This window comes from Schistocerca piceifrons, chromosome 2 (assembly GCF_021461385.2).
Source record: "Schistocerca piceifrons isolate TAMUIC-IGC-003096 chromosome 2, iqSchPice1.1, whole genome shotgun sequence".
NCBI lineage: Eukaryota > Metazoa > Arthropoda > Insecta > Orthoptera > Acrididae > Schistocerca > Schistocerca piceifrons.
This window is the reverse complement of record NC_060139.1, coordinates 834,231-945,710: the sequence shown is the minus strand read 5'-3', so window position 1 is coordinate 945,710 and position 111,480 is coordinate 834,231. Positions and strand designations below refer to the sequence as shown.

The window sequence follows — 111,480 nt, the reverse complement described above, 5'->3', positions numbered from 1 at the left end:
TACCGTTGTACGACGTTGAACTACACCTTTGGCTAATAAGATGCCTACATCTATCCCGGATAGTGTACGTACGGAGCCAGGCCGGACGTCAACTACCATTCCAGTACTAGTATCCGGGTTATCATGGAACAGTTACAACAGCCGTGGAGCAGCTTACTACAGGGCAGGATGCGACGGCTTTACGACACCCTCCCCCACCGAATCGGTGTTGCATCAAGGCCAAAGATGGAGCGACATTATAATGACAAATGTGCTTATACTACCAAGTTCTTTGTACACGTGGCCAGATAATGTAATCACTGAAATAACGCAGCACAGCCCCTCCAACCGTGAAGTTTCGACTTCAAAATGGTTCAAATGGCTCTGAGCGCTATGGGACTTAACTGCTGTGGTCATCACTCCCCTACACTTAGAACTACTTAAACCTAACTAACCTAAGGACATCACGCACATCCATGCCCGAAGCAGGATTCGAACCTGCGACCGCAGCGGTCACGCGGTTCCAGACTGAAGCGCCTAGAACCGCACGGCCACACTGGCTGGCTCTGTTAGTCTTCCAGCACATTTATTGTCTTCTCATGAGACAGTTTTGTATTACCCAGCTTGGTTTTTAGGGTACACAGACGTGTTCCCAGCCTTTTCGTGAAATGTCCTGCACGCTCAAGTTTTTCTACGGGAACATCATGTGGCTTACTGTTTTGTACTGCAATGAAAGCCTTGCTTTCTCCATCATCTACGTAATTCACATATCTGACACCTCTCGCCTTCTGCAAACGCTGAAAAATGTTAACTGCTCCTTTTACCTCCATTTCTCCACTTGTGCCATCACAATTTTTTATTCACTGCTGTTTATGCAGTAATCTGTTCTTATGGTTCACTGTACAATCTTGGCAGTACTTACTGAGAACTTCAAAAACCAATAGAAGTCAGCTAACTACAAAAATAGCCGATAATCACACTACTTTCAACGGAAACTAGTATCAGTAACAAATGTCTGATTTATTTCTTCGTAATGCCAACTTATGAGACGTAGTAGTATGCACAAAACAGAGCAATCCACAGCCTTCTAGACTGTGTAGTTCCCAAGATACGACTGCTCAACTGTCGCAGAATATGCATAGATGCGAAATTTGACAGTCACACATCAACATTCAAAATATTATTTGAAGGTATCACAATTGTCTGATGTTAATGTATTATATATCAAAATGTTCAGGAACGTCCAGAGTATATTATGGAGTAGAAAACAAAAAATTTCAAATTTCAACGAATTTCACGTGCAATCTCCCCTTAATGTGCCTCTGTATTAAATTTTTATAGTGCTTGGCTGTTAGTGTACTTCCCATCTGCAGTTGAGGCAGTTTATCCGACTCTTCGATAGACTTAGACAAAGACGTTTGGTCTTGTCGTTCGAAGGACTATTGTCCTTAAGTTGGCATGGTACGAACAGGGTTTTCTCTAACCACTTCCGCTACCTGTGTAGACCCCAATTTGGCTAGCGTACTTATCTGGTTCCTGCGATCTTGGTGAGCGAGGTGGCTTGTGGGAACTCATCCATGGTAGTCTTAGTACGGTGATAGAGTTCGCGTAAGATAAGAGCCTGACTAAAGCATTAATCCATTGCTTTTACAACTTTAGGTCTTGGTAATCATGCGGTACAGTTGACGCAACATAGGGACTGTAAGGATTTTTGCAATTTTGCGATTTTTATAGGTAGTTGCTTTGTTCAGCCAGAACTTAGGAATGTGAAAGCTTGGCGTACGAGCTATGCTGGGTTTCAGCTAGTGTTGTTGTTCCTAAGAATGAATGTGCGTTTGCTTGCGTTTCTTGCGTTTTCAATTCTTCCTTTACATTAGTCTAATTTCATTCTGCAACTTCTATCCGTTTCGAACGTGTGCTTCTAACCGTTCAAACCCACGTGTTCGTATATCCCTTAGATACCCTTCACTTCTCTGAATGTGTTTTATTTTGTGTTTAAGTTTCGGTAATATGCTGAATGAATAAATCGTTCTCCAGAATAATAAATTCCTACGATTTTCATGTTTTTTCTTGGTCTTACTTTGTGAAACTTGGACCTTGTGTTTGAAAAACGAATGAACCTTCAGCTCCTCATTCCTTCACCTTTTTCCATTATCGGTAGCCTTTAAGTTCAATTCCATTCTCGAGTGTCTGGCCTATGACCTGTATTTCTGACGGCTCGTAATCATTCGTTATTCTTTCTTGTTATGGGTGCTTTGTGTCATTTTATCACCGATTTCGTTAGCCTATGCTTGAAGTTCTGATTGTTTCTGTAATGTAGTTTTAGCCTATGTTTACTACTTTCTTGCATATTTTTTTATTACTTTCGGAATTACGAAACTTTCGTGGTTTATCCTGCGTGATAACTTGTTCGTCCAGGTGGTTCTTTTGTGATCCATTTGGATAAACCAGTACCACTGGTATTGTTGAGTCACTATTTGTGATCTAAAATGAATTTCTTACCTTAATATTTCATTCAGTTCTATGGTATGAATTTTCTGTGTTCAGGATATGTGCCTTATACTGGCGGGAACGTACCTTTTTGCCGATTATAAGTTTTTGTGGTGCGTGTTGTAATTCTTCAGGTGTGCTTTCTTTCTCTATGTGGTGGTAGAGTGGGTGTCAAGTGCGAGTGTGAGACCTGCCCATCAAACTATCCGTATTTCACGAATTATCGATGGTTCATAAGCCCAAGAGGCAAGGTAGGTGGTTAATTTTTGTGTTCAGTTGCTCGCAAACCAGGCTCCAGCAAATTCTGTGTCCCAATGTATATGTTTAGTGTTTTTCTAACTAAATTTCTGCACGCAACATATGTTCAGTCCAATTTTAATTGAATTCCACCTAGCAGTTTATCCCAAGCATTCCAATACCTATTTCTTAGCGTACATCCTACAGCGCTTTCCCTTGCTTAAATATGTGCAGGACTATTGATTTTTCTTATTAAGTACAGGTTCCTTTTCGAAAATTGGAAGCCTAGAAGCAGGCTTTTGACTGTGCAGCGCAGTGTGCGCTGATATGGAACTTCCTGCCAGATTAAAACCGCGTGCCGGCCCGACATCCGAGCTCACGGCCTGCGGCCTGCGGCCTGTGCCTTTGGCCGGCGAGTGCTCCGCCGACTGACTGTGAACCACTCAGGCACGACGCACGATCCCTCCGCATAGCTTTACTTCCGCCAGTAAACTGGTTTATGATATGTTTAAACTGTTACTCGTTTAGCTTCAGCCTTCCATACCCCTAAAGAGAAGTGTTTGAATATGGAGTATTCTTACTGATAGAGGCTTATCCTCTACGCATTACACATAGACCATTTACTGGCGTACTAAGAGTGCCACGTGCTGCTGGAGATATTTTCAACTGATTCTTAGGATTTGATCAGTAATTACACCACTCGTTCAGTCTGATTTGTTACTTTTAGCTGAATCAAGTGATTAGACAGTCATCTTGCAAATCAAAACTGTATACCAACAACTATCTTTCGCTGTGAGATAATAACGGATTGCTGTCCTCAGCGAAAGTGAAGAAGCATTACAGTATCTGCTAAATGTGAATGTCGTGTGACTAGGGCCTCCCGTCGGGTAGAACGTTCGCCGGAGGCAAGTCTTTCGATTTGACGCCACTTCAGCGACTTGCGCGTCGATGGGGATGAAATGATGGTGATTAGGACAACGAAACACCCACTCCCTGAGCAGAGAAAATCTAAGATCCAGCCGGGAATCGAACTCGGGCCCTGAGAATTAACATTCTGTCGCACTGACCACTCAGCTATCGGGGGCGGACTACATTAACTGCTGAACGGAAAGAACAGTCTAATGAGTAGAGAAATTGACTAAGAGTAAATCGAAGAAAGACGAAAGTAATAAGAAGTAGCAGGAATGAGAACAGCGGGAAACTTAACATGAGGACTGGTGATCACGAAGTAGATGGTGTTAAGGGTCTCTTATACCTAGGCAGCAAACTAACCCGTGACGGACGGAGCAAAGAGGACAAAAAGGGCATTCCTGGCCAAGAGAACTCCAGCAATACCAAATCGTAGGCCGTGGTTTGAGGAAGAAATGTCTCAGAATGTACGTTTTTGGTGCGCAGCATTGTATGGTTGTGAAATTGTGAAACATGGATTGCTGGGAAACCGGACCAGAAGATAATCGAAGTATTTGACATGTGGTGCTACAGAAGAATGTTGAAAATTATGTGGACTGACAAGGTAACGAACGAGGTGGTCCTCAGCAGAATCGGCGAGGAAAGAAACTTGTGGATAATATTGATAATAAGAAGAGACAGGATGGTAGGACGTCTATTTAGACATCAATGAATAACTTCCACGATACAGAGGCAAGTGTAGAGTGTAAAAGTATAGCGGAAGACAAAGATTGGAATACATCCAGCAAATAGTTGAGGACGTCGGTAAAGTGCCACTCTCAGGTGAAGAGGCTGGCAGAGGAGAGGAATTCGTGGTGGGGCTCACGAAACAAATAAGAAGACTGATGCCCACCAAAAAAACAAATCGGATATAGAAAGAATAATCATAACGACGAAATAAATCTTCAGGAATAAAATTAAATTTTTGAAAATCTTAAACGTGGCTGCGAATCAGCAACTGTGTAAATCTGAAGAGATTTTGCAACTGGTTGGCTGATTTTTTCTACCTCTTCAAAAAATGTTTGATTAGCAGCTACCTCTTTACGTGAACTAAGAAACAATTTACCAAGTCATTTATCTGGAATGATTTAAGCTATGGCGGTGAATAGTAAACTCTTGCGACACAGAAAAGAAACAAATTAAAAGCAGTAGTCATGTGCTACGGAGAAGAATAGGAGGCTTACAACAATCTTTTTTCCCACGCACCATTCGCGTTTAGAACAGAAAACGTTGGAATTTAAAGTTGCAAGAAATACCCTTGGCCACACTCCGTAAGATGGCTTGCGATGTGTATACGTAGATGTGAAAGCCAATGAGGCAGTTAACAAAATGAAAGAAGACGTCGATTAGCATCATATAAAAGAAAACACCTAACTGATTGGGAATCCAATACGGTGCATTCTGTTGAGTGGATTCACGTAAACACATTGACATTAGCCTTGAACGTGACTGATAACGAAGAATTAAAACTTGAGATGTATCACACCGGATTAGTTCACTTCACGATATCAGGATCCGGGTGCTGGCCTCTAGCTTATCAGGTTATCACTAATCTGAAATAGAGGACGTCTCACGTCTGAAAAATACTTCAGAGAAGTAATACATTACCCTGTAAGATGTTTTTATGATTCCCGAGAACATTACAGTTGTCTCCTGAAGCAATAACTGGACCCGGATTTCTACCTCTTTGCGCAACGCACTAGGAATTTCAGCTTTGAGTTCGTAATTCACCGCGTGTAGATTTTTTGCCATCTGTCGTCCCAGAGTGCTATGTTACGAATGCGTTATACTGTAGATTAGTGAAACGAGGTTAATATCATCACCTCCAAACTTTTGTTTATACAATGTCAAATTGCTCTTTATTCTACAGATTTTTGGCGTAACCAGACTCTGATATCACATCATTAGTAAAATGCTGTGGAGACGGGTAACATGGAATACACTTAGAGCTACTTAGCTAGCAAATCTCACTCTTCACATGGTATTTGGCGCAGACATCAACCTTTATCGTACCGTCGTTTTGCATTTTCTAGCTCTTTTGTGGCGGTTCGATATGAGCACTAAAGATGTTTGATATTTCCCTTACGTCTGACGTTGTGGCAGAGAGCGAGCGAACCGAGCACAAAAAAAAAGATGCTTCCCTATTCCCATGCAGTTTGATGTCGGCCTGAAACCAGATAAACGAGAAGCATACAATCTTTAACTCTAAAAACAGCTCTCCTAAAAGCTTTTTTTGTAACGCCACCTGTTATGGTTGTAAAATGGAGCATTGCGTCCAGTACAAAGAAATTAATGGAGATGTGAAATTAAACTGTGCGAGAATGGAAAGAAGAGACGAATCATGAACTAGTGGAATAATGATTGGGAAGAAAATCAACCGCATTGTTTTCAAAGAACCATCCCGGAATTTGCCTTAATCGAGTTAGGGAAACCACGGAAAACCTACATCAGGACGGCCGTCGGGGATTTAATCCTCTGTCGTGCAGAAGGGGATTCCAGCGTCTTAACACATCCTCAAAAAAAAAAAAAAAAAATTAAAGGTCTTTGTAGTGAATAATAAAAGTCTATAAACAATCGAGTCCCCTAGCTGATGGAAGAAAATATTTTGCCCAAGTTAGCTCCCAAGTACCAACTGGAAGGGTGAAGAATTATGGCCGAGCGGGATTAGCCGAGCGGTCTAAGGCGGTGCAGTCATGGACTGTGCGGCTGGTCCCGGCGGAGGTTCGAGTCCTCCCTCGGGCATGGCCATGTGTGTTTGTCCTTAGGATAATTTAGGTTAAGTAGTGTGGAAGCTTAGGGAGTGACGACCTTAGCAGTTAAGTCCCATAAGATTTCACACACAGTTTTGAAGAATTATGGTACTGTGTATACGGGAACAGAGTTTAACTCTGCCTTCTCTCATCATCATCATCATCATACAACACAAACATAATAATATATTGGGCACACATCCATTACAATCATCTACTCTCTAAAAATACAAATGCGCTTCACTCTCACATATCCGCAAGGAATGGGACCAGTGTGTGAGGAGGGATAACACCCTTTCCGACAGGCGGCTGTTCTCACCCAATGGGATGCTCCGACCAACTATGCCGTACGGCATTTGCTTTTTGTTATGGATATAAGGCAACATCCATTGTTCCGCTGTGTTGTTTTGCACTGGTACTCACAGGTAACTTCATCGTGTGACTAGTGAAAATTATAGCTGTCGGGGGTGTCATGAGATGTCAACTACAGATTGAAAAGTCGACACCGGTGTAGCCAATAAATAAATATTGTTGACGCATTGACTAATGCAGACTTTAGAGACAGTTTATGATGCTGCTGTAGGTAGGGTTGGCGTAATTTCTGTCTTACTAACCGGGGCAAACTGGGACACTTCTCTTGAACTTAAAACAAGTGAATTTTGCAATACGAGGCTCGGAACTTTAATAGTGACAACTATTTATTTACAGCTCGTACAAAATAGATACGTAATTCAAAGTTTTACTAACCTTTAAAGTAGTCACCGGCATTGTGTATAACCTGTTTCCAGCGATGTGGAAGTCGTAGGATACTCTTATAAGTGACAGTTGTGTCGACAGTTCGAAAGGCGCGGTCTATTGCCCGACGAATTTGTAGCGGTTCTGAAGCGAATGCCGTGAAGTTCATTTTTGGAACACAACCTACGACCAGCTTAAAGACAGAAGTAATGACATTTTCTGCAGTACCTGACCATCATTTTGCAGGACAATGCACAGGTATGTACAGTGCAAGCAGTTACTGATTTGTTTGACTGATAGGGCTGCTAAGTGCTATACCACCCCTGACTTAAGCCCTCTCAAGTTCAACTCGATTTCTAAACTGGAGGAAACAGGTCACGGCATTCGCTTCAGAACTGTTACAAATTTGTCGGGCAATAGACCGCACAACTCGAACTGTCAACACAACTGGCAGTGCTAAGAGCATCCTACAACTTCAACGTGGCTGGCAACGGGTTATACACAATGCTGGTGACTAATTTGAAGGTCAGTTCAATGGCTCTGAGCACTATGCGACTTAACTTCTGAGGTCATCAGTCGCCTAGAACTTAGAACTAATTAAACCTAACTAACCTAAGGACATCACACACATCCATGCCCGAGGCAGGATTCGAACCTGCGACCGTAGCGGTCACGCGGTTCCAGACTGAAGCGCTTGAAGGTCAGTGAAACTTTGAAACACGTATCTATTTTGTACGAGCTGTAAATAAATAGTTGCCACTATTAAAGTTCCAACCCTCGTATTTTCTCGGTTTTGTGATTACTGCTGTCTGTAGCTACACCAAAATAACAGACCTTAGAAAATCATCACGTATTTGATAGATACCGTCGCGCGCTGACACTGATATGGCAATTGCTATTGATTTTGTTCTGCCCAATGTCTCATTTTTTGCTGCTTCGGAATAATTAGAAAGTTTGGAGCTTAGACTAGATATTCAGTCCACCGATTTCCAAGACATATGAGATTTAACGGTATGATAGCACATTACTAATTCCCCTGCCGTTACTGGTTTGCCATGTTGAAATGAATCTGAAACAAAACGGATGTCTTTTTTAACTGCTTGCAGGGTACGTGTTTGATTTACGCTTCACACTACCTTAGTGATCCTTACTACCTGATCTTTCTTCATGTGCAATGGAAACATAACACAGGGTACATATTCTGCTTATAGACACTTCTCCATCGTTTTATGATTATGCAAATTATTCGCGATGCGACTCAGAAAAACAGAGAACCACTTGCTGCAAAGCCTAAAGTGAACTAAAGGAAAATAATGGAAACTCAGCAACGTTACCAGCCGATACTTCTCCTTAAGACTCAGTCAGGTGCGAGAACAGTAACTTCCGTTATGTACCTGAACAGCTGGAGTTGAAATGTAGGTACACTTAAGAATTAGGAGAAAAAATAGTCAGTACGAGAAAATTTTTCTCAAATCCGAACTACGGGGCAAATTGAATTGCAGTCGCTGAGGTATTTTTCGGGATTCCGAATTCTTTAATCTGAAACCGATACTGTCCCTGGAAATCGGAACATGTGGCAACCCCAGTTAACAGGTGTAGCAGACAGCACTGTGCGCCACGGCTGTTAATGTTGGTTTTTCAAACCCGAGCGGCCACTGGTTTACATAGCTGCCGAGACGTCCTCAGGAGGCTAAGTGCACGACTTTCCACCAGCCCTTTGAGGAAAAATCATGAGTGGAAGCAGGGGCCGTACCCAAGTCATATATCGATAGTAGGTAACGAAAACCAGTAATCCCATTTTGTTAAATTTTGCAAATGAAGCAAAAACGGTTTCTTAAAAATTAATATAAAGTGATACAGAAAGTAGCTGCATGTCTAACTGTGTAGTAGAAGCCTACTTATTGACATATAAGAGAAATCTATGATGCAGCGACTCTAGTAATCTTGATATTTTTTCAGTAGTTGGTATTGGTTAGTCGTTATCAACATTAGTTTCTTTCTGATCTCAGGGCGTGGTACTTGTTCATTTTCATTGCGAACAGACACCACAATTTACTGTCTTTAAAATTTGTCGTCAAAAAGGGTTCGTATTGGAACGGAATATTTCGTAGTATCTTTATAGCATCGCATTCTGTCCTCGCAAACGCAAGTATACAGTAGTATATAAACATTCCATACGACTATTTTGTTATTATATTTAGTGTTTGATGTGAGTGGATATAGACGATTCACCGACCGGTGTGGCCGTGCGGTTCTAGGCGCTTCAGTCTGGAACCCTGTGACCGCTACTGTCGCAGGTTCGAATCCTGCCTCGGGCATGTATGTGTGTGATGTCCTTAGGGTAGTTAGGTTTAAGTAGTTCTAAGTTCTAGGGGACTGATGACCACAGCTGTTAAGTCCCATAGTGCTCAGAGTCATTTGAACCATTTTTATAGACGATTCCATCCCTCTCTTAACTGTTAATTGTTCAGCCTTCCACGCTTGCAAGATATCCTGTGTGGACGTGTTTTTTATGAAAATGAATGTTCAATTCTACCAGGCACCACATATTTGCTGACCCCGACGATAACACAACAACATGACCGCGTCGTCTTCAGCGTTCTGCACCGCATAGTACAGTGGACGTCCCCCACTTCCGTGTCAGCCGCGACGCCCTCGCTCTCCCACGAAAACGGACAAACCGCCAGTCAGCGCAGAGCCAACTGTGGGCAGCACAGTTGACAGGTTTGCATTGAAACCCCCGCCGTTCTAGCAACATAATCCGGTGTTGTGGGTTGCGCAGCTTGAAATCCATTTCGTCCTTGCACAGACATCGCGGACGAAACGAACTACAGGTATGTAGGCGCTGCACTAACAGAACACTTAGCTGCCGAGGTACAAGATATCCTCGCTGCACCACCCAACGCCGAACGGTATGCGTCAACTAAGAACACACTTGTGACACGCCTCTCACGATCTGAAGCGAAGCGACTAGAGAAGCTTTTACGGACTGTGGAGCTCAGCGATCGAACCCCGTCACAACTTTCACGCCGTTTGCGCACACTGGCAAGCAACGCAGGAATATTTGGTTGTGCCGATTACCCTCTGACACTCAAAAATTTCTGACAATGTGCGCGGGTGATTTAAATCCTCTAGCGCGAAAAGCGGACAGAGAATACGTCTGCAGTGACACCAGCGTCCCTCCAGTCGGAATTAGAGGAGCCTACCACGCAAGTAGCCGCATCACAAACGACGCACACACGTCATAGACCGCACCACAGGTCGTCAAGAAGTCGTAACCGCTCGCAATCGGCACAAAATTTGTGTTTGTACCACAAGTAATTCGGCAACGACGGGCGAAAGTGTACACCACCATGCAAGTAGAAACACGAAGCGGAAAACGTAGAAGCAACAACCATTCATACCGGTAATGCATGTCGACGTTTTGTCACAGACGGCAACACGAAAGTACAATACCTAGTGGACACAGGGACAGAAGAGCCCGTGTACCCGGTAACTCGTGTACCACGCCTGAGCTGCGACGATTCTTGTCTGTTTGCGACTGACAACTCTAAGGTTAAAACATATCGTCTCAGGTCACATTGTCGCTTAACCCAGGACTACGCCGCACATTTGAGTGGCGCTTCACAGTAGCGGATATATCGCAGTCTGTCGTAGGAGCTGGTTTTTGTGTATCCTTTTATGATCTGATACCTGACCTCCGACGCAAGCAGCTGTTCGATTCCACTACAGACATGCATACTCCAGGGGACGTGTGTTGCATCACTCCGATGACGATATGTACGGTAGCAGGAGATACACCATACACACCAAGAAGTTTCACAAGTAGATTGGTCAAACAAAGTTTCGTCTGGCCTGGAATGCACGCTGACTGCAAACATTTGTCAAGCAATGCATTGCGTGTGAGAGGAACAAGATCACGCAGTATGTCAGAGCGCCGCTAGGCTCATTTCTGCCGCCGAATCAACGTTTCGAACATGTGCACGTCGATATCCTAGCCCGGCTCACTGTCTCAGAAGGCCATAATTATTGTCTTACAGTTGTGGACCGATTTACCAAACGGTCTGAAGCATTCCCCATGAAGGATATCACAGCCGAAACCCTGGCGCAGACATTTTTTCGCGGTTGGATCACCCGACTGGGCGTACAACTACGGATTACCACAGACCTGGGAAGACAGTTCGAAGCATACCTTCCCAGTGCGTTAGCTACATTATTAGGCATGAAGCTTATACGCACCACGGCCTATCATCCTGCATCAAATGGTATAATTGAACGCCTGCATCGCCAACTGAAAGCAGCTCTGCGATGTCACACGATGCAAAATTGGTTGGAGACGTTACCTATTGTACACCTCGGACTACGGGCGTCATTCAATAGACATCTGAAAGCTACGGCAGCAGAGCTAATGTAGGGGCAAACGCTACGTCTGCCAGGAGAAGTCTTGCACAGCATGGCAGACGATACAGTGGATGCACCAGAATTTGCTGCTGGATCACGAGAGGACAAACGCCAGCTTAGACCGACGGCGCCCATAAGTCAGGCTGGGAGACACTCGTGCGTGTTAGCAGATCTTGAGAACTGCACACACGTTTTCTTACGCAATGATGCAGTACGAAACGTCATTGCAGCCACCGTACAACGGACCACATCCGATAATTAGCAGAGGTGGCCACACATTCCACATCAGAGTAAATGCTATACCCACCACTGTCGTACTAGACCGACTCGAGCCCGCATTTTTCGACGCCTGGATACAGTAAGGACTGCAGGAGGTGAACGAGAAGATAGAAATGTAGCACCAGAAAACGTCCCCGCACACCACAGCCACTACGAGACGCTACAGATGCCAGGCGCCTCGGAGAAGAAAACGACGCCGAAGACTGGTACCTCACAGCCTGCTGGAACAACTGCCTCCAGTGGTACAGTGCCAGGTTTCAAGAAAGCAGTGGTAACGCATGCAGGGCGATGTGTGAAATTTAATCTCCGATAGGCTGGAGTCATGTAGCATCGCATTCTGTTCCCGCAAACGCGAGTGTACAGTAGTATATAAACATTCCATGTGGCTAGTGTTTGTTATATAGTTACTCTTTGACGTGAATGATATAGACGATTCCATGCCTCTGTTAACAGTTAATTGTTCAGTCTTCCGTGCTTGCAAGCTATCCTGTATAGACGTGTTTTGTGTGGAAATAAATGTTCAATTTTGCCAGATACCACATCTTTGTATCTTTAACTTTGATGGATGAATCAATGAATAAAGACGATAATCTTTACGCAAGTGCTGTCCAAATTACTTTTAGACCCTTGCAAGTACGTTAAATTCACGTCAGAAGTTTTTTTTCTGAGTTATTATAAAGTCAATGTTCATTAACGTTGGCAGTCAAAGATCCTATGGCTATGTCAACTTTCGTTCGATTTGATGATAAAATGACAGTCGCTGTGCTGCGTTGTGTAATGTAGCCATCGAAAATAATTAAAGTTCTCACAGTTTAAGCTTTGAATTAATTTCTGTGCACTGATATTCCCTATCTCACTTTCGTGAATTCACTTATAAAAAATAGTCATCTCTTTTTGACAGTAGACTTTTTTCTCTCTCACAAAGATAATTACTTTCAGATGAAGTGGAAGGTACTTCTGAAATTAAAAAGCACTCACGCGAGCTAACACAATACTGACAAGGTGAGAGAAGATGTACCGAGATCAAATGATAAAATGAAAGCGAGACACTATTGTCTCGACTATATATAGACCTGTTCAAAACAAAAGCTAACGTGACTATAACTTCTTACGCCTAGATTTTCTGTAAACACGAATTATTCTTTTGAAATGTCTTACGGCCATTTAAGAGTGGTTTCAATTCACTTACAAATCGATCTCTGATTATGGAGTTATTGGCTACTGGAATTAAAGAGTTTTCACACACAGATGAAAATACTAGGTTTCTTTGTCATCGATATAATCTTACATTAAGTCTGTCTGATGCAGGGGCGGATAATGAAAGGAGGGCAGTGGAAAGCTGACACTTCATTCTGCCCAGATCTCTCGAAAATCAGAAGGGAGCCACCAGATAAGCTGGTCGGTACTGCGATGCACTTGTCTGCGGTTATCCGGGACGATGACGTGACGTTCGCTCTTCCCCTGCCTCAGGCCCCCACCACGGAACCGCCTGCGTCGTGGCCGTCTGCATATCAACGCGAGTCCGCTAGAGGCGCTGGTATCCCGCAGCGTAACGCGCAGTATGCTGTTCCGAGTGCTGCCAGAGGTGAGTGATGGCCCGTCTGTCAAACGGGGCGTTAGCGAAGTAAGGTGTGCGTAGTGCTACTACAAAGCTACTGGTTATTTACTCATTCAGTGAACGACTGCTTCAGAAGAATCTCAAAGCTAAGAAAAGTGCTCGTACAAACATGTTAAATACGCGGAATCTCGTAATCTGAAGAATTCACAGTGGCATTTGAAAGTTGCCAGCTGAACGTCTGTCGGTCATTTGATGTCGTGAAACTTTTGCCGTACATAAAAGTTTCCTGTCGTTAAAAATAAAATATGCAAAGAGAGGCCTAAAGCAGTGAGCACCAAACTTTCTGCTCAGAGTCATTACTGACATCCTGAGGCGTCATCTCGGGCCGCATATATACCGGTCTTATAATTGATTGGTAACTACGTAAATCGGCATGTTATGACGTCCTAACAGACAAGCTATAGGAAGGGTGCGGTAAGTTGGCCGCCAGTCCGCAAGTACTGATCGTTAGAAGTCCGTAACATTCGGAAGAGTACCTATCAGTTGCTTGTTCTCTGCGTGCAGTCATTCTCGGCGAACCCAAAATTGTGACGCTATAATTATAGCCTGACGAGGTGTTGTGTTGTCGTTTGTATGGGCAGATGATTGATTAATAACAGTAATCGTACTTAGTTTAAATACCTTATGCTATAAGACACAAGATCACGAACGCTTACTTAAAGTTTTGACTTTCAGTTTTGTTCTACTCATTGTGTTGTATTAAGACAGCCTTAATCTAATTTCATGTTTCTTACAACTTATATGTATGTTGTTGTTGCTGTTGTGGTCTTCAGTCCAGAGACTGGTTTGATGCAGCTCTCCATGCTACTCTATCTTGTGCAAGCTCCTTCATCTCCCAGTACCTCGCATTCGGGAGGACGACGGTTCAATCTCGTCTCCGGCCATCCTGATTTAGGTTTTCCGTGATTTCCCTAAATCGCTTCAGGCAAATGCCGGGATGGTTCCTTTGAAAGGGCACGGCCGATTTCCTTCCCCATCCTTCCCTCACCCGAGCTTGCGCTCCGTCTCTAATGACCTCGTTGTCGACGGGACGTTAAACACTAATGTCCTCCTCCTCCTCCCAGTACCTACTGCAACCTACATCCTTGCCGCGCCGGATTAGCCGAGGGGTCTCAGGCGCTGCAGTCCTGGATTGCGCGGCAGGACCCGGCGGAGGTACGAGTCCTCCCTCGGGCATGGGTGTGTGTGTTTGTCCTTAGGATAATTTAGGTTAAGTAGTGTGTAAGCTTAGGGACTGATGACCTTAGCAGTTAAGTCCCATAAGATTTCACACACATTCCGAACCTACATCCTTCTGAATCTGTTTAGTGTATTGATCTCTTGGTCTCCCTCTATGATTTTTACTCTCCACGCTGCCCTCCAATACTGATTTGGTGATCTCTTGATGCCTCAGAATATGTCCCTTCTTCTAGTCACGTTGCGCCACAACTTTCTCTTCTCCCTAATTCTACTCAATACCTGCCCATTACTTATGTGATCTACTCATCTAATCTTAAGCATTCTTCTGTAGCACCATATTTCGAAAGCTTCTATTCTCTTCTTGTCTAACCTATTTATCGTCCACGTTTCACTTAAATACATGGCTACACTCCCTACAAATACTTTCAGAAACGACTTCCTGACACATAAATCTATAATCGATGTTAACCAATTTCTCTTCTTCAGAAACGCTTTCCTTGGCATTGCCAGTCTACGTTGTATATCCTCGCTTCATGAGTTACTTTGCTCCCTAAATAGCAAAACTCATTTACTACTTTAAGCGTCTCATTTCCTAATCTCATTCCCTCAGCATCACCCGATTTAATTCGACTACTTTCCATTACCCTCGTTTTGTTTTTATTGATGTTCATCTTATATCCTCCTTTCAAGACACTGTCCATTCCGTTGAGCTGATCTTCCAGGTCCTTTGCTCTCTTTGAGAGAATTACAATGTCATCAGCGAACTTCAAAGTTTTTATTTCTTCTCCATGGATTTTAATTCCTACTCCGAAATTTTCTTTTGTTTCCTTCACTGCTTGCTCAATATACAGATTGAATAACGTCGGGGATAGGCTGCAACCCTGTCTCACTTCCTTCCCAACCACTGCTTCTCTTTCATGCCCCTCGACTCTTATAACTGCCATCTGGTTTCTGTACAAATTGTAAATAGCCTTTTGCTCCCTGTATTTTACCCCTGCGACATTCAGAATTTGAAAGAGAGTATTCCAGTCAACATTGTCAAAACTTTAGTCTACAAATGCTAGAAACGTAGGTTTGCCTTTCCTTAATCTATTTTCTAAGATAAATCGAAGGGTCAGTATTGCCTCTCGTGTTCCAACATCTCTACAGAATCCAAACTGATCTTCTCTGAGGTCGGCTTCTACCATTTTTTCCATTCGTCTGTAAAGAATTCGTGTTAGTATTTTGCAGCCGTGGGTTATTAAACTGATAGTTCGGTAATTTTCACAATTTACTAATGTGTAATGCATTTTAATATGATCGTGTGTGTAATGTATACTCATGAATCTATGTTATCTCTGTGTAAAAATTTATACCATAGCAGCTGATCAGTAAGTCGCGAGTGACTGTGCGTTATCATTACTGGAAAACAAACAGCAGGACATTGCCCTTCTCACATTATAACGCTACCGCGGAAAGTAAAATGTCAAGTATGATCTTAACATGCAGCAAGGATTACCCTCTGGGAGGAATTTTGAAACGTTTGACCATAAATTAACCTAATGGACAAAGGGAATCGAAAGTGAATTTCGTAAGGGTGGTAATTAATAGAAAGCAGGAAGACTACAATTTAGAAAATAATGAAAGTAGAGAAAATTTACATAAATGAAACAAAAAGCACTCGCCAGCCTAATTAGGCATAATCATGTGCAAACATTATTCTCAATGGATTTACCGTCTCTAATGACCTATTTGTCGACGGGACGTGTAACACCAATATCCTCCTCCTCAATGGATTTATATATACTCTTGCAAAAATTCAAGTTCAAGTTAGGTTTCAAATAGGATGAAATTTAAGTGCCTCATAACACCACTTGTGAAGTAAGTGATTTCAACTAACCACTTTTACGTTCATTAGTACTAAAACTTTGGCACTTTTAAATTAAAGCAGTTCATAGCGTATTAAAATGTTTCATCACTTAAGTATTATGTGCCTCTCCTTTTATCTGTGAAACAAATGATTTAACTAGAAACGTTCATTTGCTTTAAAACTGAACTTAGGCACATTTAAATGGAAACAAATTAGCATTTCTTCATAATTAGGATACTCGGTTTTTAGCACTATTAGGATAGGACCCTACTTGGTATCATAAAGAGGGCAGTTCAAAGTTTAAAAACGTATTTTGCAACACTGATTGTTATTGCAAAAGCACACACAAACACAGTGACATACATACCTGTTTTCTAAAGCTGTCGAAACAGTTGCACAATGGAGGTGGCAAGCACGTGGTGGCTATCGGGTCTCCCTCTGGCGGTTTGAAGCTCTTTTTAATTCTTCTTGGCGGCGTATTCTTCACCTTTAGAGCTTTTCCAAATACGAGAGCACCCTTTTTACAGCCGGAACCACATCCGAGGCCATACCATCATAGACTTGGTTAGACAACGCCTCCCTCTCCACCTGCGGTGTTGACTGTACGACTGCTGGCCGCTGACTGCCTAATCTGCCCTTTCTCTTGCCGCCCAGATCGACCGCCACCTCCAGCTTTTCTTGCGCGCCAAGCCCCTTCCGTAGTGGAGGGGGTTCCCTACACCTTTGAAGTTACATCATACAATTTCTCTAAGTATGAACCAGTTATTTACATGCAATTTTGTTTTTTCAAACACGCGTATTTTATAAAATTCCATCATTTTTAGCACACTATTAAGTTAAACAAATTATGCATCATAAAGTTCCATTTTCCTACAACAATTCAAAGATCTCACTCATACAGAATAGGCACTTCATTACAACATCCTCTACCCACGCAGCGGCCGCGACACTCTGCCCTCTCACTCGGCTTATGGCTGAATTCATCAACGTCAATTAATGTCAAGCTCATCTTAAAATATTACCGTGCATGTAGTTTTGTTTCTTAGTGAGCAGGAAAACTACCCTCTTAGGAATTTCTTAACGTTAGTTGCCGTTTTTGAACTCGGCTTTTAGCTGCTAGAAGCATTTTATTACACGAGGTCCGTCGGAAAAAGTTTGGTGAGTTATCTAAGAAAATAAAGGAAACAGGAGTTACGTACAAAATACCTTAACTGGCCTTCAAAGTAATCACCATTAGGTAGATCAAACATCCAACGTCCATTGTAATGCTGTTGGAACTGTCCGAAAACGCTTCTTGTGGGAGTAACCCATTGAATTACACATCCATATCACTGACCTCAATTTGTAGTCGGATTTTGGAGCAGGTAGTGGACTCGAACATTATGAATCACCTTGAAGAAAATGACTTATTGATACATAACCAACACGGGTTAAGAAAATATCGTTCTTGTGCAACACAGATAGCCCATTATTCCCATGAAGTAATGAGTGCTGTCGACAAGGGATCGCATATCGATTCAGTATTCCTAGATTTACAGAAGGCTTTTGATACTGTTCCTCACAAGCGACTATTACTCATCGAGTAGAACAGAAGTGATATCAGGCGTTCTGCAAGGTAATGTCATAGGCCCTCTGCTGTTTCTGATTTATATAAATGATGTAGGTAATAATGTGAGCAGGTGATGTAGGTAATAATGTGAGCAGCCCCCTTACAATGTTTGCAGATGACACTGTAATTTACCATCTAGTAAAATCATCAGACGATCAATTGCAATTACAAAATGATCTAGAGAGAATTTCTGTATGGCGCTAAAAGTGGCAATTGGCACTAAACAAAGAAAAGTGCGAGGTCATGCACATGGGTACTAAAAGAAATCCGATAAATTTTGGGTATACGATAAATCGCACAAATCTAAGGGCTATCAATTCGACTAAATACCTAGGAACTACAATTTCGAGCATCTTAAATTGGAAATACCACATAGATAATATTGTGGGGAAAGCGAAACAAAGACTGCGCTTTGTTGGCAGAACACTTAGAAGATGCGACAAACCCACTAAAGAGACAGCTTATATTACACCTGTCCGTCCTCTGCTAGAATATTGCTGCGCGGTATGGGATCCTTACCAGGTAGGATTGACAGAGGACATCGAAAAAGTGCGAAGAAGGGCAGCTCGTTTCGTGTTATCGAGCAATAGGGGCATTGCGGCGAGATCTATTTACGAAATTTCAATTACCAACTTTCTCTTCCGAATGCGTAAATATTTTGTTGACACCCACCTACGTAGGGAGAAATGATCATCTTAATAAGAGAAACCAGAGCTCGAACGGAAAGATTTAGGTGTTCCTTTTTCCTACTCGCCATTCGAGAGTAGGATTGTAGAGAAGTAGTATGAAAATGGTTTGATGAACCTTCTGCCAGGCACTTAACTGTGAATTGCAGAGTAGCCATGTAGATGTAGATGTAGATCGCTCGAAGCAGCGTGGTCGAGCGCTGTTGGATACCCGCAACGTGTGCATGTGTAACGCAAGGTGTCTGATCATATGTACATGTTTCTTATTCTATATATTTGGCGCCGGCTGATCTCCTTTACTTTCCCCGCCTTAAATTATCTCTGAAATACTGACGGTTCACAGACTTTGCGTTTGACCAGGGTGATGCGAGCTATTCGGTAAGAAGAGAAGGATGACAGCTTGGAAGGTTAGAAGCCGTCTAGCTTGCCTTCTTCCATTTGTACTAAACTTGCTGCCCGTTTTCACGACTGGCACGAGGCAGGACACTGTAGTTGCGTCTACTTAAAGTGTCATTACGTTGATTTATTTTATAAAATTTCGGTGGTCGCCGCTTTAGGGGCTGTTAGTTCCAGTCTGTGAGTACGTGAGAAATGCACAAGCTGCACACTGTCCTAAACGTGACAGGTGTGTGTCGTGGGCAGTCCAAGTTTTGAGCTTCCCTGCGCGTGTCGCTGACGCTGTACTGACGGGCCTTATCCTTGGCCCGAGGTTGGTGCAGTTCTGGCTTGTTACAGCCTCGCCCCCCTGTTCCTTGCGGGGTGTGTGAAGGCGTTTCCTGTCTTGTAGGTCTGTCCTGGCGCGGTCAGTCTATTACTCCTGGCTGTTGGCATGCGGGCACGCTAGCGGTGGACTTCGTTGTCTTTGGGTTTTCCTCCCCTCGCGCGTGACTCGTTGAATTGCTGCCTCGAGTTCTGCTGTCGGCTGCCTCTCGCCGTCGCGAACCTCCTTCGTCAGCCGCACGGCTGCGTCTTCCAGGATGTAGTCCCAGTCGCGCGGCGTGAAGGCGGGGTTGGCACTCATGACGTTCAGATCCTTCCTTGTGGCGAATTCGAGCATTATTGCCCGGTGTCCAGCGGCGAAGAGGTGTGGGTTTTTGTGCTCGTTGAAGCGCCCACCTCGCAGCACGGTGGCGGTCTTCTTCAGCACTGCCGGGACGTTGCTGCTGTCGGGGAATGGGATGACATCGGTGCGCAGTTTCCCATCCTCTTCTTCGTGTTTCCCCTGGTGTTGTACCTCCCTGTCGGGAGTTGGGGAAGGTGAAGACGGTGCCACGTCCGTGGCCGTCTCCCCGGTCTCCCGTACTGCTGCAGGTTCCGCGGCGACGTCCGTTCGAGTCGCCGCGTCCGTTCGCGGCGGAACATCTGCCCGGGTCGCCGCGTCCACCCCCGCTGGTCGACCCACCGCGAAGGTGGCGTCGGGGGCGGCTGTCGGTTGTCTTCTTCGTCGCCATCCTCAGCTCCTCTCGCAGCTGTGGAAGCTGCCGGTGAGCGCCGACGAGCTCCTGCTGCCTCCACTGCGGCTTTGAGAGCGGCCACTGCGTCGTCGGTGGCGGCGCTCGGCGTGACACCAGCCTCGCCGACTTCTGGTTGGCGCCGTCCTTCTCCCGCTGTAGGGTGGGGGGGGGGGGGGGGGGTGGGGCCGCGCCCTCTTCCTCATGTGTCGCTTTTCCCGTGGCGGCCTGTCTCCTCTTCTCTAAGTGTGCGCAGCTGCGCGACTTTGCAGCGTGCGCGCCACCGCAGTTCAAGCACGTTGGCGTGACGCGTTGCGGTGTGCTGCAGTCACGCCTCGGCGCACTCCAGACACGCGACTGCGTCCTCGCGCGTCCCGGCGACGTGCCCCACCTGCTGGCAGCGGCGGCCCACCGCCTCTCGTGCTGCCGTCTGCTTCGCCTCTCCTTCTCCTTGCCCCGGCCATCTCCCGCCAGCGTGGGCAGGAGCTCGGCCACGGCAGCCAGCTTGCGTCCCTCTCCGCGTCCCGACACGGCGTCGGACTAGTGGCGTCGGCGTGCGCGAGCGACGCTAGCGAAGTGGGCCGCGGCGAGTCGAGCAGCGGAGTCGAGTCGCGGCCCGCGCGTGTCCTGCGGCCACCGACTCCCAGCTCGTGGGATCTGCCGGTTCTGTCCACTTAGTCGGGGCTAGCGAACTGCGGCACGACCCGCCTCTTGAGATGTCCGAGGACAACAGCTTCAAGCTGGGACACCGCAGTTTATGTCAGAACTGTGCAAGTTTGGGATTGTTGAGGCAAATTCACGGTGAGGACAGAGACCTCTGAAAATTCAGAAGTGTTAAACAACGCTCAGATTCGGACATCGCCGGCTGAGACGGGAATTTCTGGGACAAATTAGCGAGAAAGATGTCCTCTGATCGGCCCCTTACTGACGACATTCCGGGGTCGGGATCCGTAAAACGTGGCAGTGACACGCTATCGCCGGAAAACAGTAACGTATTTCTTGATTGGCGCAAATTGCCGAATCGGGAGCTGGTGGAAGAAAAAGGGACACTCGTGCTTTGATTGTGGATGGAGACGTGTCGTTGATGAGCGACATTCTGACTCTCCACTACGACCACCGTCTTCCCACTTAGCGCCACAGCAGACTGGTAGGGACTATACAGCAGCGCGGCCCGTTACACGGGAATTAATATTTAGACAGGGAGCATACTGATGCCACAGCTCCACTAAACTCGACTCGTGCCTCAGCATCGTTTGATGTTGTATTCAGTCGACCAGAGGTGTTACTAAACTAATCGTTGGGTTGTATTGGGTTAATGACTTGATGTGCAGCTAGCATAGTGTACCCACCCCTCCGCTTGCCTGTTTCGTAAATTGTCATCATCAACTAACTTTGTTTTTCGTAGAATGTTGATGCCAATGCTTTATGATTGTTTAACACAATAAGTAATCGGTTCATGTTTCCTTCGCATTTTTATTTGAAGGAGCAAGTAGTTCCCTTCGATTCACTGATATACTGTATTGATTAAACAAGTAGTTATATGGTAGGATTATTTCAATTTCCCACCTTGAAACTCTATGCTATGGCTTGTCAAGATGGCGATTCCGTTGCGCAATTTACACTTAACATTGATTCTTAAGGGGAGTGTGGTGGAGTCTGAGTAGATCCATGATAGGTTTCACAGCGTCACACACCGCTGGATATTGCAAGTTTCCAATTGCTTCACTATCGGCGTAAGAAGTGTATGGTAGGTAATCGTGATTACGTTCAAGGCCAATAAAGGTACTTTTTTTGCAAGTTTTGTCCCCCTATTTTGGGCGATAATTCACCCAACTGTTCCAATGTGCCTTCTAAAATATGGCTGAGCACCGTGGGCCGCACTTATAACTGATTCCGGACGCGTGCGGCCTGACGACCACTGTTTGACGACCACCGGCCTGAAACGTTGACTGTGCAGAGTTGTCTTGTGAAGTCCATTTAACGTTACTATTGTCTTCGAGTTTTCTTTCGCGCCAAGTAAATGCATTTGTTGAAAACTGACCGAACTGGAATACAAACTCTTAAAACTTCAGATACCAAAGAAATTTAGAATTATTTATCGCAGTACACAACTAACTATGACTTTTAAATAATAATGTTGTTATCACAGTATTATTTTATATAAATACACACATCTGGTTCCCAGAACTCCTGATGGTAGACGTTGACTGTGGCTATTGTATCACAGACACAGTCCCTTTGACTGTTCACAGATGTCACTAAATCCGGCCAGAGATATAAACAACCATGCATGAGCAGCGCCTGTTAGTCGGAGGGGATCCAACAGCCGATCAGTTCCAGTCATTCCACCAGCAAGGAGGTACACGGCTCGTGTTGTCTGTATTTCAACCATGTCTAGACGGTCAGTATCGCGGTTCGATCGCGTTCGCATAGTTACTTTGTGCCAGGAAGGGCTCTCGACAGGGGAAGTGTACAGGCGTCTCGAGGTGAACCAAAGTGATGTCGTTCGCACATGGAGGAGACACAGAGGGACAGGAACTGTCGATGACGTGCCTCGATCAGGCCGCCCAAGACCTACTACCGCAGTGCATGACCGCTACAGATTATGGCTCGGAGGAACCCTGACAGCAACGCCACCATGTGAATAATGATTTTTGTGCAGCCACAGGACGTCGTGTTACAACCCAAACTGTGCACAATAGGCTGCATGATCCGCAACGTCACTCCCGACGTCCCTAGCGAGGTCCATCTTTGCAACCACACCATATAGCTCGGTACATATTGGCCCAACAACATGCCGAATGGACCGCTCAGATTGGCACCACGTTCTCTTCACCGATCAGTGTCACATATTCCTTCAACCAGACAATCGTCAGAGACGTGTCTAGAGGCAGCCGGGTCAGGCTGTACACCTCAGACACACTGTCCAATGAGTGCAGCAAGGTGGACGTTTCCTGATGTTTTGGGGTGGCACTATGTGGGGCGAACGTACGCCGCTGGTGGTCATGGAAGGCGCCGTAACGCCTGTGCAAACGTGAATGCCATCCTCCGACTGATGGTACAACCATATCAGCAGCATACTGGCGAGGCATTCGTCTTCATGGACGACAATTCGCGCCCCCATCGTGCACATCTTGTGAATGACTTCCTTCAGGATAACGACATCGCTCGACTAGAGTGGCCAGCATCTTCTCCAGACATGAACCCTATCGAACACGCCTGGGATAGACTGAAAAGGGCCCTTTATGGATGACGTGACCCACCAACCACTCTGAGGGACCTACGCCGAATCGCCGTTTAGGAGTAGGACAATCTGGACCAACAGTGCCTTGATGAACTTTTAGATAGTATCCCACGCGAATACAGGCATGCATCAATGCAAGAGGACGTGCTAGTGGGTATTAGAGGTACCGAGGTCTACAGCAGTCTGGACCATCACCTTTGAAGGTCTCGCTGTATCGCGGTAGAACAAGGAATGTGTGGTTTTCATGAGTAATAAAAAGGGCAGAAATGCTGTTTATGTTGATCTCTATCCCAATTTTCTGTACAGGTTCCGGAACTCTCGGAACCGAGGTGATGGAAAAACTTTTTTTGATGTGTGTAATTCATTTTGTAACTAAGGAAAGCACTAAATATACAGGGTGAGGCAAATGAAAGTGGCCCAGGCCGCCTGTGGCAGCTTTGACAGAGGAGGAAAGGACCTGCTGTTATTTCCAGCAGGACTGAGTAACAGCCCATACAGTCGTCCGGACCTTGGAGCGCATTTACACAATCTTCACGCCTGACGGAGTTATTAGCAGATGTCAGTCCGGAAGGAGCCCTAGCTGGCCATCCAGGTCACCTGCTCTGTCAATGTGCGTTTACTTTGCGTGGGGAGTCCTCAAGTCTAAGGTGTACGCAACAACCCTCATAGTCTTCAAGAACTGCAGCAGAACATTTCGGATTTCTTCAACAGGGATTATAAAATAAACGTCAACAAAAGTAGAACAAGGGTCATGGAATGCAATCGAACAAGATCAAATGATTTTGAAGGAACTGGAATCGGAAATGAGTCACTGAAAATAGTAGGTTAGCTTAGCTACCTGGCAGCAAATAACTGATGATATCCAGAGTAAACAAGATATAAAATGTATACTGGTCCTCTTTTCAGAAAAGAGGAATTTTTTTAAATCAAATATAATTTAATTTTTAAAATGTCTTTTCTGGATGTTTTTGTCTAGAGTGTAGCCTTGTAAGGAAGTAAAACGTCGATGGAAAGCATTCAGAGAAAAAATCAGTAGAAGCTTACGAAGTGTTGTGCTACAGAAGGATGTCGAAGATTAGATGGGTAGATCAAGTATGTAATTAGGAGGCACTGACAGAATTGGCAATGCCTGTGGGAAGCCACCACTATTGACGTCCACACTGCCGTGCAGTCCTGATGCACCCGACGCAATCAGAGATGTTGGCGTGCACATGTCCTAAGGCTTGAGCAGCGTCAGTCCAGACCTCTACAGCCTGGATGGCAGTGACGGCGAGGGCGGGAAGTAAGCAGACCCAGGCTCGAACAGGCAGAGTGGTGGCCAGCAGTGGAAGGTAGTCTCCCAACCAGTGGAGCAGGAGAGTGGGTGCGGCCGATGGCAGCAGAGTCCATGGACAGCAGATGTCTGCGTTATCCTGTGCCACGGGTAGTCTACATCTCATAGTGGTTGGCATACCACATGCACCTGGATACTGCTCCGTATAAAGAACCCATGCCAGAGGCGGAGTCTTTATACATGTGCTGGATGGTTAGTATTTCTCGAATGGCAACACTCCCGCCCCAGAGATTCTAGCAGACTGGAGCAGCAGGATGTCGAAAATGGGCGGTGATGCCTTCATTTGCTCCGGTTTTCTCATTTGGCCATTTCCTCCAGAGCGTTGCTCGACTTGCAAGATTTCCCAGCTCTGCCTTTCAGAAGCGCTGATCTGCGCCTTCTGTGTTGTCACTATCCTGAATGAGTACTCCTGAACTCTAAATTCGCCTTCCTCCATAACAGCGTTTGGACTGTCTTTATACTGACGACTTCTTCCTCTTCAATGACGCCATTCTGCTGATTGATACAGGACAGGCCATTCCTTCTTTCTTTAAAGAATGTGGTCCCTGCATTGTGTACCGTTTACATTTTACGACAAAAGGATCTCAACACACGTTTCACAGGTTGACATAAGAGATACCACATTCTCCACGTTTCCTTACTCTAATTTAACATAAGCCACGTGGTCCGATGGCTGCATATTAATATAAAGGCTATTTGGAATCAACACACAACAGACTAGTGAAATAAAATTATGAGTTTCTCTGTTCTTAATAAATTTCTTATCAGTCATCCAACAGCAGATGATTCCACACAACTAATTTATCATGCTTGGTATTCTTCATTTTTTATCAGGTAGTTTCTTAACTCGCTGTTTTCGTACAACATCCGGAAATTTGTCTTTGCCACAAAAGCTACCCTTGCGTTTTCCCGTAAGACACATTTTCTGTACACACACACACACACACAGTAACTACCTACTGTACTTCTACATACAAGCTGTTGATGATTAGTGCAACGTATTCGCTTTAGTTTAAAGCTGAATAAAGATTGACCGCTTCTTAAAGTTAACATAGTCCGTGAGGCGATGGTGAATGGAAGCTGAACTGGTCAAGCAGTTTTCCTTCTAAAGTAGATATATATTGCACAAAGTAAGATCGGAACCGCAATGGGATCATAAATCGAGACGCTCGTGGTCATGATGTTATCATGCTGCCGTACATGATGGAGCATTTAAACAGCGGTGATACGACCTTTCTGTGTGGCAATATGTTCATCCAGCGTTTGAAGGAGGCCTGTTTTTAGATAGGTCAGGTTCTGGGTTAGCAACACGTGTAGTGGTTTTGCCGGCCAATACAGCGAGGGCTGTGTCACATTCGTTATAGTGGTCGCAGTGATAGTGGCTCAGAGGCAGACGACAGTTCCTCGTATATCACAGGCAGTACCATTAACCAGTAATCCACTACCTTGCAGTTCTAGCCTCGTCATTCCTTTGGGATGATCCTGCTCCTAAGAATTTAAATTACTACTTCTCTTGTGAACACAGAGAGGATCCAATGCCTACCGACACTTTGGAAGTAAGCGTTCAGCGCCAGAACCTTGCTTTGGCGTCCTTCTGCATTGATTTCACCTAAAAACGAGGGTAACTCGCACGATTTCGTGTCAGTCTCCACCATCCCGGTTGGGCGTATAGTAACTGTTGCCCTTTGGTATTGACGGGTTCCCTGTTCTGGGAAGCCAACAAGAACTCTCACGTTCTCACTTGCACACATTTGCCCAGAGCTTTCCGTCTCACCAGACAGGGGTGGACTGTGAAACACTCGTGATGTGGCACCAGTGTTCGGTACCGGGAACTGGACGGGTATCCGGAGTTAGGCTGTGTCGGGGCCGATTTATACCACTGTCTTTCGATATCTGCTCTTCAGTTTGACTGTATGCCGTAGTTAGACTGTTAGCTCTTGCTGGACCTTCTGTTATCCAGCTAGGGACTATCCTGGTGATATCAGTGTATTACGTAAGTGTCCGTATATGTACGGCCAGTTGATTCTTGTGAAGCTGTCAACTTCAATCTTGCATCTCCTATGCTATCCGTTATGGATTGCGGATGTCTCGCTACTGCTACTCTAACATCCAACAAATTCAGTAGGATTTATGTAACGTTTTAACCACGATTCACTGCACCCATGATTGTTTTCAGGCATTCTGTTAGTTCTGTGGTTAATTCCCGTATTGCCCGAGTAGTATTTAACACTCCTTGTTGTTCGTCAGTTGCGTGGTTTGACAATCTGTAGCTGGTCTGTTGCTATTCGCTATTTCCTGCACCTGCCCCAACTTGTTTTTTAGATCCTGGATATCTTCGGTATCTGCCTTTCCAAATTCTCTTTTCAATCATTTTCCATTTGCGAATAGCCATTCCCTTTCTTGACACCGCAATTTGTAAGATGCTGGATCCGTTACTTGGCGAAATTGTTGTCATAACCATTCATACGACAGGCTAACACCTGGTACTCTTCTCGTATCTCTTCCTGGTATTCTCTTCCTTTTAGCCGTGAGATTAAGTCCAGTGAATGTCTCTTCCAGCATATGTACCTCAATTTTCGCTTCCCACATATTGTTGGTCAATCTCAATGTCGCTACGAAGGCTTTCCCGGAGAAATAATTGATAATGTTCTTCTGAGGTGTGCAGCCGGATCATAACGTCACCTTGACACAATATTTCGACGGTCCACCTGGCCGCCATCTTGAGGTGAGAGTGCTGGTGCACGATCTCGCCCGAACCCGGCCACATCCTGGGGGATGTTTCCAGAATCAGATTTTAACTCTGCAGCGGAGTATGCACTGATATGAATCTTACTGGCAGATTAAAGCTGTGTGCCGGACCGAGACTCGAAGTCGGGACCTTTGCCTTTCGCGGGCAAGTGCTCTACCATCTGAGCTACCCAAGCACGACAGTTGGTTCCCTGATACGACTAAATCGTGCGCGGCTTGTTATTTCGCCAGTTACGGCTGCAGTTAGCTTCTTCTAGAAAGACGTTGCATATTTTTGTCCTTTTCATCCATCTGTTGAAAATCGATGCAAGAACATAAATGTAAAAGATGAAGTAAGTTACAAATTTCGACTTCAGAGGCTGACAACTGCCAGATGATGATATAAATTGTCGAAACTAGTTACATCATAGTAGGAGCCATAACTACGGTTTTTAACAGGGTGAACGTTTGTGACTTCGCTGACATTCCCAGCGTATTAACCGACGATAGGCTTGTCGGGATGCAGCCGAACCATACATTCATCTAGACGCAATCTTTCAACATTCCCTCTGCCCGCCATCTTCACGTGGGACCGCTGTTTGCTATTCTCGCCGCCGGCCGAAGTGGACGAGTGGTTCTAGGCGCTACAGTCTGGTCGCAGGTTCGAATCCTGCCTCGGGCATGGATGTGTGTGATGTCCTTAGGTTAGTTAGGTTTAAGTAGTTCTAAGTTCTAGGGGACTGATGACCTCTGAAATGAAGTCCCATAGTGCTCAGAGCCATTTGAACCAATTTTGCTATTCTTGCCGGAACTGCTTCATACATTAAACGGCGGCTGTTATATAAACAGTGAAAAACAAACAGCGCGCGTGACTCTGCCAGCGTTTACCACTTCTGTCTCGATAGCGACTCCTGGTACACTGATACTACGCACCAGGCCTCCATCCTTATACCACAACACTCCTACCCTCTTCAACGATCAATCTTTTCCTCTTCAACAAGCGAGTCTCTATATCAGGGCAGGTACTCCCACTTTTAGTGTGAAGAAAGTGCTTGTTTTAAATATGAGTCTTTGGGTATCAAGTTTTAAATGTTTTTTAATGTGCTCTTATTTGTTTCGTTTTACCTTTTACTATTACTGTTTTAGCTTATAATTCAAGAAGTCATATATGTTGTATCTATAAAAACTTCCATTTTATTTTCATCTTTACAAAGTTTTGAATTCATTATAAATACCCAACCTTTCTGTTTCATGTTTCTTTCGTCTCCTTTAGTTTTTGTTGCCAACTGGCTGAAGAGCGGGTTTGTCCGTATCACTGATAGCCGGCCTACCCGCCCATATGATACGCGGCGGGATGAAATAACAGTAAGGAAAAAGATAAGCTATGAAGCAGTTTCGATAAGATAACAAAACAGCTGACTCACCTGAAGATGACGGGCACATGAGACCTGAAGATGACAGTCATATGGACCACTGAAATACTGTGTCTAGATGAGTGTATGATTGAGCTGCATACCCGACAAGAAAATCTTTGTGAACATTTTATGATGATTACAGAAGTCGAAACCACCTGTACGTATGCAAGAAACAACAATTTCGACTCCATTCTAAGAAAAAGTACTTTTAGTCCTCTTGTTCCTATAGACACTGATCGTAAATAAATCGTAGTACAAAATTTAGAAAAGAGTGAAAAAATTTACGTTTACCATAAGATGATAAAAATTCGTAAGTCGGACTAAACGTGTAGTCGGAACAGGACAGTAAATAAACAGAAGTTTTAATGTCTTTCGTATAAAACCGGCTAACAAGCCCGTTAAATATACGTGCACGAACACACTAATAGCCTTTAAATACTCTTTCAAACGTAAATATATACACGCATAAACACTGGTTCTCAACATATATAGAGTATAATGCACTGTGTCTGGTCCTCAACATCCCCTCCGGCCACCTCAATTACATTTTACATGGGTCTCGTCAATCGTTTATTGCTGATTACGGGTCAGTTCCTTTGAATATGACCGATGTCCTTTTAGACTATGTAAGTGCCCCATTTTTGGTGACCACGAAGTGTTTTAGTTGAACGAGAGTCAGCAGCCAAACCAAAATTTCTGAATTACAGCAATCTGCAGCACTGGCTGCCGTTAGTTGTAATAAAATATCCTTTCATATCGGATTGACCACTGCTGCATGGTTTCGGCTGTGTACAGCCATTTTCTACGGGCTCTGAAATAAATACAAGTGTGAGATAGTTGAAATACAAAATAAAACAACCATTGGGTGTTTGATCGGAAGTATAATCAATTAAAAAGAAAAGAGGATTTACAAGACATGACACGTCAAATAGACGTATTTGAGTTACAATCAAGACACTAGTCTAGTCTTAGCTTCCTACCACTTTTTCGACTGGTCTAGCAGTGAAATTGAACGCAAATGCTTCTGCAGACAATGGCTCCAGACTGGTGGAAGCTGTCGGCGTCGGCGGCGCTGGTGGCGGTGACTCTGGTGGTCCTGTGGTGGCGCCGCTACGCCACCAAGTTCTCCAGGGCCGGCGTGCCGTCCCTGCCGCCGCTGCCCGTCGTGGGGAACATGCTGGACGTGGTGCTCAGCAGGAAGGCCATGCCCGAGGTCGTGCTGGACATGTACAGGCACTTCCAGAAACACCCCTACGCTGGATTCTACACGTTCGCAAAGTCTCTGGTCTTGGTGAGGGATCCTGATCTCATCAGGTCCATCACTGTCAAGGACTTTGACCACTTCACTGACCACGTCGACTTTCTGAACACCGACAAGGGCCATCCAGTCCAACAGCGGATGCTGATTTTCATGAAAGGTGGGACTCTTGTCTCCATTGCTTCATACCATTGTACGACGTTTTATTTTCAAGCAGCTCCGTGACAGACGTTATTAGAAACCTATATTCTAAGCTGCGCCTCTGTTTCAGTGATTTGGTACGTGGCTGTAAATTGAAAACTCGTGTCGGATTGTTTCCCGCGCACTAGATATTTAATATAAAAATTACGCTCTGAACTACATTCTAATCAGTGTGGTTTTGGCAAGCACCGCTCGTGCGAGACCTAACTTGCCTTCTTCTCAAATAATATACTGCGAACTATGGAGGAAGGCAACAGGTAGATTCCACATTTCTAGATTTCCGGAAAGCATTTGACACGGTGCCCCATGTCAGGTTGTTAACGAAGATACGAGCACACGGAATAGTTTCACAGATATGTGACTGGCTCGAACGCTTCTTGGGTTTTAGAACCCAGCGTGCTATCCTCGACGGCGGGTGTTCATCAGAAACAAGGGTATCGTCAGGAGTGCCCCATCGAAGTGTGGTAGGACCGCTGTTGCTCTCTATATACGTAAATGATTTAGCGGATAGAGTGGGCAGAAATCTGCGGTTGTTTGTTGATAATGCTGTCGTGTACGGTAACGTATCGAAGTTGAGTGACTCTACGAGGGTACAAGACGACTTAGAAAAAGTTTGTAGTTGGTGTGGTCAAATGGCATCCGTCTCTAAATCTAGACAAATGTAAGTTACTGCCGATGAGCAGAAAAACAAATCCATGATGTTCGGATACAGCATTAGCCGTGGCCTGCTTGATACACGTACGTCGTTTGAGTATCTGGGCACAAGGCTGCAAAGCGATATGAAATGGAACTGCGGTAGCGACGGCGAATGGTCGACTTCGGTTTATTGGGAGAATTTTATGAAAGTGTGGATCATCTGTGGAAGAGACCTCGTATAGGACGCTAGTCTGACCAGTCCTTGAGTACTGCTCGAGTGTTTGGGATCCGTACCAGGTCTGATTAAAGAAAGACAGCTAAGCAATTCGAAGGCGGACTGCTAAGTTTGTTACCGTAGGTTCGAACAACACGCAAGTGTTTCGAAGATGGTTTGAGAACTCAAGTGGGAATCTCTGGAGGGAAGGCGACATTCTCTCCGAGAAATACAATCGCAAAAATTTAGAGAACCAGCGTTTGAAGCTTTCTGCTGAAGGATTCTGCTGCCGCCAGCATACATTGCGGGTAAGGATCACGAAACTAAGATGCGAGAAATTACAGTTCATACGAAGGCGTATAGCCCTTTCTTTACCGAATTTCGAAGTTTTGAGAAAAAAAAATATCTGCATTCGTTTTTACACTTATTTAGGTGCATAAATGAAAAATATGATATAATCTTTTTTTTATATGTTTTATTCCAAAAATTTTTGAATGTTACTTTTAAGCAACAGTGGTTCTTACAGGTAGTGACATTATAGAAACAAAATTCAATAAACATGGGTTCATTTAAGCAAAATATTGGTTTATACATCACATTTTACAGCTTAGAAGTCTATGCACAGCATTTTTATTATTGACAATGTGGTGATGACTAATTTTCCTTTTTGAGTAATTAACAAATTCAACTCTGTGTATTAGTAAAAATTTGAAATTTTTGTACTGCAAACATTTCACTGTTTTACTTTCGCGTATCTTGTCAGGCATCAGTGTGTATTGTATCTTCTCCTTATGAAGTTATTATATTCCATGAAAGATGTGGAAACACTTCTTATTTACTGTGAGACACAGATGCACTTTACACATGGTGCAAAAAATTTGTGTAGTAGATTTAATCCAAACTTTACATCGACCTTCCTTCTCTACCATATCTGCAAAGTGTTCGAACCCATCAAAAGGCACATCCATAACTGCAGCTGCACGTACAGTCCTTTTTGCTGCAGGAGTCCTTGTCAACATTTCAGAACTTGGTCTTCCTCTCTTCTTTTGGGAAGCTGATTTGCCCGCAAGCAGTAGACCTGCAGCAATATTAGCTTGGAACTGCAGGACTGACATCTTTGAGGTTTTGCCACGGTGGAGTAGCCATCCATTGACAACTGCTGCAGACAAACACCAGTACACAATGCGCATATACCACTTCCGTGACCTCAAGTTGATACGGTATAGTTCTATCAACATATCACCAACGTCCACGCCCCCCATATGTTTGTTGTACTTTTCCACTATGTAAGGTCTAGGTACATCAATGAATTTCTTTTCAGTTGCAGAATAGCGTCTACATGTTGCCATGGGCTCATCACAAGCATATGTTGACACGAAATTCATGCATTTTCTGTCAAACCAGCGTACTAAAGCTTCATTGTTTATTGTCTCCGCTCTCCAGTCACAGGAGCCACGTCCAGTTTTCTTGAGCTCCACTTTAGTTTTCGAGGGACATTTTCCCATCCTGTCTGTCCTGATAGTGCTACAGAATTCAATGCCCCTTTCTTTCAGGGCAATTGCTAATGGTATAGACGAAAACCAACTATCAGCAAACACTTTGAAATGCTGTTTCTCTGGCAATGTTTCCGTCAATGCCAAAACAATATCCCCAGACAAACCTAATCCTTTACCACTGCAGGTGTTTCTGACAGCATAAATTTCAAAATCATACATCATGCCTGAAGCACCAGCTGTCGTAAAAGATTTGTAGCCCCACTTGTGAGGCTAATTTCTTACGTAGTGTTTCAAACCGCTTCTACCCTTGAATGGTATTATCTGTTCATCAACAGCTTGGTATTCTTCTGCAGGGGGTGTCTTCAATCATGACTGCAATGCAGATAAAAGTGGGCGAATCTTGAAGAGTTTGTCACGATTACTATTAGCTTCAGGCAAGTCTTGATTATTGACAACATGAAAATACCACAGTAGCTGGAAGAAGCGAGTTCTGCTCATCACAACAGCTATTGGTGAATATCTACACTCATTCGACCAGTATAAATGAATGGAAGACATTTTGATTATGCCCATGTGCAGTAAAATACCAACAAACTGCTCCATTTCGTTTTTGCTCGTCTGCAAAGAAACTGAATCTTTCTGCAAAGCATACATATTGGACTGCTCAACAATGAGTTCAAATACGTCATCATTCATAAATATTTTATAATATTGCAAAGGTGTCATTTCCTCTACTGGTGGTGGTGGAAGTGATCCATTCCATTCTGTGTCTTGTACCACAATATTAGTTTTTCTAAATTTATAACCACTACGCTTACATCTATGTTTTACTTGCTGCTGCTGCTGCTGCTGCTGCCCCTTCAGATGTACTGTTGTCGCTTGCATCTGATTTTGGCTGAGAATCAATAACTTTACCACTCCTGACAGCATCAGCCCGAAATTTAAAGATATTGACGTCTAAAATACGTAATTATACGTATGTACTTTCTCAATGTTGTTACTTCTGTTAGTGATCCTTACCATTGGAAATTCATATTCTGTCTCTTGCTCCTCTCTAATTGCGAAATTTCAGCTCCATTATCCCTTTCCACCATCTGAATGAAATTCATGACAGCTGCTTCGGAAATAGCTTGAGAATTTTCATCAATTTCGACAGTTTCATCTTTATCTTCGTCCCCAACATCTGATATATCCCCATCTGGGACATCAATGTATGCATTGAACTCATTGTCGGGTAAATTCGTAATATATTCTAGGTCAGCATCAGTCAAAAAGCCAGACATAGTGACGCAATATTTAAAAAGTGTCTACAATGTGATTTTATACCTGCAAAGCAAAATTTCGAACACCTACATCAATAGATTTGTAAAGCGAGGCATTATATTACGGAATTTCCACTCAATTCCACTGTTGCTTGAAGCAACATAAAGTTTTTCGCAGTTTATCTTATCTGGAAATCATTATGCAAGTCAAATGTATGATGTACTTACACAGGAAGGATTGTCACAACAAATTATAATTATTTCACTGTAAACGAAAGTGCAAAACTTACATATTTTACGCGTTTTTTATCATCAGTTCTTCATAATGAAGACTGCAGCAACTAGTCACGCTCAACAATTGTTATTTCTTCCCGAGCGTTAGTTCCTGCTATTTGTTGTCAGGAACAGTCACTACTGGCATGGAACTTCAAAAATGTTCAAAAAATGTTCAAATGTGTGTGAAATCTTACGGGACTGAACTGCTAAGGTCATCAGTCCCTAAGCTTACACACTACTTAACCTAAATTATCCTAAGGACAAACACACATACCCATGCCCGAGGGAGGACTCGAACCTCTGCCGGGATCAGCCGCATAGTCCATGACTGCAGCGCCTCAGACCGCTTGGCTAATCGCGCGCGGCCATGGCGCTTCAAGTAAACAGTGGCAAAAGGTAGTTAAAATCGGTTTGATGCAAAATACATCAATAGAAAGACGATGTTTCTTATAAGCTACGCTCGTAAAGAAAGGGATAGACAGTCTCTTTTCCCTTGTTCTATTTGCAAATGGGACAAGAAAGATAATGACCTGGGTACCCTCCGCCATGCACCATACGGTGGCTGTAAATGAAAATGTAATGTTGCTTGAGGCAGTTTAGTTCTTACGTATAAGTAACTTTTCCACAAATATGAGTGTATACTTTAATCACAAATATTATAACTGGCTAAAAGGAAACTAATCAATTAAAGTTGACCGAAGAATACGAGAAAATAATGAAGTCGAAATTATAGCCCAACATAGCATAGACTCGCTTTCTAAAAGCATTCTCGTAGCCATGTTCCATGGAGAATAGCACAACAAGTTTTTTTATATTTCTAGAGACGCAAGATAGAGCGTTGTTGGTGATAACTGGTTGGTCGAGAAACTCCGAGCTGATCTTTTTTGTTTAGTGTTCCTAAATTTGTGTGACCTACTTAGTCTACGTTCGCATCAATATAAGGATGTCAGAAATACGAATTTTATAGCCATATGCCATTCAGAGCCAGCCGATCACCTTTATTTTGTGGCTCAACACTAAATTCCCGAACATACCAGTTATCTCATGAACAAATTTCCGTGATCCTGAATTTCTAATTAAAAATCACACTTTTCCTTTCCTTAAGAACATAGTTGTCCGTTACGAGGGAAGTATACTTTTTCACATTCATACTTGTAACACGAACTAACAAATCATACTAAACAAACAAATAGATTGGGCACACAGATTCGTAAAGTAGTGAGGGGTGCTTGACAGGAAGGGCACATTCTTCACACTGTTTTATTCTTGCAGGAAAAGAATGGCACGACATGCGGGCGACCCTAAGTCCTGCATTCACGTCGAAGAAAATGAGAAACATGTTCCTGCTGATAGCAGAGATAGGGCAGCAGGTGGTCGAATACATAACAAAGGAATGTGCCAAGGTCGAAGGTGAGTACCTGTCGCAGCATCCACATTTTGTCAAATTTGTCTCTATAGTTTCTGTCATCTTCAACCACCATAAGCCCTGTTCGTGTTTTGGCAACATTTGTGTTTTCTGTTGCTACAGATACTCATTGTGAGAGAAAGGAAGCTAATGACAATAAATGAATGTTATTCTCCCAAAATGGGTAATGGAAATGTAATCAAACTTGCTTTTGTGTGGAGGTTATTTGAATTAGTTCTAAACCACTATTAGGCAACTGAGTTAATGTTTAGCGCGTAAGCTGGTACCACGTCAACAGAATCGTCAGTCAGTATTTCGATACGGTCACAGATATGGTGCTGTAAGAAAAACTCAAATAGAACTGAACTGGTTATGTGATACGACCGTTATTATTCAATAAATACATAAAGAAGAATTAACGATACTAGTTAAATGTTAAAACTATGATTCTGACGGGACTGTAAGCTATCCTCAAAAATTAAAATTTATTTGTGCATCTGGTCAGTCCAACTAGCTTATAGCCTGAGCAGAATCAAAAATTCACTGCGGCTGTGAAACTGAAAGTAACTGGTAGTGTTACTGCATCGTGGCCACTCTTAGCGAACACCACAGTTGTCTACAAGAAGTTAATGAATAATGTAAACCGCTTCTGGTCAACTATTATACATTTACAATAAGGAAGCATCATTAAAGGTTCGTTAAAAGTGCAAAAGTATCTACAGGTGTTCAGTTATTGGTACACTATTAAACAGTGCTCAAGTGACGCCAGTTTACAACAATATCCATAATCAGAGGGAAAGATTCGATTGTTTTCACCACAGCACTACCGATCAATCACCGGCAGTTCTGCGGCATCAGAGATCACACAGAGAGTCAGTGAAACAATTCCAGTGAACTCTGATTCATCAGTGAAGTTAAATCTCCTACCAAAATCTCGTCTGATCTATAGTTGAGGTCTGTTCGTCGGAATGGGAAACTTAACCAGTATTGACGAATGAGAGGCGTGGGAAGATACAAAGAACGGCTGCACGCGCTACCGCGGTTTCGTCTAGACAACCATTCTTTTGAAAATATGTGTCATATTTTTGTTTTCTGACATGTTCTAGGTTTCCGAGAATCACTATTGATCTACGGAATGAACATTTTTACGTATTTATCTATATAACTAAGAATATCAGGGGCATACTCAACTAATTATAGATGGGACTGGGGGACGCTACAAAAAAGATGTTGTGCGTCGCTGATAGCCCATGATCTATTCCAAAAATTTAAATGTTTTCTCGTAGACAAACAGATATACATATGGATCTCAGGCAAAAGTAACCGAAGGAAAACGGTGTTGCTATTTTGAAAAAGGGTTCACGTTGTTGTCTCTCTCTCTCACTCGTTCTACGTAATCAGTGTTTCACTAATTTCATGTCAAGTGAAACGAGAACAGTCGAGAAGTCGTTGTGTTGGTAGTACGCGCTAACTCCATTGAGGAAGTCTATGACCGTGGAGAGCCGATGTTCATCGGTGCAGTATCGTTTAGTGGCCAGTACCTCCTGGACTCGACATCTCTCCATTTACACAATTCGCTATTGGCGTTTGCTCATTTACCTGAAAATTGCTTTGGTGTGGCTACCGTTTCCTATTGCTTACCAGCTATCCAGTTCAGCGTAACTGCTGCATCTTCTGTCATCGACAATTCGCCATGTATACTCTTGTCTAGAGCTGCCGCAGTGATTCTTCCCCTTTTTTCAATTATTGTTTTTCAGCAATAATATGTAATTTGTACCCAGTCACTGTATCTCTTCGTTTCATAACATTCTTCATTAGACGTTTTTTCTCGTCGATTCTTCGTAGGACGTCTTCATTCCTTACTCGGTCAACCCATTTAATCTACAGACACCTCTAACATCACGTTTCAAAGACCTCAAATCATTTCATTTCTGTCATCTCCACTGTCCATGTTTTGTAGCCACACAGAACTGTACTGCAAAACATTACAGTTGGCGGACCGGCAGTGTTGCAGGATCTCCACTTCTAGCCCAAAGCTGTGATATAGGATGACAGTGCCGTGGCGAACACAAGAGTCAACAATGCTTACTCAACAACGAAATTGGGTGCTTCCATACAGAAGGCCGAGAGCTGCGGCCTAAATGTTAAGCTAGCAGCTTAGTCAACATTCAAGTGATGACTGGCGTAAAGAACGCGCCAGTCGAATGCACAGCTTTGTTGGAATCGTGCAACCGCTGACCTGAGAGCATACATACTCCCTACATCTACACGTGTTATGACAGGTACTAGGATGCCACCATGTAGTCGGCTGTGGAAACGCCATGTTCTGCTGCAGCGAATAGCAACCCAACCACTCAGTGATGACAAAGCGCCATATTGAAGGTTACTGTACAAGCACTGTTGTTGTGGACAGCTGGGGGTTTACGTCGGTGGATGTCCCTCATACTCCTTGGCTGACTGCGATGTTCTGCCTGAGGTTGCTGCCGTAACAAAACACAGCTTTTCTTTAAATGTTTCTGGTCTCAGGTCTTACATTTTGGGTATGATTGTAGCTTTTTCTTATTAGAGAAAGCTGTTATCTCTTATGCAATCTTTGCTTTTTCCTTCTTTACTTGTTCTACATCCGAGACAGCAAAAGCCGCACGCCTCTTCCAAAGCATCGTGTCCAAGTTTAACACTTATCCATTCTGGTTGTGGACCTGCTGCCCATACGTCTACAAAATTTTACTTTGTGTTTGTGTGCATTTTACAGCCTTCAGCTAGTAGATTTCCCATATCGTTAAGCCCGAGCGGTTCTAGGCACTACAGTCTGGAACCGCGCGACCGTTACGGTCGCAGGTTTGAATTCTGCCTCGGGCATGGATGTGTGTGATGTCCTTAGGTTAGTTATGTTTAAGTAGTTCTAAGTTTTAGGGGACTCATGACGTCAGAAGTTAAGTCCCATAGTGTTCAGAGCATATCGTTAAGTGGCCAGAATGAGATTTTCACTCTGCAGCGGAGTATGCGCTGATATGAAACTTCCTGACAGATTAAAACTGTGTACCAGGCCGAGACTCGAACTCGGAACCTTTGCCTTTCGCGGGCAAGTGCTCCCCCAGGCTGTGGCTAAGTCATGTCTCCGCAATATCCTTTCTTTCAGGAGTGCTAGTTCTGCAAGGTCCACAGGAGAGCTTCTGTAAAGTTTGGAAGGTAGGAGACGAGGTACTGGCAGAAGTAGAGTAGTGAGGACGGGGCGTGAGTCGTGCTTGGGTAGCTCAGTTGGTAGAGCAATTGCCCGCGAAAGCAAAGGTCCCGAGTTCGAGTCTCGGCCTGGCACACAGTTTTAATCTGTCAGGAAGTTTCATATCGTTAAGTGTTTGACTCAGTTCTTATTAATTTATGTAACTACTTCTACTTCTCCTGATTTTCTGTACGTGACACACAGCTCTCAAATCGAGACAGTCTTTTACTTCCCTCATTCCAATAAAGATAAAAAACCAGTCGTCAGCTGCACAAGGAAACATTTTTTTCGTTCACGTTTAAACTGTCATCTTCAGAAGTAAAATAGGCTCAAACCATTAGCGAACCAACGTCAAAATAAGAATTGGACGCCGCGCGGCGTAGCTGCGTGGTCTATGGCGCCTCGGAGGTTCGAGTCCTCACTCGGGCCTAGGTGTGTGTTTTGTCTTTAGCGTACGTTGTTTTAAGTAGTGTGTAAGCCTAGGGGCCGATGACCTCAGCAGTATCGTTCCACTTAAAAAAAGAGAGAGAGGAGAGAAGAAGAAGAAGAAGAAGAAGAATTGGACGATAGTGTTCTACAAAGGATTAGCCAAAAATACATATATAAAGCTAGTATATTAAAAGCGAATGTACAAAGATTGAACAGCAGAAGTAAAACAGGTTTGTTAAAACAGCTGTAAAACAGTTAAGCTTAAGAGCCACGTCATGCCTGTGCTACAGGACCAAAAAAACAGAGTGACATCGCTAAAGATATATGTTACGTGCGATTAATGGCAAACAATTAACTACCAAATTCCACATCGTTCATAGTACGTGTGACAGAAACCAACCACCAGACTCATGACATCAACGGCGTCGAAGACACCTACAGGGTGGGAGCGCTATCGTACATGCAAACTGTAATAAATTCTGCAAGTGAACTGCAGTCCTGACATCGACAGCAGGCTGTGGGCGCCGCCGAGTCGAGGCGTGCTGGACGTGTCTGGAAGTCCATAAACCTCGGTAGGCGCCTGACGGTTCCACACTAAAAATAAGTATTAGTTCCTGGTTATACCAAGAAGACATCGTCAGAACAGAAAAATCTGTGTCACATAAACGCCATTAGTATATATTAGACAGTGAAGAACACATAAAATTACTTTAAACTCTGTAAGCAAACCGGCTTCCACTGTGTAATCAGGTATAACAAAAGTTGGACATGAAGGAGGTCAGTGTAAGTCATTTAACAGAAAAGCTACACAGTCAAAAACATTCTATTTTTCAATGCGAGATGATCATGCAGCAAATCTCTAGCGTTAAGGTGGGAATGTTTATAAATTTCAATTTCTTCTGAAAGATTTATTTTTCACCGTTTGTCGCCTATAAGCAAAATTTCCATATTAGGGAAAGAGTGTTTTTCAGTTTTAAGATGTTTTCCGAAAGTTAACTTGTAAGAATTCCCACCATTTTTGTTGAGTAAGTGCTCGCGAATACGGGTTTTAAAAGCCCTCCGTGCTTGCCCTATGTAAAAGCTCGAGCACACACTGCACTGAATTTTGTATATCCCAGATTTGTCGGTCGTAGTTCTCTCGTTATACTTATAAACAAGAACTTAGTGACATTATTAGTGGAAAACGCCCCATTGAGATCACACTTTCTTAACAACTTGGAAGTCCGATACGACATGTCACCTAGGGAAGGAACTGTAAAATATTTCTTTCCAGTAACACCTTCTGTGTTAATTAAAGAAGAATTGGTGTGCTTACTAGTTTTAACCTTATAAACTATTTGCACAAGACCAGCCGGATACCCGTTGTTGATATCACTGTACTTGAGGTTGTTAAGCTCTGTGGCAACAGCAGAGGGAGTAAGAGGGAATTGAAATACGCGGTCAATGAAAGGAAGAAGCATGGACGATGCTATCTGTCGTATTAGATTTCCTATGAATGTACAAATTTTTCCGTCTACCAGCCGCAATTTCAAGTCGAGGAAACTGACTTTCTGTTTCGTACGTAAATTTGGTTTCCGGGTGGTAGCTGTTGAGAGAGTCACTAAGAGATATGAAATAATTCACATTACCTTTAAATATGGAGATGGTATCATCCACATATCGTCTGTAAAATGAAATATTAATAGCCAAACTAGGATAAGATTTGAAAAGGCTTAGCCCGAAATGATTAATAAAAGCGTCAGCTTTAAAACCTGCGAGGCAGTTCCCCATAGCCAGACCTTCATCTTTTTGAAATATCTGATCATTCAAGCTGAAATTATTATACTTGAGAATAATACCCAAAAATGTTATCATACTGTTAATTTCTTCAGAAGTCAATGTCTTGTACTTTGTTAGGTTTTCTCTAATAATGAGAATCGTTTCATTTGTCGGAATGCTGGTGTACAGGTTTGTGATATCAAGTGATGTAAAAAGATAGCGTCACTGGGAAAACATATTTTACAATTCCTTTGCTAGAGGACGTGTTGTAACTGATTGCCAAGTTGTTAAGGAAGTGTGACGTGAATGTGCTGTTTTCCACTAATAATATGAATAAGTTCCTCTTTATGCGTAACGAGAGACGTACAACTGACAAATATTTCAAATCTGAGATTTACACAATTTAATGCAGTGCGTGCTCAAGCTTTTGCATAGGACAAGTAGGAAGGGCTTTTAAAATTCGTTTTCGCGAGCGCTTACTCAACAAAATGTTGAGATTTCTTACAAGTCAGCTTTCGCAGAACATCTTAAAACTGAAAACACACTTACTCCCCGCTGTCTTTGCTTGATATAGAAATTTTGCATATGGTCGACAAAGGTGCAAAGTGAATCTTTTTGAAGAAATTGAAATTTATGAACATTCCCGCCTTAACGCTAAAGATTTGCTGAAAGATCATCTCGCATTGAAAAATAGATTAATGTAGGTTAATTCTTACAGAGAAGAAAACAGCAACCAGCCACTATTAATACTGCTATTTATTTAGGTAAATAGCGCCGTTACCGGTTTCGAACTGGAAAGTTCATCATCAGACGGCTGTTCACATAATTTTCAAGATACACTTTACATTATCGTCCGTTTTCGATTTTTTTATTATTCCATTATGGGGAAGTATTTTTGGTGTGTTGTTGCCGTCGAAAATACCGCGCAATTTAGTTGCGAAGTTGCAGGATTGTATTTTTTCGCATATTCCTTAATATATCCAGCATTTATGTAACTTGTACAGCACCATATTGTGCAAAGCACCACACAACACACACACACACACCAAAAAGAATTTGCCACATGTGAAGTTATCACAGAGATTAGAGATTTAGAAAGTCAACAGTGTCAGAGACATTCTCTCCCATAGACATGACAATATACACTATTTTTTGATTGTATAGCTTCTCTGTTAAATGACTTACACTGACCTTCATGTGCAACTTGTGTTGTATCCCATTACACAGTTGAAGCTGGATTGCTCACAGATTTTAAAGTAATTTTATTTTATCTTTACTAACGGTGTTTATGTAATATTGAATTTTCCATTCTGACGATGTCTTCTTGGTACAACCACGAACTACTACATATGTTTAATGTGTAACCGTCACGCGCTTACCTTTTTAAAAGCCTACCAAGATTTATTAGCTTCCACACACACCCAGTTTTAGCATCTACGTACTGTAATCCGCTCCCAAGGTCTGTGGGGGCAATCAATATAGCAGAAGACGCGAAATTCCGCGGGACAAACCTGATACCTGTGCTCTCTGTGGGCAGGCTCACCCAGCGAGCTAAGAGGCTGTGTGTATCACAAAAATGTAAGCCGCCACCAGCGACACCTCTCGCTGCTTTCCGACAAACCCACGGCTACTGGAGGCCTTGCGACAACCTGTGGTGGACCGGAACGCGCTTCAGCAGTCCCTGGTGCTGCTCGTACGCGCCAGCCCGCGCAGCAACGCGCCCGCACTCCTCGCCACGGGTCACCTGCCGTACAGTCCTCTGGTGTTGCTGGCGGCGCGGCGGTCGGACGGAGTCACAGCTGCGGGCCTGCTGCCGCAGAGGCACCGTCGCCCAGCGCCAGTGCCTTCGAAGCACGCCCTACTCTCCCACTTGCCCCTCAGATGGTCGACACCGTGGCCCCACCCTGCGCAGTGGTGGAAACGGTTACCATCGTGGACGAGGCACGGAGGCAGCTTCTGCCCGCTACCTCTGTCACAGTCGCTGCAGCCTTCATACGTGGTATCACGATCCACCCAGAGCCACTACCGCCTGTTAATGGACTGGCCTGGAAAAATCCGTGAACTCAGTGCTGCTACGTTGAATGCAAATGGTATTTTTCCATTTCTGTCGAAATTAATGCAATTTCTTCACGAGAAAAGCGTAGACATTCCAGGATGCTACTCCAGGCGGGTGTAAAATAAATGTGCGCAACACAAAATGCACTCCGTCTTCAGGCCATGAGTGGCGTACCTCGACCATCCGACCGCCGTGTCATCCTCAGAGGAGGATGCGGATAGGAGGGGCATGTGGTCAGCACACCGCTCTCCCGGTCGTTATGATGGTATTCTCGACCGAAGCCGCTACTATTCGGTCGAGTAGCTCCTCAATTGGCATCACGAGGCTGAGTGCACCCCGCAAAATGTCAACAGTGCATGGCGGCTGGATGGTCACCCTTACAACTGCCGGCCACGCCCAACAGCGCTTAACTTCGGTGATCTCACGGGAACCGGTGTATCCACTGCGGCAAGGCCGTTGCCGCAACGCAAAATACTGAACGCTAAATGAATATGTGGCCCTGTCTAATTACCCCCCCCCCCCCCCAAAGAAGATCTTAGGATCCTTAATGGTGATATCTCCTCCTTCTCTCCCCTTACATATAAATTACAACATAAACATTAATGAATGATTAAGGGAACTAGTAACTATAAAATGATAAATACTGTTTCTGCTTGTACATTTATTATAGATTAAAACTCTTTTACATATTACAAATGTTTATATATCAATGTCCAATGGACGTAAAGAGAGACAAATGAGTTTCCTAACTAATGTCAGTGATCACTTGCCCAAATCTGCCCCTTCTTATGGCTACACGATTGAATGTAAATAACGCGAAATGACTGACATCATGTACGTACCAAACACTAGAAGATGACCTACAGTGGTGTGCGACCTCAGTGGAAATAAAACTTACGTGATAACTGCTGTTTAGCCCTGTAGCCCTAACAAGCCGAAGCAGTTAGCAATATCACCGTATGTACTGCGTCCGGTGCGTCGGAGTGACGGTTCTCGTATACCTCTGCTACGATGGAAGAACTCCAGCCACAAAATAAACTCTTTCGAACACTAGGAAGGCAGAAGGCGGTTCTCTGACTAATATACTCTAATGTTGTCTTGTCCTCTCTGTGTTCAACAGACGAGAAACACGAGCTCCCAGCCACAACGACGGAGTTCAGATAACGTCTCTACGTGAGTGTAGACAGAGGAAGTGCTCCAATCACCTGCCTACTCAACCAAGACGCCCTGCCCGGAGGCGAAGTCCAGCATCGTATAATTTCGCAACACTACAGTGCCTAACCGTTCTAACTACAAAATCTGCTGACAGCTGATACTGAGCCACCGTCAAACACGGGCGCTCAAAACAGAAGACCTCTCCTCTCCACCACTGGCTTCCCAGCAAAACTCGGCTCTCTTCACTCGTAACTGTAGAAACAAAATCATATTCTCGAAACCACGGAATATTCTCCCTCTCTAGAGATTCTTCCGAACTCCAACCAACCATATTTAGTCTTTTGCCGTCCAGTGCGGAAAGTTTGCGAGGAAACACCCATACTCATACACTGGTACGCTTCTCAGAGAAAAAATCCTCAGAAATAACCCAGCCTGCGTGATTTCCGAGGTGACGCTTCCTCGTTCCTCTCTGCTGCATCCAAGACTTTCAGAGTTTCCGAAGTATTACCCGTTCATCCGTCCGGCCTGTGTGCAAGTCCGGCCGGCAGCCGCTGTGTTGTGTGTGCTTCAGCACTCAGGTGCCCCGACCGTCCGTCTTGGCACTTCCTGTGTCAAGCAGGACCAACACACCGGTGCGGGCTTTTCCACACAGGGCTTGAGTTACGCCTGCCGTTTCATTTCCACTGGCGTTCTAGCCTCGACTACAATAGGCAATCATTCAGTACGCCGTTTTGCATTCCATCGCCTTTCATTCAATAAGCGTTAACAACTATTTACAGGGTGTACATGACAATGTCAGTCTTCTTTAAATATTCGTATATACGATGTACAACCTATCAAATGATACCTAATTCCGCTTGTAAATGACGGCAAAGTATGTATATGAGTGTTTGTAAGGTGCGAAATTATAGGCACCTTACAATATTTGCATGGTCAATAAAACTGTCCTCAAGCCGTGCATTCACGCAAACGCCCATAACTTCGCTTGTTACTGCACTGACAGTTGGGAACGTATGGTGATATACAGGGTGGGGTGGTTAAAACTATTTGTGGAAATGTCTGGAACACAACAATCTGGCCGAAAAAAAAGGTTGTAATATAAGTTTTTCGTCTCGAAATGGGCGTCGAATGAAGCTAAACTCGTCCCCCTCGGCTCACTCTCACGTTATTGGAGCGGGTCAACTTTGACAGCTTCTATAGGAAACCTGCAATTTTTACTACGGATTCTGATTCTCCGGGAAAAATTATGTAACCTTTCTGTGGAACAATTTTGTCGTTGGATGATGTATGGCACTGGAATCGACAGACATTAAAATGGATTACAAACCGTTGAAAAGTGATAGGGGAATGTTCGATATGTCAAGCATTGTCTGCGATACAGTGTGTACGATTTAGACAACCGTACGTGCTGGACGGACGGCGACTATGCATCGCTGTCGGTGGTCAGACTCTGGCTGTAGGTGCGACACCTGCAGGTGCACGGATGCAGCTCCATTATGTCGACCGCGGGTGTGACCGTACCGCGAACAGCTGCGGGAAGCGGGGTGCGATTCACTTTACTCCAGACATTCGTAGTGCAAACATCTCTCACTACATGTGCAGCGATGTTGACGTCTGGAGAGAGCGAGTAGATATCATTTGCGTCAGATAGGCATGCTGGAGAAGCTCGTCGATGGTATGCGTACGTGTTCTCTCAGAAGAAAGTTTCTTCTGCAACGACATTTCGCAGAAGAATCCAATCTCAGCCTGCAAAACTAAAATGCCGCAGTGGATGTTTTAGGTGTAACTACTGAATATCCTCACATTAGTTCGTGGCAAATCGCACGGGTCGTACGAATTTCGCGAAGTGTTCTGCGAGTACTGCACGAACACAAATGCCTCCCCTTATCACGTGTCGTTGCATCAAGCCGAACATGGCGCGCCTTTTGCAATTGGATACAACAGCAACCAGCAGCCAATTATGACTTTCATTCACGGATAATTTTCTCTTACCAAATGACGTTCACGAATAGTGGTCACCTGAATTGACATAATATGCATTATTGGACCGTGCAGAATCCCCACCGGTGAAGACAAGTCAAGCTTCAAGGGCCCTGGAGTGTCAGTGTTTGGTGCGGTGTGTTAGGTAGCTGAATAATTGGCCCATACTTCGTAGACGCTAACGTGAATGGTACATGGAAGACGTCCCACTTTAAACAAGAACGGATATGTGGTTTCAGACAATGGCTGACCTGCACAGTATTCATGGATACCTCGTAAAGTACTGAATCTACAGTATCCCGGTGGAAGGACTGGACAAGGATGTCGTCTGAGCGGTATGACACCTCCCGATTTATACCTGTGCAGAACGCTAAAACAGAAATGCTACGTGGACGTACCAACAACCCCCACAAATATGAGGCAGCGAATTATCACTGAATGTGCAAACATTAGCGAAGAGACAGTTAAAGACGAAGGAATTGTTTTTCAGAAATAGGGTTGCAGTGTGTATAGCAGCAAAAGGGCACCATTTCGAACATTTGCTTCAGTAAAACATGAAAATTTGTGAGATGCAGTGCCAACATCTCGCAACGATGAAATTGTTGAATACAAAAGTTATGTATTTGTTCGGATAGTCAGAATCCGCAATAAAAATTGGGGCTTCCTATCGTAGAGTTCAAAGTTGATTACCCCTCCATCACCCTAGCGGTACGGTGGGAAGGAAGGGGGAGGGGTAGAGTGTAGTGTCATTGGACATCCCCCCTCTAGATGAACTACAGGTGTTACAACCCTTTTTGTAGTCCGATGAGTGGTTTCCCATATATGTTCCAAAACAGTTTTAACCGCCCCACCCTGTATATCAACACCTCTGTTCACAGTTACGAAATCCCCACTCCAGAACTCACCAACATAGAGACTACTGCTATGGCGGTGGCAATTTTCCAAGGAGTTCTCACCTTTACAGCAGTCCATCGGCCACCAAGGGACACAACTGCGTTGAAGGTGCCACGGTGATGCTGCAGTCACAAATAAAGCTGATTGTAACTGGCGGTGTTAGTGCGAAGAGTCGAACATGGAACTCGCGCATCGCGAATATCAGAGGCCGACGCCTCCTCAGAGCCGTGGAAGGAATTCGGAGAGGAGTCTGTGGACCAGCAGAGCTGATAGTATATCCGAACTCGAGAGGTCTTCCTGACGTCATCAAGATTGGGATAGCTGAAAGATGAAAGTGGTTCGTTGCTCTGCACGTCATATATACTCTCTGATCACCGGCTAGTTTCCTTCCGCCTAGTAATTGCGTCAATTTCAGCATGACCGGACTTTGGTATGAGAAATCCAGATTGGCGCCTATATGAACAGGGTGCTGCACGCCGCCTCTGGGATACCCAGCTATACGCCCAAGTCAGTGTCGAGGATGCTGCACTGCTCTTCTAACAAGTGGTCTCTGGGGCGCCGCATACAGCAACACCGACTCGACATTGTACTGGGCGCGCTCCACGACTGCTGCTTCCGGAGATGTCACGAGTCACACGTGAACGTAACAGGCTCAGTCGGAAGAGGCACCTAGCCAGATACCTGGCCGCCAAGAGTCGGTTCAGCCTCCTGCATCGACAAGTAAAAGCCGCCCCAATCAAGCTTCGCATCGAGCGGTGGGAGGGCAAATTCGGCATCATGAAACCGCATGCCCAGCCTAGGGAGATGGATCGTCGCTTCACCAAGTAACGCCCTCGATTTCCTCCTTTAGGTACACCGCAGGGCAAATATGCCGTGTGCCAAAGCCATAGCACTGGCTGATGTTCTCTAAAGTCATCTTCAGTCTCTTGAGCGATCAATCGACCTTCCGCACATGCAGCTTGTTGAAGACAGGTTTCAAATCTTCTTTGTCGATGACTTTTCCGAAGACGCTATTCGGCCAGCCACTGAGAGGGAGGTCATCTGCGACGTCTTCCAACTATCAAACCTCTCGGGCATGACAACATCGCGGACCGAGCTCTGAATTTACATTCAGCGGCGGCGATTACCTACGTCATGAAGTTGTTCTATGTCATCTTCACCCAGAAGAATTTCCCTCAAGCCTGGAAACACGCGGTTACGGTGGCAGCATATCTCCCTTGCAAGACACCCTGCTTATGGAGCAAGGCGGCGTGTTACCTGATGAGCAATTTGGCTGCCGCCAGCAGCACCCAACTACTCAGTAGATGTTATCCGTAACAGAGGAGGCTACTCTAGCTTTTAAAAATAAAGTGTTTGTTTTTGGATGTGCCAAAGGCGTCTGACAGCGTCTGGCACCGTGAGCTGCTGTATAAGCTTTCCGTACAGGGCCTCTCACCAGTGTTTGTCGAACACGTCCACAGTTATCTTGAGCACTGCACCCTCATCGTTCTTAATGGAGAAATGATGTCTAGCGAATGGGACATTAACACTGGGGTACTACAGAGCTCCGTTTTTAGGTGCGGTGACGTGAGTAGCTCACACAACAGGCTTCCCAGATTCACTGACAGTCACGAACGCCACGTAAACTGACGACGTACTCTCACGCACAGCAGGAGGCCGATTGTTGTGCGGCGCCAACTGCAAGATACCTTCCACCATGTTGAACAATGAGCTGGGGACCGGAGGGTCAGTTTCAGTGTCGCCAAAAACCGAGCCATGCTCCTCACCAAGTGTCGTCTGCCAGCGGTCACCAATGTCTTTGGACATCCGAATGAACGGACCAAATTCTTTAAGAACCTAGTGATCTTTTTAGAACAGTATTTCACAAGGCAGGAGTAAATCAGTCACGTGGACACGGAAAGGACGCAGCGGGTCGGCGCGCCTTATCCACTGCTCAATGAGAGGTTTTCACCGTCAGTCAGTTGTGGGCTCTACATCTACAGGAAAAGCATTCGGCCAGTGATGAACTACACCAGTGAAGTGTGAGGGAATTCAGCTCCAGGCCACATCAAGCCACTACAAATTATCCGTGCAGGCTTCCTAAAATAAAAACGAAATGAGGTGATGGTGCTCCAACTACGTACCCTGTGACTCAGAGCTGAAATATTAAAAGTTTTGCCTGGTTTCGTTGTCTAGTGGCTGGGATACGCAGTTGCCGCATTATGAGGCAAATACTGCATTTCAAACTAGTTTAGGTGCAAACTTCTTCAGGTGAACACCAAATTAAGACGCGTGGATAGTTCAATTACAGAAGGTAATTACTTAACTCAAGAACAAATCTGCAGCATTAGAATTCATCCGGTGCTACCTTAGTGGGTTTAGAGAGCCGTAATCTTGCCATCTTGTTTCATTTAACACGTCAGTCTTTCCCGCACTTCCTGGCTATAAATTACTCACATAACTCAATTGGCGTGGTACGACCTGAAGCAGAAATCAGTTACCACTGACCCACATGTGGATACAAATAATGGGCCCCACCAGGGCAGACTCAATGACATCTCTGTAACATGAGTAGTAAAACCAAACAAATGACCAGTTACGAAATAGTGGAAGTAATAGCGCTCCACAAGCGCAGACTCAGTTACCACTTTCCAAGATGAACAACTAAAACACACAGATGGGCAAGTACTCGATAATAAGGTTGCTCAGCTTCATGTGGAGTTATCTACCAGTACTCGTGTGTCGATGCAGTCAGGGCGCAGTGATAGCATAGTGACGGCTGCACAGACCTCCAACCGTTGCTTTACCCGCCGATCCCTTTCGGGCAACAACGGAATTGTGCAATCGAAACGCTCTTGCATGCAGAAGGGGAGCCCCTTTGCAAATTATAGCTTCGTAAACAACGGTTCCCAACAACAACTGGGCCTCGCCATCACTCCAGGCGCGGCCAGGCCGTCTTCTGGCACACGCATTGGCTGCTCTGAGTACAGGACACCGCTCGCCACCTTCCTGCTGCCGCTGCTGACTCACGACTTTCCGCTGCCCGCCACTCGCCGCCTCGCCGACCACATATGCACCACAAGCCTCTCTGGCAAAGAGGTCCTACACAACCAGCGATTCCACCAGAGAGGTAAAAACCAAACCTTGCAGAAGGTTTCGACGGACGGCACATATTCCATATTCCCTACGACTTTCCGGCACACTACCTGCTAGAGTTGGCCGGCGAACCCTGAGCCCTTGTTAGATGCCAACACACGGCGAGAAGAGTCTACACCAAGACCCGATTTCCCCAGAATCCACTTATTCCCCAACACGAGTGGCTTATCGACAACCATGAGCACTGCATGCTGCCATTGGCGCTACTCCATCGGTAAGCAGCGCCCATCGAATTCGGTTAACCTCAGATGAGACATGCATGCATGACGATACCGTGTATCACATATCAAGACTACTGTTGGCTAAGCCCCAGAGTTTATATTACGATAAGCTCGTTTTGAATTTGCTGTCCCAACTCAAAGAAGCATACCTACTTGCCTGTCTGCGACAACAAACGGCTGTCGTATTCAGTCTACACGCTTACAACATACGCGCCGGTTACCCATTTGTTGCGACCTACGCTGCGGACTTGGACAATGTCTGGTTTTCGCCTTTTGCTGGGTTTCTTTCAACGCTACACCGGACTTGGCTCTTTATTCACGGCATTGCAGTATATCACAGTAGTGCATAACCGTTTCCAGACAAAAGCTAAAGTATTGCCACAAACAGAACTTGTAACTTGTGTTTTTGTTTAAAAAAAAAAAGATCGAGCGAGGTGGTGCAGTGGCTACGACACTGGACCTGGAATCGGGAGGACGAAGGTTCACATACGCGTCCGGCAATCCAGATTTTGGTTTCCCATGATCGCCGTAAATCGTTCGAAGTAATTGGTGGAATGGTTCCTTTGAAAAAGCGGCACAAACGATTTCCTCGAGATCCTTTCGTAATCTGAGCTTGTGTTCCATCTCTAATAACCTTGCTTTCGATGGATCATTGAACTCTTATCTTCGTTTCCTTCTTAAAATACGAGGAACGAAAGCACCTTTCTAACATTAATCCTCCGTACTTCTATTTCGCTAAGAACGCTCGTTTCCCGCTGACTGAACTACGCGAGAATTATATGCTCCAGAAAGACTGCCAAGAAGGAATCCAGACTGAGGCAAAGTCTGTAACATTGCACAACAAATTAATTGTAGTGATAGAGACGTTTATAAGCTCCTGTCTTTTCCATGGATCACATATTTGTTTTCGTGTATCTCCTGGTAAATCTTAACAATAATATCTCCATTCCACAATGGTCAGTCTTCGATTTTCGTATGCTTTTCACATTAAACGTACAAATCTCAACGCTACAATTCCATGGTAATACACATAGGAATCTTAAAACTCTATTTGGATTTTACTCTTCTGTTTCTTTCTGTTTCTTACCTATCTGTCGTTGTCATCAACTAGTATTCTGACTTCGTTTCCTGTACGATTTTCTTTTCGATGCGTTGCTTACATATTAATTTACTTAAACTGACTTTCAAACCTCCTTCAAAGCTTACTTTCCTTTTCGCTCTTCCATTCGTTGTCGAAATTTGTCTGCGTTAGATGCAATCAGTACAACACCATTAGCAAAACGATATTGGTTCAAACATATTCCGCAGAGATTATACAGATAAATAAACATTGCTTTTGCTGGAATGATGTTTATGTTGTTTTATTTATTTATTTATTTATTTAGTCACTGTCTGTTTAGCCTGACTATATTAAGGCCTTAAGGTCGTCTCTTACATCTGACCAGGGACAACACATCAAGAAATGTTACACAACAGTTACAACAATAATAATTTGCATTATGACTGTCGTGAGTGATAAAATACCAGAAGTCATAGGGTTCAGAAAAGACCCTTTTTTAGGGTAGTGAGGACAGAAAGAAACCAAATTTTAAGAGAGGTTAGGACTGAGACAAACCTTCAGTTTGAGAAAGAAACCAAAAAACATAATTATAGCTTATTACATCAGCATAAACAGATATTGGTTAAGAATTTTCAACAGTCATCAGATATTTTAACTCCACCCAAATTTAACTCAGTCAATGTGAAATGTCAGCTATCTTTATTGCATCAAAATATTTGAGGACTGAGAAATAAAATGAATGAATTAATTGTCTGCGTAGATGAATTAGAGTCTTCAAACCCAGTTGACATAATCTGCCTCTCTGAACATCATGTGACCACTGGTATATAACTTTTAAGTGTTACAGAGTTTAGGTTAGCATCTCACTTTTGTAGATGAGAAATGGAGAAAGGAGGAGTTGCCACATTCATCAGGAACTGTCATAAGTTTAAGAGCATTGACATTTATAAATTTTGCCTAGAACAGCATATGGAACTGTCATAAGTTTAAGAACATTGACATTTATAAATTTTGCCTAGAACAGCATATGGAAGCATGTGCAACAGAAGTAGAATTTCACAAAAAATCCTTCATAATATTAAGTGTATATCGAACACCTGCAGGTAACTTTAATCTGTTTGTAAACCACCTTGAAGCTGTACTGGCCCATTTAATAACCAAAAACAAAGAAATAGTGGTTGCTGGTGATTTCAATGTAGATTTCCTTAAAGACTCTCCCAATAAGAACTTATTTGAGTTAGTAACACTATCATTCAACTTAATTCCCACTGTAAAGTTCCCCACTAGGATAGCCACTTGCTCACAAGCAGCCATTGTTAATATCTTTATAGAAAAGTCCAATGAATAAAATTATATTGTAAAACCGATAGCCAATGGCCTCTCAGACCATGACATGCAGTTCCTTCTGTTAAATGTTAATACTGAACAGGATATAAAATCTGTTGAATCTGAGCTCAAGAGGGTAATCAATATGCCAAAAATTGATTATTTTAGGATACTCCTCAGATACATTCACTGGAGTCGTTTTTACAGAGCTCATGCCATGATTGAAAAATATAACACTTTTGCTAATAAAGTGCTTACCTTATTTGAACACCGTTTTCCCCCAAAACTAACCAAGGTTAGAGCAAAGTCTACAAAGAAGCCATGGATTACTCAAGAAATAGAGGTATCTTGTAAAACAAAAAGAAAACTGTATCTGTCAATCCGAAACAGTTCTGATGGTGATGCTACAGCACATTACAAGAAATACTGCAAAATATTAAAAACTGTAATACAGACACCAAAACAAATATATTACAAGGAAAAGAGAGTCATATCAGATAACAAAATAAAGACAATATGGGATGTAGTGAAGTAGGAGACTGGTAGAACCAGACATTAAGAGGAACAAATAGCATTAAGAGTAAATGATGCATTGGTGACAGATGTGTATGGTGTTGCAGAACTTTTTAAAAAACATTTTATAACTGTTACTGAAAAGATGGGGTTGCCAGCTTCTGTAGATGCTGCTATGGAATACCTCAGACCACGCATTTCAAGTAACTTCTATAATATGAATTTGACCCTCACTACCCCAACACAAGTAATGTCCATTATAAAATCTTTAAACTCAAAAACATCTAGTGGGTATGATGAAATATCAACAAAGCTAATTAAAGAATGTAATTCTGAGTTAAGTAGCATATTAAGCTATCTGTGTAACCAGTCGTTTATCAGTGGAATATTTCCTGAATGGTTAAAATATGCTGATGTTAAGCCACTGCTTAAGAAGAGAGATAAAGAAATAGCATCAAATTTCCGTCGAATTTCACTGTTGCCAGCATTCTGAAAAATTTTAGAAAAAGTAATGTACAGTCGGCTTCATAACGATCTTATCTCAAATAACATACTTTCAAAGTCACAGTTCGGATTTCTAAAGGGTTCTGATATTGAGAAGGCTGTCTACACTTACGGTGAAAATGTGATTAATTCATTAGATAAAAATTTGCAGAAAACTTGTATATTTTTTGATCTGTTAAAGGCATTTGACTGTGTAAATCACAATATCCTTTTAAGTAAATTAGAATGTTGTAGTGTAACAGAAAATGCTGTAAAATGGTTCAAATCTTATATCTCTGGCAGGAAACAATGGATGTTATTAGGAAATAGACATGTATCAAGCTATCTGGCATCATCCAACTGGGAACTAATTACATGTGGGGTCCCACAAGGTTCCATTTTAGGACCCTTACTTTTTCTTGTGTATTTAAATGACCTTTCATCAGTAACATTACCAGATGCCAAGTTCGTTTTTTTTTGCCAATGATACAAACATTGCAATAAGTAGCAAATCAAGTTTAGTCTTAGAAAGATCAGCTAATAAAATATTTATGGACATTAATCACTGGTTCCTAGCCAATTCCTTGTCACTAAACTTTGAAAAAACACATTACATGCAGTTCAGAACTTGTAAGGGGTGAAGGGGTGTCTCACGAGTATATGCCTAACATATGATGGCAAGCAGATAGAAGAAGAGGACAGTTTTAAATTTCTGCGATTACAGCTTGACAATAAATTCAACTGGGAGGAGCACACCACAGAACTGCTGAAGCATCTTAACAATTCTCTATTTGCAATGCGAATTATTTCAGACATAGGGGATATAAAAATGAAAAAGCTGGCGTACTATGCATATTTTCATGTCATAATGTCATATTGGGACTATTTTTTGGGGTAATTCATCAAGCCAAGCTAAAGTTTTCAGGACACAAAAACGTGCAGTAAGAGTTATATGTGGTGTGAATTCAAGAACATCCTGCAGAAACCTGTTTAGGGGACTAGGGACACTAACTACTGCTTCCCAATATATTTATTCTTTGATGAAATTTGTCATTAAAAATATATCACTTCTTAAAACCAACAGCTGAACTCATGGGATCAATACTAGACATAAGAATAATATTTACAAGGATTTAAAGTCACTTAGTCTTGTACAAAATGGTGTGCATTATTCAGGAACACACATTTTCAGTAACTTGCCAGCAGCCATAAAAAGCTTAACAACCAACGAAATTCAGTTTAAGAGAAGCCTAAAGGTTTTATTGGTGGCCAACTCCTACTCCATTGATGAATTTCTCAGTAGAACCAACTGATTTGTGTGTGTGTATATATAAATACAATATAACTTCTGCAAAATTTCAATGCACTAATGTGTTCATTGTAAATAAGTGTGTGTGTGTGTGTGTGTGTGTGTGTGTGTGTGTGTGTGTAAGTACAATCTAACTTCTACACCATTTCAGTGCAGTAATGTGTTCATTGTAAATAAGTATTATACTAGTTGTATTATACGTTTATTACCTTATAAATAAATAAATAAAACTTTTTTATTTTAAATTCATTGCTTTAGTATTTATAAAATGGTTCTTTCATATAGTGTTCATTAAAAATGACGATCATTCCACTTGGGGCCTGTGGAATGGTACATTAGCTTATTTGTTTGAGTTGTAAATATTTGTCATGTATTGTTGTTTTTATGACATGTTCTACATCCTGGAGGACCTCCTCACTATGGATCAATTGGAATGAAAGTAAATCTAATCTAATCTAATCTGAAAAAATAATAATAATTGGCAATAGTAATAATAATAGTTATTATTAGTTATTATTATGATAAAATGTAGGCATTAAGAGTGATGCTGCTTTGTTTAGCACTTTTGAAACCTTGTTTAGTATTAGAAGAAGAGGAAGGGATGATGAAAGAGGGGACGACTGCAATGATAGGACAATGACTATTAGGAAGTAAGAGAATCTCAGTAGACTAGCGGAGAGAAAAGTGGTGGGGATGGGAGCGTTGATTGTGCTGCAAGAAGAGATAGATATTGTGATACATGGTGGGTCATGAGCTGTCTTGAAAGATTTCCATTTCTCTCATATTATGAGGACGATTGTTCGAAATTCGCGTTCCTGGGACAGAAAACGTTTAGAGGACATAGCAGTGTTGTGTAATGTTACAGACAGAATATTATTTTATTGTCAACAAGTGTTTCAAATAAGTCGCTCAGACAGTAACGTAAGGGGCAAAGATAAATAGGAAGGAGCCCAATGATTGAGTGGACGACACAGCAAACGCAGCGTGTGAGAATATCTACGTTTATCGGTAAGTAATAATAATGACGGTTCATAGGCAGGAGTGATATGGTCGAAATAGTGTAGATCACAAAAATATCACACACAAGCGTTCATCGCCAATTGCAGCGACATGAGCTCTCATACGAAAGTGCTTGGAGAATAGGATCATCATGATCAAGGATGCCGAGTATTAGAGACTTTACAAGTTTCTGTTTTAAGCTGGAAAGGAAATATTTTGTTATATTTATGAAGGGAATTAAGTGATGCTGACACCTTCTTTCAAAATGCAGTTGTGTGTTCAGCCCTGTCTAAGTGTTGGTTCAGAATTATCCCCAAATTCTTTTCAGAAAAAGAAACGCGTATTTCTAAGCTGTTTCGGATTAAGTGTGGAACAGATTCTTGGAGCCTTTTTGAGTGACTAAGACTGCTTGCGTTTTAGATGGTTACACTCATATTCTCCACCCATTCTTATGAACAAGTAAGTAAGCATTTACGTTCTGGACAGCTGTGCTCAGATTTGTTGATTTTGCACTTAGGTATAACTGAGGGTCATCAGCGAGTAAATGTTATTTGGAATAGGACAAAATAGTCGACACATTTTTGTCCCATTGCTACTGTGTTTGGTTCCCTCGACAATAAAAGGGCAGCCATGGTCGGGTGATCTCCTGCACTACGTCTCGACGCCTGTGAAATACCAGGAACATTTGACGGGAAAATTCACACATACGATTCTTAACCCTTTTCTTCAATTAGCTATAAAAAGTTTTCGTATTATCTTAACCTATAATTTCATTCGACATTGTCAAATCAGACCTGGGACTCAGTCGCAAGTTACGGCATCCAGCTAACTACATAAATTAGGGAAGAAAGTTAGTGATTCGGTATGTAATTATGTTGCAGTTCCTTCTGGAGGAAATCGGGTATTGACACTGGAAATGAAGGACCTATTCACACGCGTGACCAATGATGTCATTGCGACGACTGCATTTGGAGTAAAGGTGGACTCCTTGGCAGAACCAAACAACACATTCTATACAACGGGCCGTGAGCTGACAACAATCAAATCGGGAACGGTAATTGGATACATGCTAGTGCCAAGGCTTATGCAGGTATGTTATGCACATTAAGTTGTTACTAATTTAATTGTATATGACTACTTGTATTCCTTGTGATTGTGTTTATTTATTTTCTGTATATGCAGCTTGAAGCGACGAATAAGAATTTGTACCAAGGCCAGTATTCATACCCGGGGCCCCTGTTGGCTAGACAGATGCGCTAACCTTTACATCACCCTGGCATCTGTTCTTGGGTTTTGTCCGATGTTGAGGTGCTGTTCCTGTACTGTTAGAGAGCCTCTGCAACGGTTTTCTAGCTTAGGGGAGAATACCAAGTGGGCTGAGACGTGACTGGGAAGTTGGACTGAGGAGGCAGACGTGCTGCAGTTGTCCGTGCAGTGTTGTGAAGCCACTGTGCCAGGGCGGTGTAGTGGTTGGCGCACCTGCCTAGCCAGCAGGAGATCAGATCCCAGCCTTGATACAAGTTTTTCATTCTTCGTTTCAGTCTGCATGTAATGTTTGAGACTTGAAAAGATCTCTAGAACGGCATTGTTTCATATGATCTATTTATTTATTTTTGCATGCGACAGTTAATAGGTGCACAGTTCGTCAACATGAAAGCAGTGGAGTTCTTCAGGACAATGTTGACCGAGACTATTAAAACGCGAGAGGAGCAGGGGATCGTGCGCCACGATATGATCCACCTCATGACGCAGGCCCGCCGAGGTGAACTGGAGCCAGAAGAAGGGGAGGCTAACGGCACCACCGACGGCAAAAGACGACGTGAGTAGAAAGTTCCAGCGTCCTCGTCACTTCCTTACACACCTGCCCCATCTTGACGAATCGATGTTCCCTCTTCGAAAGAAATTTAAGCTTGTTCGAAGCACACAAAACCATTTTGCGCTAGTTAGAAATTAGTACTAAGTGCATAGACATTAGTTTGAACCTGAATGTTGTGACTGACATTCGTTGGCGTTTGTGTAAGTGATACATACAGATGTTAATTTCATGTTTCAGGGAACACTTCCATGTTGCCTCACGTAACTATGAAACAAGTCCGTTTAAGCATTATGTTTAATGATTTGTTTGGGTGTTTCTTTACGTTCTGGGCATATAAGGATTACTAAATACCATAATGGCCTAAAGACCGTGCTGAAATACAAAGCAGTCAGAAACAGCCCAATACTTTGCACGTTTGTTGTCTTTAGAAAGGCATACAACCCAGTTGACAGATAAGCACTTTTTGGTATTCTAGAAGAACAAGGGTTAGATCCAAACACCCTTAACCTCGTCAAAGAAACACTGACCGATACTACCTCCAAGGTGAAATTCACGGTCGAAATATCCGAGCCCATCTTGATCTAAACTGCCGTCCGACAAGGTGACGGTGTGTCTCCTCTCTTATTCAGACTTGCCTTGGACAAGGTCATCCGCGAATGGGAAAAGGAATTGAAGAATAAAAACTGCTGGAAACCTATACAAATGGGGCGCGTCAAGGATGACATCAGAATTTCATTTTGTAGCTGGCCAGTTCTACGTGACGATGCTTTGCTGAGAGTATTTATGAGTTTTGACGATGCCATTACGGCTTTATCACATTAGGACATGGTGAAGAACAGATCTGAAGATGGTCATTACTGACTGAAACCGGTCATCGTCAAAGGACTTTATATTGTGATCAAAGACTGAAATAAAAAACCATTTTTAAGAATATCATGTTTAGCTTTTGCTGACAACTTAGCCTTACTAGTGGATTATGAGCTAATATCAATTGAACAGGTTGAAACCGTTCAGGAATGGGCAGAGAAAGTTGCTCTGCAAATATTTTTCTTAACATCTGAGTCCATCAGCTCAAAAACTGACACCCAAAACTTGACTACAAAATATGGTCATATCAATAGAGTCTCATATTTTAAATGCTTAGGTGAAGTCCTTGAACTTACGGGGCGATAGAATTTAGCACAAGACATTCGCCTCCAAAAACTAAAGAGAGCCTATGGAAAAATCTTCAAGGTGTACTATAAAAAAATGCTTGTCCAAAAACACTAAAATTAGGCACCATAATACAGTATTAAAACCTGAAGTCCTGTATGCCAGTGAAACACTCATAGTCCACATAAAAGGTTACCTAAAAAAACAAAGTAACAAAAGAAAAAACACTAAGATACTAGGGAAAAAGCAAACAGAAGAGACCTATAGATTACAATCTCGACAAACTACTGAGAAATTGTCCAACCTTGCAGCAGACATTAGAAAAAGGCGATTAAAATTTTATGGACACGTCTCCAGGCTTCCGAAAACAAGACTTATGCACAAAATTCTTAAATACATAGAAGGATATAAAATTATACCCTGGATACAAGAGATCAAAAAGGACCTACAAAAAGCTCAGATAAATTATTCAGATATTTTGGACAGAAAGGTATTTAAGCATAAAGCTGACAGATGGGAAGATAAGTCAGAGAACGAAGCTCCAAAGAAAGCAGCAACATAATGGACAGAGGAAAGGAAGAGAGCCCATGCAGAAAAAATGAAAGTAGTGTAGAAAAAAAGGAAAAAGAATCAAGAAGCTTTGCGTTATCCAACAGGATCTAATCACACATAATAATAATAATAATAATAATGGCCTAAAATCGATCACAAAAATGATCGCCCATCGTACCATCAGAGGAAGAATTGTAAGGTGACCTAAGAACTAAATATGTCAATACCCTACCAGTAGAACCTCCGATTCTTTAAAGACGTGAATTCCTACGTATAAAACAGCTTCAAAAGTCTAATTGCTTTACAAATCAGTTGATGTGTTCAATAATTGACATTAAGCATGTAAGCGAGGATAGGTTCAGAAAAGATTTGAAATTATGATTAGCGTTTTTTGAAAATCGCTAAGTCTTCCCATCCTCAAATACTTGATAAATACAGTCTGGGTAATTTGTACCTATGAGCTACGTTGCCTAGAGACAGATGTACAGTTTCCAACTGTAATATTTGTATACTTTGTCTAACCTACAACATAATGTTATACTTCTTAATGAGTAGATGACGACAACATTTTAAATTTTTAAATTCGGTCAATAATTGTACGAAATTTTGTCCTTGGAATCTACACGTATGCAACCTGCAACTGGGGGACTGGGAAACATGAAACAGGCTCCATAAACTGCGGACCATGAACCGATTTAATCGGTTAGTAATATACGATGCCGGGCTGGAAAATAATCCCTCCGCATTTCTTAATGTGGAAACTATTAAAGGTTTTTTAAATAAAAGAATGGTTATTAACATCGTATATCTTTATTCTTCATGTCTACATATTTATTTCTCAACACACTCACCTTGGTCACGAACACATTTCTTCCAGCGGGACCAGTATGTTGATACCGTCACCGTGGGATGTCTGACTTTGTTGACGGAGCCGCAACCTGTCTTCTGCTTGTACCACTTGATCACTATCAAAGTGAAGGAAGTTCTCGAAGGCGTTCTTTAAGTTTTGGAAGCAGATAAAAATCGGATGCGGCCAAGTCGCTGTAGGAGGGATGGTCGATGACAAGTGAACCCACGTGACCTCAACGCACTGGATTGTAGCAGATGTCGCAGCGCTCGTGTGTGGTCCAGCATTGTCATGCTGAAGGAGGCGTGCTACTTGTGTTGACGACCTCTTCAGATTCAAAACTCGATTACAACATGCTGTTTCCTACTTACTGACATAGTTACTTTATACACCGCCGTGTTATACATTGCAATTTGGAGCCATAAATATGTAGACATTAACAATGAACATGTAGAATGTTAATAACGTTTGTTTTGTTTGTACTGTTCTCGGGACTCCAGCTGGGTGCAGTCGTTTTCAAAGCACGATACTTCGACAGCACACCTTGCCGTCATCTTCAGGTGATACCTGCAGACTGAGCGTCTCTGCTGAATCTCCTCCCCTTTATACTCTGATCACTCCCCACCCCTTTCCCCGCGTCATGCCGCACGCGGCGCTGCGTGGAGTGGTGGTGGGGAGGGGCAGGCTGCTGGCTGATGGATGCGAACTGTGGACCATCAGATGTCCTGTGGCCTTCGTCGGACGTGGAAGTCACTTTGGGTTGACGTTGTTGCCCTGGGGTGTCCCCTGTCACCAGTGGTAGCAAACTTGTTTATGCAGGACTTCGAAGAGAAAGCACTGGAAACTGCAGCTTTTACAGATATGTTGATGACACATTTGTGATATGGCTGCATGGAAGAGAAAAACTTCAAGAGTTTCTCCAACATCTGAATTCTGTGCATCCTAACATCAAATTCACCATGGAGATGGAAGAGAATGGTGAACTCCCTTTTCTGGACGTCCTAGTCAAGCGCAAAGCGGGTAGCACTTGGGGACACAGTGTATACAGGAAAGAAACCCACACTGGTCTGTATCTCCACACTACCAGCTGCCATCATCCTTCACAGCCTGAGGGTGTACTGCAAACACTGGTTCACAGGGCCCGCGAAAATATCGGATGAGAAAAGCCTACAAGGAGAATTTAACCACCTTAAGGACGTTTTCAAGAAGAACGGATATAACGGGAGTCAAATTGGATGTGCTTCCAGGCAGAATGCAGAAGCCCAGCAAAGAGAGAACGAAGAGGACGAGAAGACAATGGCGTACCTGCCTTATGCCTGCAAAGTATCCAACAAAATCGGCAGAATTCTGGCTCGGTGTAACATCAAATGTGTCTTCCGCCCACCTACGAAAACGCGTGCCCTGCTAGGTACAGTAGTAAAGGATGACGTGGCGGTCCGCAAACCGGGTGTTTAACGTATTCCGTGTAAATGTGGTAAGGCATACATCGGGCAAACTGTACCGACAATCGAAGAAAGATGCCAGGAACACAGAAGGCACACTGAACTGAAGCAGCCTACAAAATCTGCCGTTGCGGAGTATTACATGGATACTGGAGATACTATGGAGTACGCGAAGACGGAAGTCTTACGGCAGGCCTCGTCGTTTTTGGGACTGTGTTCTAAATGAGGCGATTGAAATACTTGTAGGTGATGGGCTGATCAACAGAGACACCGGGTTCTACCTCAGCAAAGCCTGGGACCCAGCACTCAACCAACTAAGAGCACAGCGCCGACCCAAAGCGACTTCCGCGCCCGACGAAGGCCGCAGGACATCTGAAGGTCCACAGTTCGCATCCAGCAGCCAGCAGCCCGCCCCTCCCCACCACCACTCCACGCAGCGCGGCGTGCGACATGACGCGGGGAAAGGGGTGGGGAGTGATCAGAGTATAAAGGGGAGGAGATTAAGCAAAGACGCTCAGTCTGCAGGTATCACCTGAAGATGACGGCAAGGAACGCTGTCGGAATATCATGGTTTGAAAACGACTGCACCCGGCTGGAGACCCAAGAACAGTGCAAACTGTTAATTCGCCGGGTAATCCTAAGATCACACAACGTTTGTTTTATTTAAAAACTGTAACAGTTGTCATAGCACGTTCTCGTAGATGCTTCACACACTAGCAATGGGTACTCGTAACAGAGCGTACGTAAACCTGGCATCATTGTAGAATATGTTCTGAGTTCAAATATTCTGATGCATCAAGCTTTCATGAATACAGCCGTGTGTTCTGGAAACACTGATCATGCCACAGTCAATTCGTGCTCTTCGTACCTCGTAAGCTCAGTGCTATGACCAAAGGAACCATGACTGAACGATATTTCCTGCCTTCAGAAAATTTCATGGTCCAGTACATTAACGACTTCTAAATAAATTGAGTTCCTGTGAGACATCTGACCAGGTTTTGACTGGATGGACACAGCATGATATCCTGGTTGAATAGTCACCTTTGACATTGACATAGTATCCAAATTTTATATTCATGTTGCACACTGATGGTTCAGCGGGCAGTACCAGTTGCAATATCAGGCTTTTCACATGCGATGCAGTTATCTATGAGGAAACTGCATGCTGTACTATAACCAGTAATACCCAAGTAGTTCTCTAAGAAAATCTGCCTAGTGCAAAGAGAGACAAGGGGAGGTTCTGGTCGAGACCGATGAAAACATGGAACTGTTTTTACATATTTGCATCGAATTGTATACATTATGCCTGCAAAAGGAATTTTTTGTCGTGAAAGTATTTTACAAATTACAGCAAGTTGAACGAAACAGCGCGCCGAGCAAAATATTGGCAGCTGCAAGTGTTCGATGAATTAGTTCAAGAAAAGATTCGATTAGTACACGAATTTTTGTCCAATGAATATTTCCTTAAAAGATGCACCTGTATGAATACGCCGTATGTCAACAAGAGCTTCAGTGCGTGCATTTGGAAACTTGTACCGAAACATTCCACCGTGGGGCAAAAGCTGTTGACATAACAGCATATATAACTGCAGCTATATTCAACGAAGGTTATTTGCCTATGCTTAAGACCACGAACATTTTAGGAATCTCATAGGGACGGAGTGCAAAAACTTCGCGGAATTCTCTGAGGAAACGCGCGGCAGTTGCGGAGCAAGAAATGCCTCACTTTGTTAAAATAGCTGGGACTGAAACGAATACAGCACCAAATTCAGTATCAGAGCATGTTTGAGGAAGAAGATGACTCTATGGTCTTGGTATTGCAGATTCACCGTGATTTTTGTAACAACTTTTTTTTGTTACTCTTAAATTTAAAAACGTTTTTCTGGAAACAACTTTTTTTGATGTTAAGCATTCTAGAGCCCCAACAGATTAATCGATTCATTTCACTTCTTTAATTATAGATAATTGAATTTAGGAGTTATGGCGTGAGCGTTTTCTATTTGAATTTTAAATATTTTTTAAACATCTGCCAAGAAACTTATGTGTTTCTCAAATAGCTACAATCCCATCGTGATTTCTAATTTGTTATAAGACAAAAAAAATTATACAAGGATGCATGTATGATTATTTCGATAAAAATAATGCTTATATAAAAAACGAATTCTAAACTTCACCCAACATCTCCTTAATGCTGACGTATATAAAGTTGTGCAGTTCTAGAAACGTATGGGATAAATGGAATATTCATGGTTTAAGGAATTAATGGCTCACAGCTAGAGTGAGTAAAGTCACATAAACAATTGGGGAAAGAGTTGTTGTACTTAGACTCATTGTTAACATTTTCAAATTTGGATGCATTTGGTGAATATATTTGTAATTAATATGCAAATAAAATGGTTAATTATTTGTACACTTTAGCAGAATATTTATTCTTTCATAAAGTACAAGCTAGCCAACATTATTATGTCGTCAAACATCGACGCATAGAAAGACACACAACACAGTTCATATAAATTTATCTGTTTCCAGTTCTGTACTGAAGAGGAACGCAAATATCCCGTTTCAAATCCTAATCAGCTTGTAAGTCCAAACACTTAGAATGTTCTGAGTAATTTACTAACTCGCGTTTATCTGTTTGGCTTATCTTTAATGGTATTCCATTGGTTGTTAAAAACTGCACTTTACAACTGAACTAGCATACATCACCCACACCATGCTAGAGTGTCACTCGGAAGGTAAATATGGCTCGCCGACAAATTGCGTTTTATTAACTACCATGAACACAGTCTCTCTTGGATGGACAATGTGTGTAAATTAATAACATGTCAAGACAGGCAGCAGAGTCATTTTATGTACTTCGTTTTTTCTTCAGCACACGGTATCCTGCACTCTGCATTTCACCTTATTGCAGACCTCACTGATGATGATATCACGGCGCAGGCGCTCATATTTTTCATCGCCGGCTTCGACACTGTGTCGACACTGCTGACGTTCTGCAGCTACCTGCTGGCCACGAACGAGGACGTGCAGCAGCGGCTGCAGAGAGAGGTGGACGAGCTGATGCAGAAGAGCGGCGGCCAGCCCAGCTATGAGCAGGTCCTGGGCTGCCAGTACCTCGACATGGTGCTCTCTGGTGAGTCCCACATCAGTGGAGTTAATATAGATTACATCACAAGGTCGCATCTTACTGCTGTTAATTGTAACAGACCGAGTAGAAACTTCCGTTATGTGCGATACCGACAATTTTCAGGAACTGGCTGTTTCCTGAGTAGCTATGTTCCACATAATTCTCTGGCATGAACAGTTTAAGCTCCGGCAAAGAAAGACCTTGAACAACAGTCCTATACGGTTTGTTTTATTGCCATTTGTCTAAGTGATGGAACCGTCTTCACCACCGTAGGCTGTCAGTTTCATTCCTTTAATGCACCATGGATATAAAGTATTTTATTTGCCAGCTTTCCCCCTAAGGCCAGTTTCAAAAGTCTGCAAAGTAATACCAAAGATACATTAGTGAACAACATTAACCATACATATTACAATTGTTATTTACATTATTTAAATGATATTGTGTGTGTGTGTGTGTGTGTGTGTGTGTGTGTGTGTGTCACATTTAACAATTTTTTTCGTGTCATGTGGGGACAGGCATGCACCCATACATACTCTTTTTTGTTTATTAATCCATGTTTCTTGGCGTCAAGTAGGGATGAGTGTTTATTTTATTTATTTCTTGAACATTTGGAGTTAACGTATCAGGAACTTTGTGTTGATGCGTAAGACACCTCCAGCTAACGAAGTAGCTCATATTTTCACTGTACTAATGATCGGGGTACTTTATAACGGTGCTATGGGAATGAGCAGTGTCTGACCTAATATTCGTCTATGAAATATTGAGGCTCTCAACTGGTCTATTTTATTATGTAATTTCGTCGACCGCTTCCTGATCGCTTCATTTATTGTGTCCATATATAGCTCTTTATTCACATGAAGTGCTGAGTGCTACTGGCAAGGGATTTCAGACCGATTCTGTATTTCTGGATTTCCAGAAGGCATTTGACACTGCACCACACAAGCGGCTTGTAGTGAAATTGCGTGCTTATGGAATATCATCTCAGATATGTGACTGGATCTGTGATTTCCTGTCAGAGAGGTCACAGTTCGTAACAATTGACAGAAAGTCATCGAGTAAAACAGAAGTGATTTCTGGCGTTCCCCAAGGTAGTGTTATAGGCCCTTTGCTGTTCCAAACCTATATATGCGATTTGGGAGACAATCTGAGCAGCCATCTTTGGTTGTTTGCTGATGACGCTGTCGTTTATCGACTAATAAAATCATCAGAAGATCAAAACAAACTGCAAAACGATTTAGAAGAAATATCAGAATGGTGCAAAAAGTGGCAGTTGACCTTAAATAACGAAAAGTGTGAGGTCATCCACAAGTGTGCTAAGAGGAACTCGTTAAACTTCGGTTACATGATAAATCAATCTAATCTAAAAGCCGTAAATTCAACTAAATACCAAGGTATTACAACTGCGAGCAACTTAAATTGGAAGGAACACATAGAAAATGTTGTGGGGGAGGCTAACCAAAGACTGTGTTTTATTGGCAGGACACTTAGAAAATGTAACAGACCTACTAAGGAGACTGCCTACACTACGCTTGTCCATCATCTTCTAGAATACTGCTGTGCAGTGTGGGATCATTGCCAGATAGGACTGATGGAGTACATAGAAAAAGTTCAAAGAAATGCAGCACGTTTTGTATTATCGCGAAATATGGGAGAGACTGTCACAGAAATGATACAGGATTTGCGATGGACATCATTAAAAGAAAGGCGTTTTTCGTTGTGACGGAATCTTCTCAAGAAACTCCAATCACCAACTTTCTCATCCGAATGCGAGAATATTTTATTGCCACCGACCTATACAGGGAGGAACAATCACCAAGATAAAATAAGGAAAATCAGAATTCGTACGGAAAGATATAGGTGTTCATTATTTCCACGCACTAAACGAAGTTAGAATAATAGAGAATTGTGAAGGTGGTTCGATGAACCCTCTGCCAGGCACTTAAATGTAATTTCCAGTGTATCCATGTAGATGTAGATGTAGATGACTTCGTTATGCAGATCAACTCTTCTGGTATAATGGCTGGCACCAAGTTGTAACCTGCCTGGGCGTACGAATGGGTGGTGTACTTTATACTGACTTCTCGTTTCGTGACCATGTGTCCTGTCCACACCACATATCTGATAATCCCGCGGTGGTCGTATTGTCCTGCTCCACACTGCTGTTGGCTTGCCTGAAATTGCCTAACAAAATATGCAAGCGGGTTTAGGGGAACCACTCAATGTTAAGACACAACACTGTCCTATGTCTGGTACGAACATCTATATTCTGAGACGATATGGAAACCACAGGTTGCACTGTTTACACTCTAAATCGTAAATGTTTATCCCAGTCAACAATCTTGATGATTAACAGTCCAAAATACCATTCGGACGAGCGTGTGCGTAACCGACATGACAGGGATGATTGTTGATGATGCGGAAGCCGAATGATTGAACGACAGTTCTTACGCTTGTCACACATACAGATATCTGGTAATAGTCCTCCTTGTCACGAGTAATGATATAACACTGTTCGTAAAGGTAATTTTTCACTTCTCAGTTCTCACTTGTACGAGCGTGTGCATAACCATCACGGCGCGGCTGATTGTTGATAAGGCGGAAACGCGGTGATCGAACGCACGTCCTCACGCTCGCTACAAGACACTCGCACTTGTTTGTACTCTTTTGTGGTCACTAATTTTTGCTGATTCACTTCAGTTCATTCTGAGAGACCGAACACGGCATGGATGATTGATACTGTACGGTACGACACGCAACGAGAGGATACACAAATACATTATCAGCAGCACTGCTCATTTCAAATTACTTCTTGATGCACATTCCTCTGAATCATTTACTTATTTTATCACTTTACTGTAGTAACACTTGCAGCAACACTTCAACTTCCATACTAACAATGCATCTCACATGTAGAGCTACACAACGTAACAGTTCCATGTCCCGCGCTCAACTCGACAGACGTGGCTGCCTGCAAAGGTACTCCACAACTAAACCAGCGATATGGCAGTATGCTTACATTCCCCCATGAAAAAGTTTTCAAATTGTCGAAGAGAATATCGAAATATAGATAATTCTCTAATGCGGGGGGTTAAAGAGATGGTGTGAGGGGGTGGGGTGTATAATGCCCCATCCCACAGTTATATACCATTGCCACATTGTGGACCAGACATGAGTTACACATAACCATGGAAACATAAAGAACAGTTGTCAAATATGCAAAATTTTACATAGTAAAAGAACCCTACCTACAGTGCAACCTGTATAACAAAACACAGTTACAATAGAGTGGATAAACAAGGAGCTAATACAATAAGACACAAAATATTTAAGTCCCTGAAATAGAAACTTTTACAAATACAGTAGGTTAGATATGACAGATAGGAGACCTAAAGAAAGAGATTAAAAAAAGTTAGTAGAAAAACACATGCATTCAGTGCTACTCTTCGTAGACAATATCACTGGTGGCACTATTAGGCAAACACTGAAGAACCTCCATCAGCACTAGGCTGTCAAAATCCAGGGAAAAGAAAAAATTATTATTTCACTACTCACAACACTGCATCACAAGGGAGCGTTCTTTGCAATGAACGGAGTTGGGAGTGACTGTAGCGTCGATGCTGTGCTGGCCGGCAGATGAGGAGTATAGTCGTCAGCTCGCCTCTCTCGCCTCGTGGTAAACCGTCCATTGTCGTACATGAAACAGTTTAATGGTGCTCTCAGTGTTACCCCAGCAATGCCTATTCAACTTAACCTTAGTCGGTTACTACTATAGTAGACATTACGATGTTCTATATGACATAATAAACACATAGGCTATTAAGAAGAAAAATAAAATATGGATGTCCTTTAAGTTAAATTTAGTTACTAAGTGAATGGTACAAAAAACAGTAGCAATCATTAAGCAGGAGTATTAAGAAACTTTTAAATGAAAAACTTTTGGATAGCACAACTTATGTACACTAGACACTAGTAATCACTCAAACCATCTCACTGTGTGGGCAAGAAGAAAAGTAATACATATAATCTAGGTTACACAGATAGAAGGTGAAAAGAAAGAAAAAATTTGCATATGGCTGTAACACATCCTAGTTAAATCTCACTCGATTCGAGTGTCCTCATGAAACTTCATAATAATCAGAAATTAATGTCTGTACTTAAGGACAATAGCAGCTGACATGTGTACAGATTCAGAGACATCACAATATATCACTGTCATTAATCTTGCTCACTATAGTTTAATATTTTCCACTTGGTGTTTGCCCTTGTGGCATGAGGTATGCTGTTCATTACACCCTCAAAGTATGTTATATACGCGTTCCACCTGCTATGTTTCCAATTTCGCACCTGGTCATCCGATGCATCGTGCCTTGCGTTCCTATATATCCGTAGCCGCCATGGACGCCTCTGTGACCACCATGGCCACAGAAACCACCGTATTGTCTCCTATCATTATAATTATTCCAATGTCGTCCACCATGTCTATTGTCATGGTTTGAATGGGTATTTGTATTGTTTCATTGTTCCCTGATACTCTTCTATCATCTTTTCTGCCTCCTGTCCCTTGTGATTCAGACAACGGGTTTAATTGTGCTAAGACTAGTTTCATTGTCTCTACGTCATCTTTAGGGATAGCTAGCAACTTATCCTGAACTCCAGTTGGTAGCTTACTTATGGTCAGAGACACTATTGCTTCTGTCGTCACTGGTTCACCTAAATACAAGTTCCTCTCATAATTATCTTGAAAAAATTTCTTGGTCGCGCCCTCTCTCAAACCTTCTACCCTGGTATAGACTGTTATGTACTTCATTTTGCTTCCGTCTCGACTAATATTGTTGCAAAAACTCCTTTTCAAATTCAGCAAAGGTTGTACACTTATGCCCTATTCTCATACCCCAGGTAAGAGCTTCACCTTCCATTCTTGCTGCAACGAAGCGTACCTTTCTTTGCTCCACCCATAATTCAGGTAACACGCCCTTAAATTGATCTAAGAAATCTTTAGGATGCCATCTCCTATGTGGTTCGAAGTTCTTAAAATTCCCTATGCCAAGGAAGACCTCATCATTTTGTATACCAATTAAGCTATCACCAGCAATGCTTCCATCACATAATAGTGATTTCATTTCACTCTTCACCTGCTGACCGACCTGTTCTTTAGTCTTTCCTACCTCACTGTACACCTCTTCTACTCACCATGCGTAAGCATCCTGGTTTAGCGCAACAGCTGATATCCTGTGTTTACAGTGTTTCACTTCCTCATCTAGTTGTCCAAAACGCTCAACATAAGCCTAGACCTAATTAAAGTAATTTCTTCCTTCACTTCTTCGTCATCTGATGCTACCTTTTCAAAACGTTTAGTATTGCCTGCAACATTCTCCTCTACCGGAACAGTAAGTTCATCTATCCTCTGATGACTTGACTCATCCAGTTTCCTTAGAGCCTCATTAGTCTCGTCGATTTTTTTAATGAGTTATTCGTTTATGTGTTCTCCCAATCGCTTAATATCTTGCCTTAATTGTTTTCTTGAAATGATAATTTCTTGTTGTCTAATGATCGCCAAATATCTTCTTTTTGGCACATAATATATTCCCTCTGATGTATAATATCTTCCCTCTAGCTCTTAATGTCTTCCTCTATTTGTTTGTTACTATTCAATAATATTTTGAGCATGTCAACGATAGACAGGTGAGGCCAAAGTATACAATCATGTCATTTGGGTGTCTCCATGATTGGTGACGACACTGCATTAGGACTTCCCATCATTGCTAATAAACTACTGTCACCTATACCGGAATCCTTCGACATTTCACTACTACTTGCTTCTGTTTTCGTCTCCACCTGATTACTTTCACCTAAAGACATTACTTTCACATCCCTCTCTACTGCAGTTGCACCAAGCTTATTACTTGCCATATTGAACCACCGTAAAGTCACCCAAGCAAAAAATAAACAAATCACAGTAACACTCGTAGCATAGAATCGATAGCAATATCCACAACCAAACTACAACGCCGTACACATTCAACGCTGTAATTCTTGCTCAGAAACACACATAACAAACAAGATCACGTAAAAGAAAAAAAAAAAGGAATTAAATATAAGCTAATGTAAATGTAGTTCTGCAATTGTATTAACTGTTATTAAAAATTATACCACTAAGTAATGCTCTGTCATGGATCGGACGAGTATATACACTGTGTCACAAGTTCTTTGACGTACACATCCCAGAGCTCGCGTAACGTCACTCAATAATATAAACTAACAATCAGTGTTTGTACATAAATGGTTGGCTTTCCTAATAAATTATACGGCACTTCTTATCCGAAAATTGCAAGTCGTGAATACACGTCGCCATGTAACACGCCCGAGAGTACGAATGGTTGGGGGGGGGGGGGGTACCTTATACTGACTTCTCGTTTCGTGACCGTGCGCCATGTCCACACCACGTACCTGGTAATCCCGCGGCGGTCGTATTGTTCTGCTCCACACTGCTGTTGGCTTGCCTGAAATTATTTATCGAAATATGCAAGCGGGTTTAGGGGAGCCACTCAACGTTAAAACACAACACTGTCCTATGTCTGGTATGAACATCTATATTCTGAGACGATATGGAAACCACAGATTGCACTGATTACACTCTAAATCGTAAATGTTTATCCCAATTAACAATCTTCATGATTAACAGTCCAAAATACCATTCGGACGAGCGTACGCGTAACCGACACGACGCGGATGATTGTTGATGATGCGGAAGTCGAATGATCGAACGACAGTTCTTACGCTTGTCACACATAGAGATGTCTGGTAATAGTCCTCCTTGTCACTAGTAATGATATAACACTGTTCGTGTAGTTAATTTTTCACTTCTCAGTTCTCACTTGTACGAGCGTGCGCATAACCGTCGCGGCGCGGCTGATTGTTGATAAGGCGGAAACGCGGTGATCGAACGCACGTCCTCACGCTCGCTACAAGACACTCGCACTTGTTTGTACTCTTTTGTGGTCACTAATTTTTGCTGATTCACTTCAGTTCATTCTGAGAGACCGAACACGGCGCGGATGATTGATACTGTACGGTACGACACGCAACGAGAGGATACACAAATACGTTATCAGCAGCACTGCTCATTTTAAATTACTTCTTGACGCACATTCCTCTGAATCATTTACTTATTTTATCACTTTACTGTAGTAACACTTGCAGCAACACTTCAACTTCCATACTAACAATGCATCTCACATGCAGAGCTACACACTACACAACATAACAGTTCCATGTCCCGCGCTCGACTCGACAGACGTCGCTGCCCCACAACTAAGCCAGCGATATGACAATACGATTACAAAGCATCCATCGAAGTATCATATTTTGTTCTAGATGAAGGCGATTGATCTGTGTTTAGCTAGCCATACCCTAAACAGTGCTACCGTACAGAGTTTTTAAAAAGGCTGTAGCTTATACATTCGTAATTTGACTGTGGTGCTTAGGTCTGAGCTTTTCAAAAAGGAGAAAGTTTCTTATCCATTCCAATGGCTTTGTCTCTAGCCATACCCCAAACACAGCTGCCGTACAGCATTTTTGAAAGGACTGTTGCTTTATACAGTCGTAATTTGGCTGTGGTGCTTAGGTCTGAGCTTTTAAAAAAGTTGAAGAGTTTTCTATCCAGTCTAATGACTTTGTTTCTAAAATATTTTATATGCGTAAGGAGGAAGAATTGTTTGTGTAGGGTAGCCCCTAAGTATGTCGCCTTAGTACCCCGTGAAATGTCTTGTCGATTCAGTCTCAGTGCAATAGGCATCTGCGGGTGTTTTTTACTGAAGTAAACGGCAGTCGTCTTGGTCGAGTTTAACTGTACTTTGTTGATCTTGCACCCTGTCGCTGTAGCGTCGAGTTGTTGGAAATTTGTAAATTTGTGGTAAGGTCTTATGGGACCAAACTGCTGAGGTCATAGGTCCCTAAGCTTACACACTACTTAATGTAACATACGCTAAGGACGACACACACATCCATACCGTGCCGCTACCCCACGCGGCTCGAGTTATTCTAGCAGTCATCTGATATTGACCCGGATGTGTCTTCTGCTGGTAAAGCAGGCCGTATCGTGAGCAAACTGTGCTATTTGCACTCCAACGGCTGTTGGTATCTCGTTGACGTAATTAATGAATAATAGGAGTGAGAGAACCGATTCTTGGGGTAGGCCCGCCCTTGTCGGGTGGCAGTCAGATGGTTGGCCTCGGATTGTTAAGGTCATTTTTCTGACTTCCAGCTAATTGGCGATGAGTTTGCTGTAACAAGTTGGTACTGGCGTTTGTTGTTCCAGTTTCCGGTTCAGGTGTTCTCTCCAAACCGTGTCCTATGATTCTCCTATGTCTAGAAAATTGTAGCGGAGGCACTGGTTGTGTTAAGGTTCTTTGTAACATGTTCTGCTAGTCGTAATAATTGCAGCTCCACCGACAGTTTCCCTTGGAAACTGTATTGTTCTGCCCAAACTGTAGCATCAGGCACTAGACATTCAAGGAAACGGGTGTAGATAACGCTTTACAAGGTTTTACTCATCCCGCTGAACAGATGCTAACAGGTCTGTAATTTTAGCTATTGTTACATCCAGCCCTGGCTTTGGGTTAGGCAGCCGCTGTAAATTCCGTTTAACAGAACTAGAAGTTATCTTAGCAACTTCCTGAAGTGGAGGTTGCTTATTCTGTCAGTGCCTGGTGCCTTACTCGCCTGGAGTTTCTTCTTTACCATTCTTACCTCTTTTGGTGCAGGGAGGCTTGGTTGCGATGTATCGTCTTTTGTCATAGTCCACTTCACAAGTTGGTTGGTGATATATAACGTACTCGTTCTCGGTTACGTTTAATGGTTCCCTCAGTAATGTTGTCTGCTGTTCGAAGGATGTAGCAAATGTTTCGGCTTTGGTCAGTGGGTCTACGGTTAGTACCTGCGGGGGTTTGGATAGATTTCACAGGAGTTGAGTCGGTTAGTATAATTTTAACTCGTTTCATTTCATCTTTCTTCTGGAGTAGGAAGGTGAACATCATGTCTTCCAACAGAGGACAATTTACGCGCCTTCCGTATTTTTCGTGTTATATAGTCCACCGCATAGTCGATCTGGTCCGTTGCCTGGACCTCCAGTGTTGTTTCTGAGGTGTCTTTTAAATTGTGCCCAGTTATTTTCTTGGTGTATTCTTCGGGACTGTGGGTGATTTATCCTCGGAAGTGTTGCCAGAAGCCGGCCGAGGTGGCCGAGTGGTTGTAGGCGCTACAGTCTGGAACCGCGCAACCGCTACGGTCGCAGGTTCGAATCCTGCCTCGGGCATGGATGTGTGTGATGTCCTTAGGTTAGTTAGGTTTAAGTAGTTCTAAGTTCTAGGGGACTGATGACCTCCGAAGTTAAGTCCCATAGTGCTCAGAGCCATTTGAACAATTTTTTTTTGTTGCCAGAACAGGGTCGTGGTTCCACGATAAATCGTTTGTAGTTACCAACTGAGGGTAGATTCCGAGTTCTTCAGTGATAACAATATCTAATACATCTGGATGATGTTGGGTATGACACGAAGTATGAGTTGGTTGGAGTGGGCCTCAAATCATCAAGTCTAATTCCTGTTCTAGGCGAAGCAGTTCGAGGGCCTCTCGGGTTGTTTACTCTTGAGAGCCAAGTGCTTGGCGTTCCAGTCACCTCCAACGCACGTCATTCCATGTGGTGCCAAGAAGTTTCTTATGTTCTGTTTGATTAATTGGGGTGCTCGTCGGAGGTATATCACAACTAGATCTATGTCTCCTAGTTCAGTCCAAATGGTACTGCTCCAGTTTTCGCAGTTGTGGTGGGTCCACTTCTCGATGGGTTATGGCGCGGTGGAGGCAGATAGCTGTGCCGCCACCTCATCGTAGTTGTCCATCTCTACGATATCCTACCATATTTTGAAGCTTAAAAAAATGGTTAAATGGCTCTGAACACTATAAGACTTAACATATGAAGTCATCAGTCCCCTAAAACTTAGAACTACTTAAACCTAACTAACCTGAGGACATCACACACAGCCATCCCGAGGCAGGATTCGAATCTGCGACCCTAGCGATCGTGCGGTTCCAGACTGTAGCGCCTAGAACCGCTCGGCCACTCCGGCCGGCTTGAAGCTTAAAGCTTTCAGTCAGTCGGAGGTAGGTATCGAACAGAAGAACAATACCGGTTTTATATAGTGTAATGAAATCCTGTAATTAGTTCTTTTTGTGGTGAACACCTGTTACCTTCCATATACAGATTCGAAGGTCCTGTGTTTTTGTGTCCATGATGTTATCCTGACTCTTCGATTTGCTCTAGGGTTTCTACCAAGATAGCTATTTTTGACAGCTTCTCTTTTGCTGCCAGCATTCGTTTCCCATGGAGGATCAGTTTGTGTAGAAAATTCTGACTGCTTAGAAGTTTTAAGACCGTAGTAACTTCGTTAAGTGCTGTATCTGAGTCTTTATCTCGAAGCATCCGTGTTGGTTTGTTGTTCTCCTTGAAGTGTTGAAGTAAACGTACGTTCCCCACTTGCTTCTCTCGTTGTTGGAATCGGGTTTCAGTGCATGTTTCGGTGGGTTGGTGGTGGCGGTAGTTGAGCTCCCGACCTTGCCTTGTCGGGTATCACCGGTTTGACGATGTTAGCTGTGGGTTGAAACTCAATGCATATCTCCACATTTAACACACCTTGCAGGTAACCAGCAGTAACTGGCGCTTTCAGTCCAGGGTTGGCAGCGTTTACACTGTGAAAGTTCATTTCGTGATCGATAATCTTTCACTGGCACTTTTGTCGAAAGTACATAGCGTACTAAGTAAAAGGTATAAGACCTTTCTCCATGCGGTAGTGTCACAGCATGTACGGCTAGTGGGCGGAGTTTACCCGGCTTCTTGCGTTTGAACTGGTGCACATCATTAATTGTGAAACCATGCTATTGCAAGTATTGTGGAACTGGCTTTTCTGTGACTGACGTTGGTAGACCCTTAACTACCACCTTTAGGTGCCTGATCTTGATATCTTGATACGCATGGAACGGTAATTGTTGTTCCCGGAAAAGAGAAGACACCTTCTGATAGTTCTCAAATGTATCGACGTGAAATTTCATTCCATCTCCTGTATAAGCTGCTTTTAAGCTTCCACTAATTCGTTCTTTTAGTTCTCTGCATACTTTAACGATATTTTAGCAATTAAAAATTACAATGGGCGGGACAATTGGCAGCTTCGCAGCCATCAGTAGGCGCGGTGCTTCGGCAGTTGCGGACTCCTGCGGTGGATCTTCAGTCAAAGTATCATATCTACTGGCAATTTCGAATTTTTGCTGGGTGGTTTTCTTCGAGGTTTGCACTGCCTTCCGTCGGGTAGCCTTCTACTTTGGTACAGGTTGGAAACCCTCATCATCTTGGGATTGTGTAAGGTGATCTGTTGTCTTCCTGGTGCCTTTGCCACTTGTGACTACAATGGCGGCAGATGTATCTGACGAGGTTAAAACTTCAGAAATGCATCGGGGTCTTCAAATATTTGTCGTTGAATGGACTGTACTTCCTCCAGTACTTGCTGACGTTGTCGTCTCTGTTCTGCATCTTTCTCCTCCTGGTGTTTCATTTTGGTGTCTGGAGTGGACCTCGCCTTTAGGCTTTGTTTGTGTATTGTCACTCAGTATTGCGTCCATCTCTGCGTCCGGGGCGCGGGCCATGGTGTTATCAGATCGGGAACCTATGAACCTGCAGTCGCTCTCACACATGTCTGCAGCTCGTTGTCTATTGGTTAGCGTTGCTGCCTCTGGATCACGGTGTCCCGGGTTAGATTCCTGGACGGGCTGTGGATTTTCTCTGCCAGGGGACTGGATGTTTGTGTTGTCCGTATCACTTCATCATCATCATTCGTGACAGTGGCTAGATTGGATTGTGTAAAAATTGAGCTGTGTAAAAATTGGGACTTGGTACGAGTGCGGATGGCCGCGCAGTTGAGCGCCACACAAACCAGACATGATCGCCCTCACACGTCCGCGAATGTGTTCGTGAAAAACAGGACCACTGCGTAGGTACTTCCGCGAACACGTCCGCGTGGTCACGAAAACACGATAACTGACTTACGACGTACGCTTCGGTAAGAACACTTCGATAAACAATCGAAAACTGTGACGACGCATACATATGTCAGAATGTTGCAAGTATAGTCTTGCCCATACGAATGGGCTTACAAGTACAACTTCCACAGCACGTTGTGTAGGCAAAAACCTTACTAACGGCTGCCTTAATAGTTCTTGCACATTTGATTAATAACGTACTGCATTCTATTCTGCACTCATACACACACGTAACTGTTAGAAATAGCGGGAAACATGCATAAACTAAAGAGTACGCTATGACATATTATCATGTTAGAGAGACGAAGTTATCACCAAGGGAGGCTGCTGTCATGTGATCACAGCGTTGTGCGTACGTCGTTAATTCTGATTAAACTTATTATGCACTCATGTTCAGAAAAAAAAAACAGAACACCTTGAACGACTAGAGATGGAACGTTCATGTTCACAGGACACGTACATTAGTATGTTCTGCAGAAATGATTATCATGTCAGCCATCTTGGTTAAGCAAGTGTCGTGTTGCCTAGTAGACACAGCGCCCGTCATTGGCCCTGGTAACTTGTTCCACGCGTGATGGCACGGACACGTATCAGACGCGAAGGCGTCCTGTGCTTTAGCCATTCTTGGTGCATTCGCCTAGTTCCAAAGTTCATCTGTGGTGATTGGGATTAGGCCGCAGCACTGCAGCCATCGTCTTTCCATACCCCACACATTTTCGATTTGGGACTGGTCTGGTCGTCTGGCAGATCAGGGCAAAAGGCTGACAACCTGTGACACCAAGAAGGCACTTGTTCGTGCAGCAACGTGTCGTCGTGCATTGTCTTGCTGAAAAATGGCGTCTGGAACGTTGTGCAGAAAGGGTGTGGCTACGTGTCGCAGGATGTCCTTCACGTAAGCCACACTGGTCACAGTGCAGTGCCCTTGACCCGCACCAGTGGTGACTTGCGGCTGTACTCAACAGCATCCCTCGCCACAAGGCTTGGTGTGGCGCTGTATGTCTTGTGCAAATGCTCCCCCTGTCTGCGGCGAACCAAAATGCGGCCTTCATTGTCATACAAACAGAATGTGGAATCGTCCGGAAACGCTACCTGATGCCATTCCTTTGCCCAGTGACGTCGTTCCATGCACCATTGCCATCTGGAATTCGTCAAAGGGAGGCGGAGAAGTTTTGCGACGGATTGTCAGTCCTCATAGTGTAAGACTGTTCCACAGTTGCGCCACAGCCAAGGACGACGCAGATCTGTCCTGCAGTGCTATTCGGATGAGGTGTCGATCCACTCGGGGGTTCGTCTGGATGGTGCGATCTGACCCATCTAGTAGGGTTCTACGGTCTTCCGGTCACCACAGGGTTATAGTCATGCGTCATACCTATCTCTGGAGTTTTAAAACTATTTACAGTACTTTTAAAATTGTTTACAATTGCGTTAAATACTAAAGTGATTTACATTCGTTATTACTGTAGAAAAATAAGTGACATTCTGGTAATATTTTTTTTCTGAAGTGGTCTCACGCGTTCGTTTTTCTAAAATGTTATATTAAAATTAATAATTTTCGTCAGTAGTAAAATTTCAAAAACCGCTTCTATGCACTATTTTTCGAAAGCGAACTAGTGATATCACTTTAGAGAAAAATATTACCAGAATGACACTGCTTTTCATTCAGTAACAACGAATGTAAATAATTTGTGAAAGTCCATTACGCAGAAAGTTTAATAAGAATTGACTTGCACGTAACGCTGTGATCACATGGCAGCAGCTCCCTCTGGCGATAGCTTTATCTCTGCAAAATGACAGCTCTTACCATACTCTTTGGTTGAGGCGTGCTTCCCACAATATGTGACAGTTAAGCGTATGTATGAGTGCGGAAAAGTACACAGTGTGCTCTTACATGAATGTACAAGAACTGGTAAATTACCTGTTAGGATTTTTGCCTGCACGATGTATTTTAAAAGTTGTGCTTGTAAGCAGATTCATATGTGGAAGACTACGTATGTTGCTCACTAACGTGTCTTACATGTTTATTGTACTTGTATTACCTATTTGTTGTACATCTGGTGTCGTGCTGCAGACATCTGGAAGTGGCTTAACCCCGAAACTGACCAGTAATGTAATTTATATGCTTGATATGTTAAGGGAATAAAACTGACAGCCTACGATGGTTTAGACGATAAACTGAACAAGAAGAAATTTTGTCATTATTTGTTCAAATTCACCTATCTTTCGGTGGAATTTATGCCATCCCCCAACTAATTTTTTAATTTTGCTATAATGATAATATTCTTTTCTATCACTTGAAACAATGACTACGTACATTTTTTAAATGGATTTGTACATCTTTATAACTGCATTTGAGAGCTCTTAAGCGAGCGAGTGCTTCAACACAACGCTTATTAATGTTGGCATTGAAACTATTCGCAAAAAAAGAAAATTGCACTGAGAGCAAGGCGTCTAGAATGTCGTATTTTAGTGTGAACACCACCAAACGGGCTGTCATGCATTGGTTCTTCATTACGTATCCTTTTTTTTTTTGTGATATGTCTGCTTTGATTCGGCCCGCCACGATTTCCTTTCCTGTGCCAACCTCTTCATATACAGAGTAGCACTTGGAACCTACGTCCTCAGTTATTTGCTGGATGTATTCCAATCTCTGTCTTCCTCAACATTTATTGCTCTAACAGCTCCCTCAGTACCATGGAAGTCATTCCATGATGTCTTAATTGATGTCCTATCACCCTGTCCCTTCTCCTTATCAGTGTTTCCCACATATTCCTTTCCTCTCCGAGTCTGCACCGAACGTCCTGATTCCTTACTTTATAAGTCCACCTAATTTTCAACATTTGTCTGTAGCACCCAAACTCAGATACTTCGATACTGTTCTGTTGTGGTTTTCCCATAGTCGATGTTTCTCTACCATACAATGCTGTCCTCCAAACGTAGATTCCCAGAAATTTCTTCCCCAAATTAAGGCCTATTTTTGATACCAGTAGACTTCTCTTTACCAGGAATGCACTTTCTGCCAGTGCTAGTCTGCTTTTGATATCCTCCTTGCTCCGTCCGTCATTGGTTATTTTGCTGCATAGGTAGTAGAATTCCGTAACTTCATCTACTTCCAGACCATATACCCTCATGTTAAGCTTCTAGCTATTCTTATTTCTGCTACTTCTCATTACTTTTGTCTTTCTTCGATTTACTCCTAATCAGTATTCTGTAGGGCTATTTGCTAGAGTGATTGGAGCAATTCTGCTGTAATAGCGAAAGGCCGGCCAGTGTGGTCGAGCGGTTCTAGGCGCTCCAGTCTGGAACCGAGTGACCGCTACGGTCGCAGGTGAATCCTGCCTCGGGCATTTTTTTTTTAATAGCGAAAATATCCTCTCTACATCCGGCGGTTTTTGACGGAAGTGGGTAAAGCTACTATCTTGTGGTTGATCAGTGGCAACTACCTCTCCCGTGCTTCACAGCCAGAGGAAAGAGTCTGGGTTTTGCCACTAGTTTTTGAACTTTGCACCTGTAGGAAGAGGGAGACTGAGTGCACTCCTATTCTGTGCACCCGTATTCTGTGTTGGGGATCTTGGATTGTGATGTCATAATTAGGCTGCATGAGTATTCCAAAGATGATATGCAAATTGAATTTATATAAATAATGAATGTATTATTATAATGCCCTCTACAATAAAATGTAATTAGCGTTTTAATTTACTGCCAAAATTCAATTAACCGCGATAATCTGAATTTCCCGCCATTTTTGCTGTGTGGGAGGAGGGGAGGTCATTTCCCAGAGGAGTGATGGTGGGGAAGGTAACTTGTGCCGGCTTGGGAAACTCCATAACGTCATGAGAGGACTAACTGATCAAGTAGTTAATTTACATATTTTAAATGAGACAAAAAGTGGCACAGAAACACCTTTACCCTAGGACTGGAATACAGTAAAGTGAATAAAATCTTCTCGGCTTCCGAGTCGAGCAAGATTCTCGAGCTTTCGATGGTCATCCCCGCCGCCAACGCCAGGAGTAAAACCAGTGGCTGCATGGGTTGGGCCACTGTCTTTGATACCCACATTCCGGGGCCCGCATAGTTTTCTGTTTATGTAGCCACGATTGCAGCCTCTGTAACCAGTCAGAGAAGGCCGAAACGAGGCGCGCACGACGGAGAATGCTTGACGCTTGTAGGGAGGTGGGCGCTGCAGTCTCAGGCTCCCGCTCCACGGCTCCACCTGGCGTCACCCTGCCCCGTGGCGTGCCGGAGCTGGGGTGAGCGACCTGCCCGACCAGCTTCCAGGCAGGCGTCTTTCCAGCCCTCTCTCACTAGTGCCACAGGACGCTGTCGTGCCTGTAGAAGTGGAGGCACAGTGCCAGCCCCGGCAGTCAGCGGTTTTACTCCTGAAGACGATGGCGGAAATTTCCATCAAAAACTCGAGCATTTTATTCAAACTGATGCAGCTTCAGAGTCGACAAAATTTCATTGAGTCATGCCGGTACGAAAGACTCTGAGGACAATAAAGTACTACAGACTCCTACATATAGTTCTCAAGGGATCTCGGGTACAAGATTAAACTAATTACGACATGCACTGGAGCAGTGACCCTTTTATTCTCCTTGTGCTCCATTTCCGAATGTGTTGTTGTGGTGGTCTTCAGTCCTGAGACTGGTTTGATGCAGCTCTCCATGCTACCCTATCCTGTGCAAGTTTCTTCATCTCCCAGTACCTACTGCAACCTACATCCTTCTGCATCTGCTTAGTGTATTCATATCTTGGTCTCCCTCTGCGATTTTTACCCTCCACGCTGCCCTCCAATGCTAAATTTGTGATCCCTTGATGCCTCAGAACATGTCCTACCAACCGGTCCCTTCTTCTAGTCAAGTTGCGCCACAAACTCCTCTTCTCCCCAATTCTATTCAATACCTCCTCATTAGTTAATGTAACTGGAAGAAAACCCAGTGCATGGTACCATGGAAAGTATCCCGTGCCATACGCCTCACAGTGGTTTATAAAAAATTGATGTAGATTAGATGCATTCGATTCGCCGTGGCGCCAGAACCACCCTCCATCCAACCCACCAGCTGTCTTCAGTTCGGCTGCTCACGGGCGCGTACTTTCACTGGTGCCGCTTCTGCCTGTGTTCACAGAGACGCTCCGCATGTACACGCCGCTGGCCTCCCTGGACCGCACGTGCGTGCGCTCCTACAGGCTGCCGGCCACAGAGAGCTGCCCTGGCCTCGAGCTGCGACCCGGGGACGGCGTCTGGATGCCGGTGCTCGGCATCCACTACGACCCCGAGTACTTCCCAGACCCGGAACGTTTCGACCCGGAGCGCTTCAGTCCGGAGAGGAAGCATCTCATCAAGCCGTTCACCTACTTCCCCTTCGGGTCTGGACCTCGCATTTGCATTGGTAAGCATCGTCGTAACGTCTGACATCTTTTAAAACTTCGAAAATTTAGCTACCCAAACTGAAGAACGTATTTCTAATACTATATTGTTTCGTGTTAATACGATGTATTTAAGAAATTCTTTCACAGATTTACTAAACGTACTGTTTGTGAAAACGCAACATCAGCAGAATACATGTGACTGAAATGAACGGTTCACCACATATTAGTCAGAGGAAAATTCAGACATGATTAGAATTCTCGAAGTGTATTTGTTCTCTCAAAGATCAGTATGGTGTAAGGCCTCTGCTTATTACAGTCAGAACCTCTAAGAGCTGTGGCGAGGAATCCATAGGACTCCCATGCGCAGCGGCCATTGGATACACAAATGGAAGAATGCAGTGGTCAGTCGTGAATAACCTGAATTTATTGCCGATCGATCTCGACTGTAGAATAGCCATCTTCAGTGCTAGAGGAACAACAAGAAGTAAGATACAAACATACACAGGGCACTGTAACGCAGTAAAAATACCAGCGAGGAAAATATGTCCGTACGTCACTAAACGTGGTCACGTCAAACTTGTGCCTCAACACAACAACTCACATATTTAACACATAGTCACACACATAAGCATACTGACAAAAAGAAGCAGAGTATCTTACAGAATACCAGCATGAATTGAAGTTATTGTTTACAGGCTACTGAAAAACCACAGGTTTGGTCACCTCGGTGAAGAGGCCTCTGTATGAGGGCACATAGTCAAGCTAAAGTTTATTTTGTAAAGGTATCAAGACAGGTACATCTCATTAGTTCCAAATTGGTACACATAGATGTAGCACATATTGCTAATATTAGAAGCTACCAAATAATTTATGAAAAGTAAATTAACAGTGTTAACACGAATTTCCCCCCCCCCCCCCCCCAAATTCCCCCATGACCTTGCCGTTGGTGGGGAGGCTTGCGTGCCTCAGCGATACAGATAGCCGTACCGTAGGCGCAACCACAACGGAGGGGTATCTGTTGAGAGGCCAGACAAACGTGTGGTTCCTGAAGAGGGGCAGCAGCCTTTTCAGTAGTTGCAGGGGCAACAGTCTGGACGATTACCTCATCTGGCCCTGTAACACTAGCCGAAACGGCCATGCTGTGCTGGTACTGCGAACGGCTGAAAGCAAGGGGAAATAACAGCCCTAATTTTTCCCGAGGGCGGGGACTACTGAAGATGGTTCAAATGGTTCAAATGGCTCTGAGCACTACGGCACTTAACATTTGAGGTCATCAGTCCCCTAGAACTTAGAACTACTTAAACCTAACTAACCTAAGGACATCACACACATCCATGCCCGAGGCAGGATTCGAACCTGCAACCGTAGCGGTCACGCGGTTCCAGACTGAAGCGCCTAGAACCGCTCGGCCACAGAGGTCGGTGTTTAATAAGTCACGGCTGGAAAATACTAACGCGAATTCTTTACAGACGAATGGAAAAACTAGTAGAAGCCGACCTCGGGGAAGATCAGTTTGGATTCCGTAGAAATATCGCAGCACGTGAAGCAATACTGACCCTACGACTTATCTTAGAAGCTAGATTAAGGAAAGGCAAACCTACGTTTCTAGCATTTGTAGACTTAGAGAAAGCTTTTGACAATGTTGACTAGAATACTCTCTTTCAAATTCTGAAGGTGGCAGGGGTGAAATACAGGGAGCGAAAGGCTATTTACAATTTGTACAGAAACCAGATGGCAGTTATAAGAATCGAGGGACGTGAAAGGGGAGCAGTGGTTGGGAAGGGAGTGAGACAGGGTTCTAGCCTCTCCCCGATGTTATTCAATCTGTATTGTAATTCTGTCAGAGACAGAAAAGGACTTGTAAGACCAGTTGAACGGAATGGATAGTGTCTTGAAGGAGGATATATGATGAACATCAACAAAAGCAAAACGAGGATAATGGAATGTAGTCGAGTTGACTCGGGTGATGCTGAGGGAATTAGATTAGGAAATGAGGCACTTAAAGTAGTAAAGGAGTTTTTCTATTTCGGGAGCAAAATAACTGATGTGTTCGAAGTAGAGAGCATATAAAATGTAGACTGGCAATGGCAAGGAAAGCGTTTCTGAATAAGAGAAATTTGTTAGCATCGAGTATAGATTTAAGTGTCAGGGAGTCGTTTCTGAAGGTATTTGCATGGAATGTAGCCATGTACAGAAGTGAAACATGGATGATAAATAGTTTGGACAAGAAGAGAATAAAAGCTTTCGAAATGTGGTGCTACAAAAGAATGCTGAAGATTAGATGGGTAGATCACATAACTAATGAGGAAGTATTGAATAGGATTGGGGAGAAGAGACGTTTGTGGCTCAACTTGACTAGAAGAAGGGATCGGTCGGTAGGACATGTTCTGAGGCATAAAGGGATCACCAATTTAGTATTGGAGGGCAGCGGGAGGGGGGGGGGGTAAAAATCATAGAGGGAGACCAAGAGATGAATACACTAAGCAGATGTGGAGGGATGAAGATTGCAGTAGGTACTGGGAGATGAAGAAGCTTGCACAGGATAGAGTAGCATGGAGAGCAGCATCAAACCAGTCTCAGGACTGATGACCACAACAACAACAACACGAATTCAGTACATCGAAAAACCGGTTACAAACATGTAGATAGTGCCATCTATGAATGGCGAGAGGATACAATGCTTACAACGGCATAATTTTTTTAAAAAGATAGGTCATAAGAAATTTAATGGGATAAGAACTTTATTTAAAACATAAAACCGTGACACAGAAAAGGAAAGGGATGCGAGAAACACGATCATCTATAGAGGAGTTAAGAAGACGACTATATGTGATATATCTGGCATTAACCTCGTGGTAGTTAAAAATGTCCTCTTGTCTAAAAACCGTCTGTTAGATAGGGTCAGGTGTCACTGCCTATAATGTGTGCGATATTTGAGCAGATTTGCACCTACTTTATAATACAGGTCTTTACATGTTAGTTTGAATGCATTTCTTATAGGCTCTAGATTATCATGTTTTCTTTTTTAAATTTATGTCAAGATGGGGTAGGAAACATTTACGCTTTTAAGTGCTTATTGTAAAGTTTTACATTTAGCTTTGTAAAAATGTTATTTGAGAGTTTGCCATTTTTGATGCTGCTTGTTTGCCAGTGTCATCTCTTAGTTTTTATAAGTTCAGGCTAACTTATAAACGTTTTCTTGAGTCCTCTGTAAATGACCACGTTTTATGTTTTACACAAAACTGTCGTTTTATTAAATTTCATTGTATTTGTACAACATTGCGTCCATGGTTTTCTAAATTTTATGTTTTTGTATGCAAATGTATGCTCTCGCCATCCACAGATGACAATTACTACACTTTTTTAACTGGTTTTGGAATGTATTGACATAGTTATGTTTATATTTGTATTTAGATTGTTCATTTAATTTTTATAAATTATTTGGTAGCTTCTGTTATTAACAGTTATGTTATGTCTATATGTATGCCACTCACCTATCTTGATGTTTTTACAAAAATATTATTTAGCTTCACTATTTACCCACGTAGATGGTGCTCTTGGTCAATTTGGCAAAACCATTGGTGCTACAATAGTCTGTAAACAACAACTTCAATTATAAATTCATATTCTGTAAAATGTGCTGCTTCTTTTTCTCAGTATGCTTATACACGTGACTAAGCATTCGAATCTGAAAGATATACGTGATTGAGCACAAGTTTGATGTGACCATACTGGGTGATGAGTGGCACACATTTTTCCCCTTCGTATTGTTACTGCATTACACTATCTTGTAAAATCTTGTATCTTATTTGTTTATGTTACCTCTAGCACCGATTATGGCTTTTCTATAGTCGTAATCGATCTGCAATAAATTCAGATCATTCGCCACTGATTGCTGTATTCTTCCATCTGGATATCCTTCTCCACATGGCTGTTAAGTACGTCAGTGAAGAATCAGCAGTGTTGACTGGAGGACCACGGAGAGCAAGTGGCCCTACAATGTTGATTTACCCTAGAGTCTTGATCCAAACATGTTCAAAAGGCGGCGTGTGAGACGAATGTGGAGGGCACTGAGGAAGTGGTACAACTCGTTCTTCGAATGAAGGCTTGCTGGTCGTTCTCGTCAAGTGGCTGTCGTACTGCTGAAAGCAGCTGTGTAGAGCTGCACGAGGGAAGAGATAGTTTGCAGTCACATATGGTGTGCACGTAAGAAGGCGGGTGGTGGGTCGATGTGCAGTAGGAATATATCGTATGATTCTCCAGCCAGTAGCGGCATTTAAATGTGTCTGTCAGTCGTGTGTGCTTTGGGGTGAGCATGCTACATTTGGCATAGGTTTTCGTGTTAGTTTTCTTATGATGAGTGTTCTTTATGGATGGTATAAAACAAACATGCTAAATATTGCATTTTTATATCTTTGATGTGGAAAAAGATGTCAAAAATGTGTAAGATTATTTCGGTTTATCAGAAATAAGAGGATCCACAAACGAATCTTGTTTTACACCATTCTTTCAAATTCTGAGTGAGTATTGCTACGTGATTGACACGGAGCTGAAACACTTTGCAATATGTCATTTTGATAAGATAAAAACCATGAATCTGCTGTGCCTAATATCCTATAAACCGAATATCTTAACTTTTACCTAAGCGTATCATGGATCACACAAACAAAAGCCTTAGTCAAGTCATAAAATACTCCCAACGGTAATCATTCCCGATTTATTGATTATAGTGTATCAGTGATCAGGAAATCCCAGGATCATGTAAATGACATGGAAGGACTAGGCACCGTTAACTATCATCATTAATCCTTTTGACAACAGACATTAACACTGTTGTCCAAAATAAAAGCAACAAACGAACATTTTGCAACGTTGCTTTTATTTGCCACAAAGCAGTACAAACAGATGATAGTCAAGTAGAAAAAATTTAAAGAATACAAAACGTGAACAACTGCAACGTACATATCGGTAGACTAAAATGTTCTTCATGTTTCCAACTTTGCGCACACATTCTGACAACTGGCTAATGGGCTCACTTTTTGCAGCAATACAGGCCTGACAACGATGGGACATGTGAACAATATCACCAGTCCCATGTTGAGGCAATAACTCCCATTCTTCCTGCAGCGCTGCTCGCAAATCTTGGACGGTGGTTGGTGAATGCTAACGTGATGCAACCCGTCTCCCTAGTGCATCCCAGGCAGGTTCAGATTGAAATTGGTATCAGCAGTTAAACCTTCTCGATTCACCCAGGCAATTTCATGAAGAGGTATTTGAGTGGTCGAGTGGTCCCTGCCCACACCATTAGGGATACTCCTCGATATCAGGCTCTTTCCAGAGTGTTTGGGTTCGGAAATCCTGTTCCACTTTCCCTCCAGATGTGAATCCGTCGAGAATCACTCTCCAGACCAAATCGGGACTCATCTGTGAAAAGAACATTGGCTCATTGTTTGACCGTGCAAGTAGAATGTCGGCGACTGCACTCTGTAGGTTCCCTTCTCTGAAGAAGCGTCAGAGGTACATATACAGCAGGTCCCTGACAATACAGGCCACTCTCTAGAAGCCTTCTGCACACCGTCTGTCTCGACACAAGACGTCCTGTGGATGCCTCGAGGTCAGATGCCAGGTGCTGTGTAGTGCTGAGGCGGTACCGTCCTGCCCTTACAACCAAATAATGGTCCTCTCTTTCGTATGTCACACATGGTCGGCCCCACCCTGGTCTTCGGGATACAGTTCAGCCTCTATAAACTGTCGCCAATAGGAGAAGCAACAAAACGACTCACATTAAACCATCGGGCCACACCAGTCTTCGACTGTCCTGCACCCATTCTTCCGGTGGTCCTCCACCGCAGGGAGTGTGGTAGGCGTCACCTCTGTGCCACACTGCACCCTTTGTGACTGTGCACACAGCGGCTGTGGATGTGGGACTACACGGCAAACTGTGTCCCCTCTGACAGATGCCCCGTCGTCATCGATGGCGTGGTGGTTGTTCGGTGACCGGAATGCCGTCTGCCGTGCAGAACACCGTCGTACGAACTTCTGTTGACGACAGGACGGGCAAAAATCGACTTGTTAATTTAAGTTTGGATACTAGTGTATTTTTCAAATTAACAACAGGTCCTCTTTAAAAAAAACAGGTAAGGAAATCAAAAGTTAATTTGCCTTGTTAAATTTACACACTTGAAAGCGTTAAAAATGGTGAATAATACAATTGCCCTTTTGAAGTCTTTTAACAAAATGCAAAAAGAATAAGACTAACAACATTGACCTATGAAACGTTTAAATTAAAAGAAAATTAAATAAACCAGCAAACAATTAAAACCGAGCTCTAGATAAATTTCTGCAAGCGATCTCAAAACGAAGATATTAACTAGTTAACAAGACGTAACAGATCACCTTTACGCCTTATCCAAAGCGTTTACAGCAAATAATTTAAAACAAAATTTAAAATAAGGCTACAATATGTGTTAAACACAACAATAAACTTAAAAGGAAAATTCCCTGTGCGAAGCCAGTTACTCAGAGAAAGGGCTTTTGGCAGACAGCAAAATTTCATTTACGGTGCAAGTCAGATAAACATAAGGTACTCAACTTCAGCGCACACAGTCACGGGACGCGACCGCGAACAAGTAGCAAGCCAGGCTGGGAAGTGCTCGAGAGCCGTCCACGCGGCTGCAAGCATCCCGGGTCCAAGCACCAAGAAGCCGCACACATGGAATGCTCTCCTCAGAACTTAGTTAGTACTGTCAACAAACAAAGAACACAAATGTCTCACAGAATCATACTACACTACTGGCCAATAAATTGCTACACCAAGAAGAAATGCAGATGAGAAACGGGTATTCATTGGACAAATATATTACACTAGAACTGACATGTGATTACATTTTCACGCAATTTGGGTGCATAGACCCTCAGAAATTATTACCCAGAACAACCACCTTTGCCCATAATAACGGCCTTGATACGCCTGAGCATTGAGTCAAACACAGCTTGGATGGCGTGTGCAGGTACAGCTGCCCATGCAGCTTCAACACGATACCACAGTTCATCAACAGTAGTGACTGGCGTATTGTCACGAGCCAGTTGCTCGGCCACCACTGACCAGATGTTTTCAGTTGGTGAGAGATCTGGAGAAAGTGCTGGCCAGGGCAACAGTCGAACATTTTCTGTATCTAGAAAGGCCCGTACAGGACCTGCGACACGCGGTCGTGCATTATCCTGCTGAAATCTAGGGTTTCGCAGGGATCGAATGAAGGGTAGAGCCACGGGTCGTAACACATCTGAAATGTAACGCCCACTGTTCAAAGTGCCGTCATTGCGAACAAGAGCTGACCGAGACGTGTAACCAATGGCACCCCATACCATCACCCCGGGTGATACGCCAGTGTGGCGATGACGAATACACGCTTCCAATGTGTGTTCACTTCGATGTCACCAAACACGGATGCGACCATCACGATGCTGTAAGCAGAACCTGGATTCATCCGAAAAAATAACGTTTTCCCATTCGTGCTCCCAGGTTCGTCGTTGAGTACACCATCGTAGGCGCTCCTGCCTGTGATGCAGCGTCAAGGGTGACCGCAGCAATGGTCTCCGAGCTGATAGTCCCTGCACCTGCAAACGCCGTCGAACTGTTCGTGCAGGTAGTTGTTGTTGTTGTTGTTGTTGTTGTGGTCTTCAGTCCCGAGACTGGTTTGATTCAGCTCTCCGTGCTACTCTATCCTGTGCAATCTTCTTCATCTCCCAGTACCTGCTGCAACCTACATCCCTCTGAATCTGCTTGGTGTATTCATCTCTTGGTCTCCCTCTACGATTTTTACCCTCCACGCTGCCCTCAAATACTAAATTGGTGATCCCTTGATGCCTCAGAACATGTCCTACCAACCGATCCCTTCTTCTAGTCAATTTGTGCCACAAACTTCTCTTCTCCCCAATCCTATTCAACACCTCCTCATTAGTTATGTGATCTACCCATCTAATCTTCAGCATTCTTCTGTAGCACCACATTCCGAAAGCTTCTATTCTCTTCTTGTCTTAACTATTTATCGTCCATGTTTCACTTCCATACATGGCTACACTCCACACAAATACTTTCAGAAACGACTTCCTAACACTTAAACCAATACTCGATGTTAACAAATTTCTCTTCTTCAGAAACGCTTTCCTTCCCATTGCCAATCTACATTTTATATCCTCTCTACTTCGACCATCATCAGTTATTTTGCTCCCCAAATAGCAAAATTCCTTTACTACTTTAAGCGTATTATTTCCTAATCTAATTCCCTCAGCATCACCCGACTTAATTCGACTACATTCCATGATCCTCGTTTTGCTTTTGTTGATGTTCATCTTATATCCTCCCTTCAAGACACCATCCATTCTGTTCAACTGCTCTTCCAAGTCCTTTGCTGTCTCTGACAGAATTACAATGTCATCGGCGAACCTCAAAGTTTTTATTTCTTCTCCATGGATTTTAATACCTACTCCGAATTTTACTTTTGTTTCCTTCACTGCTTGCTCAATATACAGATTGAATAACATCGGGGAGAGGCTACAACCCTGCCTCACTCCCTTCCCAACCACTGCTTCCCTTTCAAGCCCCTCTACTCTTATAACTGCCATTTGGTTTCTATACAAATTGTAAATAGCCTTTCGCTCCCTATATTTTACCCCTGCCACCTTCAGAATTTGAAAGAGTATTCTAGTCAACATTGTCAAAAGCTTTCTCTAAGTCTACAAATGCTAGAAACGTAGGTTTGCCTTTCCTTAATCTAGCTTCTAAGATAAGCCATAGGGTTAGTATTGCCTCACGTGTTCCAATATTTCTTTTTGTGTTGCAAACGTCCCTGTCTGTTGACTCAGGGATCGAGACGTGGCTGCACGATTCGTTACAGCCATGGGGATAAGATGCCTGTCATCTCGACTGCTTGTGATACGAGGCCGTTGGGATCCAGGACGGCGTTCCGTATTACCCTCCTGAACCCACCGTTTCCATATTGTGCTAACAGTCACTGGATCTCGACCAACGCGAGCAGCAATGTCGCGATACGGTAAACCGCAATCGCGATAGGCTACAATATGACCTTTATCAATGTCGGAAACGTGATGGTACGCATTTCTCCTCCTTACACGAGGCATCACAACAACGTTTCAACGGGCAACGCCGGTCAACTGCTTTTTGTGTATGAGAAATCGGTTGGAAACTTTCCTCATGTCAGCACGTTGTAGGTGTCGCCAACGGCGCCAACCTTGTGTGAATGCTCTGAAAAACTAATCATTTGCATATCACAGCATCTTCTTCCTGCCGGTTAATTTTCGCGTCTGTAGCACGTAATCTTCGTGGTGTAGCAGTTGTAATGGCCAGTAGTGTACAAATGAAAATTACTGTTCAACCACGATTCCACTTATAGAACCTTTCCAATAAGGTCATACGCCCTAGTAAATAAGCATCGCTAAACGTATAAGATGTAAAAGAGAACTACTCAAATGGAGCCGTAAATTCTTCCAGGAAGGAGTATAAAAAAGAACTCTCTAAGGTCTTACCATTCGCTTGGTGTCATAACACACAAAACTTAAAGGGCTGGACAGTAGTAATACCAGAGAGCACACCAGCTCCTAAAACACAGTGAAAACAAATATTAAAATACAGAAACAATTTGTTCTCTCAGATAAAACAATTTCAAAACAAACGTGAATTTTTAAAAAACTACATAATTTATAGGTCCCTGACATAATTATGCGTGGTAGCTGAGCACATTAAAAATCGCCATAACAACATTAACAATTTTAGAGAGAACGCTGCCCAACATACTATAATACAAGTCACCTCAAAGACACACAGAGTAGGCAGAATCTGGTCAGTTTGTCCTAGAATAACATAGAGTCAACTAACAAAGGCATGCGTGACCACTCAATGAATATAAACACGAACATCTGCGCCAACAGCTTGCAGAACGGTAAATCGGTGCCCAGAGCCCAACAACCAGATACGCACGACATAGAAGAAACAAATCTTTTGCCTTCGACCCAGTCCTGGCAAAAAAGAGTGAGCGACGATCAGGAGAAGACGTCTTGCCGATCCGCACCGCGTGTCCCAGCTCCACACTGCGCGAAGTCTTCACGTAGACTGCCTACACTGCGCTGCTGCAAGGACTTTCTCGACGCCCCTCTAGCGGCCGCTTTCGGAGCCTATCTGTGGCAGAGACAACCGCACAATAGTAATACGCGCCACTTGGTGAGAGGCTAGCTAGAAGGTATCGATAACCGCCACGGTTCATTCATCTGTCAGTGTAAATATAGCGTGTTCACTTGTCACTACTGTTCGGTATTGAGCATGTTTTCTTGTACTAAGTTTATGTACTATTATGTTTATTGTACGTTATATTCTCGAAAGTTTTTGAAAATAGTGGTAGTAATGAGATGAGTCGGTAATTCTGTACTATTTGTCTCCTTTTCTGTGAAATACCTTGAAAACAGCATTTTTAAACGTCTCTAGGAAATATGGTTGTGGAAAGATTGATTACGCAAGTAACTGCTGAAACACAGCTTAACTCCATTTCATTGTTTTGCTACTGATGTCTTTATTCCCGATTGAACATTTATTTTTAAGGCAGCTGATAACACTGAAATCTTCTTTTAGAGAAGCTGAATTTTTTCAAGTTTGTTTTGGAAGGTCTTTCTTAGGAACTATGGGCTATCTCCTAAAGAAGGGTTCAAAACTAAATTATCTGCTAGTGACAGAAAAAAAGTTATTGAATGTTTCTATAACCCTAGGGTTATTTATGATCGATTCGTTACGTACCTTTAAAGAAATGTATTCATTTTGTTGATTTGTGTCTCCTGTCTCATCATTTACTTTGTTCCAGATAGTTCTTTGTTGTGGCAGGAGTAGTTTATTTTTGTCTTGAAAGTGCGAGGAGCACATACATTTTGATCATTTGATGACTTTGCTTAGAATTTTAAAGTACGCTTTGTAACGAGATTTTATCTTGATGTCATATGTGTTCCTTGATCCCAAGTAGAGTCTTCTTTCCTTTAGGCCTAATATTCACACGCCTTTTGTAATCGAGGCTTTAGTTGCGTTTAATCTTGTTTCACCAGTTAATTTCTAAGGAAAACAGTTTTCATAGTGCCCTATAACTATGCTACAGAACACACTACATTTTTCATTCCCATCAGGTGTATTGTGTACATGTTCCCCTGAAATTTCGCAGATCCTTTCTGAATTGCTCAAATCCTTTCTATTTTGTTACGTTATCGAGTGACGGCTTCTTAATATATAATTTTTTGTAGAGTGGTCACAAACCGAAACGGTGGACTTCGTGTTGCTTACCCCCGTGTATGACCAGTTCTCAGGGTACGCACCAGCTGGAGTATGAGGTGTGGGTCAGGAAGGGCAGAGGTGACTCGGCTCAGCACTGACCGTTCCTCTCTGCAGATAATGCTTTCTTACTTGCAAACAACTGTAGTGAGCGTGCAGTATGAACAGGACCGTCACTGCAGTTCCAAAGGGGAGGCTGGATCGTGCGATCTACCAATTTCGACGACCTTTGGCTTACTGGCAATGGTCCGGGACTCCTCGAAAGGACCGCCTATGGAAGGTTTACGTCACTACGATGTTCGTTCCCGAACTGACCGATATCAAATGCTACGATGAAGAATGCATTTCAGACAAGATGGTATCAAAATGGGTCAAATGGCTCTGAGCACTATGGGACATAACTACTCAGGTCATCAGTCCCCTAGAACTTAGAACTACTTAAACCTAACTAACCTAAGGACACTACACACATCCATGCCCGAGGCAGGATTCGAACCTGCGTCCGTAGCGGTCGTGCGGTTCCAAACTGAAGCGCTTAGAACCGCACGGTCACACCGGCCGGCTCAAGATGATATCGTTCGATAGCTCGAAACTAAGGAAGTTTTATCTGTATTGGTCATGAACGTGGTGAAATTAATATCCAAGAGAAACGCCTTTATAAAACGATAACAAAGCATGCCCCCGTAGCGTACTCGGCTGGAAGCAAGCGTACGCAATGTGCATTTGCAAAGGATTTCTCTGCTTCTCCTAATTACACGATACTTATCTTACCACGATGAGGTGAAAATAAGTGAGCCTTCAAGAAACAGAAAGATTAGTTGTTTGGTTGATTTCGGGGAGGGGACCAAACAGCCAAGTTTTCGGTCCCATCGGATTAGGGAAGGATGGGGAAAGAAGTCTGCCGTTCAGTTTCAAAAGTACCATCCTGGCACCTCCCTGCAGCGATTTAGAGAAATCAGGGAAAACCTAATCTGAATGAAGCGACGCATGTTTGAACCGTCGTCCTACCGAATGAGAGTCCAGTGTGCTAACCACGGCACCACCTCGTTCGGTCAACAGAAAGGGAGAGAAAAAGATTCCAGCACTAAGTGCGTAATACTGTGGGACATTTTTTCATTTTCACATTCTCTGAAAGAGAACATTGTATGTCGTGAGAAAAAATAAGTACAAAAAATAAAGCCTGCCCCGTCGATTAAACACTTGTCATCGCAGATGGTAGGCACATAAACTGATCATTTTTTTTTCCTTTTTCACGATAAATTTATTTTATTTGTGAGAACAGTATATACGAGGCGAGTTTTTTAAGAAAGTACCGTTTTAAAATAAAAAAAGACGTGCTGAGATCATCATCATCATCATTTAAGACTGATTATGCCTTTCAGCGTTCAGTCTGGAGCATAGCCCCCCTTATACAGTTCCTCCATGATCCCCTATTCAGTGCTAACATTGGTGCCTCTTCTGATGTTAAACCTGTTACTTCAAAATCATTCTTAACCGAATCCAGGTACCTTCTCCTCGGTCTGCCCCGACTCCTCCTACCCTCTACTCCTGAATCCATGAGTCTCTTGGGTAACCTTGCTTCTCCCATGCGTGTAACATGACCCCACCATCTAAGCCTGTTAGCCCTGACTGCTACATCTATAGAGTTCATTCCCAGTTTTTCTTTGATTTCCTCATTGTGGACACCCTCCTGCCATTGTTCCCATCTACTAGTACCTGCAGTCATCCTAGCTACTTTCGTATCCGTAACCTCAACCTTGTTGATAAGGTAACCTGAATCCACCCAGCTTTCGCTCCCATACAACAATGTTGGTCGAAAGATTGAACGGTGCACAGATAACTTAGTCTTGGTACTGACTTCCTTCTTGCAGAAGAGAGTAGATCGTAGCTGAGCGCTCACTGCATTAGCTTTGCTACACCTCGCTTCCAGTTCTTTCACTATGTTGCCATCCCGTGAGAATATGCATCCTAAGTACTTGAAACCGTCCACCTGTTCTTACTTTGCTCCTCCTATTTGGCACTCAATCCGTTTATATTTCTTTCCCACTGACATTACTTTCGTTTTGGAGATGCTAATCTTCATACCATAGTCCTTACATTTCTGATCTAGCTCTGATATATTACTTCGCAAACTTTCAATCGAATCTGCCATCACAACTAAGTCATCCGCATATGCAAGACTGCTTATTTTGTGTTCACATATCTTAATCTCACCCAGCCAGTCTATTGTTTTCAACATATGATCCATAAATAATATGAACAACATTGGAGACAGATTGCAGCCTTGTCTTACCCCTGAAACTACTCTGAACCATGAACTCAATTTACCGTCAACTCTAACTGCTGCCTGACTATCCATGTAAAGACCTTTAATTGCTTGCAAAAGTTTGCCTCCTATTCCATAATCCTGTAGAACAGACAATTACTTCCTCCTAGGAACCCGGTCATATGCCTTTTCTAGATCTATAAAGCATATATACAATTCCTTGTTCCACTCATAACACTTCTCCATTATTTGCCGTAAGCTAAAGATCTGGTCTTGATAACCTCTAAGGGGCCTAAACCCACACTGATTTTCATCCAATTGGTCCTCAACTAATACTCGCACTTTCCTTTCAACAATACCTGAGAAGATTTTACCCACAACGCTGATTAAAGAGAAACCTCTGTAGTTGTTACAATCTTTTTTGTTTCCGTGTTTAAAGATTGGTGTCATTACTGCTTTTGTCCAGTCTGATGGAACCTGTCCCAACTCCCAGGCCATTTCAATTATCCTGTGTAGCCATTTAAGACCTGACATTCCACTGTATTTGATGAGTTCCGACTTAATTTCATCCACCCCAGCCGGAAGATATCACAATAATTTTATTTTTACATGAAGGCCTGTACCTTAATCTACTTTTCTACATTATGTCCGTCAATATTGAGGCACTTGTCATAACGTTGTACCTGTTTCTGAATATCCTCCTCATAGAAGTCTGCCGCCTGACTTGTTAACCACTGCATCACCACTGTTTTGACTTCGTCATCGCCTTGAAGGCGCAGACCGCCCAGGTGCTTCTTCAAGTGCAGGTACAGATGGTAGTCACTGGGCGCAAGATCGGGGCTGTACGGAGGATGATCTAGAGTTTCCCATCGAAAAGATGTGATGAGATCTTTGGTCTGATTCGCCACATGCGGACGGGTATTGTCTTGCAGTAAAACGATGCCCTTGCTCAAGTTGCTTTGATTCTGGTGTGACGTAGGCCACCAATGTTTCATCGCCCGAAGCAATTTCGATTAAGAAATCATCACCGTGGTTGTGGTACCGCTCAAGAAAATTCAGTGAACTGTCTAAACGTTTGGTTTTCAGCACATCCGTCAACATTTTCGATACCCAACGTGCGCACAATTTTCCGTAATTCAAGTAGTCGGTCACAGTGCCATACAAAACACTACGAGAAACATTAGGAAAGTCATCCCGCAAGGAGGAAATCGTAAAGGGTCTGTTTTCTCTCACCTTATTGTCCACTTTCTGCACCAAACATTCATTAACGACCGAAGGACGCCCACTCCGTTGTTCATCATGCACATTTGTGCAGCCATCTTTAAATGCTCTCACCCACTTTCTTACCATTCCATCACTCATAATGTTTTCTCCGTAAACTGCAAAGCTCTCACGATGAATATCGATCGCTTTTAGGCCATTAGCACTAAGAAATCTTATAACAGCCCGTACTTCACAGTCGGCGGGACTCACGATTATCGGAGGCATCTTAAACACTCAGTACACAACATAAACAAGAAAGAATGAGACTGTAATGGCGTCAGTGCGTAGATTAAGGTACAGGCTTTCATGTAAAAATAAAATTATTGAGATATCTTAGCACGTCTTTTTTAATTTCAAAACGGTACTTACTTAAAAAAAACACGCCTCATAACTTTTGCGACAGCCTCCATTCCTTTGGAAAAAGAGGAAATGCGTTGCCAGAAGTGCGACTCGAAACCCTTGACTCTGATCTGAATGCAGGCCTTTTATTACTTTTCATTTTTTTTAATTTCACGTAGCCACTGCCCGTGTTAGTAGGGGTTTTCTTCCTCGAGCATCTCTGCAACAGATCTAATCACTAATTCCACGATTTGTCACGAACAACTTGGTTGCAGGGCTGAAACGTATAAATAAAATTTCCATATTTTCGTGTGTTCTAACGGTTCCACCTGGTTAAGATCGGATTCTGCGTCATGGTTTCTGAGTTCTATTGTTTCATAAGCGGGAGCGTAGTGACCTAGACGGTTTCACAGTTACTTTATTCGAGTGACATCTGACTAGCATTTAAAAGCTCATCGAAGTCGGTGAATCACAGGCTGAGGTCCCTTCTCGACTGCTTGAAGGAGTCCCGAATACACTGCATTTTCCCACTCCACGAGCCAACGATAATGTCCAGGTGGTTTCTGACAACCACAGTGCAACACAATGGCAACAGTACAGCAGACGGGGCCGCGCGGAGTGGCCGCGTGGTTTGAGGCGCTATGTCACGGACTGCGAGGCCCCTCCCGCTGGAGGTTCGAGTCCTCCGTCGGGCATGGGTGTTTGTGTTGTCCTTAGTGTAAGTTAGTTTAAGTAGTGTGCAAGTCTAGGGACCGATGACCTAAGCAGTTTGGTCCATTAGGAATTCAAACACATTTGAACATTTTTTTCCCAGCAGACGTCGTCGATCTGTCGACATTGCCCCAGCACCGCTGGACTCGAGTAGCGAACCAGGACTGTGAAAGACGTTGTACTATCTTTCACGGCCTTGCTGTTGTCACATTGCGTTACTTCCTTCATGGTGTTTCTGTTTCACCTTTTCCATCGAAACTGGTTTCCTACCACTGCCCTCTTTTTGCTCACCTATAGAGTCTCCGTGTAGTTCACTGCTGACTTTCGCCTTTGCAGCCCAGAGGTTCGCGCTGATGGAGTCCAAGGTGGTGCTCGTCCACCTGCTGTCCAGGTTCAGCCTCCAGGTGGTCGCCAGGACGCCGGTGCCGCTCAGACTCCAGCCGGACAGCGCCACGCTCACCGTCAGAGGCGGCGCCTGGCTCGGGATCCGAAGCAGGGTCTGAGGGTCTGAGCCAGCGCCCCGGCCGCTTCTCACGACACAAACGTTACACGCACTTGTAAAACGTACTGTGCCTGTGAAATCATACATGTCAGAGCAAAACGGTTACTACGTCACAAAGAGCTATGCTACTGTTTTAAGTGCAAGTGTGTCGTTTTAACTGTGCTTTTGTCTGTAGCCTCCATAATATTATTCTGTTACTTTTGTTCACTTGCTCTGTTTATCTTGTATACCATACTACCAATTTAAGTAGATTATACGAGGGCAGTTCAATAAGTAATGCAACACATTTTTTTTCTGAAACAGGGGTTGTTTTATTCAGCATCGAAATACACCAGGTTATTCCCCAATCTTTTAGCTACACAACACTATTTTTCAGTGTAATCTCCATTCAATGCTACGGCCTTACGCCACCTTGAAATGAGGGCCTGTATGCCTGCACGGTACCATTCCACTGGTCGATGTCGGAGCCAACGTCGTACTGCATCAATAACTTCTTCATCATCCGCGTAGTGCCTCCCACGGATTGCGTCCTTCATTGGGCCAAACATATAGAAATCTGACGGTGCGAGATAGGGGCTGTAGGGTGCATGAGGAAGAACAGTCCACTGAAGATTTGTGAGCTCCTCTCGGGTGCGAAGACTTGTGTGAGGTCTTGCGTTGTCATGAAGAAGGAGAAGTTCGTTCAGATTTTTGTGCCTACGAACACGCTGAAGTCGTTTCTTCAATTTCTGAAGAGTAGCACAATACACTTCAGAGTTGATCGTTTGACCATGGGGAAGGACATCGAACAGAATAACCCCTTCAGCGTCCCAGAAGACTGTAACCGTGACTTTACCGGCTGAGGGTATGGCTTTAAACTTTTTCTTGGTAGGGGAGTTGGTGTGGCGCCACTCCATTGATTGCCGTTTTGTTTCAGGTTCGAAGTGATGAACCCATGTTTCATCGCCTGTAACAATCTTTGACAAGAAATTGTCACCCTCAGCCACATGACGAGCAAGCAATTCCGCACAGATGGTTCTCCTTTGCTCTTTATGGTGTTCGGTTAGACAACGAGGGACCCAACGGGAACAAACCTTTGAATATCCCAACTGGTGAACAATTGTGACAGCACTACCAACAGAGATGTCAAGTTGAGCACTGAGTTGTTTGATGGTGATCCGTCGATCATCTCGAACGAGTGTGTTCGCACGCTCCGCCATTTTAACAGCTCCGTACAGCGCTGCCACCTGTTGGAAGTCAATGAAACTATACGAGACGAAGCGGGAATGTTTGAAAATATTCCACAAGAAATTTCCGGTTTTTTCAACCAAAATTGTCCGAGAAAAAAAAGTGTTGCATTACTTATTGAACTGCCCTCGTACTTCAGGGCGTAAACAACCGTACGTAATAGCAGAGGAGTGGCCGAGCGGTTCTCGGCGCTACAGTCTGGAACCGAGCGACCGCTACGGTCACAGGTTCAAATCCTACCTCGGGCATGGATGTGTGTGATGTCCTTAGGTTAGTTAGGTTTAAGTAGTTCTAAGTTCTAGGGGACTGATGACATCAGCAGTTAAGTCCCATAGTGCTCAGAGCCATTCGAATCTCTCTTTTGTAATAACGGAATTATGTTGCCAAAGAAAAAGTACAGTGACGTAAATTTCACACTAGTTTTGGTTCAAAAATTGCTCTCAGCACTATGGGACTTATGATCTGAGCTCATCAGTCCCCTAGAACTTAGAACTACTTAAACCTAACTAATCTAAGCACATCACACACATACATGCCCGAGGCAGGACTCGAACCTGCGACCGTAGCAGTCGCGCGGTTCCGGACTGAAGCGCATAGAACCGCTCGGCCACCGCGGCCGGCTACACTAGTTTTGGGATAAATGTCAGTGGGATAAGAAGGAGCGACTATTATCACCAAGTGTGTGTATGTCCATGGGTGCAGGACTCGGCTGTGCAGCACAGAATGTCAAATCCAACACCCAATTCCCAAACTGTTATTTTATTTGGCTACCAGTTTCGAGGATTTACTACGCCAGCTTCTGCCCCCTTTATCGACGTGTGGGAAGATTACAGCATCGGTTCCTGTCAAAATAGGGCCACATTGATACCTGTAGATTTTGCTTGATACAGCGATCACTCTAACCATCATCCAATGTGATGATGGTCGACGTGAACACTGTGTCAAGCAGAAATCTACAGACACTAGTCTGGCCCCTATTTTGACCGGAACCGAGGTTGGAATCTTCCTACACGTCTATCAAGGGGTCAGAAGCTGGCGTCGTAAATCCTCGAAACTGATAGCCAAATAAAATAACTGTTTCGGAAATAGAAGGCTGAAAGGTGTTTGATCTGGCATTCTGTTATCACCAACTCCAAACACGAATAGTTATCTGTTGTCTGTCATAGGAAGGATGCTAATATTCATCCGCCCACATACATTGTCGTGCAGAATGTCGTAGTAACTATTGTTGAAGACGGTTAGTTGTCAATGAACATACAACGGAGGCAATGCGACGATGGAAGTCAACGGGAATTCGATATGACGTTGGCAGATATGTTAGTATCATACAACACAGCTTTGATAAACGATTACTGATTATTAGTGCTTGTCTTCAGCCTATTATAATACACTACATGCACGCCGCTTTGTTCGTCGATATGGTTTCTCCATAAAAACTTCAGTCATATTAAATTGTCGTAGGATTTTTGTAAATGGTATTGATCACTGAAGTCGTTTCACGCAATAAATATGATACACATCACGCATGAGTAAACGTGGCTATATTTTTTTGTTTACAACTATATTACTTTTAGTACTATATTGTAATAAGTAGCAAAAAGCCCCTTTCAGCTGTTATCGCATGAAATGCATTTTCAAAATTATTTTTCACATATAGACATGTAGATGCTTACGAGTAGTTGTTCAAGTTTGTTCAAGTGTTCACGCTACATTATCTCATTAATAAATTATCGCTTGTTTGTATAGAAATATGTGTGTGTCTGTTAATTTTCCATCTCCGTTATCACATGTTTTGTCTCTAATGGTTAATACTGCATACGAAAAACTTTTTACAAACGAAGATTACAAACACAGAAATCTAAAAGAAAATTCTTAAGCTACATTTGCGACCTTTTCTCCAAGATTTTAGAGTGGACGACGAAACGAAAAACTTAGTTCATCACACACAATAATTTTAAACAAAGATCGCAGTTAGCAAAGAATGGAAAATCTCATCTGTCAAATTCTAGAAGTGTCCTTTTAGTTTGTGTCAAAACCTGTGCATATAGTAGCCACACCAATTATATTTTTCTGATAAAACAAGAGAACGAAGACTGATACGATTTATAAATGCACCAGAGTAAATAAACAGTATCAAGAAAAAAGTTAAAGAAAAAATGAACACTTAAAACCTCAGCTTTTGAAAATTACTAGACTTGTTGAGCTCGGAAATTCCTCCCTGCTCTGGGACGAAGAAGGGCTTTCAGTGAACACCTGTGGACTGCAGTACTGGTGCCGTCTAGTTCGTAGCTCTCTGCGGTTACAGAGACTGGTTCGGACCCTGGAAAGGTTACGTGTTGCCCGAAATACTTCTGTTTTTCTCGCTGTGCTCCTTAATCTGTTTAGGGATTTAGCTCCGCTTTTCATTAGCTGGTAGAGTTTCTCTAGGAAATGCCAACTGAGGCAGGTTGCTCAGCCTAGCTCGCCATATCTCGAGTCTAGATGAAGTACGGTGTCTGCAGGAGATGTGCTGTTGAGGAAGTTTCTCCCGGACTTCAGAATCTGTGAGTGGTTAATAGCTGCTCATAGGCTGTCATTTATTGTGTTCCATATATTATTATTCTGCATTTGCAAACAGTTCGCATCTCAAGTGGTGCGGTTGATGTTCGGATACTTAGTTTGTCAATGGCTTTCGGCTTAAGACATCCAGTAATAGCCCACATATTTCAATCACATGTAGATCAAAGAAGTGTGAAGTGGGATTAGTAGTGAAGTTTGTAATCGTGAGGAACAGGCGTCAGATCCTCGTTACCCTGGTTTAGGTTTTCTGTGGATGATTCCTTCAAGAAGGCCACAGCCTATTCTTCCTCGGAGCTATGTGGACCGAAAACGTTGAAACCTGCATATTCGTTTCCCAAAATGCGGTGCTAATTGTTGGCACTTCGAATGAAAAAAAAATGACACCTTCGGTAAAGGCCGGCCGATGTGGCCGTGCGGTTCTAGGCGCTTCAGTCTGGAACTGCGTGGCCGCTACGGTCGCAGGTTCGAATCCTGCCTCGGGCATGGATGTGTGTGATGTCCTTAGGTTAGTTAGGTTTAATTAGTTCTAAGTTCTAGGCGACTGATGACCTCAGAAGTTAAATCGCATAGTGCTCAGAGCCATTTGAACCTTCGGTAAAGTAGTAATTGTCTCTGAACACACAGCGTGAATTTCATGCAACCGTATTTCATTGCACGTATTTATGCAAGCTACCACGTCACAAACTAATCAAATGATGTGTGGCAATAGATTTTATTTTGGTGGCAGAGTGTGTTTAATCTTGAATTACATCTTTGTTGCTTTTTCCTTACTTTTTCGTTTGACTTCGTTCCATTCTATGTATTTCCTATGAAAGACAATACTGTTGCTTAGTACATGAAGAGGAGAGATTCCAGTTTGCTATATTTAACACCACTATTCTTCATTACTATTTACCTGTATTAATAGAGCTCACGTAAGAAATCGATATATAAATCATAGGAAACTTCTGCGCAACGTGTCGGCTAATGCTTTCCACGATTTTAATATTTTATAAGCTACCACGTGCTCCGACGGTTGTGCCAAATGGCGATCGACTCAGGGACTTTGACCGTGCGTGGATCTGCCCAGCCAGAGCTCTCCAAGCTGTGCCTGTTCAGCACCACAGTCTTCCAGTACTGTAACCAGCAACCATCATTGAGTGCGACAACGAAAAGTAGCGTGTTTGGAGAATTGTAAACCTTAACAATCTGAATCTCAAGCAATCAGCGTCTAGGGCACTTGCTCAGCTCGGTCATACACCATCTGTCCAAAGAATTGAAAGACTGATTTTATTCCTGGCCTACAAACGACGTCAGTGCAGAAACAGCAGAGGCAGCTTGATGTAGTAACTGTAAACATCATACGTGCATTCGACCAGTTAGTCCTGTGTTAAGTAGTAGACGTGCGCTTGTAATGTGAACGTTGTCGTCAGAAATAGTAATGAAGCAACAAGCCATTTTTCGCAATGTTTTAAAGACGAGAAAAGTATGCACAAAGTTCGTCCCATACACCTACGACATGTGGACAGTTGCCACTACTTGACTGCAATGCAAAACAGGGATAGTTATTTTCTGGAAAAAGTTATCACAGCTGACGAGATTTGGTGTTATCAGTACGAAACAACCACAAGACGACAGTGCAGAAATACAATGAAGGCTCAACGCGTTGACAACATAACCAACATTCAAACAAACGTTTCGCGCGAGATAAACAACAGTTTTATACGTTTGCATGAATGTTCTGTACGTTCCACTATGTAGAACACCTGAGGCTTTAAAACTGCTACTTAACTTTTCTCTCTCTCTCTCTTTCTTTTTTTTATTTGTTAAACGAGTCACGAAACTTTTTGGACTAACAGGATACAGGAATGTGGAGTACAGCTGGGGCGTTAAAACCGCTATCTTAACTTTTCTCTTTTTCTATTAATCTAGTCACAAAACTTTTTGGACTGACAGCATAAGGATATATCGAGTTCAGTAAATAGTGGACCGTTTTCCTCCTAGGTACTGAAGAGATGAAAATGAAGCCTGATATCTCTACAGAAAACCTATTTGGTTTAGAATGTTGATTACGTCCATTGTAGGTTCTCACTGGGAGAAAATGAATCCTAGGAGCTCTAAAACACACTCACAGAAATTTAGCTGGCTCGGCAGATTGGAATCACATCCAATTAAACAAGAGAACTCTTCCATTCAATTCTCCTGAAAACATGCTAGCCGAAATGACACCGAGAATTGGCAACGGAACACGAAGTGCCAGAATGTGTTCTCGAGTCTGAAGATAGAAATTTTGAAAGTTTTTCGATCATGTGTTCGATAAACTTTATAGTGAATTGCTGGAAGACAGAAACTTCCTACGTTAGCAATCGGACTCTACAAGCAGTGTCATCTATACAGCGTCAGACGGCAGTGTTTTCAAATAACAAACGCCTTGGAGTTTATGAGTTTTAATTAGAAAGATATCACGGTTACGAAAATATGTGACGTTAAGGCAGAATCAGAAGTAAAGATATCGCTCATAGCAAACGTGTTTTATTGGTGACCAACAGTAGATTGCAACTGGTGGCAGTATTTACTCCGATATTTAGCACGTATTAGTTTCCACAATTTATTAAAACCGAGTTATGTGTGTGGTTACGGTCTTACATTACAGATGCTTCAATATGTTAAAAAGCACTTCGGAAACATCGCTTCGGCATGTAACGCTCTGACAACATGAAGAAATTCTGAGAAAGTGGCTTATGTACATGAAATGTCCAGTTTATCGAGTGTTATTTGCTTACCAAGTTATGCGAAATTAAACTGAGATTGTGCAGAATAGCTGGAGGAAAGGAAAATCCATTCCTCCACAAAGTAGCACAACGGCCTGCTGGCTACTACGCCATTCGTTGCTCAGCTGAAGGAGCCACAAAAGGAAGTTGAGAGACCCACCCGCAAGCGTCATTAAAGTACACGTAAGTGTACCTACACATCATTGTAGTGACAAAGATTGTTGTCTCCTCCTTCAGACCGACAATCAGTCGAACAGGTATCAATGGTGAAAGGTGCTACGTCTTCTCCGAACACGCAATCAGTTGCAAATTTCCGAGTTTATCTCAGTGTATGAGGAGCTTATCGTCAACATGAAACGCTACGCTACCAGAAGCTGGCTTGCAGAAAGAGAGGCTCTGGTCAGAGCTCTGAGAGTTCGCGGCTGCCAGCTGACGGGGCGATGGACACAGGTGAGCTGGTGCCTGGGGACTCAGTGCGGTATTTTTAGTGACGTGGAAGCGTGCATGTTTGACTAAAGGATGGAGACGACTGAGTAGCCGCCAAGATGGACTAAATGAAAGACGAATATTATATTTTAAAAAACTACGTTACAGAACCTACAGATACATGAACACCAGGTACACCAGAAAAATCGCGACAATGGGACGAGTTCGTTGCATCTTCAAGCATGATTCTACGACAAATATTACGAAAATTACAACTGTTTTAACTATGATGGATTATAAAAATAATTCGACTGGACCACTGTAGAGATCTTATTAAATGAAGTTTCAAATGAAAACTGACAATGTAAATCAACGGTACAACAAACTGCTTTTGAAATCATGCAAACGTGTAAATAAAGATGGGTTTATTGAAAGTATACAAGCAAATGTGTCACTACTATAAATCCTACACAGTTACACTTAGTATGAAGGCGGCACAGAGTTCCTCGTGAGTTTTCTAGATACTTAACTAATCTTTCTACTGGATGCGAAAGCACAGTTTACTGTTTGACAGGCTTTCATTGTTTAGATATGTAGCTAACAATTAACAAATCAATGTAGAACCACTAAGGAGGCGTGAACTGTTATGAAAATAATAGAGATTGCAGCTAAAGAGCCGGACACTTGTTCTTCAAAGAAGTCCTATAATTTGCAGTTGTAATTTATGTAATTTATAGTCATTTTCTAAAATCCCATGCAGGCATGCTTCATGGGTTTTGTTGATAACCTACCTGTCTGATGCTGTAGTCCCCCTTTAACAAGAGATCGCAAAATGACCACAACTATTTTAACTGTATTGTACTATTTAATGTGTAGGTGTAATTGGTTTTAGATATGAATGGTGTAATGTGACAACCTACTGCAAAGGGAAGAGACATTTTATTCAACCACAAACACGCTACTGCGGACGTACAGGCGGCGGCTGAGATAGGGTCACAATCGTGTCGACAGCTGACGTCAGCTTGAGAGGAGGATCACGTGGAGGGCCGTCTTCACACCGGTTTCAGGCTCTGCCTCCAGCTGGTACTGATCTTCGGCTGGACATTGCTGTCTCAGGACTTCCACAGGCCGCTAAGGCGATCACGTGACCGGGGAAACCCGTCCGTCAGGCAGCGGAATGGCTGCTCCTCTCTCATGGCCGCTTTTCGCGTCCAGTGGAAAATTAAAGCTCACCCCAAAATTAACAAAATATTGAAACATACGTGTTACTGAAGAGCCAGTAGGTTCATTTGAAGCGGAAAAGATGAATGACTACGACCGTGAAGACAGGCGTTCGATATCCACATTAGTTTATAAGCTATTGTAAGTTAAATGCTACAAATGATTCCTGAACTGGAAAAGTGAATATCTCGGCAACGAATTACGAGATTGCTAGGAATGAGCTGTCTACGGATACATCTCGTAGAACGTTATCGGACTCTGATAGTATAGTTACTGAAATTATTCACATATTTAAATGAGAATTACTAAATAAATAGATAAACATTAAAAATAGTGGCAGTACTGTAAACTTGAGGTGTACAGGAAATTATTTAATGTGTAATTTAAATCGTTTCTTAATATTAACAATTATAAATCCGAAAGTGGAGGAAAACCATAGAAACTAGTATTTGTAAATAAACTATGGAAGATAAAAGAAATCTGGTAACAGCATAGTCTTTAGCGGAAAATTTCCCTACGATTTGATGTATCATATGTGTATAAAAGGTTAAAATTAAGAATTTCAGCAATTTTAATGTTCAATAGTTAACTGACTTCAGTTGTGCTTGACCGAGGCTCCCTGGTGAACAGCGGCATTTTAAAAGGGAGCTTGTGTTCGGACGCCGTTGGAAGCGGTAAGGCTCTGTTAGTGTGCGTTTCGAGAAAGTTTTATCTGATAAGCGGCGAAACAGCCGCTAGTTTGCGTTTGTGAATTATTCAGAGTTCCTACTTTCAGACATAGAAATATTTTGGCATCTGATGGACTTGTTACTTTTCGGGTCGCATGTGATGCAAGCTACACATAGAAGGTTTCTGTTCTACACAATGTGGAATTTATGGTCTGGGATACTGTGGAACTTTATCGATTTTCTAAAGATAACTCACGCACTTAATCATGGTTTATTCAGCCGCCTCCAAGATCTTAAGAAACTCGCTAGGGCTGCGAGACTAATTTATTTTAAACTACGACTTTCGATTTTTCTGTGTTCTTATTGGAAATAAAACTAATTTGTGAAACTTTAAAAAATACCTGAGTGTGTAGGTGATTGTTTGCATAGCAAATCCTGCCTTCATTTAATTAAATACTTTTGTGGAACATTAGGTACATTTCGGCGAATGTGAGCTTGCGTTCTATAGACGAAACGTAGCCAAACGGCATTTATACGGCCCACTGAACTGTTTGTACTGTGCAATGTGTGGGTAAATCTTTCCGTGCAGTCCGAGCTGATGTAGAACTTCTGAACAGTTTATAACTTTGATTTTCGGTGAGTTGATAAAAGAGATTTATTTTATTTTGTCATTTACGCCACATGTACTCATATGTTCCCAAACAAACTGTACAGTCACAATAGTGTTCATTATGCATGTGCTTAACATAGGTTCAATAGTATGTGCGGTCCCTGAAAAGTTTAAATGATGTGTTGTAGTCCACGCATTTGTATCCTTTGGTGGTGAGTGGTCAGTGTCCTTTGTGGAGCGGGCTTTGTTGCCCAGCAGCCACGTGGTTTACTATTACTATTACTACCACCGAGCAGTGTGTCAGCAGTGTGCAAGTAGCAGCAAGTGGCTTATTTAGCGTTCATGTAAGTGTAGTAATCAAGTTGAAAATTTGTTTGAGTATCCTTGGCGCACTTGTTTAGTTAAATGCGTCAAATCATTTTGTAGTTTCGTAATTAGCAGGGGCAGATTTACGTTTTAATATCTGTGACGTGTAAAGTCGCGTAGTCGTCTGTCATTTGTTTATTTCTTTCAAATAGTCTTTGTACGTTACTGACAGTGCAGTTAGCCTTCTGTCGCCGAGCAGTGTGTCAGCAGTGCGCAAGTAGCAGCTTTACTGCATTTACTAGGCAGTCTTGTATTTTAATAACGGTGTCGAATTGTTTGTGCTCTCTGTAGATTAGTTCAGACATTCTTTGCACAACAGCATTTAGCATGGATAGGGACTGCGACTGCTATGTTCCGATGCGGGCTGAGTTGGCATCCCTTCGCTCTCAGCTTCAGGCGGTGTTGGCTTCGGTCACAAAGCTTGAGGCTGTTGCCAATGGGCATCACTGTGGTTGTCCGGATGGGGGTTTGTCGGGGACGGCCAGCTCGTCCCACGCATCCCCCAATCGGACTACGGCTGTGTCTGCCCGGGATACTGCCCGCACTGAGGCTGACCACTCACCTGTGGTCGAGTGGGATATCGTCTCGAGGTGTGGCAGGGGGCGAAAGACATTCCGGAGGGCTGAACGGAAGGCCTCTCCAGTTTGCCTGACGAACCGGTTTCAGGTTCTGCCTCCTACTGGTACTGATCTTCGGCTGGACATGGCTGCTTGTCCTGTTCCAGAGGCTGCCCGTTAGCCTGCAAGATTTGGGCGGTCACAGAGGGTGGGCTTACTGGTAGTTTGGAGCTCCAACGTCAGGCCCGTAATGGGGTCCCTTAGGAATATAGCTGCAAGGGAGGGGAAGAAAACCAATGTGTACTCCGTGTGCATACCGGGGGGAGTCATTCCAGATGTGGAAAGGGTCCTTCCGGATGCCATGAAGGGTACAGGGTGCACCCATCTCCAGGTGGTCGCTCATGTCGGCACAAGTGATGTGTGTCGCTATGGATCGGAGGAAATCCTCTCTGGCTTCCGGCGGCTATCTGATTTGGTGAAGACTGCCAGTCTCGCTAGCGGGATGAAAGCAGAGCTCACCATCTGCAGCATCGTCGACAGGACTGACTGCGGACCTTTGATACAGAGCCGAGTGGAGGGTCTGAATCAGAGGCTGAGATGGTTCTGCGACCGTGTGGGCTGCAGATTCCTCGACTTGCACCATAGAGTGGTGGGGTTTCCGGTTCCGCTGGATAGGTCAGGAGTCCACTACACACAGCAGGCGGCTATATGAGTAGCAGGGGTTGTGTGTCGTGGACTGGGCGATTTTTTAGGTTAGATGGCCTCGGGCAAGTACAGAAAGCGCAACAGCCTCAAAGGGTGCGGGGCAAAGTCAGGACATGCGGGGACCAAGCAGCAATCGGTATTGTACTTGTAAACTGTCGAAGCTGCGTTGGTAAAGTACCGGAACTTCAAGCGCTGATAGAAAGCACCGAAGCTGAAATCGTTATAGGTACGGAAAGCTGGCTGAAGCCAGAGATATAGTCTGCCGAAAATTTAAGAAAGGGACAGACGGTGTTTAGAAAGAATAGATTGCATGCAACTGGTGGTGGCGTGTTTGTCGCTGTTAGTAGTAGTTTTGGCATGACTGGCTCTCCCAAGGCCATCAGTAGTTCTAATGGAATGTTGTCTACTCCGGGGGCCTTGTTTCGACTCAGTTCTTTCAGTGCTCTGTCAAACTCTTCACGCAGTATCTTATCTCCCATTTCATCTTCATCTACATCCTCTTCCATCTCCATAGATCCCTTTTGAGGCATCAAGGGATCACAAATTTAGCATTGGAGGGCAGCGTGGAGGGTAAAAATCGTAGAGGGAGACCAAGAGATCAACACACTAAGCAGATTCAGAAGGATGTAGGTTGCAGTAGGTACTGGCAGATGAAGAAGCTTGCACAGGATAGAGTAGCATGGAGAGCTGCATCAAACCAGTCTCAGGACTGAAGACCACAACAACAACAACAACAGTAGTAGTTTATCCTGTAGTGAAATACAAGTGGATAGTTCCTGTGTATTATTATGGGTGGAGGTTATATTCAACAACCGAGCTAGCAGCATTAGTGGCAGAACAAGTGAGAGAAAATCTGGAATACATTTCACATAAATTTCCTCAGCATGTTATAGTCTTAGGTGGAGATTTCAATTTACCAGATATGGACTGGGACACTCAGATGTTTAGGACGGGTGGTAGGGACAGAGCATCGAGTGACATTATACTGAGTGCACTATCCGAAAATTACCTCGAGCAATTAAACAGAGAACCGACTCGTGGAGATAACATCTTGGACCTACTGATAACAAACAGACCCAAACTTTTCGACTCTGTAAGCGCAGAACAGGGAATCAGTGATCATAAGGCCGTTGCAGCATCCCTGAATGTGGAAGTTAATAGGAATATAAAAAAAGGGAGGAAGGTTTATCTGTTTAGCAAGAGTAATAGGAGGCAGATTTCAGACTACCTAACAGATCAAAACGAAAATTTCTGTTCCGACACTGACAATGTTGAGTGTTTATGGAAAAATTTCAAGGCAATCGTAAAATGCGTTTTAGACAGGTACGTTCCGAGTAAAACTGTGAGGTACGGGAAAAACCCACCGTGGTTCAACAACAAAGTTAGG

The 111,480-nt window shown here is 43.2% G+C and overlaps 1 protein-coding gene across 1 annotated transcript; it reads left to right on the top strand.

Moving 5' to 3' along the window:
• The first annotated feature begins 13,349 nt into the window (after positions 1 to 13,349).
• Positions 13,350 to 99,378, top strand: LOC124772841 (cytochrome P450 9e2-like). The gene is made up of 8 exons (XM_047249354.1): positions 13,350 to 13,404; positions 29,961 to 30,348; positions 35,546 to 35,683; positions 57,098 to 57,306; positions 57,843 to 58,035; positions 64,937 to 65,158; positions 82,357 to 82,620; positions 98,839 to 99,378. The coding sequence occupies exons 1-8, from the start codon at positions 13,381 to 13,383 to the stop codon at positions 99,003 to 99,005; spliced, it is 1,605 nt and encodes a 534-aa protein (XP_047105310.1). The 5' UTR covers positions 13,350 to 13,380; the 3' UTR covers positions 99,006 to 99,378.
• Positions 99,379 to 111,480: the final 12,102 nt, after the last annotated feature.

Excerpts from the sequence above, each read along its gene's own strand:
- LOC124772841 (XM_047249354.1), top strand. The coding sequence starts at position 13,381 with ATGCTGTTCCGAGTGCTGCCAGAG. Across the intron at positions 57,307-57,842 it reads TAGTGCCAAGGCTTATGCAG|TTAATAGGTGCACAGTTCGT; the intron begins GTATGTTATGCA and ends TGCATGCGACAG. Across the intron at positions 58,036-64,936 it reads CACCGACGGCAAAAGACGAC|ACCTCACTGATGATGATATC; the intron begins GTGAGTAGAAAG and ends ACCTTATTGCAG.